Source organism: Bufo bufo, chromosome 4 (assembly GCF_905171765.1).
Source record: "Bufo bufo chromosome 4, aBufBuf1.1, whole genome shotgun sequence".
NCBI classification, from domain to species: Eukaryota; Metazoa; Chordata; class Amphibia; order Anura; family Bufonidae; genus Bufo; species Bufo bufo.
The window spans coordinates 598,297,263-598,441,441 of record NC_053392.1 but is presented as its reverse complement, the minus strand read 5'-3'; the positions used below and the strand labels follow the sequence as shown (position 1 = coordinate 598,441,441).

The 144,179-nt window shown below is 44.2% G+C and overlaps 2 protein-coding genes and 1 pseudogene across 6 annotated transcripts; all 3 read left to right on the top strand.

The window, feature by feature from the left end:
• Positions 1–14,073: 14,073 nt before the first annotated feature.
• LOC120999329 lies at positions 14,074–15,862 on the top strand (annotated as a pseudogene).
• Positions 15,863–27,973: 12,111 nt separating this feature from the next.
• On the top strand, positions 27,974–135,579 carry LOC120999547 (gastrula zinc finger protein XlCGF66.1-like). Of its 5 annotated transcripts, none has more exons than XR_005778544.1 (6): positions 28,753–28,869; positions 43,910–44,059; positions 44,189–44,368; positions 44,451–44,810; positions 112,294–112,396; positions 135,337–135,579. XR_005778544.1 is itself a non-coding variant. In XM_040430519.1 (5 exons), the coding sequence occupies exons 3-5, from the start codon at positions 43,982–43,984 to the stop codon at positions 44,580–44,582; spliced, it is 390 nt and encodes a 129-aa protein (XP_040286453.1). In that variant the 5' UTR covers positions 27,974–28,003; positions 28,698–28,869; positions 43,910–43,981; the 3' UTR covers positions 44,583–45,089. The 5 variants fall into 5 exon arrangements, 1 of the variants encoding a protein (XP_040286453.1); XR_005778545.1 differs by having other exon boundaries at positions 135,325–135,579; XM_040430519.1 differs by lacking the exons at positions 112,294–112,396; positions 135,337–135,579 and adding an exon at positions 27,974–28,003 and having other exon boundaries at positions 28,698–28,869; positions 44,451–45,089.
• Positions 135,580–136,589, top strand: LOC120999328 (oocyte zinc finger protein XlCOF22-like). The gene is made up of 2 exons (XM_040430196.1): positions 135,580–135,600; positions 135,642–136,589. The coding sequence occupies exons 1-2, from the start codon at positions 135,580–135,582 to the stop codon at positions 136,419–136,421; spliced, it is 801 nt and encodes a 266-aa protein (XP_040286130.1). The 3' UTR covers positions 136,422–136,589.
• Positions 136,590–144,179: the final 7,590 nt, after the last annotated feature.

The following is a 144,179-nucleotide window of genomic DNA, read 5'->3' as shown; positions in this document are numbered from 1 at the left end:
TACGGAACTCTGTAACACTATTCAACAAACTGGTATATTAAACCAGCACCTAAGACTTGGGGATTATACAAGAGACTGCAATAGGTGATCCTACCTTTTATCTATATTGGAGTCACTACCAGCATACAGCTGTGCAATAGATCGGTGATTGGAGATCTCCTGGCTAGGAGAATTTTAGATACTGCATTTAATAAGTGGACTTCCTTATGATACTTACAGGCATATGATCTTCTGGTCCAACAACAGCATTTGGACCTTAGTACAGTGAGCATACCATCCCATTTATCTGCGGTATTCCAAGTGTATTATCCCAAGTACACAAGTTTTATTCTATTTTATTTTATTATATTTTATTATTGTATGACTTGATTTTATATATATACACGTGTCAATTTATTGGATTTAATTAAATATTTTATGTACTCTATGATCCAAATGTAGTGTGCTCGCCCATTATTCTAGTTTTATGTTTTACTTTTGTCCCAAGAATGCTTTTCCTTTCAGCAGTCCATCTAAAGGGTAAGGAAACTTGATAGCAGACTTTCGTACATCCATCAAGCAGGGGGAATGTTGTCTGAACAAGGACGTCTTTTTGGAAATATTCCAAAAATATTGTCTTCCCACAGTAGATCTGTTTGCTTCCAGAGCAGTGATGGCCAGTTCGCAGTGTTCGCCAGCAAACACATGCGGGCTGCCATCTTAACTCACCCGTCCGGCGATGCACAGGTAAGCCCTTACCTGTGCCTGTGCCGCGAGCCGGTCTGAAACAAATGCGGTCACCGGGAGCAGGCAGTTCCGAAAACAGCCCGATGAAGGCCCCCGGCGGCTGTTTTCGGAACTGCCTGCTCCCGGTGACCGCATTTGTTTCAGACCGCCGGACTTGTGAGTTAAGATGGCAGCCCGCATTTGTTCGCTGGCCATCACTGTTCCAGAGCCAACAGACAGGTGGAAAGGTTCTTCTCCCTCAATCCTTTGGACAGTCCTCTTGCAATAGATGGGTTAGCGCAAGACTGGAGTCAGGAGCTGGGCTATGCCTTCCCCCTTTTTTGCTTTATTCCCCAAGTATTGAGGAAAATAAAGGAAGAGGGAGCCTCAGTAATCTTCGTAGCTCCGAAGTGGCCAAAGATATCCTGGTATGCAAACCTTCAGAGGTTAGCAGTAGAGCCTACTTGGACCTTACCAGTGAGGAGAGATCTACTTTACTAGGGGCCTCTATTGCATCCCAATCCACAGATACTTCATCTCTCAGTATGGAAATGGAAATTGAAAGGGAAATCTGGTCTAGTAGAGGTTTATCAGACATTTAGTTTCTACGATGTTAGGCCTCATGCACACGACCGTATTTTTTTGCGGTCCGCAAAACGGGGTTCCGTTTTTTCCGTGATCCGTGACCGTTTTTTCGTCCGTGGGTCTTCCTTGATTTTTGGAGGATCCACGGACATGAAAAAAAAGTCGTTTTGGTGTCCGCCTGGCCATGCGGAGCCAAACGGATCCGTCCTGAATTACAATGCAAGTCAATGGGGACGGATCCGTTTGACGTTGACACAATATGGTGCAATTTCAAACGGATCCGTCCCCCATTGACTTTCAATGTAAAGTCAGGAGTTAATATACCATAGGATCGGAGTTTTCTCCAATCCGATGGTATATTTTAACTTGAAGCGTTCCCATCACCATGGGAACGCCTCTATGTTAGAATATACAGTCGGATTTGAGTTACATCGTGAAACTCAAATCCGACAGTATATTCTAACACAGAGGCGTTCCCAGGTTAGAATATACTAAAAGAACTGTGTACATGACTGCCCCTGCTGCCTGGAAGGTGCTGCCAGGCAGCAGGGGGCAGCCCCCCCCCCTTGTAGTTAACACATTGGTGGCCAGTGCGGCCGCCCCCCCCCCCCCCCCCCTCCCCTGTAGTTAACTCATTGGTGGCCAGTGGGCCCCCCTCCCTCCCCTGTAGTTAACTCGTTGGTGGCCAGTGGCCCCCCCCCCTCCCTCCCCTGTAGTTAACTCGTTGGTGGCCAGTGGGCCCCCCTCCCTCCCCTGTAGTTAACTCGTTGGTGGCCAGTGGCCCCCCCCTCCCTCCCCTGTAGTTAACTCGTTGGTGGCCAGTGGGCTCCCTCCCCTGTAGTTAACTCGTTGGTGGCCAGTGGACCCTCTCCCCTCCCTCCCCCTCCTAATTAAAATCTCCCCCCCTATCATCGGTGGCAGCGGAGAGTACCGATCGGAGTCCCAGTTTAATCGCTGGGGCTCCGATCGGTAACCATGGCAACCAGGACGCTACTGCAGTCCCGGTTGCCATGGTTACTTAGCAATTTGTAGAACCATTATACTTACCCGCGAGCTGCGATGTCTGCATCCGGCCGGGAGCTCCTCCTACTGGTAAGTGACAGGTCATTAAGCAATGCGCCGCACAGACCTGTCACTTACCAGTAGGAGGAGCTCCCGGCCAGACGCAGACATCGCAGCTCGCAGGTAAGTATAATGGCACTGGCCACCAATGAGTTAACTACAGGGGAGGGGGGGGGGGGCGGCCGCACTGGCCACCAATGAGTTAACTACAGGGGAGGGAGGTGGGGGGGCCGGCCACACTGGCCACCAATGTGTTAACTACAGGGAGGGGGGCTGCCCCCTGCTGCCTGGCAGCACCTGCCAGGAAGCAGGGGGCAGTCATGTACACAGTTCTTTTAGTATATTCTAACCTGAAGCGTCCCGATCACCATGGGAACGCCTCTGTGTTAGAATATACTGTCGGTTCTGAGTTTTCACAAAGTGAAAACTCAGCTCTGAAAAAGCTTTTATGCAGACGGATCTTTGATCCGTCTGTATAAAAGTAACCTACGGCCACGGATCACGGACACGGATGCCAATCTTGTGTGCATCCGTGTTCTTTCACGGACCCATTGACTTGAATAGGTCCGTGAACCGTTGTCCGTCAAAAAAATAGGACAGGTCATATTTTTTTGACGGACAGGATACACGGATCACGGTCTCGGCTGCAAAACGGTGCATTTTCCGATTTTTCCACGGACCCATTGAAAGTCAATGGGTCCGCGAAAAAAAACGGAAAACGGCACAACGGAGATGTTTCAACCGGTTAATAATATCTCCATTAATCCTTTCAGCGCAAATCGGCCATTTGGACGCTTTTTTCCATTTAGGTGTTTGCCGTATAGGGTGTATATTTTTATATTTTCATACCATGGGTGTTTTCACACATCGCGACACCCATGATGTGTATTTTTTTTCAGTTCTTATATATTTATTTTGGGAAAAGGGGGAGTGATTCGAATTTATTTTTATTTTTTTAAGTTCCCATAGGGAAAGCTATAGCATGCAATCATTACATTGCTGTTCTATAGACCCCAATGCACTAGCATTGGAGTCTATGAGAAAATTGGCGTACTACTTTCCTATGGAGCCCTAGGGCTGTATAGGAAATACCATGCAGCAGCTTCTGGTCATTTACAAAGACAGGGGTTGCTGCACACATACTCCGTCTCCTCCGATCCCCACATTGAGCAGCCAGAGCATCACTGGAAGCACGCGCTTCCGGTGTTTCACGCACTCAGATGCCGTGGTCAGGATTGAGGGGTTAAATGTCCGCGATTGGCATTACTGCCGGTTGCGGACATGAACCGCGGGTGTCTGCTATGGTGCCATCTTTAAATACCCGACCCGATGACGTACATGTAGGGCGTGAAGGTTAGAGGAAAAATTCCACTGTCTGGATGTCAGAAGATATTTGTTATGTTACTTAGATTCCACAGCATCCTGGAGAATAGATGAGAATCTAATAATACAATTCTAAGGTAGATTCAAGGGTCACAAGGCTTCTACTAGTGCCATTGCTAGATGGGTCAAAAATGCCATTTCCCTTGCCTATTCTTCTTTGAACTTGTCTCCCCTAACTGGGTTTGGGGCACATTTAATAAGAAACAGCGGACGCTTCACTGGCCCGAATCTGCCGAGCAGCCACTTGGAGTTCTCCTAATACCTTTTTTAGACACTATAGGATGCATCTAAATTCAGATTTAGCCTTCGGGGGAATAGTACTACAGGCTGTAGTCCCCCCCCCCCTAAAAGTTTAACTTATAGTTTATTCTTGTATGGGTGCTGTCATGGGTGAGGGGAAAACAAAAATGACTCTTACCAGTAATTGTTTTTCTTGAAGCCCATGACAGCACCAGCTCCCTGAAATTTCCCACCCTTAACTTAATCTTGAAGAAAAATAAAATGGGAAAAATTTGCCAATTGGGCAGATAGATGCACAATATTGAATAGAGATATAATCTACGGAACTGGTTCCCTTATTTTGTATTGTCTCTTTTCTTATTTCAAGCCTATTCTTTGGTGGTTGGCACGCCTCCGGAGGTTTGGTTATTATAATCACTGAGGTGTAGTGGAGGTGTGAACCATTTTATCTCTTCAGGTTTGCTGTCCTGGAGGACATAGTCGCATGGGTGCTGTCATGGGTTTGAAGAAAAACAAGTCATTTTTGTTTTCCACCTACACAAGGTGGAAATGTCTGGGAACCCTGGGTTCCTCCCCCTTGCTGGAGTATTCAGTAATTTGGCGATTATCATGGCCACCATTAAGTAACATTATGTCCTTTGCTTATATGTTTGAGCGCTTACTGAAGCTATGCGCAGGCGCTCTGATGAAGTTTACTTGGTTGCCTAAGAGCTTCAGCTCCATGTTTCTTATGAAAGAAGCGCAGGCGCAAACTGTAATGGCAATTCACATGCGCAGTAACTATTAGAATGCAGACGGCCATCTTTCATGTTATTCTCTATCTGTATATGCAGCTCACACTGTGATGTGTATATATCGTGGTGGGGCATGCGCAGTGAAAATACAGGGACGGCAGCAGCATGATAGAGCCACATGGAGTCCGGGGCAGGGGGAGCCATGTACATGATTTGTTTTTAATAATCCGCACAGATGCACTTTATCAGCGGCGTAGCTATGGGCTCATGGGCCCTGGTGCTAGAGTTCAGCTTGGGCCCCCCTTCCCTCAGTGCTTTGTGACCAGGGGCAGGGAAGGACATAGCCTCCGTGCTGCCTGAGGCAAAAACCTCACCCCCGCCATGCCAAATTCTTGGCCTAACCCCTTCCCTCCAGCCAGAGGGGTAACTTGACCAGCATGCACTTTCTATAATGCCAGTGTCTTTTTATGTGGCACAAGTGTCTTTGGGCCCCTTCAGGCTCCTGGGCCCGGTAGCGACTGCTACCTCTGCACCCCCTATAGCTACGCCCCTGCGCTTTATGTATTACCACTAATCATGTAATTTACCCATATACTGAGATGACAGGATCAAGATATGAATTTCACGGAATTATGGACAATGATATATGTCTGTATAGTTTGTACACTGATTGAATCATGATGACGTTTGTTACTGTACTATTCTTACCACACTTTATTAACCCCTTAAAGACCGGCCCTACTTTTATTTTAGAATTTTGAATTTTTCCTCCCCACGTTCCAATAGCCATAACTTTTTTTTATTTTTCCGTTCACATAGCCTATTTTTTGCCGGACAAGATGCATTTTTTTAATGCCACCTATGTGTTGTATTGGCCAACGGGATAAAAATTCTTTGTGCTGTGAAATTGAAAAGAAAAACAACAGAATTCCACCAAGCTTTTTGGGGTTTTGACATCACGGCGTTCCCTGTGCACTAAAAATGACCTGACGTCCTTATTCTGCGGCTCAATATGATTGCGGCAATACCAAACTTGTATAGTTTTTATTTTAATTACTTTAAAAAAAAAACAGAAACCTTTGAAAAAAAATTACATTTTCTTTGCATCGCCATATTCTGCCAGCTATAACTATTTTATATTTCTGTCTACAGAGCAGTATGAAGGCTTGTAGTTTTTATTGGTACCATTTTTGCGCTATTGAGAAAAGTCCAGCTTTTTTGCAGTATGTACAACTTTTTGTGGGGGGGGGGCAAGATGACAAAAAAATAGTGAATCACGTGATTTTCATTTTTTTTCCGTTATAATGTTCAGCCCACAAGCAATTTTTTTCATATTTTAATAGTTCAGACATTTTCGAATGCGGCAAAACCTAATGTTGTATTTTTTTATTCTTTCTATATTTTTATACGTAAAATCAGGAAAGGGGAGTGATTTAAACTTAAAAAAAATTGGTGTTTTTTTTTTTTTTTACTTTTTTTTGGGAAAAAAAATTTTCCCGCCCCCCCCCCCCCCCCCTTAGGGGGCTAGAACGTGGTATCTTTTGATCCCTTCTCCTATTCATTCTAATAGAGCTCTATTAGGCTAAGTTCACACGGGCGAGTATTCCGCGCGGATGCGTTGCGCGAGTTGAACACATTGCACCCGCACTGAATACCGACCCATTCATTTCTATGGGGCTGTTCACATGAGCGGTGATTTTCACGCATCACTTGTGCGTTGCGTGAAAATCGCAGCATGCTCTATATTCTGCGTTTTTCACGCAACACAGGCCCCATAGAAGTGAATGGGGATTTTCCCGCACGGTTGCTAGGAGACGATCAGGATGGAGACCCGATCATTATTATTTTCCCTCATAACATGGTTATAAGGCAAAATAATAGCATTCTGAATACAGAATGCATAGTAAAATAGCGCTGGAGGGGTTAAAAAAATAAATAAAATAATTTAACTCACTTTAGTCCACTTGATCGCGCAGACCGGCATCTCCTTCTGTCTCCTTTGCTGAACAGGACCTGTGGTGAGCATTCATTACATGAACAGGACCTGTGGTGACGTCACTCCGGTCATCACATGATCCATCACATGATCTTTTATCATGGTGATGAATCATGTGATGACCGGAGTGACGTCACCACAGGTCCTGTTCAGCAAAGGAGACGGAAGGAGATGCCGGTCTGCGCGATCAAGTGGACTAAGGTGAGTTAAATTTTTATTTTTATTTTTTTAACCCCTCCAGCGCTATTTTACTATGCATTCTGTATTCAGAATGCTATTATTTTCCCTTATAATCATGTTATAAGGGAAAATAATACAATCTACAGAACACCAATCCCAAGCGATTTTTCTCATGCGAGTGCAAAACGCATTACAATGATTTGCACTTGCGTGGAAAAAATCGCGGGTGTTCCCGAAACGCACCCGCACATTTTCCCGCAACGCCCGTGTGAACCCAGCCTTAGGGTGAATAGGATTTTTACACTGTCCATTCTCAGCTATGCCTCGAGCATAGCTCAGCACGGAGATTACCATGGCAGGCCTGGAAAACTTGAGAAGCGTCCAGGCTGCCATGGCAACCAATCGGAGCCCCATGATTTCACTGCGGGGGCTCCGATCAGAAGGCAGAGGGAACCACATTTTTTCTGCCTTAACTCACAGGTGCCGCAATTAGTGTTGATCACGGCACATGAAGGGTTTATTGACGGATGCGACCGCTGCTCCCTGTCATTGCAGCCAGGTGCCGGCTGTATGATACAGCCGGCATTCTCCGCGTATGGAGCGGGGTCACTGCAGAGCGTTAAGGGATTAATTGATTATACACTTTATGGGATAATTACCACGTGTGTGTTTGTATGTATGTGTGTATGTATATATTGTAGGAAGGCTCAAGGGTCCGTCATTGACGGAAGGTATGTATCACTGAGGTTCCTGGCCTCGATGGAGTAAGAGCCAGTTTTCATGTGTCAGCAGCAGTTGCTGTTTGACACCTAGCTATTTAGTATAGCTGATCCGGGACGGCTCTTACTGGGTGTAGTCAAAGTGCTGGGTGGGTGACTACTCCCCATGTTCCAGGCCGGGTCTTGACTGGCCTATAAAAAACCAAGCCGGCAGTGTCAGCTGGGTGTGATTGCCAGAGCTCCTCTGTCAGAGAGAGAGAGGTAATCGCTGGATGAGCCGTGTGCTAGGCAATGAGCCGTGTGCTAGGCTGGAAGCCTGAGTTTGGGATCTCTGCTCTGTCCTGAGCAATGCCGATCCGGTGTGAACTAACACCCAGGATAAAATGTGACTGTTGCTGTATGAACTGTCTAGGTGTGAACGAACACCTAAACTGCAAATGGACTGTCGTACTGTTTTGTTGCCATAAGTGTGAATAAAACACTGAAGTTTTTTTTTGTTACAAACTGGTCTTTGCCTTTATACTGCCTCCGCTTGTTCTGTCTACCAGAGCGAATTCCCACTATATATATATATATATATATATATATATATATATAAAACACAAAGAAATAGCAGCAGCACTACTTGCAGATGAAGCCGGGTGCAAAAATCCTCTGACCTTAGGCTGTTGGGTCAAATAGTTGTAGGAATTTCAAAGAAGAGGCAGCACTCCAGGATACGGTGAAAAAACGACCCTCTTTATTTCCCCTGAATAAAGAGGGTCGTTTTTTCACCGTATCCTGGAGTGCTGCCTCTAATTTGAAATTCCTATATATATATATATATATATATATATATATATACAGTACAGACCAAAAGTTTGACACACCTTCTCATTCGAAGAGTTTTCTTTATTTTCATGACTATGAAAATTGTAGATTCACACTGAAGGCATCAAAACTATGAATTAACACATGTGGAATTATATACATAACAAACAAGTGTGAAACAACTGAAAATATGTCATATTCTAGGTTCTTCAAAGTAGCCACCTTTTGCTTTGATTACTGCTTTGCACACTCTTGGCATTCTCTTGATGAGCTTCAAGAGGTAGTCCCCTGAAATGGTTTTCACTTCACAGGTGTGCCCTGTCAGGTTTAATAAGTGGGATTTCTTGCCTTATAAATGGGGTTGGGACCATCAGTTGCGTTGAGGAGAAGTCAGGTGGATACACAGCTGATAGTCCTACTGAATAGACTGTTAGGATTTGTATTATGGCAAGAAAAACGAGTGGCCATCATTACTTTAAGAAATGAAGGTCAGTCAGTCAGCCGAAAAATTGGGAAAACTTTGAAAGTAAGGGCTATTTGACCATGAAGGAGAGTGATGGGGTGCTGCGCTAGATGACCTGGCCTCCACAGTCACCGGACCTGAACCCAATCGAGATAGTTTGGGGTGAGCTGGACCGCAGAGTGAAGGCAAAAGGGCCAACAAGTGCTAAGCATCTCTGGGAACTCCTTTAAGACTGTTGGAAGACCATTTCAGGGGACTACCTCTTGAAGCTCATCAAGAGAATGCCAAGAGTGTGCAAAGCAGTAATCAAAGCAAAAGGTGGCTACTTTGAAGAACCTAGAATATTACATATTTTCCGTTGTATCACACTTGTTTGTTATGTATATAATTCCACATGTGTTAATTCATAGTTTTGATGCCTTCATAGTCATGAAAATAAAGAACACTCTTTGAATGAGAAGGTGTGTCCAAACTTTTGGTCTGTACAGTATGTGTATATATATATATATATATATATATAGTGAGGCAGTGACAGGCCTCATAGCTAGAAAGAAGGGGCGCAATGATCGGTTCCGTCCAAAGTGAAGTGATGCGATTTAAGGCAAAGCTGGAGGCTATAAAGGCGCAAAGGCAGTTGGCCTTGAGAAGAGAGCATTCAATGTTGTGCGGACACTTTGTAAAAGTCTAACGGGTCAAAGATGGATCTGGAGATCTCGAAGAGAGTGAAAAGGGGATGTGTGTCGTTGCTAAGGGCAACCGATGGGAAGAGTGAGATGGAAGAGCGGTGCGGCTCTCAAGAGTTTACAGCCAGTGTGTACAAAGTCCTAGAGATGTGCGGAGCACCCGTGATGACAATGGGTAGGAGCGTTCCAGTTGTTATTTGTGTTGCAGAGAAAGTGATAATGAGCAAGGCTCTGTAGGTTGGGCAGGTGGCTGACCAACGCCCTAAAACCTCAGAAGCGCCAAATTGTGGTGTGAGCCAGCAGCAGTTGTTATCTGCTGAGCCGGTAGGTGTTAAGACACCAGGACTAGAGACTGCTACAGAAATGTACGATATGATGGTGAATGTCAGTCCAGTCCGAGCGGTATGGGATGTAGAAATGATGTTAAACGTTGAGAGTACACAACTGTGGGAGACTACTGTGTTAAAGGTACAGGAAAGTGTGGCAGTGTTAGAGGATGTACCACACGTACCAGGTGCGGATAAGCAGGTTCCACAGTGTTATATGGGGGATGAGCTCATTGGCAGTGCTGATGAAAGAGAACCTGGGTGGGTTCATGACGTGAACTGGATTGAGTACAGGAAGGATCGGGAGTCATTGGTGGCTGCATGTAGCGAGTTTTGAGAATGTGTCGCAACCAATTCCTGTTGGGAAAGTGATTGTGGAGGCAAACCAGGCTCTGCTGGCCTGGATATGGCAGAACAAAGGGAAAGCGGTGGAAGAGAGGTGTTGCAAGGTCAGAGACAGGAGGACTGCTGGACCCAAGCCCCCTAAGGTATTTCACTGCTTCCACCACGAGGACTGGTGGTTTGCATTGGTTGACATCAGGAAGGCTGTCGGACCTAAGTGAATACCGTAAAATGTGAATTGCATCTTAGAGGTGAGATAGGGAAACCTCTGTTTAGTGAGTGCCTAGCCGGGCGAGTGTTTATTGTGTTGTGTTGATGTTAGGGGTGCACCGAAATTTCGGCAGCCGAAAATATCGGCTGAAAATGCACCTAATCCACTTCGGCCGATATTGTTACATATCGGCCGAAAATATGGGGTGTGGGATTTGTCACCCACCATCTGCGGGCGGGCGCCGGGCGGGCGGTTTACTTTGTCACTGCATCTTTATTTTACCTTACAATCGTGAGGCTCCAGTAACTAACAACTCTGCAGGCAGAGCGGAGGCCGGCGTAACGTCACTTACTCACGTGACGCGCCTGCTCCGCCTCCTTCATTCATAAAGTGGGCGGAGCAGGTGCGTCACGTGAGTAAGTGACGTTATGCCGCCCTCCGCTCTGCCTGCAGAGTTGTTAGTTACTGGAGCCTCACGATTGTAAGGTAAAATAAAGATGCAGTGAGTGATGCTGTGAGCAGCAGGGTCGGGGCTGTTATGGGTAGGGGGATCGGTCTATGGCACTGCTATGGGGAGGGGGGATCTGTGCACTGCTATGGGGAGGGGGGATCTGTGCACTGCTATGGGGAGGGGGGATCTGTGCACTGTTATGGGGAAAGGGATCTGTGCACTGTTATGGGGAAAGGGATCTGTGCACTGTTATGCCCATAACAGTGCACAGATCCCCCTCTCCATAACAGCGCCACCCACAGATCCCCCTCTCCATAACAGCGCCACCCACAGATCCCCCTCTCCATAACAGCGCCACCCACAGATTACCCTCTCCATAACAGCGCCACCCACAGATCCCCCTCTCCATAACAGCGCCACCCACAGATCCCCCTCTCCATAACAGCGCCACCCACAGATCCCCCTCTCCATAACAGCGCCACCCACAGATCCCCCTCTCCATAACAGCGCCACCCACAGATCCCCCTCTCCATAACAGCGCCACCCACAGATCCCCCTCTCCATAACAGCGCCACCCACAGATCCCCCTCTCCATAACAGCGCCACCCACAGATCCCCCTCTCCATAACAGCGCCACCCACAGATCCCCCTCTCCATAACAGCGCCACCCACAGATCCCCCTCTCCATAACAGCGCCACCCACAGATCCCCCTCTCCATAACAGCGCCACCCACAGATCCCCCTCTCCATAACAGCGCCACCCACAGATCCCCCTCTCCATAACAGAGCCACCCACAGATCCCCCTCTCCATAACAGCGCCACCCACAGATCCCCCTCTCCATAACAGCGCCACCCACAGATCCCCCTCTCCATAACAGCGCCACCCACAGATCCCCCTCTCCATAACAGCGCCACCCACAGATCCCCCTCTCCATAACAGCGCCACCCACAGATCCCCCTCTCCATAGCGCCACCCACAGATCCCCCTCTCCATAACAGCGCCACCCACAGATCCCCCTCTCCATAACAGCGCCACCCACAGATCCCCCTCTCCATAACAGCGCCACCCACAGATCCCCCTCTCCATAACAGCGCCACCCACAGATGAATTTCATTCATGAAAAAGAATTATTAATAAAATCATTAAAAAAAAAGTATTTTAAAAGTATTTGGGCAAAAAGGCAGTTTCGGTTTCGGTTTCGGTTTTCGGTCAAGGGCATCCTGAATTTTCGGTTTCGGTTTCGGACCAGAATTTTCATTTCGGTGCACCCCTAGTTGATGTAACACAGTGGTCAGTTGAAGCTGCGACTTCGAAGTGCCGAGTGATGTCAAAACTCGGATATATGATGTAAAGAGTGCCAAATAAAAGCAACGGGGGTCGCAACCACATACTTCTTCATGGACACCAGTATTAAGGTCCAAAATTGTGGTTTATTGTGGCACGTTTAGCATAAACAAACAATACAAATAAATACCTGTCTGTCTAGGCTCTAGTTAATACAATAAACGGTATAGAAACCTAGAATGTGTCGGCAGATAAGAACCATTTGGCCCATCTAGTCTGCCCAATATGCTAAATACTATGACTAGCCCTTGGCCCTATCTTATATGAAGGATGGCCTTATGCCTATCCCATGCACGCTTAAACTCCTTCACTGTATTTGCAGCTACCACTTCTGCAGGAAGGCTATTCCATGCATCCACTACTCTCTCAGTAAAGTAATACTTCCTGATATTACTTTTAAACCTTTGTCTCTGACTCACCTACAGAACACAGTTCACATATGACATCAGGCCCGGGTTTCTCAGCCAAACAGTCCAGTAGCCTCCCGGCTGTGACCACGCGATTAACAGGTTAACAGGCCCTCCTAGCTGAGACCACACAGAGCCTCTGTTCCAGGATCACACTCTTCCCAGACTGACACACCAAGGGTTGGTTTTATGCCTCCCTGAATACAGCAGGCCTCACCTGCAATCACCTCAGGAGGAAGGGAATACCCGTGCTATAAGGGTGTGGACTGGCAGCTTCCACTACCAAGCCTAACCGCCAGTCCAAATAAAATCCAGCCCAGAACACAAAGTAAACAACACTGTCTCAGCAAACTATCCTTTGCTGAGACCACTGCATACTTCTGGTTTTTAATTATCTCACCTAGCTGAGGTACCTTTGTGAGATCTACACAACCTCCTGCACTGTACACCTTACCACAATATATACATATACACACTGTATAAGCATGTAATGTGTATGAGTAATGCTCAACATGTGTACAGTATATTCATGTAATTTGTGTATGTGTCTATGTAGTATGTACTTACATGTGTGTAATTTAATGATGGACCTTAATGTGTGTGAATGAATCTATCTTATTATATAGGCTGGGATCATATCATGATTGCGATATATGTTTAGTTTGTACATTTGGAAAACTGCCAACATAAAAGCTAAATGTGTCCAGAGGCTTTTGGTCTCCATCTGGCTTCTATGCATCAGTTTTCCATACAACTATATCCCGTAAAAAAAAAAGTTCAGTGTCACTGTATGGTATCTGTCATACACATCAATTCAATGTATACATCCTGGGTGTATATGTTAAAGGCCATAAATGTGATATGAACAGAGCATTATATGTACAGTACATGCCGGTATTATTTATATGTATGTAGTATATGAGCAATAATATATTTACTACATCTGTGAGATAGATAGATGGTGGGCTTTTAGCTTCAATTTCTGGTGTGTTTTGTGCTTAAGTGCAGTTAGCGGTCAGTGTGTGAGACGGACACCAGCTTATAGCACTGACTGACAGATCCCTTGTGAACCTATGAAGATGCTGGCTTCAGCACAAGAGTGGAAAATTCTAGTGACCAGCCTGGTGACCTAACATCATCATCTACTGATCTACTGTCAGATTGTTATCTGTTTTCCCATAGTTAGTTGATATTTGGTTTTTTTTTTTTTATATAGAACGGTTATAAAATCTATAATTTTAAGGTTCTATTTAAAAATGATAAAACTCAGATTTATTCTTGGCAGATGACTGTACCAGGAGCTCAAAGAAACATGTGATGTTGTCAGATTTTAGAACAGATGATTGTGGTGTCACAGCAGATACACATGAAGAGCTTGCCATTATCTCAGATGTATCCTCAGCCGCTCACAGCAAAGATCTATCACCTGATCCTTTGGATGGATTCAATCTTCTGATTTATCACAGACTGTTAAGCAAAATAAAAGCCACAGAAGAAGTGTTCATCATCAAATAAGTCATACAGGGGAGAATACTCTTTCATGCTCAGAATGTGGGAAATGTTGTAAATCTAAATCAGATCTTATTAGACATAAGAGAACTCACACAGGGGAGAAGTCATTTTCATGTTCAGAATGTGGGAAATGTTTTCAGCAGAAATCACATCTTCTTAGCCATCAGAGAATTCACACAGGGGCGAAGCCATTTGCTTGTTTACAATGTGGGAAATCTTACACACAGAAATCATGTCTTGTTATACATGAAAGAAATCACACCGGGGAGAAGCCATTTTCTTGTTTAGAATGTGGGAAATGTTTCACTGATGAATCAAGTTTTGTTAAACATCAGAGAGGTCACACAGGGGAGAAGCCATTTTCTTGTTTAGAATGTGGGAAATATTTCATATATAAATCAAATCTAGTTGTACATCAGAGATTTCACACAGGGGAGAAGCCATTTTCATGTTCAGAATGTGAAAAACATTTTAACCGTAAATCACATCTTGTTAGACATCATAGAATTCACACAGGGGCGAAGCCATTTTCTTGTTTAGAATGTGGGAAATGTTTTACTAATAAATCAACTCTTGTTAATCATCAAAGAAGTCACACAGGGGCGAAGCCATTTTCTTGTTTAGAATGTGGGAAATGTTTTACTAATAAATCAACTCTTGTTAATCATCAAAGAAGTCACACAGGGGAGAAGCCATTCTCATGCTCAGAATGTGGGAAATGCTTTACTTATAAAACAACTCTTGGTATACATGAGAGAAGTCACACAGGGGAGAAACCCTTTTCTTGTTTAGAATGTGGGAAATGTTTTACTTATAAATCAAGTTTTGTTAAACATCTGAGAATTCACACAGGGGAGAAGCCATTTTCTTGTTTAGAATGTGGGAAATGTTTTATAGATAAATCAACTCTTGTTAAACATCAGAGAATTCACACAGGGGAGAAGCCATTTTCTTGTTTAGAATGTGGGAAATCATACACACAGAAATCAAGTCTTGTTATACATGAGAGAATTCACACAGGGGAGAAGCCATTTTCTTGTTTAGAATGTGGGAAATCATACACACAGAAATCAAGTCTTGTTATACATGAGAGAATTCACACAGGGGAGAAGCCATTTTCTTGTTTACAATGTGGGAAATCATACACACAGAAATCATGTCTTGTTTTACATGAGAGAACTCACACAGGGGAGAAGCCATTTTCTTGTTTACAATGTGGGAAATCTTATACAAAGAAATCATGTCTTGTTAAACATCAGAGAATTCACACTGGAAAGAAGCTATTTTAATGTTCAGAATGTGATAACTGGAGATGAGCGAACTTTTGAAAAATTCTATTCTGCAGCTTGGTCAAAGTTCAACAAGAAATTTGATTTGTCCTGAATTAATTTGTCACGAATCACTATGCTAAAACCTCATTTGGCCTACCAATCAATGAGACCATTTTTAACGGCCCCTTAGACCGAAGTACACCCGTCTAATAGCCATTAAAAACAGTAATACGCTCATATGCACATATGGCCTTTAAAGTTAAAAGAAAATCACTCCCCTCATCTATTTGCTCGCACAGGGGCTGTCTGCTTTTCTCTTGATTGAAAAAGACCTGCAGAAGTACCTGCGCTTAGTGTGATGACTTTACCATGTGATCATGCTGGGAGAGCACGGTGACATCATCACACTGAGTGCAGGTCCTTCCACAGGTCTTTTTTAGTTAAGACAACTCCAGCCACAATTTTAGCAAAAAATGATTCGTTATCGTGAAGCCCAAGGAAATTTGGCTTCATTTAAAATAGATTTTATATTTTTTTTTTCCCTAAAATTCAGACTGTATTCCACTTCAGATGGTTTACTTCGCTGAACACTAGTGATAACCATAAAGCAGATTTTGTTAGACATCGGAGAATCCACACGGGGAGAAATTATTTTCATGTTCTGAATGTGGAAAATGAAATAGAATGCAGTCAAGTCTTATCACATATCAGTGAATTCACACAGGGCCAAAGCCACTGTCATGTTCAGGATGTCATCTGTAATTGCACAGCAAAGAGCTTACAGAGGAAAAATGTTTTTCTACCAAGGGATTTTTATTTTATTTTAATTTGTCAACTTCCAAGAGCTATAACTTTGATTTAATTTTATGTAGCAGTATGAGTTTTTTTTTTTTGCATTACAAGTTGTATTTTTATGGTGCCATTTTGGGGTACACATAACGGGTTTCGCTTGACGCTTCGTCAGGTTCACTCCTGACGAAGCGTCAAGCGAAACCCGGGTCGGGCAAGAACAAGAGGGCATGTATCTTTTATGAGATGTTTTACATTTATTCAGTGAGTATAATAAACCTTTTTATAATTGTCCCTGGCTGACGGTGCTTCACCATTTGTGCGACTCCTCTGCTAATTCACAGAGTTGCACAAGGATAAAGAGAGCGTCTTATGTGGATACCGATGTGTCCCTATGTCTGAAGTGCATATGGCTCCAAACTAAGGAGAGGAACACCTCTGGTGGATTCTGAGCAGCGCGGTCTGATACCTATAAAGACTGCCGAAGGATGTGCCTAATTTATCACAAAACATACACTTCATCATAACTTAGGTGTATACTCTGCCAGTGTGCGTCTGAAGTGAAATTCTACTCCACTCCCTGAGTGGAGTAAATTTTAGAAAACTTTTACACCTGAAATTGGTTTGTGAATGTGCCAGGGCTAATTTGCCATCCAGGCCATTTCCTAGTGGCGAGGAGAGTGAAAAAGTATTGTCACACAGGCTTGGCCCTTGTGAATTTCTTTACTCCAAAATATGGCATAGTGCTGAAAGTAAATGACCTCATTTCTGTATTTGAAAATGATCCTATAATGTTAACAATATTACACCACCGAGCCAAGCGAGGGAGTCTCCTTCCATCCATCTCATCGCTATATTTTGCTTTGCTAAGAAAAATGTTTTACAATTCACAGTTTGATTCCCATGCACCACTCCAAATGCTCCGTGTTTGACTTGGGAAGGGCTTCAACCAAAGCGTGCAATACTCACAAGAGGAATCAGTGCAAGGCAGCGGAGAATATCATTAGAACTTCCCAGGCAGATCTGCATAGGGAAACGTACCTGCGCACCAGCTGCCTTGCTCGGGTCCCCGCTGACAATATCCACTTTGACCCCCCTGCTGGCCACAGTGGTGACCTGCTGCCCTTGCATCATGGCAATTGGGCACATGATGCAATATGAGCAGAGCAACACTGTGGCTAGCAATTTGCTGCAAAGCGGCTATTGGTAGCGGGGGACTGAGCAAGGCAGCTAAGGCCAGAGAGTAAAAGAGTCGGGACCCAGTACCGAGTAAGTGTGCTCCCCTTTTCAGGTCTGCTTAGAAGAGGGGGCTGAAAAAAACTAAAAAAAATGCCAACCTTTTTAAAACCATCAACATTTTAGCCAGGAAAGCAACTTAAATACCAGTTTTGCCAAAAATGTATTTTTTTTACTTAATACGTTAAGGAACCAGGACGAGAATGCTTGTCCTAAAGGGCCGGTACTTAGTGCCCAGGACGAGCATTCTCGTCCTGCGGTCCTTCCTCCCCCCCCCCCTTCCCGCGTGCGGTGCCGCGATCAGCGGCAGATATCCGGCTGTTACTGACAGCCGGATCCCTGCTGCATCCGCCAGCATCGGCGATAACGCTGATGCCGGTTGATTAACCCCTCATATGCCGCGGTCAGCGCTGACCACGGCATATTGGAGGTTTGTGCTCCCTCACCTCATCCATCTGGTCCCCACGCTGCTGTGACGGGGACTTGATAGTTGCCATGGCAGCCCTAAGGCTTTGGGCCCGACATGTACGGAGGCCTAAGACACTATGCTATACATAAAGTATATGAGGTAATAATGCAATGACAATGCTATCAAATGCAACAAACATATAATAGACTGCAGTATATTGACACATAGATTGTGCCCTTACCGACTATGCTTGAAACAGGCTGTATAACAGATCATGAGCAGAAAAATAAGTGATAGTGTTGTCGGGTATATAAAGCAAGTGCCTTATACCCCAAAAAAACGAATGGATCAAAATAAAAATTATGCTAATTATATTGATCCGTGAAATGGACATATAAACATTTCAAAAAGAGTTCGATCGAGAACCTAATTATTTTGTGCAATCAGTAAAAATACGGTACCAGTGTCTACGCAAAAATATAAATGATTTATTATACAGTAATTTATATACAATAAATATACTACTAATAATAATGCAGACAATACAAGGAAATGTAGTACCTAAAATACGCCACTAGATGGTGCTCACACCACAAATTTACCAACGTTCTCTAATAAGCCAATGAGCAATGTGCCAATTCTGATTAAATATGAAAGTTTATATCATCGACTGATTATATACAGAAATTCAATAAAGAAAATGACGGATTCTGCCAAAACTATGAACAAATCTCGGGTGTTTAGTAGTATTGTAATAAAACTTATAAATTATCGGCTTGATATCAGACTAGGGAATATAAAGGTTCCCAACAGAGAGTTTTCTCTGAAAATCAATATGAACTTTTATTCAGCAATATGCATTGATGCTGAATAGTGATAATATTGATGCAGCAACTAATCTTATCCATCCGCAATAAGCGGGGATTGGCTAAGAATCAAACCAACTAATTTACTGTATATGAAAAGTACATATAACAAAAACATACATTACCCAGAGGCAAATATTTTGCAGAGTCTTAAGGGAAGTCAACGCTCCAGAATTTTCTGATAATCAGGATTTTTCTCAGGGCCCTCTTTCTTTGTTTCTTTATCTTATTTTCTTTGGTGGTGGTTCCTTGGTTTCTTGGTTCCCCTTTACCACTTGCGTGTGGGTAATTATCCACAACCTTATCGGACGAACACGCCTTCCTAGATTAGAGTTTTCCAATCATGTTGGATGGGCGTGAATCTATGATAATTCTCATGATGTCACTTCATTACCCAGAATACATTTCTGTTACTGGTGTAATGATACCTACTTACAGCTAGGTGGCACTGTTGTATAAGCCATTAGCATCATACTTGAAATGGTTAACTTATACATGCTTGACATCATCCTGCACTCTATACGTTTGACCTCTGTACATTAAATCAGCTTTAAGGGATTTGGTTCGACACCTGTAGCAATTATAATCCATACTTGGAGGAATCAGCAAGAGTTTCCCAACCTATAAATTCATCGTTATAGATAAGAAATACAATTGAGGCCTATACTAACATAAGCGTTGTGTACCTTCTAGCTGTCTAACAGTGATTAAGCGCTAGTTAGAATAACACAGCTTCTTCTGAACGAATCCTCATTAACGCGGTTTTAAAAAGGAATATTCTTCTCCACATATTTCATAAGTGAATATTCTCATACAACATACCAGATGCATCAAGGTCCTTCAGAATATATAACAATATAAGATAAAGAAATATATATATATATGCCCTGCTGATTGTCTTATGCTAAGGACTAACTAAGGCTTTTAAATGAATACCTAAATTTAATATTTTTGCTTCATTAATATGCATAATTTAAAATGGATATATATGGATGTGTCCAGAAACTCATCTTAGACATAAACATGAAATTAGATAAGAAAACACTCCCTTCCAGATTGGCATACATCTGCAAGGAAGAACCTTTATACTCAGTAACCTTCCTTTTGAACTCACTTCGGCCTACATAAAGACACAAAATCCATATAGAATAGTGAACCTGGTTCACCATGGCTTCTCATAGGCCATGAATACCCATTATAAATACAGGGTGGGCCATTTATATGGATACACCTTAATAAAATGGGAATGGTTGGTGATATTAACTTCCTGTTTGTGGCACATTAGTATATGTGAGGGGGGAAACTTTTCAAGATGGGTGGTGACCATGGCGGCCATATTGAAGTCGGCCATTTTGAATCCAACTTTTGTTTTTTCAATAGGAAGAGGGTCATGTGACACAACAATGGGGTGCTTGGTTTTAACGTCGGCCTATACAAAAAGGTAGGGCCCGTAAACCAATTTGTGTCTTTGAGACGGTTAGCAGCAACGGTCTGCAGGGTTGAGACGCGTAGGTACATATTTCCATTGTTCAGGAGAGGTAGATCTTCTGATCCTTAGCACTCTGTTGTTGACGTAGACATAGAAGCATCTAGCTTCATTACAGATATATCCTAGTACTATCTTGCTATCAGTATAGAACTCGGAGTCTTTTAATCTCCAGGTCCATTTCTGTAGCGATGAGTTCGGCTAACCACCGCTAACACCGCAGCACATAGTTCCAGACGTGGTATTGTGTGTTCATGGAAGGGCGTTAGTTTCGCTCTGCTCATAACGAACCCTACATTGCATTGTCTATTGATATCTAACGTCTTTAAGTAAGATACAGCCGCAATTGCTTTGACTGAAGCATCGCAGAAAATGCAAGGTCTTTGTGTCTCAACCTTGGTAGTTGGTACAGAAACATATGGGCGAGCTATGTGAAGATCAGATAAGGCTGTAAGGGAATTTTCCAGGCCATCCACGTGGCGCTTTCCTCATGGGAAGGGGAGTGTCCCAGTTCGACGCTTCTCTGGTGAAGTCTCTTAACATAGCTTTCCCTTCGATTATTATATGAGCTGAAAATCCCAGTGGGTCATATAAACTGCTTATGGCCGACAGTACTCCTCTGCGAGTAAAGGGTTTCTCTTCTCTGCTAACCTGGAAGGTAAAGGTATCAGCTTTTATGTCCCAGAGTAGGCCAAGGCTACGTTGCATTGGAAGTGAGTCAAAGCCTAGATCTAAATCCTTTAAGTCATCTGAATGGTCTTGAGAAGGAAAGGCTTTCATCAATTTCTGGCTGTTAGAAGCGATCTTGTGTAGCCTCAGGTTAGATAGAGAGAGCATCTCCTGGGTTCTTTTAAGAAGACTGATTGCAGTCTCATCTGAGGGCATTGATTTTAGACAGTCCTTCTCTACAAAGAGTCTGACATCCGCTCCGTACTTCTCTTCTACTTTCTGAGCCGCACGTCTAAATCCATAGAGGGCAACTCTAGGAGAAGGACTATTACCGAAGATGTGAACTTTCATATGATACTCTGTAACATCTTTAGAGGGATCATTGTCCTTGTACCATAGGAATCTCAAGAAATTTCTATGTTCCTTTTTAACTAGGAAGCAATGGAACAACGGAGTCTCTGCGAAAACAAAGAAGCACTCCTATGAGCTTGTTGTTTAGATCCGGGCCTGATAGCAAAACGTTGTTTAATGATATGCCTTCATACTTGGCACTTGAGTCAAACACTACCCTGATCTGACCTGGCTTCTTCGGGTGATACACCCCAAACATGGGCAGGTACCAGCGCTCTTCCGAGTCTCGAAGTATGGGTGCTAGCACTGCATGACCGTTCTGGAATATCTTTTCCATGAAGGTAAAGAAGTGGTCTCTCATCTCAGGTTTACATCGTAGGCTGTGCCTGAGAGAGACAAATTAATTGAAAAATTGTTCTCTATTGTTGGGTAAGCGTTGTCTTTGAGGCTTAAAGGGTAAAGGTGTAACCCAGCTCTTCGTTTCGTCCTGCACCATTCCCTGCTTCATTATATCTAGGAACAGTCTATCTTCGAATGACATCGCCATACGAATGTCCTCTTTAGTCTTGAAGAAGACTGTGGATCCCAGGTGGTCTTGATTGTTATCCCAGATGAAGTCATCGTAGGCAGGACCTGCAAGGGTACCTGGTGATGAAGTGCTTTGAGGCAGTTCCTTAATGAAGAAGTGATCTTTGCATGGTTGGAGAAGAGATGGGCGTCCATTCTCAAGTGTACTGGTAAGCATGCTGTTGACAGTTGTCGGTTTATGTACACCTCCCAAACAGACCTCTCCTACAATGACCCATCCTAGGTCAAGTCTCTGGGCGTATGGTGCGTTGTGAGGTCCATTGATCTGCTGTCCTTGTGGACCTGTAGGATATCCCTCCCGAGGAGTAAGACTATCTGAGCTTCAGGGTCAAGGTTCGGGATCAGATGTCTTATATGCTTCAGGTGAGGCTGGTGCGCTGCTACTTCTGGTGTGGGTATCTCAGACCTGTTGTCAGGAATCTGGTTACATTCCAGTATAGTTGATAAAAACAGACGCACTTGACCATCGCTGGACTCAACTATGTAGCCGCTTGCCCTCCTTCCGGCTGTCTCCACAGTACCAGCACAAGTTTTTAGATAGTAGGGGGCACCGGGTCCTCTGATGTCGAAGCTATCAAAGTAGGCAGACTTCGCTAATGACTTGTTACTTCGATCGTCTAGAATTGCATATACTTTGATGGCTTTGCCTCGGTCGTCTGCTGGGTAAACTCTCACTAGAGAGATTTTTTTCAGCTCCCCGCTATGCTCTTGGGTTTTGGGCGAAGCCCACGATGGTGGCCCAGGTTGTAGAGCTGTGTTATGATCTGTGCTTTCACATTCGGCACACTTCGTAGTAACCTCACAGTCCCTGGCGAAGTGCGAAGTTGAAGAGCAGCATTTAAAACAGATGTTGTTCTACTTGAGGAAAGTCTTGCGGTTTTCCAATGACTTTTCCCTGAAGATTCTGCACTTAAGTAGGGAATGTGGCTTCCTGTCTGCTCAGGTCCTTGGGTTTGTCTGCTCCTTGATAGGAGCTGAACTCTTTATGGACTGAATCTGTGGAAGAAACGTTAATTTTGTGGACCTCCACCGTTGCCCTACAAGGTTTACTGACTGAGGTGGTGGCACATGACATCATGAAATCACAGCTAGGATCATTTCTGATTTTTGCTTGTTCAGAGACAAAACCTACAAACACATTAAATGGAGGAAATTATACATTGTAAGTCTCTTTATACCAAGAAACATACATAACCCACTTTTCTTGCAGGTTGTATGGGAGTTTCTGAACTATGGGATTTACACTTCTCGCAGTGTCAAGGCATGTCCATCCCACCAGATCACTTCTGCCTTTGCTACACTCAGCTCCTTTAATAAGTCACTTAACTCTCTAAGCCTTGAATAGCCTTTTTTTGCTATTTTAGGAAATTCCTTCATTCTCTTGAATAAGGCACTTTCTATGACCTCTATGAGCCATAAACCTCATCAAGTCTATGCCAGACCTTTTTTAGACCAACGTCTGGATAATTTACATTGATGTTTCTGATTCTTTTAGCGTGTTTGGCGGACTCACTTTACAGCCATTTTACCAGGAGATCCAATTCCTCACAACATGACAGACCTATGTATCTGGTGGCATTTTGGAAGGAAGCCAAGCTCTATAGTTCTCAGCAGGATCGCTGAACTTTACAAGTCCCTTGGTGACCAGCTCACGTCAAACAAGGAACCTGGCAAAGTCCATTGTGGCTTGATTGGTGCTGGAACCGGCTGGTGTTGTGTTGTCAGAGTAAATGTGTGGTGCACGGCCATACCTGTTGGAAGTCTCTGGTTTAATCCGGTCTAATACCGTTCTAAAACGAAGGGCATCTCTTTAAGCAGGCGCGGATTTCTGATTCTCTGTTCTGAAGAGAAGTTGTTATAGCCGGTTTCAATCTGATGTTTATTCTCTAGTTTGCTGCAAGGAGACTGATAGTCGACTTTCTGATGATCCGAATAAGCATGTATTAACCGCTTTGTATTAAGCTGTGGATCTGGGTCGTCGTTTGACTTGGAATGTTGATAGACGTATTGTAAGGTACGCTGTTCTGGATCTTGATATTCAAGTTCTGTCTGGACAATGCTCCGATGACTCTTGGTTTCTAGAAGTTCTGTGGCGTCTAGAAATTCTGCTTCTGCTATGGCCACTGCTGTCTCTTTCTCAGCTTTCTCCAGCTTTATCTGTATTTCTTGTTCTGTGAAGCTGGATTTTGCCTTCGCAGCTTCTGCTTTTGCGTGGGCAATGGCTGCAGCTTCTCTGATCAATGTCCTGTTAGAGCCACTTATCAGAAACCTTGTCTTGACTGAAGATGCTCGACTATTAGACATGGTCTGTGTTCTATAGAGTAGTGTTGATCACGAATATTCGAATTTTAATCGCGAATATAGATACTTCGAAAATTTGCGAATATTTTGAATATAGTGATATACACTCACCTAAAGAATTATTAGGAACACCATACTAATACGGTGTTGGACCCCCTTTTGCCTTCAGAACTGCCTTAATTCTACGTGACATTGATTCAACAAGGTGCTGATAGCATTCTTTAGAAATGTTGGCCCATATTGATAGGATAGCATCTTGCAGTTGATGGAGATTTGAGGGATGCACATCCAGGGCACGAAGCTCCCGTTCCACCACATCCAAAAGATGCTCTATTGGGTTGAGATCTGGTGACTGTGGGGGCCATTTTAGTACAGTGAACTCATTGTCATGTTCAAGAAACCAATTTGAAATGATTCGAGCTTTGTGACATGGTGCATTATCCTGCTGGAAGTAGCCATCAGAGGATGGATACATGTTCTCATTCTGTTTACGCCAAATTCGTACTCTACCATTTGAATGTCTCAACAGAAATCGAGACTCATCAGACCAGGCATCATTTTTCCAGTCTTCAACAGTCCAATTTTGGTGAGCTCGTGCAAATTGTAGCCTCTTTTTCCTATTTGTAGTGGAGATGAGTGGTACCCGGTGGGGTCTTCTGCTGTTGTAGCCCATCCGCCTCAAGGTTGTGCGTGTTGTGGCTTCACAAATGCTTTGCTGCATACCTCGGTTGTAACGAGTGGTTATTTCAGTCAACGTTGCTCTTCTATCAGCCTGAATCAGTCGGCCCATTCTCCTCTGACCTCTAGCATCCACAAGGCATTTTCGCCCACAGGACTGCCGCATACTGGATGTTTTTCCCTTTTCACACCATTCTTTGTAAACCCTAGAAATGGTTGTGCGTGAAAATCCCAGTAACTGAGCAGATTGTGTAATACTAAGAGCGGCCCGTCTGGCACCAACAACCATGCCACGCTCAAAATTGCTTAAATCACCTTTCTTTCCCATTCTGACATTCAGTTTGGAGTTCAGAAGATTGTCTTGACCAGGAGCACCCCCCTAAATGCATTGAAGCAACTGCTATGTGATTGGTTGACTAGATAATTGCATTAATGAGAAATAGAACAGGCGTTCCTAATAATTCTTTAGGTGAGTGTATATTCATAATTTCGAATATTCGATTTTTTTTTTTTATCAGTACACATGATCCCTCCCTGCTTCTAGCTTGTGGGCCAATGAGAAGGCTGCAGTATATTTGACTTTAGGAGTAGTGTTGTTTGCAAATTTTTGTAATGTGAATTTTTGTAATGCGAACTTTTATTGCGAATTTTTCAACTTACAACTATTAGACAAAGAAGATTATAGCACTATATTAGCTAAATTGCTCTATATTCGTTTTTTTTTAATATTCGCTATATATTCTTGTTTTAGAAGTTATAGCAATACAACGAATATTCGAAAAAAACAAATATAGAGCAATTTAGCTAATATAGTGCTATAATCATCTTTGTCTAATAGTTGTAAGTTGAAAAATTTGCAATAAAAGTTCGCATTACAAAAATTTGCATAACGAAAATTCGCATATTACACGATCATTACCTTGCCGATTTTTCGAGTAAAAAAATCGTAGAATATAACGAATTTTCGAATTTGAGAATATTCGACGAATATTCTACAAAATATTCGCGATAAATATGACCCCTGCCGCTCATCACTAGTGACCACCGAGTTATCATAGTGGAGTTTCTTTATTTTAGCCTCTGCTGCTCTATGTCTTAGGGTTCATTTACACGTCCACAAGTGTTTTGCGGTCTGCAAAGCGCGGACTCCAGCCATGTGCGTTCCGCATTTTTGTGGACCGCACATGGTCGGCACTATAATAGAAATGCCTTTTCTTGTCCGCAATTAGCGAACCCAATGTCCGACCTGACTACCTTGTGTATAAAATCTCTCGAGACAAGAAAGTAGTCAATGCGGGATTGTGATGAATGGGCTGATGAAATATAAGTAAAGTCACGTTCACAGGCTTGTTGGTATCGCCAAATGTCGTGAAATGGTGTATCTTTAAGAGTATTTTGTAGATCCGCGCGGTGTGTGCCTGATACAGTGTGACAGTCTGCATTCACCGGGATGTTAAAGTCACCACGTATGACCACTTTTGCCACCTTCTGAATCTTCCTGAAGAGTCTGTTAAAGAAGGCTATCTGACATTGGGCGGGTATACAGACACAATAGTATGTTGGACTCCCTCCAATGGACATAGTAAAATAACATAATGCCCCGCAGAGTCTGTAATACATTGTTGTGAGGCGAATGCCACAGAAGATCTGATGCAGATAAAGGTCCCTGCTTTCCGCTTCTTGACAGCTGGTGAATGAAAGATATGTGGAAAGCGGCGGTGCGCACACCTAGGTAGGTCTGATTCCAATAAATGAGATTCCTGAATCAGGACAACATCGCATTTGGACTTAAGAATATCAGACCAAAGCTGAGAGCGCCTGAACGGTGAATTCAGGCCTCTCACATTATTAGAGTGGACTTTTAACCCCATAATAGGAGAGTAAGTAAGATGTTATACACATGCACCTGTGAGCATACATGACATATCGACATACAGGTATATACATGCTCAGGGTAAATTGCTCGGCCCTGAGCCTCAAAGAAAAGAAAAAAAAGGGCCCAAAACTAACAAGAAACAAAAAAACGTCTCGTTAGGTAAATCTAGTGCGGCTAGAAGCCAACATAGAGACAACAGGTAGTAAAAGTTGCTGTCCATTCCAAGGGGTCTGCTCAGAGGAAAGAACATCTCCTCATCAGCACATCGCCGGGACTATAATAGACAATGCCTTTTCTTGTCTGCAATTGCAGACAAGAATAGGACATGTTCTATTTTTTTCGGGGCCGGAAGTGCGGATCTGGAAATGCGGATGCGGACAGCACATAGTGTGCTGTCCGCATCCGTTCCGGCCCCATTGAAAATGAATGGGTCCGCACCTGTTCCGCAAAGTTGCAGACCCATCATACGGACGTGTGAATGGACCCTTACTTTCCTAAACAATTTTCTGAGATGAGAACACAAGATGTCTGCCTAATACAACATGGCCGACCATCAGATCTAATCTTGGTTCTCCAAGTGAAAGGGACAGTGCAGGGGCAGTAATCTGAAGCTGCAGGGCACAGAGCAGTCTAACTGAACGCTGTCCACATTGATTAATAGATAAGCAATTCTCTTAGGGCCTCAATCACAAATTGTCTCACATTCTGTATGTCTTCTCAGTCCATTCTGAAATGTTCTTCATTGTTACCATTGGAACCATTTTCGTGGAACGTACAACATTTTGATCGCTGTTATTCAATGTTTTTTGGGAAAAAGTAAGAAACAATAGACGTTTTTTATTTTTTTCCTGTGATGGCGATATATATATTTTTAAAGCTCATACATTTTCTGACGTTGCGATACATAATGTTTTTTAATGAAAATTATTATATTTTAATTTTTATGTAAAATTGGAAGGGTGAGATTAGAACTTTTAATATTTTTTTATTCTCTTTCAGTGACAACTTCTAACCCCTTAGGGGGCTAGAACCTGAGATCTTTGGATCCCATGTCCTATTCACCCTAATGGAGATCCATCAGGATGAATGGCATTATACTGCGCTCCCTGCTGAGCTGTGCCTCGTGCACAGACTTTAGGGTGGCCACTGGCTTCACCCTAGAAAGCCGGCCCGGCCCGGCCCAAACCACACCCACAACGCCCCCAAACCACTCCCACATTGACCCAAACCACGCCTCCAAACCACAAAGCCACGCCCCATGTCAGTGAAGCCACGCCCCGCCATCGGCTGGAAAAACACGGGGGAGGAGAGGGAAGAACTCATGGAAGGTGAGCGGGGGCAGCCGGGGCGCTTCTCTCCCCCTCAGTCATCCACAGGGAGCCATATCTGCGGCTCTAGTGACTGACTGGGGGTGAGAGAAGCCTCGGTCAGTTGCTGCAGCTTACGCTCAGACAGCACAATGCTGCTGTCTGAGACGTGAGCCACTGAAAGGGTGGACATCCCTGTGTCCGTCCAGGCACTGCGCCGGACAGAGGACAGGGAGCCTGAAAACCGGACGTCTGGCCACCCTATGCACAGTGTACCATGGAGCTTACAGTGACAGGCCTGGAAAACTTCAGAAACATCCAGGCTGCCATAGTAACCGATTGGAGCCCCGCGATTTTACTGCGATCGGCATTGATTGCGGCATCTGAGGAGTTCAATGATGGGGGCGGCGTGATCGTCATTCACCATCATTTCAGCCAGCACATGCCGTGTATGGAGTGGGGTCACTGCAGCAGCGCACTCCATACTATGAATAGTATTTCTAGACAAGTTAATTCTATGTGTCTGAATCTAATTTTGAAAAACTTCGGTCATCTCTAATAATCACACATCGTAGAGCCTGACTCCTCCCACATAGGATCACATGGTCATGACATCATCACAGGTCCTTTTCCTCTAGTATCAGTCTGAAACATGACTCCTCCCACACAAGATCACATGATCATGACTTCATCACAGGTCCTTTGCCTCCTCTAGGAGCACAGTCTGAAACATAGGTCCTCCCACACAGGATCACATGGTCATGACATCATCGCAGGTCCTTAACCTCTTCCAGCAATACAGCCTGGAGCCTGACTCCTCCCACACAGGATCACCTTGGTGACGTAATGTGACTCTGAGGTATGTGGTGGTGATAAGTGAGGTTCAGGTAAGTGTCCTGTGTGTTGGGCTGCGGGGCGTCCTCTCCGTGTTCTGTGCGGTCTCCTGTGCGGGTCAGGATTAGGGACAGGTTTACAGTCAGGGAGGTTTTTAGAACAACTTGGGGGCGGGGCTCCATCCTCTCAGAAGCCCATACATTCTAGGTGGGTACATGTTGTGTCCAGCAGGGCAGGTAGGTGTGTAGTCACCGCCAGTGTCTGTCAGGATTACTGGGGCAGGGGGGGGCATTAACCCCTTCACCGCCAGCTCTCTCGGCCAGGCACAGTCAGCCTCCGCCAGCACTCAGCCCACTAGGCACTAGGCTAGCCCAGGGACTGACTAAGGGGCAGGAGCAGCACCTGGGTCTATCTGAGTGTCATCTATATGTACAGGTGTATACATAGTCATCCTCCTGTGTATTATAGTATATACTGTGCTGGTATAACCTGGGTCTATCTGAGTGTAATCTATATGTACAGGTGTATACATAGTCATCCTCCTGTGTATTATAGTATATACTATGCTGGTATAACCTGGGTCTATCTGAGTGTAATCTATATGTACAGGTGTATACATAGTCATCCTCCTGTGTATTATAGTATATACTATGCTGGTATAACCTGGGTATATCTGAGTGTAATCTATATGTACAGGTATATACATAGTCATCTTCCTGTGTATTATAGTATATACTATGCTGGTATAACCTGGGTATATCTGAGTGTAACCTATATGTACAGGTATATACATAGTCATCCTCCTGTGTATTATAGTGTATACTATGCTGGTATAACCTGGGTCTATCTGAGTGTAATCTATATGTACAGGTATATACATAGTCATCCTCCTGTGTATTATAGTATAGACTGTGCTGGTATAACCTGGGTCTATCTGAGTGTAATCTATATGTACAGGTATATACATAGTCATCCTCCTGTGTATTATAGTATATACTATGCTGGTATAACCTGGGTATATCTGAGTATAATCTATATGTACAGGTATATACATAGTCATCCTCCTGTGTATTATAGTATATACTATGCTGGTATAACCTGGGTCTAGGTGTAATCTATATGTACAGGTATATACATAGTCATCCTCCTGTGTATTATAGTATATACTATGCTGGTATAACCTGGGTATATCTGAGTGTAATCTATATGTACAGGTATATACATAGTCATCCTCCTGTGTATTATAGTATATACTATGCTGGTATAACCTGGGTATATCTGAGTGTAATCTATATGTACAGGTATATACATAGTCATCCTCCTGTGTATTATAGTATATACTATGCTGGTATAACCTGGGTCTATCTGAGTGTAATCTATATGTACAGGTGTATACATAGTCATCCTCCTGTGTATTATAGTATATACTATGCTGGTATAACCTGGGTCTATCTGAGTGTAATCTATATGTACAGGTATATACATAGTCATCCTCCTGTGTATTATAGTATATACTATGCTGGTATAACCTGGGTATATCTGAGTGTAATCTATATGTACAGGTATATACATAGTCATGCTCCTGTGTATTATAGTATATACTATGCTGGTATAACCTGGGTCTATCTGAGTGTAATCTATATGTACAGGTATATACATAGTCATCCTCCTGTGTATTATAGTATATACTATGCTGGTATAACCTGGGTATATCTGAGTGTAATCTATATGTACAGGTATATACATAGTCATCCTCCTGTGTATTATAGTATATACTATGCTGGTATAACCTGGGTCTATCTGAGTGTAATCTATATGTACAGGTGTATACATAGTCATCCTCCTGTGTATTATAGTATAGACTATGCTGGTATAACCTGGGTCTATCTGAGTGTAATCTATATGTACAGGTGTATACATAGTCATCCTCCTGTGTATTATAGTATATACTATGCTGGTATAACCTGGGTCTATCTGAGTGTAATCTATATGTACAGGTATATACATAGTCATCCTCCTGTGTATTATAGTATATACTATGCTGGTATAACCTGGGTATATCTGAGTGTAATCTATATGTACAGGTATATACATAGTCATCTTCCTGTGTATTATAGTATATACTATGCTGGTATAACCTGGGTCTATCTGAGTGTCATCTATATGTACAGGTATATACATAGTCATCTTCCTGTGTATTATAGTATATACTATGCTGGTATAACCTGGGTCTATCTGAGTGTAATCTATATGTACAGGTGTATACATAGTCATCCTCCTGTGTATTATAGTATATACTATGCTGGTATAACCTGGGTCTATCTGAGTGTAATCTATATGTACAGGTGTATACATAGTCATCCTCCTGTGTATTATAGTATATACTATGCTGGTATAACCTGGGTCTATCGGAGTGTAATCTATATGTACAGGTATATACATAGTCATCCTCCTGTGTATTATAGTATATACTGTGCTGGTATAACCTGGGTCTATCTGAGTGTAATCTATATGTACAGGTGTATACATAGTCATCCTCCTGTGTATTATAGTATATACTGTGCTGGTATAACCTGGGTCTATCTGAGTGTCATCTATATGTACAGGTGTATACATAGTCATCCTCCTGTGTATTATAGTATATACTGTGCTGGTATAACCTGGGTCTATCTGAGTGTCATCTATATGTACAGGTGTATACATAGTCATCCTCCTGTGTATTATAGTATAGACTATGCTGGTATAACCTGGGTCTATCTGAGTGTAATCTATATGTACAGGTGTATACATAGTCATCCTCCTGTGTATTATAGTATAGACTATGCTGGTATAACCTGGGTCTATCTGAGTGTAATCTATATGTACAGGTGTATACATAGTCATCCTCCTGTGTATTATAGTATAGACTATGCTGGTATAACCTGGGTCTATCTGAGTATAATCTATATGTACAGGTATATACATAGTCATCCTCCTGTGTATTATAGTATATACTATGCTGGTATAACCTGGGTATATCTGAGTATAATCTATATGTACAGGTATATACATAGTCATCCTCCTGTGTATTATAGTATATACTATGCTGGTATAACCTGGGTCTATCTGAGTATAATCTATATGTACAGGTATATACATAGTCATCCTCCTGTGTATTATAGTATATACTATGCTGGTATAACCTGGGTCTATCTGAGTGTAATCTATATGTACAGGTATATACATAGTCATCCTCCTGTGTATTATGGTATATACTATGCTGGTATAACCTGGGTATATCTGAGTGTAATCTATATGTACAGGTATATACATAGTCATCTTCCTGTGTATTATAGTATATACTATGCTGGTATAACCTGGGTCTATCTGAGTGTCATCTATATGTACAGGTATATACATAGTCATCTTCCTGTGTATTATAGTATATACTATGCTGGTATAACCTGGGTCTATCTGAGTGTAATCTATATGTACAGGTGTATACATAGTCATCCTCCTGTGTATTATAGTATATACTATGCTGGTATAACCTGGGTCTATCTGAGTGTAATCTATATGTACAGGTGTATACATAGTCATCCTCCTGTGTATTATAGTATATACTATGCTGGTATAACCTGGGTCTATCTGAGTGTAATCTATATGTACAGGTATATACATAGTCATCTTTCTGTGTATTATAGTATATACTATGCTGGTATAACCTGGGTCTATCTGAGTGTCATCTATATGTACAGGTATATACATAGTCATCCTCCTGTGTATTATAGTATAGACTATGCTGGTATAACCTGGGTCTATCTGAGTGTAATCTATATGTACAGGTGTATACATAGTCATCTTCCTGTGTATTATAGTATAGACTATGCTGGTATAACCTGGGTCTATCTGAGTGTAATCTATATGTACAGGTGTATACATAGTCATCCTCCTGTGTATTATAGTATAGACTATGCTGGTATAACCTGGGTCTATCTGAGTGTAATCTATATGTACAGGTGTATACATAGTCATCCTCCTGTGTATTATAGTATAGACTATGCTGGTATAACCTGGGTCTATCTGAGTGTAATCTATATGTACAGGTATATACATAGTCATCTTCCTGTGTATTATAGTATATACTATGCTGGTATAACCTGGGTCTATCTGAGTGTAATCTATATGTACAGGTATATACATAGTCATCCTCCTGTGTATTATAGTATAGACTATGCTGGTATAACCTGGGTCTATCTGAGTGTAATCTATATGTACAGGTGTATACATAGTCATCCTCCTGTGTATTATAGTATATACTATGCTGGTATAACCTGGGTCTATCTGAGTGTAATCTATATGTACAGGTGTATACATAGTCATCCTCCTGTGTATTATAGTATATACTATGCTGGTATAACCTGGGTCTATCTGAGTGTAATCTATATGTACAGATGTATACATAGTCATCCTCCTGTGTATTATAGTATATACTATGCTGGTATAACCTGGGTCTATCTGAGTGTAATCTATATGTACAGGTATATACATAGTCATCTTCCTGTGTATTATAGTATAGACTATGCTGGTATAACCTGGGTATATCTGAGTGTAATCTATATGTACAGGTATATACATAGTCATCTTCCTGTGTATTATAGTATATACTATGCTGGTATAACCTGGGTGTATCTGAGTGTCATCTATATGTACAGGTATATACAGTCATGTGAAAAAATTAGGACACCCTTTGAAAGCATGTGGTTTTTTGTAACATTTTTAATAAATGGTTATTTCATCTCCGTTTCAACAATACAGAGAGATTAAAGTAATCCAACTAAACAAAGAAAACTGAAGAAAAGTCTTTTAAAGATCTTCTGTAAATGTCATTCTACAAAAATGCCTATTCTAACTGAGGAAAAAGATAGGACACCCTCACATGTATTCCCTCTTAAATTGGCTCAGAGCTCACACAGGTATATCACACCAGGTGCACATAATTAGTAGATCGTTACTCTGCATGTTGAATGAGGCTTGCCCTATTTAAACCTCAGACATTTAGTTTGGTGTGCTCCTGACTGTTGAAGTGAGAGTGAGCACCATGGTGAGAGCAAAAGAGCTGTCAGAGGACTTCAGAAAAAAGATTGTAGCAGCCTATGAGTCTGGGAAGGGATTTAAAAAGATCTCAAAAGATTTTGAAATCAGCCATTCCACTGTCCGGAAGATAGTCTACAAGTGGAGGGCTTTCAAAACAACTGCCAACATGCCCAGGACTGGTCGCCCCAGCAAGTTCACCCCAAGAGCAGACCGCAAGATGCTAAAAGAGGTATCCAAAAACCCTAAAGTGTCATCTCGAGAACTACAGCAGGCTCTGGCTACTGTTGATGTAGAAGTACATGCCTCTACAATCAGAAAGAGACTGTACAAGTTTAACTTGCATGGGAGGTGTGCAAGGAGGAAACCTTTGCTTTCCAAGAGAAACATCGAGGCCAGACTGACATTTGCCAGCGATAAAGTTGACAAAGACCAGGACTTCTGGAATAATGTTCTTTGGACAGATGAGTCCAAAATTGAATTATTTGGACACAACAGCAGAGGACATGTTTGGCGTAAACCAAACACAGCATTCCAAGAAAAGAACCTCATACCAACTGTGAAGCATGGAGGTGGAAGTGTCATGGTTTGGGGCTGCTTTGCTGCAGCAGGACCTGGTCAGCTCACCATCATAGAATCCACGATGAATTCTACTGTGTATCAGAAGGTGCTTGAAGAACATGTGAGACCATCAGTTAGAAATTTAAAGCTGAAGCGGAACTGGACCATGCAACATGACAATGACCCAAAACATACTAGTAAATCAACCAAAGATTGGCTGAAAAAGAAGAAATGGAGAGTCCTGGAATGGCCAAGTCAAAGTCCAGATTTGAATCCCATTGAGATGCTGTGGGGTGACTTGAAAAGGGCTGTACGTGCAAGAAACCCCTCAAACATCTCACAGCTGAAAAAGTTCTGCATTGAGGAGTGGGGTAAAATTTCCTCAGACCGATGTCGAAGACTGGTAGATGGCTACAAGAACCGTCTCACTGCAGTTATTTCAGCCAAAGGAGGTAACACTCGCTATTAGGGGCAAGGGTGTCCTATCTTTTTCCTCAGTTAGAATAGGCATTTTTGTAGAATGACATTTACAGAAGATCTTGAAAAGACTTTTCTTCAGTTTTCTTTGTTTAGTCGGATTACTTTAATCTCTCTGTATTGTTGAAACGGAGATGAAATAACCATTTATTAAAAATGTTACAAAAAACCACATGCTTTCAAAGGGTGTCCTAATTTTTTCACAAGACTGTACATAGTCATCTTCCTGTGTATTATAGTATATACTATGCTGGGATAACCTGGGTCTATCTGAGTGTCATCTATATGTACAGGTATATACATAGTCATCCTCCTGTGTATTATAGTATATACTATGCTGGTATAACCTGGGTCTATCTGAGTGTAATCTATATGTACAGGTATATACATAGTCATCCTCCTGTGTATTATAGTATATACTATCCTGGTATAACCTGGGTCTATCTGAGTGTAATCTATATGTACAGGTATATACATAGTCATCCTCCTGTGTATTATAGTATATACTATGCTGGTATAACCTGGGTCTATCTGAGTGTAATCTATATGTACAGGTGTATACATAGTCATCCTCCTGTGTATTATAGTATATACTGTGCTGGTATAACCTGGGTCTATCTGAGTGTCATCTATATGTACAGGTATATACATAGTCATCCTCTTGTGTATTATAGTATATACTGTGCTGGTATAACCTGGGTCTATCTGAGTGTAATCTATATGTACAGGTGTATACATAGTCATCCTCCTGTGTATTATAGTATAGACTATGCTGGTATAACCTGGGTCTATCTGAGTGTAATCTATATGTACAGGTGTATACATAGTCATCCTCCTGTGTATTATAGTATATACTATGCTGGTATAACCTGGGTCTATCTGAGTGTAATCTGTATGTACAGGTATATACAGGGAGTGCAGAATTATTAGGCAAGTTGTATTTTTGAGGATTAATTTTATTATTGAACAACAACCATGTTCTCAATGAACCCAAAAAACTCATTAATATCAAAGCTGAATATTTTTGGAAGTAGTTTTTAGTTTGTTTTTAGTTTTAGCTATTTTAGGGGGATATCTGTGTGTGCAGGTGACTATTACTGTGCATAATTATTAGGCAACTTAACAAAAAACAAATATATACCCATTTCAATTATTTATTTTTACCAGTGAAACCAATATAACATCTCAACATTCACAAATATACATTTCTGACATTCAAAAACAAAACAAAAGCAAATCAGTGACCAATATAGCCACCTTTCTTTGCAAGGACACTCAAAAGCCTGCCATCCATGGATTCTGTCAGTGTTTTGATCTGTTCACCATCAACATTGCGTGCAGCAGCAACCACAGCCTCCCAGACACTGTTCAGAGAGGTGTACTGTTTTCCCTCCTTGTAAGTCTCACATTTGATGATGGACCAAAGGTTCTCAATGAGGTTCAGATCAGGTAAACAAGGAGGCCATGTCATTAGATTTTCTTCTTTTATACCCTTTCTTGCCAGCCACGCTGTGGAGTACTTGGACACGTGTGATGGAGCATTGTCCTGCATGAAAATCATGTTTTTCTTGAAGGATGCAGACTTCTTCCTGTACCACTGCTTGAAGAAGGTGTCTTCCAGAAACTGGCAGTAGGACTGGGAGTTGAGCTTGACTCCATCCTCAACCCGAAAAGGCCCCACAAGCTCTTCTTTGATGATACAAGCCCAAACCAGTACTCCACCTCCACCTTGCTGGCGTCTGAGTCGGACTGGAGCTCTCTGCCCTTTACCAATCCAGCCACGGGCCCATCCATCTGGCCCATCAAGACTCACTCTCATTTCATCAGTCCATAAAACCTTAGAAAAATCAGTCTTGAGATATTTCTTGGCCCAGTCTTGACGTTTCAGCTTGTGTGTCTTGTTCAGTGGTGGTCGTCTTTCAGCCTTTCTTACCGTGGCCATGTCTCTGAGTATTGCACACCTTGTGCTTTTGGGCACTCCAGTGATGTTGCAGCTCTGAAATATGGCCAAACTGGTGGCAAGTGGCATCTTGGCAGCTGCACGCTTGACTTTTCTCAGTTCATGGGCAGTTATTTTGCGCCTTGGTTTTTCCACACGCTTCTTGCGACCCTGTTGACTATTTTGAATGAAACGCTTGATTGTTCGATGATCACGCTTCAGAAGCTTTGCAATTTTAAGAGTGCTGCATCCCTCTGCAAGATATCTCACTATTTTTGACTTTTCTGAGCCTGTCAAGTCCTTCTTTTGACCCATTTTGCCAAAGGAAAGGAAGTTGCCTAATAATTATGCACACCTGATATGGGGTGTTGATGTCATTAGACCACACCCCTTCTCATTACAGAGATGCACATCACCTAATATGCTTAATTGGTAGTAGGCTTTCGAGCCTATACAGCTTGGAGTAAGACAACATGCATAAAGAGGATGATGTGGTCAAAATACTAATTTGCCTAATAATTCTGCACGCAGTGTACATAGTCATCCTCCTGTGTATTATAGTATATACTGTGCTGGTATAACCTGGGTATATCTGAGTGTAATCTATATGTACAGGTATATACATAGTCATCCTCCTGTGTATTATAGTATATACTATGCTGGTATAACCTGGGTCTATCTGAGTGTAGTCTATATGTACAGGTATATACATAGTCATCCTCCTGTGTATTATAGTATATACTATGCTGGTATAACCTGGGTCTATCTGAGTGTAATCTATATGTACAGGTATATACATAGTCATCCTCCTGTGTATTATAGTATATACTATGCTGGTATAACCTGGGTGTATCTGAGTGTAATCTATATGTACAGGTGTATACATAGTCATCCTCCTGTGTATTATAGTATATACTATGCTGGTATAACCTGGGTCTATCTGAGTGTAATCTATATGTACAGGTATATACATAGTCATCCTCCTGTGTATTATAGTGTATACTATGCTGGTATAACCTGGGTATATCTGAGTGTAATCTATATGTACAGGTATATACATAGTCATCTTCCTGTGTATTATAGTATATACTATGCTGGTATAACCTGGGTCTATCTGAGTGTAATCTATATGTACAGGTATATACATAGTCATCCTCCTGTGTATTATAGTATATACTATGCTGGTATAACCTGGGTATATCTGAGTGTAATCTATATGTACAGGTATATACATAGTCATCCTCCTGTGTATTATAGTATAGACTATGCTGGTATAACCTGGGTCTATCTGAGTGTAATCTATATGTACAGGTATATACATAGTCATCCTCCTGTGTATTATAGTATATACTATGCTGGTATAACCTGGGTCTATCTGAGTGTAATCTATATGTACAGGTATATACATAGTCATCCTCCTGTGTATTATAGTATATACTATGCTGGTATAACCTGGGTATATCGGAGTGTAATCTACAGTTGCAAGAAAAAGTATGTGAACCCTTTGGAATGATATGGATTTCTGCACAAATTGGTCATAAAATGTTATCTGATCTTCATCTAAGTCACAACAATAGACAATCACAGTCTGCTTAAACTAATAACACACAAAGAATTAAATGTTACCATGTTTGTATTGAACACACCATGTAAACATTCACAGTGCAGGTGGAAAAAGTATGTGAACCCTTGGATTTAATAACTGGTTGAACCTCCTTTGGCAGCAATAACTTCAACCAAACGTTTCCTGTAGTTGCAGATCAGACGTGCACAACGGTCAGGAGTAATTCTTGACCATTCCTCTTTACAGAACAGTTTCAGTTCAGCGATATTCTTGGGGTGTCTGGTGTGAATTGCTTTCTTGAGGTCATGCCACAGCATCTCAATCGGGTTGAGGTCAGAACTCTGACTGGGCCACTCCAGAAGGCGTATTTTCTTCTGTTTAAGCCATTCTGTTGTTGATTTACTTCTATGCTTTGGGTCGTTGTCCTGTTGCAACACCCATCTTCTGTTGAGCTTCAGCTGGTGGACAGATGGCCTTAAGTTCTCCAGTAAAATGTCTTGATAAACTTGGGAATTCATTTTTCCTTCGATGATAGCAATCTGTCCAGGCCCTGACGCAGCAAAGCAGCCCCAAACCATGATGCCCCCACCACCATACTTCACAGTTGGGATGAGGTTTTGATGTTGGTGTGCTGTGCCTCTTTTTCTCCACACATAGTGTTGTGTGTTTCTTCCAAACAACTCAACTTTGGTTTCATCTGTCCACAGAATATTTTGCCAGTACTGCTGTGGAACATCCAGATGCTCACAGCAAACTGTAAACATGCAGCAATGTTTTTTTTTGGACAGCAGTGGCTTCCTCTGTGGTATCCTCCTATGAAATCCATTCTTGTTTAGTGTTTTACGTATCGTAGATTCGCTAACAGGGATGTTAGCATATGCCAGAGACTTTTGTAAGTCTTTAGCTGACACTCTAGGATTCTTCTTCACCTCATTAAGCAGTCTGCGCTGTGCTCTTGCTGTCATCTTTACAGGACGGCCACTCCTAGGGAGAGTAGCAGCAGTGCTGAACCTTCTCCATTTATAGACAATTTGTCTTACCGTGGACTGATGAACAGCAAGGCTTTTGGAGATACTTTTATAACCCTTTCCAGCTTTATGCAAGTCAACAATTCTTAATCGTATGTCTTCTGAGAGCTCTTTTGTGCGAGGCATCATTCACATCAGGCAATGCTTCTTGTGAAAAGCAAACCCAGAACTGGTGTGTGTTTTTTTTATAGGGCAGGGCAGCTGTAACCAACACCCCCAATCTCATCTTATTGATTGGACTCCAGTTGGCTGACACCTCACTCCAATTAGCTCTTGGAGATGTTATTAGTCTAGGGGTTCACATACTTTTTCCACCTGCACTGTGAATGTTTGCATGGTGTGTTCAATACAAACATGGTAACATTTAATTATTTGTGTGTTATTAGTTTAAGCAGACTGTGATTGTCTATTGTTATGACTTAGATGAAGATCAGATCACATTTTATGACCAATTTGTGCAGAAATCCATATCATTCTAAAGGGTTCACATACTTTTTCTTGCAACTGTATATGTACAGGTATATACATAGTCATCTTCCTGTGTATTATAGTATAGACTATGCTGGTATAACCTGGGTCTATCTGAGTGTAATCTATATGTACAGGTATATACATAGTCATCCTCCTGTGTATTATAGTATATACTATGCTGGTATAGCCTGGGTATATCTGAGTGTAATCTGTATGTACAGGTATATACATAGTCATCCTCCTGTGTATTATAGTATAGACTATGCTGGTATAACCTGGGTCTATCTGAGTGTAATCTATATGTACAGGTATATACATAGTCATCCTCCTGTGTATTATAGTATATACTATGCTGGTATAGCCTGGGTATATCTGAGTGTAATCTGTATGTACAGGTATATACATAGTCATCCTCCTGTGTATTATAGTATAGACTATGCTGGTATAACCTGGGTCTATCTGAGTGTAATCTATATGTACAGGTATATACATAGTCATCCTCCTGTGTATTATAGTATATACTGTGCTGGTATAACCTGGGTCTATCTGAGTGTAATCTATATGTACAGGTATCTACATAGTCATCCTCCTGTGTATTATAGTATATACTATGCTGGTATAACCTGGGTCTATCTGAGTGTAATCTATATGTACAGGTATATACATAGTCATCCTCCTGTGTATTATAGTATAGACTATGCTGGTATAACCTGGGTCTATCTGAGTGTAATCTATATGTACAGGTGTATACATAGTCATCCTCCTGTGTATTATAGTATATACTATGCTGGTATAACCTGGGTCTATCTGAGTGTAATCTATATGTACAGGTATATACATAGTCATCCTCCTGTGTATTATAGTATATACTATGCTGGTATAACCTGGGTCTATCTGAGTGTAATCTATATGTACAGGTATATACATAGTCATCCTCCTGTGTATTATAGTATAGACTATGCTGGTATAACCTGGGTCTATCTGAGTGTAATCTATATGTACAGGTGTATACATAGTCATCCTCCTGTGTATTATAGTATATACTATGCTGGTATAACCTGGGTCTATCTGAGTGTAATCTATATGTACAGGTGTATACATAGTCATCCTCCTGTGTATTATAGTATATACTATGCTGGTATAACCTGGGTCTATCTGAGTGTAATCTATATGTACAGGTATATACATAGTCATCCTCCTGTGTATTATAGTATAGACTATGCTGGTATAACCTGGGTCTATCTGAGTGTAATCTATATGTACAGGTATATACATAGTCATCCTCCTGTGTATTATAGTATAGACTATGCTGGTATAGCCTGGGTATATCTGAGTGTAATCTGTATGTACAGGTATATACATAGTCATCCTCCTGTGTATTATAGTATAGACTATGCTGGTATAACCTGGGTCTATCTGAGTGTAATCTATATGTACAGGTATATACATAGTCATCCTCCTGTGTATTATAGTATATACTGTGCTGGTATAACCTGGGTCTATCTGAGTGTAATCTATATGTACAGGTATCTACATAGTCATCCTCCTGTGTATTATAGTATATACTATGCTGGTATAACCTGGGTCTATCTGAGTGTAATCTATATGTACAGGTATATACATAGTCATCCTCCTGTGTATTATAGTATAGACTATGCTGGTATAACCTGGGTCTATCTGAGTGTAATCTATATGTACAGGTATATACATAGTCATCCTCCTGTGTATTATAGTATAGACTATGCTGGTATAACCTGGGTCTATCTGAGTGTAATCTATATGTACAGGTATATACATAGTCATCCTCCTGTGTATTATAGTATATACTATGCTGGTATAACCTGGGTCTATCTGAGTGTAATCTATATGTACAGGTGTATACATAGTCATCCTCCTGTGTATTATAGTATATACTATGCTGGTATAACCTGGGTCTATCTGAGTGTAATCTATATGTACAGGTATATACATAGTCATCCTCCTGTGTATTATAGTATAGACTATGCTGGTATAACCTGGGTATCCCTGGTATATAATTATATATGTACAGCTGGTTGTACATCTTCTGTATATACATGGAGGACATAATCAAAGCTTTTGTGGAAACCCAAACTGTCCTGTATTTCGCTCGTGCTCCGGTTTTCCGTGTGTAATCCACAGCTGATTCCATACGGTTTTCCATGTGGAGAAGCCCAGCCTGAGTGTAATCCAGAACCAGCAGTGGATGAGATTAGACCGATCTCCTCTATTTTGGGCTCTTTTCTCTATGTGGATATTGACCGGCCGTGCAGATTTATAAACTCTTAGCTTGTTAGGTTTTGGTGGGGTTTTTCCGTTCCCCAGAGGCAGTTATAGGTGTTGTCGGCCGTTTATATTGATAAGCGGTTGTCAGGATCGGTCATCAGTATCTGATCGGCGGGATCTGATACCCGGCAGCCCCGACTATCAGCGGTTGGAAGAGGAGATGATGCTCCAGTGTGAGCGCCGCTTCCTCGTCAGTACACCGCACGTGGTCTCCTGTGGAGCGGTGGCATAGTGTAATTACTGCTACAAGTATGTATTGTAGTATCGGGCATGCTGTAGTATTGAAGTATTATGTGCCACTGTCCCTGGTACAATGTCCTCCTTTATGGGGTTGTGGAAGTGACCGCCCGACGTGTGACTGAGAATTACTAAAAGCTCATTCCCTTTGCTGGTTCTGTACAACGCTGCAGATTTACCGCACAGAAATCCGCAAAGTAAATCTGCAGCTGACCAGTCAGGTGTGAACCCCGCCTTATACTGCACTGCAGCCGTTCTCTATGTGCTATATGGCGGAATTATTTCTGTACTGTGCGATGGACGCGGCTGAAGGTTTCTTATCCATTAGTTTCTTATTATCATAATTAGTATTTTTCGTGTTTTGTTAATGAATAAAATAATTTGCACTGAGCGGTCCTGAGGGGAAATCAGCTGAACGCGGTATGACCACAGAAATGACTGGCACACGGCATCAAAGTGAGCATGAGTGTGATTTAAAGGGTTAAATAACTTTGGGGCCCTGACCAGCATAAATGTTCGTATATGGCTGCCTTGCTGAGAAAATTTTTATTTTAACCCCTTCTCGCCCAGCGGCGTACATGTACGGCGCAGTATGACGTAACGTGCCATACAGCTACGTTCCGGTGATCGGACAGGCGAACTGCGATAGAGGGGAGGAGGCTTCGCCGAGTAACGCTGGGGGGGGGGGGGGGCTTGCAAACCCCATTTCCATATGGTGTAAACTTCATTTTTGGAACATTGCAGCTACAGAAGGGGCAGAAAAAGGTCCCGTGTGTTATCTGTGTGTGACCTACAAGGCGGTATAACAGCGAGACAGGACTGAGGCTGGTGAGTTTTTTTTTAATTATTTTTAACCCCTCAATAGCTATTTTATTTAACATTCTGTCTTAAGAATGCTACTATTTTCCGTTATAACCATGTTATAATGAAAAATTATAAAATCTCCCGAACATCGAACCCGAACTTTAGTGAAAAAGTCTGGGTTCAGATCCGGGTACCCAAACTCGCGAAGTTCGGTACGAACCCAAACTATGCAGTTCGGGTTCGCTCAACCCTATTCATGACGGATCCGCCCCCCATTGACTTTCAATAGTGTTCATGACGGATCCGTCATGGCTATAGAAGACATAATACAACCGGATCCGCTCATGACGGATGCATGCAGTTGTATTATTGTAACTGAAGCGTTTTTGCAGATCCATGACGGATTCGCAATAAACTCTAGTGTGAAAGTAGCCTTATACTGGTATTACCGCTGTGACCTGTAACTGACTATAGTGGTAATATGAAGGTGTGACAGGCTTTTGACCTGAAACATGGAGGATCTGCCTTGATGCACGTTATTATCTCCTCCGGTGTTTCCTCTTCTTATCTCCAGTAATTGTATTTTACATGGGATTTTCTATGATTTTACATCGGTTCATCTTCTTTTCATTCAGGTTCCTACAATATAGGATCCGCTCAGCGTATATCTCCTATATAAGATCATTCTCCTGATTGACCCATCAAGGATGGATAAGGATGGGTACAAGATGGCAGAGAGTATAATAAATCTCACCCTAGAGATCCTCCTCCGGCTTACTGGAGAGGTGAGAGATTCTGATGATGTCACATTACATCATCTTCTCTATGTTACTAACAGATGGACATGACTGGAGAAGTGAGGGACTCTGGAGATGTATGGAGTGATATTTATTACTGCGTGTCTCCATAACCAGGAATACACAGTAGTGAAGAAGACCTCTAGTGAGCATTGTCAGGCCTCGGTATCTGAAGGACGGGGAGGAATCCTGAGCCCAATATCCAGGCCGACACCTTACATCCCGATACATGAGAAAGTCAACAGAGAGAAGATCCTAGAGCTCACCAACAAGATCCTTGAGCTGCTGACTGGAGAGGTGACATCGCTGGGAATGTCGGGACATTATACAGTAACACTATGAAGGGATCTGGGTGATGACTGTATCATTGTGTTGTCAGGTTCCTATAAGGTGTCAGGATGTCGCCGTCTATTTCTCCATGGAGGAGTCTGAGTATTTAGAAGGACACAAAGATCTGTACAAGAACGTCATGATGGAGGATCACCAGCCACCAAGTAAAAGACATGACTAAATACACACATCCTCTCACTAGTTATATGTAAGAAATTAATTGTCACCGTCTGTTTTTCCTACAGTTAAAGAAGAGAGAACAACTCCCAGTCCTCTGCTTCTACAGGATGAGAGATATCCCAGTTCTCTTCTTCTACAGGATGAGAGATGTCCCAGTCCTCTTCTTCTACAGGATGGTTCAGAAGAACATCAAAGCATTCCATATGATGATCAGATAGATGGAAATAAGGTCTCATGAAAGGTTCCCTATGATCTGTAGAAGTGCTGTGAAGATCTTGTGTTCAGTCTTGTTTTATAAACCAGTATTATATGTTTTATCCTTGTATAATGAGAAAGGTAGAGATGGCAGGATTACAGCTAACTATAGACCTTGCATGTCGTCTGGATCTTCTCACAGTTTTCTGGTCGGTAGAGACTGCTGGTTGGAATAAGGAACCAACTAGATGCATATATACAGGAGACCTGCAGATATTTTTGGGTCAGACAATGAAACATGGCACATGTAGATTCACTGTGTCTTATGAACAGATTTGACATGGTTCTGCTCCAAAGTGTGTTATCTAAGTGATCCCCTTCCCTCCACTTTATTCCCTGTACAGGGATCTGGACTTTGTTGCAGGGGAACCACTAGGCTGCTGCACTTAAAGTAGTTTCTGTGCAAGTGACTGGTGACCCACGGGGTCAGGAAAGGAAGAATACATGCAGTCCGATAAATGGTCTGTTGTCAGGAGAAGCAGCTCAGGATCAGAACGGAGATCAGGCAAGGGTCGGGTCAGGCAGCAAAGGGTCCAATCTAGAAGTCAGGCAGAAGTCTGTACACAGAACAGGCAAGCAAGCTTTGCATGAAACTAGCATACTAGAACCTACTGATCAGGCTCCTTTCCATGGCTTGTAGAGATCAGAGTGCGTGCATGCCGGCCCTATAAGAGCCAGAGATCGTGTGTGCACACATGACCTATGGGCAGAGAAGGTCATTATCGGCAGGAAGCAGGCCTCAGCTTGTGTGGGAGGACAGCGTTATTCCAGCAGCCGGGACCACTGGGAAGGGAGAGAGGGATGTCTGTGGGACTGGACCACCGGAGCCCTAAAGCTATGGAGCAGGTAAACCAGGCAGCAGGCGTGCCCCCCAGCAGGAAGGAGAGGAGCTATAGGCATGGACCGCTGCCATAGCAGATAACTCTGCTGTCATTTCATCACTTATTGTCATTGTAATTAATGATCTTTTCTGGTCACATCAAACCTTCCACACGACTTCTCCATCAGTCTGCTGACTTTTATCATTTCTGTTTCACAGGTTATAAATCTGGGTAAAGATCTGAACAATATTAAGGCTGAAGATACATCTGTGAGGGGTGATGAGCAGATCATAGAGGACATTCCCACCGATAACCACCCAGGTGAGTAGTAACCACTACATAAAGCAGAGAAGACTCACAGATTCAGCATTAGCATTAGCATTAGCACACAATGGTTACCGATACCAGGTGTCCCACAGTATTGATCAGAAGGTTGGGGTTATCACCCATTCTTCTACCTTCTATGAACCCTCTTTCCGTAGTACTTAGAGGCTTTACTGACACTTCTGAATTTTTGGAAATAGGAAAAGCCTTATGGTAGAGCCGAAATAAAAAGAGCTGAAATAAAAACAGCCACCAATGAAGGTTCCTCTCAGTAAGTCTTTTGGAGTGTGTTATTGACCTATTTACATGTCCCCACTGTACAAGCTGCCAGCTTTCAGAAATCGGTTTTGTTAAATTTGACAATCAGGTTGTTTGTAGGAAAAACTCTCTTTTAAAATGTACCTGATGTAATCAAACATAGCTCAGGTAGTCACTGGGGCGTACCGCTGGATGAGGCGAGACACAGCGTCATCTCTATCCTGCCCAACTTACTCTCACAGAGCTCTGCTGGCTTCTGGATGTCAGCTCCTGGCAATGGGAAATCTCTCACAGCAGAAGACATTGGCAGGGATCTTGACATCTGCTGACTGTGGTCCCAGCATCTCCTAGGCAAACACAGTGATTGCTTGAAGTCGGGGTGTATACATATCTACACGCTTCACATGTCAGGATCCCGGTGCCGGAACAAGGTCTTCTGTGTCTGCGTGAGATTTCTCACTGCCAGGAGCTGACATCAGGAAGCCAGCGGAGGTCTACAAGAGCAAACTGGGCAGGATAGAGGAGAGGACTCTGTTACTCGCCTCATCCAGCGGTACGCCCCAGTGACTCCTGTTTGATGACATCAGGTACATTTTAAAAGTGGGTTTTTCCTACAAACAACCTGATTGTCAAATTCAACAAAACCAGTTTCTGAAAGTTGGCAGCATGTACAGTGGGGACATGTAAAGAGCTCCATAGGCCACTTCTGGTGACAAGTTCCCTTTAATGGATTTTTTAATAACGGCCGCTCTGTATTTGTATAGAAACAGTTATAAACCATTTTCACTGGAATAATAAAAGTTAATTTTTCATGCAAACCAACATTCAGAGAAGAATTACTACTGGATGCAGTCTATAGGTAGCTGCAATATTCATTACACAATTTCCCCTCTCTGATTGGGTGTGAAACCCAGGACACCACCGGTGTAGGATTTATATCTAGAACCCCGATAACACACGGTGTAAGGAAGAATGTGAATTATACAAATTACTTGAATGTGGACATGACAGCTTCATCAATCTCTGGTCTCCAGGATTATGCAATTTTGTTATTTTTGTTCATATTTTGGCCCCTTATTTGAGTTTTATTTTTCTTTGTTTAGTGGAGGACATTATCAGGGGACTGCATCTGGTATTCTTGGTTGATAATATGATGGTGATAGCGGAGGTGGACATCGTGCTTGCTCCTCCCTCTGTCCTCTCTTTTCATGGGCATGGTGAGGGAGTGATCATCTGTGTGTGTGTGTGTGTGTGGGGGGGGAATTTTCCCCTCACCCATGACAGCACCCATGCGACTAGGTCCTCCCATCCAGGACATTGAACCCCGACCACACCTCAGTTCAGGTTTCCTGTCCTCCAGATAGGATGTACCTAGGGAGTTCTTGCTCCCAGCTTGGGTTCACACCCTGGGGCTGGGGAAGGGCTGAAGGGGCCTACCCCATGCGGCGTTAGTCTCCTCAGGGAGCAGTTCTCCAAGTCTTCCTTCCTCCTGCCTCCTCTCAGCATCTAGGGGAGCCGCTGTGGCCGTGTTCAGGCGGCTTCCTATTCAGTCTGGCGGGGTGTATGGCATCCCTTCGCAAAGATATCAGCTGGTAGCCAATGCGCGTTCTGAGCATGCAATTAGGGATGGGCGGCGGTAAGTTTCCGGCATCATGACGTCACTTCCTGTGATGCGACGCCAGAGGAGGAGGCACCTTTTGCTGACTGATTAGGCATTTGGGCCTAGTGTTAAAAGGAGGCCAAGGCGCGTTATAAATGGCAGCAGGAGAAGGCAGACAGCTCTATCTTTGCGCACACAGTTCTGTGCTGGATTCAGTATCTGGATACAATGTCGGAGCCGGATGATTCACGAGGCGCCGACCCCTAGGAACCCTCGAGGCCCACAAGCCCGGTATTGGACCTGAGGAGTGGGGAAGTTACCTCTACATATGGTGAGAGATATCCTCTCCTAATATTTGTAGGTTATTGTTTGCTTTTGCTGTTATAGGTAGCAAAAACACCTAAGAAGTCATTTGAGCATAAAGAATGTAGTGGATGTAGAGTAGCTTTACCAGCATCTTATAATAGACCACGATGTCAGGGATGTGTGGATAAATTGGTTCTGGAAGAGTCACAATCTTTATCTAAAAGTATTAAGGCTTTGGTGAGATCACAAGTTAAATCATCTCTTAAGAAACTAAATCGTCCACGGTCACCAGAAAGAGCCGGTTACAGTAGAAAGACTGATTCTGAAAACTCTGGAGAGGAGGATGATTTAAATTCCAGCCACAATATCTCAGATGATTGTTAGTCTTCGGAGGGCCCTGTTTCCGGCTGAAGATACTGAACTTTTATTAAAGCCTGTTTAAAGCTACCATGCAGTTAGAGGACGTAAAACAGCCTAAATACAAACCGGATTCCAAAAAAGTTGGGACACTAAACAAATTGTGAATAAAAACTGAATGCAATGATGTGGAGATGGCAAATGTCAATATTTTATTTGTAATAGAACGTAGATGACAGCTCAAACGTTTAATCCGAGTAAATGTATCATTTTAAAGGAAAAATACGTTGATTTCAAAATTTCACGGTGTCAACAAATCCCAAAAAAGTTGGGACAAGTAGCAATAAGAGGCTGGAAAAAGTAAATTTGAGCATAACGAAGAGCTGGAAGACCAATTAACACTAATTAGGTCAATTGGCAACATGATTGGGTATAAAAAGAGCTTCTCAGAGTGGCAGTGTCTCTCAGAAGCCAAGATGGGTAGAGGATCACCAATTCCCACAATGTTGCGCAGAAAGATAGTGGAGCAATATCAGAAAGGTGTTACCCAGCGAAAATTTGCAAAGACTTTGCATCTATCATCATCAACTGTGCATAACATCATCCGAAGATTCAGAGAATCTGGAACAATCTCTGTGCGTAAGGGTCAAGGCCGTAAAACCATACTGGATGCCCGTGATCTCCGGGCCCTTAAACGACACTGCACCACAAACAGGAATGCTACTGTAAAGGAAATCACAGAATGGGCTCAGGAATACTTCCAGAAACCACTGTCAGTGAACAAATAGTAGTAAGGCAGCTCTCACCTGCGGTAGTTGAATCACCTGTTGTGCACGGATGCCGCACCTGGATGCGGTAAAGTCCAGAAAATAGTGAAGAAAAATCCGGCTCAATTCAGGTGAAGTATATAACTTTATTCCAGCGTAATAAAATCAGTGTACAAATGCAAATCAACGCGTTTCAGACCTCTTGGATATGTGGGTCCTTCCTCATGACAAACATGCATATGAAATGGGAGCACCTCCAGATATATCCCAAACTAATAATGTAGAGAAGCTGCACCAGCAACCTACTAGAGCCCAGTCTTTCAGTTACCAACTGAAAACTAAGTAAATTCGTGAAAAATAGTCAGACTGGCTCACAGTATTTTTGCATTTATTAAAATTTATTTATTTACCCAATACAATGTTACACATATCCTAGTTGCATGTCAACATATCAGCGTATATACATAGGTACTTGAAATGCGGAGCTCTCGCATATACCTAAATGACAGGAGTACTCCAAATATGACCTCTTACTTTACTATATGGTGTCCGTCTGCTACGTATTGTTCAGATAGTTATCTGTTAGTTTGCCGATGATCTGAACATAAATTGTTCAGCAGCTGTTCGATTTGCGGTCGCTGGTAAGTGGTCTCAGCAACCAAATATTGCTTAATATTGCGGTTAGACCCCCTTTCAACTGGTGTTGGTTTCCTACCTCCTGCCACGAGGTAGTCACTCAGCTTGTTCTTCGCGGCGTCTCACGTGATCCGACCAGAGAATGGTTTGCTGGTCAATGATGTCGCCCACCTGCGCCGATCGAAGTAGCGGAAATTGATGTAACAAAGCAGCGCCAGTGTATTCACCAGAAGCGTCAATAATAACGCACCAATAGGTCAGTCCACTGTGATGGTATTAGACCGCTGCCACCGCTTGGGGCTAAGGCTGATATCGTGCTCACCCTTTTGGGCTGGTTCCAGATGGGATGGTGAAGGAAAAGTCTTTTAAAGAAAACGAAAGCAGAAGCAGAAATAACGCACCACTAGCTGGGTCAAATTCACACTGGTTCGCACTAGACGCGTTTCGGAACCGTAGTTGCTTCCTCAGTAGGCAAATGTGCAATACTGAATGGAGACAAGCTGGACACGTCTTTATATCCCCTTATTGGGTCAGTTAAAATATCTGGTCTGGATTCCGGATTTTGCAACTGCAATATATAATATATATATATATATACCGTATTTATCGGCGTATAACACGCACTGGCGTATAACACGCACCCTTCATTTTAAGGGAAATTTCAGGAAAAAAAATTAAATTTCAAATTGTACTGCTATGGGGTGGGGGGATCTGTGGATGGAACTGTTATGGGGGGGATCTGTGGATGACACTGCTATATGTCATCCACAGATCCCCCTCATAACAGTGTCCCCCAATACACCGGGCCTCTGCTCACCGAAGTATTTATAAACGTGAATCCTTATCCTGTTATTAAGCTGCCCTCTCCCATTTTCCCATGTTCCCCTGTATCCCCACAGCACTTACGATTCACACGCTTCCATAGCAGGCAGGGCGGACGGCAGCAGTAACGTCACTCACTGACGTCGCGCGTCTGCTCCGCCTGCTTCATTCATAAAGGGGGCGGAGCAGGCGCTCAACGTCAGTGAGTGACGTTACTGCTGCCGTCCGCTCTGCCTGCTATTGAAGCTTAAGTAAGTGCTGTGGGGATACAGGGGAACATGGGAGAGGGCAGCTTAATAACAGGATAAGGATTCACGTTTATAAATACTTTGGTGAGCGGCGGGGCCCGGTGTAAGAGTACAGTGACTGCACCGGGCCCCGCCCCTAGTTACGGACTCCAGCCCCTCCTCTCTCCCGGCTCATACAGCGCAATGAATATCGGCGTATAACACGCATACATGATTTGCCCCCTATTTTCAGGGGGAAAAAGTGCGTGTTATACGCCGATAAATACGGTATATATATATATATATATATATATATATATATATATATATTAGTGAGGCAGTGACAGGCCTCATAGCTGGAAAAAAGGGGCGCAATGATCGGTTCCGTCCAAAGTGAAGTGATGCGATTTAAGGCAAAGCTGGAGGCTATAAAGGTGCAAAGGCAGTTGGCCTTGAGAAGAGAGCATTCAATGTTGTGCGGACACTTTGTAAAAGTCCAACGGGTCAAAGATGGATCTGGAGATCTCGAAGAGAGTGAAAAGGGGATGTGTGTCGTTGCTAAGGGCAACCGATGGGAAGAGTGAGATGGAAGAGCGGTGCGGCTCTCAAGAGTTTACAGCCAGTGTGTACAAAGTCCTAGAGATGTGCGGAGCACCCGTGATGACAATGGGTAAGAACATTCCAGTTGTTATTTGTGTTGCAGAGAAAGTGATAATGAGCAAGGCTCTGTAGGTTGGGCAGGTGGCTGACCAACGCCCTAAAACCTCAGAAGCGCCAAATTGTGGTGTGAGCCGGCAGCTCCGGGGGGGCACCAGTGTTATGCTTTGACTGCTGTATCCACCTGAATTTTTTTTGGTGCTAATAAAGACCGGGATTTTTTTACTTCATTCATCGTGGTGCTGGAGCATTTCTTCTATTTTCTTCATTTGCAACCGGGACTGGCTTGAGTCCGCTCCGTGCACCGCCGTGCAGGACGCTGAGGTGAGCTGGCTGTAACCCTTCTTATGGTGAGCCGGCAGCAGTTGTTATCTGCTGAGCCGGTAGGTGTTAAGACACCAGGACTAGAGACTGCTACAGAAATGTACGATTTGATGGTGAATGTCAGTCCAGTCCGAGCGGTATGGGATGTAGAAATGATGTTAAACGTTGAGAGTACACAACTGTGGGAGACTACTGTGTTAAAGGTACAGGAAAGTGTGGCAGTGTTAGAGGATGTACCACACGTACCAGGTGCGGATAAGCAGGTTCCACAGTGTTATATGGGGGATGAGCTCATTGGCAGTGCAGAGGAAAGAGAACCTGGGTGGGTTCATGACGTGAACTGGATTGAGTACAGGAAGGATCGGGAGTCATTGGTGGCTGCATGTAGTGAGTTTTGAGAATGTGTCGCAACCAATTCCTGTTGGTAAAGTGATTGTGGAGGCAAACCAGGCTCTGCTGGCCTGGATATGGCAGAACAAAGGGAAAGCGGTGGAAGAGAGGTGTTGCAAGGTCAGAGACAGGAGGACTGCTGGACCCAAGCCCCCTAAGGTATTTCACTGCTTCCACCACGAGGACTGGTGGTTTGCATTGGTTGACATCAGGAAGGCTGTCGGACCTAAGTGAATACTGTAAAATGTGAATTGCATCTTAGAGGTGAGATAGGGAAACCTCTGTTTAGTGAGTGCCTAGCCGGGCGAGTGTTTATTGTGTTGTGTTGATGTAACACAGTGGTCAGTTGAAGCTGCGACTTCAAAGTGCCGAGTGATGTCAAAACTCGGATATATGATGTAAAGAGTGCCAAATAAAAGCAACGTTTGGACATGGAATCCGTTGTCTGAGAGGAAATTTGTGATGACAACCCCCTGAGAGAGAGCCATCCCTTACAATATATACTGTTTGACACATGACACATTGCTTGACAAAGGCTCCATTGAGTCTTTATACTATATATATATATATATATATATATATATATATATATATATATATGTGTGTGTGTATGTATGTACCGTATGTGTATAAAATATATATATATAAAATCGCTTTTCTTTCAGGGGGTCGCAACCACATACTTCTTCATGGACACCAGTATTAAGGTCCAAAATTGTGGTTTATTGTGGCACGTTTAGCATAAACAAACAATACAAATAAATACCTGTCTGTCTAGGCTCTAGTTAATACAATAAACGGTATAGAAACCTAGAATGTGTCGGCAGATAAGAACCATTTGGCCCATCTAGTCTGCCCAATATACTAAATACTATGGATAGCCCCTGGCCCTATCTTATATGAAGGATGGCCTTATGCCTATCCCATGCACGCTTAAACTCCTTCACTGTATTTGCAGCTACCACTTCTGCAGGAAGGCTATTCCATGCATCCACTACTCTCTCAGTAAAGTAATACTTCCTGATATTACTTTTAAACCTTTGTCTCTGACTCACCTACAGAACACAGTTCACATATGACATCAGGCCCGGGTTTCTCAGCCAAACAGTCCAGTAGCCTCCCGGCTGTGACCACGCGATTAACAGGTTAACAGGCCCTCCTAGCTGAGACCACACAGAGCCTCTGTTCCAGGATCACACTCTTCCCAGACTGACACACCAAGGGTTGGTTTTATGCCTCCCTGAATACAGCAGGCCTCACCTGCAATCACCTCAGGAGGAAGGGAATACCCGTGCTATAAGGGTGTGGACTGGCAGCTTCCACTACCAAGCCTAACCGCCAGTCCAAATAAAATCCAGCCCAGAACACAAAGTAAACAACACTGTCTCAGCAAACTATCCTTTGCTGAGACCACTGCATACTTCTGGTTTTTAATTATCTCACCTAGCTGAGGTACCTTTTGTGAGATCTACACAACCTCCTGCACTGTACACCTTACCACAATATATACATATACACACTGTATAAGCATGTAATGTGTATGAGTAGTGCTCAACATGTGTACAGTATATTCATGTAATTTGTGTATGTGTCTATGTAGTATGTACTTACATGTGTGTAATTTAATGATGGACCTTAATGTGTGTGAATGAATCTATCTTATTATATAGGCTGGGATCGTATCATGATTGCGATATATGTTTAGTTTGTACATTTGGAAAACTGCCAACATAAAAGGTAAATGTGTCCAGAGGCTTTTGGTCTCCATCTGGCTTCTATACATCAGTTTTCCATACAACTATATCCAGTAAAAAAAAAGTTCAGTGTCACTGTATGGTATCTGTCATACACATCAATTCAATGTATACATCCTGGGTGTATATGTTAAAGCCCATAAATGTGATATGAACAGAGCATTATATGTACAGTACATGGCGGTATTATTTATATGTATGTAGTATATGAGCAATAATATATTTACTACATCTGTGAGATAGATAGAAGGTGGGCTTTCAGCTTCAATTTCTGGTGTGTTTTGTGCTTAAGTGCAGTTAGCGGTCAGTGTGTGAGACGGACACCAGCTTATAGCACTGATTCACAGATCCCTTGTGAACCTCTGAAGATGCTGGCTTCAGCACAAGAGTGGAAAATACTGGTGACCAGCCTGGTGACCTAACATCATCATCTACTGATCTACTGTCAGATTGTTATCTGTTTTCCCATAGTCAGTTGATATTTGGATTCTCTTTTATATAGAACGGTTATAAAATCTATAATTTTAAGGTTCTATTTAAAAATGATAAAACTCAGATTTATTCTTGGCAGATGACTGTACCAGGAGCTCAAAGAAACATGTGATGTCAGATTTTACAACAGATGATTTTGGTGTCACAGAAGAGACACATGAAGAGCATGCCATTATCTCAGATGTATCCTCAGCCGCTCACAGCAAAGATTTATCATCTGATCCTTTGGATGGATTTCAATCTTCTGATTTATCACAGACTGTTAAGCAAAATAAAAGCCACAGAAGAAGTGTTCATCATCAAATAAGTCATACAGGGGAGAATACTCTTTCATGCTCAGAATGTAGGAAATTTTGTAAATCTAAATCAGATCTTATTAGACATAAGAGAACTCACACAGGGGAGAAGCCATTTTCATGTTCAGAATGTGGGAAATGTTTTCAGCAGAAATCACATCTTCTTAACCATCAGAGAATTCACACAGGGGCGAAGCCATTTGCTTGTTTACAATGTGGGAAATCTTACACACAGAAATCATGTCTTGTTATCCATGAGAGAAGTCACACAGGGGAGAAGCCATTTTCTTGTTTAGAATGTGGGAAATGTTTCACTGATAAATCAAGTTTTGTTAAACATCAGAGAGGTCACACAGGGGAGAAGCCATTTTCTTGTTTAGAATGTGGGAAATATTTCATATATAAATCAAATCTAGTTGTACATCAGAGAATTCACACAGGGGAGAAGCCATTTTCATGTTCAGAATGTGAAAAACATTTTAACCGTAAATCACATCTTGTTAGACATCATAGAATTCACACAGGGGCGAAGCCATTTTCTTGTTTAGAATGTGGGAAATGTTTTACTAATAAATCAACTCTTGTTAATCATCAAAGAAGTCACACAGGGGAGAAGCCATTCTCATGCTCAGAATGTGGGAAATGCTTTACTTATAAAACAACTCTTGGTATACATGAGAGAAGTCACACAGGGGAGAAACCCTTTTCTTGTTTAGAATGTGGGAAATGTTTTACTTATAAATCAACTCTTGTTAAACATCGGAGAATTCACACAGGGGATAAGCCATTTTCTTGTTTAGAATGTGGCAAATGTTTTATAGATAAATCAACTCTTGTTAAACATCAGAGAATTCACACAGGAGAGAAGCCATTTTCTTGTTTAGAATGTGGGAAATCTTACAGACAGAAATCATGTCTTGTTATACATGAGAGAATTCACACAGGTGAGAAGCCATTTTCTTGTTTGCAATGTGGGAAATCTTTTATAAAGAAATCATGTCTTGTTAAACATCAGAGAATTCACACTGGTAAGAAACGATTTTAATGTTCAGAATGTGGTAACTAGAGATGAGCGATCTTTTGAAAAATTAAATTCTGCAGCTTGGTCAAAGTTCAACAAGAAATTTGATTTGTTCCCAATGAATTTGTCACGAATATGTTAAAACTTTATTCAGCCTAGCAATCAATGAGACCATTTTTTAACAGCCCCTTAGCCCGAAGCACACCCGTCTAACAGCCATTAAAAATGGTAATACGCTTATATGCACATATGGCCTTTTGGGTTAAAAAATAAATCTGTCCTCTCATCCATTTGTTCGCACAGGGGCTGTCTGCTTTTCTCTTGATTGAAAAAGACCTGCAGAAGTACCAGCGCTTAGCATGATGACTTCACCATGTAATCATGCTAGGATAGCACAGTGACATCATCACATTGAGCACAGGTCCTTTGACGAGCTCTTTTTTAGTCAAGAGAGGAGCGCAAGCAAGTGGATGAGGTGAGTAAAAAAGTTTTTCCCCTCCCCATGACGGCACCCATGCGAGGAGGACCTCCCATCTGGGACAGGAAACCTGAGGATATAAAAATGTTCACACCCCCACCACACCTCAGTTCAGGTTTCCTGTCCTCCGGATGGGAGATCCTGAGGAGTCTTGCCAAATTACATCTCAGGGGCTGGGGAGATCCAGGTCTGTGCACCGCAATGGACGCATCCCGGGCAGTCTAAGTCTCCTGAGGGAGCAACTGCCAAAGACTGCTCCCCTCCTGCACCCTCCTGGCCTCTGGAGGGACCGCTGTGGCCGTGTTCAGGCAGTCCCTGGTCCTGGCGGGTGTCCAGTGTGCGGCGTTTGTAGAGAGGCAGCACGGCCCTACTCCAAGGTGGCGGGCCCGTGCAGACTGCGCAAATTCCAGTACGTCACTTCCGGTGACGTCACAAACCCGGAATTACGGGGATTAGGCACGGATTTTGAAAAAATCCGACAGGAGGAGGCCGAGGCGCGTTATAAATGCGGCAGCAGGAGAGGACAGCCAGCCTACAAGCAAGGAATCCAGACGGAAGATGTCAGAACCTGCGTATTCAGGTCACGCCGACCCCAGTGAACCCTTGAGGCCTTCTAGTCCGGTACTGGTCCTAAGGATTGGGGGACAACCGCTGGAGGGTAAGATCCATCCGTATTTCCCCTAATTTATCTGCGGTTTTGTGTTATTGTTTACTGCAGATTCCCAAGGTTCCTAAAAAGGCGTCAGGGAAGTCCAAGCACAAGGAGTGTGGGGAATGCAGGGTCCTGTTACCTTCCTCCTATTGTCACCGTTAGTTCTGTGAGAAGGTCTGGCAGACGTCCTTCTCTACCTCTTGCATGATGTTCTTTGTTTTCGTTTCACTTTGTCATCTCCTTTCCTTCTCCCAGGTGTCACCTGTTTAGACTAATCATCTCCCTTTATATTCCTTCCCATACTGCCTCACTTTGCGGTTTATACTACTTCCTGGATGAAGTGTTCACTGCAGGAGGCTGCTGCTGCTGTTTACTCAGACAAGTCTTTTCATGTATTGTGTTTCCTTGCTGGCTTGATTCTAGGTGACCCTGACTCCGTCCGTGTTAAGTGCAGGGAGCCGGTGGTCGTGTCCCCTCACTATTATAGGGTTTTTAGGTGTCGCACAGTCTTGGGTACTCACCCAATTGTTACCGGACAGAAATAATCTCGAAAAAAACCGACCCACAAGGAGCCACAAATGTCGCCAAAAAAATGGACCATGACCTTCACAAATATGAAAATCACAAAGCTTTATTAATGATATACAATAAATACATGCATGATAATAAAAGGCAGCACAAAGGTAAAACACACAGATGAGGAACAGGACCCAAGAAGGGGCCGAGAGGTCAGCACACCAGGGAACAGGGAAAGAATGTAAAAAGTAAAACACCAAGACTCCTCAAGACAATGAGCCTCAAACAAACTGCAATGGAGGCAAATGTGAGGACAATGAGACTTGGTGAATAAACAGAATGAGCATACCCTGAATGGTGTGTCGATCTCTCAGCCGCCTCCTGACCCAATGCCGTTTCGCCAGTAACCTGGCTTCTTCCGGGCATATCCCTTTGTCATTTATTTGGCAAAAGATTCAGGGTAATCTGAAGAGGATGAGTGAGAGATATAAGCGTGTGGTGGATAAGAGACGTGTGCCTGGTCCGGACCTGAATGTGGGTGATCTGGTGTGGTTGTCTACAAAGAATATCAAACTGAAGGTTCCCTCCTGGAAGTTGGGTCCTAAGTTTATTGGGCCTTACAAGATCTTTTCCGTCATCAATCCCGTTGCCTTCCGTCTTGATCTTCATCAGACTTGGAAGATCCATAACGTTTTTCACAGGTCCCTATTAAAACCTTATGTCCAACTCACTGTACCCTCCTCTTTGCCTCCTCCGATTGTTGTTGATGGTAATCTTGAATTTCAGGTCTCTAGGATTGTGGATTCTCGCATTATCCGCAGTTCTCTCCAGTACCTCGTTCATTGGGAGGGTTATGGTCCTGAGGAGAGGATGTGGGTCCCAGTGGCGGACATTAAGGCCACTCGTCTCATCAGGGCTTTCCATACATCTCATCCTGAGAAGGTGGGCTCTAAGTGTCCGGAGTGTCACCGCCAGTTCTGTGAGAAGGTCTGGCAGACGTCCTTCTCTACCTCTTGCATGATGTTCTTTGTTTTCGTTTCACTTTGTCATCTCCTTTCCTTCTCCCAGGTGTCACCTATTTAGACTAATCGTCTTCCTTTATATTCCCTCCCATACTGCCTCACTTTGCTTGTTTATACTACTTCCTGGATGAAGTGTTCACTGCTGGAGGCTGCTGCTGTTTATTCAGATAAGTCTTTTCATGTATTGTGTTTCCTTGCTGGCTTGATTCTAGGTGACCCAGATTCCGTTCATATTAAGTGCAGGGAGCCGGTGGTCGTGTCCCCTCACTATTATAGGGTTTTCAGGTGTTGCACAGTCTTAGGTACGTGGGCATGCAATCCTCTACCATTGAGACCCTTGCATGGGCATAGCAGTCAGGGAGAGCTCTTAGGATTTTATAGGGCTCACCTATATGCTCCTTAGTTTGTGATCAAGCTAGTCGGACGTTTATTCATAAGTTCCAGCTATCTGCAACATCATCCGTGACACCTATGCTAAACCTCTTTGCCAGACATGCATTGGGAAATTAGTAATGGAAGAATCGCAGAGCATGTCCAAATCTATTAAGACTTTGGTCAAATCTGAGGTCAGATCTTCGTTAAACAATCCGCAGCCTGGGAATCTGACTCTGATCTGGGGAGCTCTCCTCTGACTTTTCTTCCTTTGGAAGACGTGGAACCCCTGTTGAAGGCCGTTAAGTCCACGATGCAGCTAGAGGACTTAAAAGAACCCAAACCCATGGCTGATCAAGCGTTTGAAGGTTTAGGACCCAAGCATTCCCCGTTCACAAAAATATCGAGGCTTTGATCAAAAAAGAATGGAAGAACCCCGATAGGAAATTTTACATTCCCAATTCGGTTAAACGTAAATATCCCTTTGAAGATTCAATTACCAGCATCTGGGATAAAGCCCCTTTAGTAGATGTTCCTGTAGCTAAAATAGCAAAAAGAGCGGATCTCCCCTTTGAAGATCTGGGAGGTCTGAATGACTCGCTAGACAAAAAAGCGGACGTGTACCTCAGAAGATCTTGGGAAAGTGCGTCCACCAGCCTCAGACCCGCTATTGCAGCCTCGTGGGTTTCTAGATCCCTAAAGCTCTGGTTGGGCCAATTGGAATCCCATATTAGGGATAAGACCCCTAGGGAGGATTTCCATAAAGCAGCGGGTTTTCTGGCGGACGCCTCCGCAGATGTTATATTTTCAAGGTAGCGGAAGACAGAAGCCTCTTTCTTTCAGCTGTCCACCTGAAAGGGAAGGACAATTCCATAGCAGACTTCCTGAGCCGGGTAGACTTAAGACAGGGAGAGTGGTGTCTGAACCACGAGTCCTTTTCTCGGATAGTCCAGGTATTTGGGGTCCTCTCGATAGACCTCTTCGCGTCCCGTTCCAACAGGAAAACAGATAATTTTTTTCTCTCAACCATCTAGACTACCCGACAGCAGTGGATGCTCTGGCTCAGGATTGGAGCCAGGAGGATGGCTATGCCTTCCCTCCCTTTTGTCTCATCCCGCAGGTGTTAAACAAAGTAGCTCGGGAAGGAGCATCCATAATCCTAGTAGCTCCATATTGGCCCAAGAGGGCCTGGTTTTTAGCTCTACAGAGGCTAGCCTCCCTCCCCTCTACCACCAAGGGAGGATCTTCTCTTTCAGGGTCCCCTATTCCATTCCGACCCGGATACTCTAAAGTTGACGGCATGGAAGTTGACAGGAACATCTGGCTAGATAGGGGCCTGTCGGGCAAAGTGGTGTCCACCCTACTTAGGAGCAGGAAAGAATCCACGGCCAATAAATATCTGAAAGTCTGGGGGGTTTTCTCCACCTTTCTGGGTTTTTCTCCTGACCTCCTTAAAGAGGACCTTTCACCTGTATAAACTATGTGAACTGAGTATGCTGCCATATAGAGCGGCGCCCGGGGATCTCACTGCATTTACTATTATCCCCGGGCGCCGCTCTGTTCTCCCGTTATAGGCTCCGGTACCTTGGCTTTTTAAGTTATAGTAGGTGGGTCTTCCCTTGTCCTGTGGGCGTCTCCTTCTCCTAGGCTGCAGCGCTGGCCAATCGCAGCGCACAGCTCACAGCCTGGGAGGTTTTTTTCTCCCAGGCTGTGAGCTGTGCGCTGCGATTGGCCAGCACTGCAGCCTAGGAAAAGGAGACGCCCACAGGACAAGGGAAGACCCGCCTACTATAACTTAAAAAACAAAGGTACCGGAGGGCATAGCAGGAGAACGGAGCGGCGACCAGGGATAATAGTAAATGCAGTGAGATCCCCGGGCGCCGCTCTATATGGCAGCATACTCAGTTCACATAGTTTATACAGGTGAAAGGTCCTCTTTAAGGCTGCGTTCACACGGGCGAGATTTCCGCGCGGGTGCAATGCGGTAGGTGAACGCATTGCACCCGCACTGAATCCGGACCCATTCATTTCAATGGGGCTGTTCAGATGAGCGATGATTTTCACGCATTACTTGTGCGTTGCGTGAAAACCACAGCATGCTCTATATTCTGCGTTTTTCACGCAACGCAGGCCCCATAGAAGTGAATGGGGTTGCGTGAAAATCGCAAGCAAGTGCGGATGCGGTGCGATTTTCACACATGGTTGCTAGGTGACAGTCTATTCACTGTATTATTTTCCCTTATAACATGGTTATAAGGGAAAATAATAGCATTCTGAATACAGAATGCTTAGTAAAATAGCGCTGGAGGGGTTAAAAAAAAATAAACAAATTAACTCACCTTCTCCTCTTGATCGCGTAGTTCCCGGTCTCCTCTGATGAGCTGTCGGCTAAAGGACCTTTGGTGACGTCAGATCACATGCTCCAATCACATGGTCCATCACCGTGGTGATGTACCATGTGATTGGAGCATGTGATCTGACGTCACCAAAGGTCCTTTAGCCGACAACTCATCATTAAAGAAGTTAAGAAGAGACCGGGAACTACGCGGAGGAGGTGAGTTAATTTTTAATTTTTTTTTAACCCTTAATTGATCACCTACTAAGCATTCTGTATTCAGAATGCTATTATTTTCCCTTATAACCATGTTATAAGGGAAAATAATACAATCTACAGAACACCGATCCCAAACCTGAACTTCTGTGAAGAAGTCCTAGTTCGGGTCTGGATACCACAGTCGGTTTTTTATCACGCGCGTGGAAAAAACATTGCACCCGCGCGATAAAAGCTGAACATCGGAGCGCAATCGCAGTCAAAATTGACTGCAATTGCATTCCTACTCGCGCGGGTTTGCCGCAACACACCGGGACGCATCCGGACCTAATCCGGACACGCTCGTGTGAACCCAGCCTTAGGATCCTGAAATTCCTAGGATTATAGACTTTCTACAAGCGGACTTAGAAAAAAAGCTTAAGGCTTCCACCTTGAAGGTTCAGGTGGCAGCACTAAGTTATTTATTTGACTATAGGCTAGCCAATCACCCCTGGGTGAAGAGATTTTTGAATGCTGCCTCCAGAATTCATCTCTCATTGCTGCCCCTTACTCCTCTGTGGGACCTTAATGCAGTCCTTTCGGCCCTCTCCCAGCATCCCTTTTGAACCACTACAGGATTTATCCTTGGAGACCCTTTCCTATAAACTGGCCTTTCTAATAGCCATCACCTCGGCAAGAAGGGTCTCAGAGATACAGGCTTTTTCTGCCTTCCAGCCCTACACTTCCATACTGGACGATAAAGTGATTATTAGACTCATTCCCTCCTTCTGTCCTAAAGTTGTTTCCAATTTTCATATGAATCAGGACATAATCCTTCCCTCCTTCTGTCCAAATCCAGCCAACCAGTTGGAAAGTAAATTCCACTGTCTAGACGTCAGGAGGTGTTTAATCTTCTACCTGGAATCTACCGCTCCCTGGAGAGTGGATGAAAATCTTTTCATTCAATATCAGGGTAAACTGAAAGGCTGTAGGTTTTCCCGGGGAATCTTAGCTAAATGGGTTAAAAAAGGCATCCTTTTGTCGTATGCTTCTCTTGGGCTCCCTCCTCCGGAGGGATTCGGGGCTCATTCCACCAGGTCAGTGGCCACATCCTGGGCAGAGAGGGCTAACGCCTCCCTTAGTCAGATTTGTAGGGCTGCAACATGGAGCACCCCTCATACCTTTTTCAAGCATTATAGGCTTAACCTCAATGACGAAGCGGCCTTCGGGAGGAAGGTTCTTCAGGCTGTTGTCCCTCCCTAAATTTAGATTTATTCTCGCATGGGGGAGGGGAAAACAATAATTGCTTACTGGTAATTGTTTTTCTCGATACCCATGACGGCACCCCCAAAATTCCCTCCCCTCAAAAAAAAAAAAAGGCGATGCACAGGCGTTGTAGGGAGGTCATACAGGCACGTGGAGGCCACACACACTACTGAGCCTCATTTTGACTTGTTTTAAGGACATTACATCAAAGTTGGATCAGCCTGTAGTGTGTTTTTCCACTTTAATTTTGAGTGTGACTCCAAATCCAGACCTCCATGGGTTAAAAAATTTGATTTCCATTTTTTAATTTTTGTGTGATTTTCTTGTCAGCACATTCAACTATGTAAAGAACAAAGTATTTCAGAAGAATATTTAATGAATTCAGATCTAGGATGTGTTATTTTTGTGTTCCCTTTATTTTTTTTGAGCAATATATATATATATATATATATATATATATATATATATATATATATAAGGACGTATATATATATGTGTGTGTGTATGTATGTTCCGCGATCACTCAAAAACACAACCATAAATTTCAATGAAACTTGGTATACACATCCCTTGCTACCTGGAAAGAAATCTTGTGGGGGTCATACACCCCTACACAGCGGCTGCATGGAGTTTGTATACTCCAACTGTTTTTGCTACACACATATTGCTCTGTAACTCAATTTCTACTAAACTTGGTACACATATCACTTACTATCTGGGAAAGAATACTGTGGAGGTAACATGCCAGAAAACAGCATCTGCGTGGAGTTTGTATGTTCCACCTGTTTTTTGCTCCACACAACTAAACTTGCTATACATATCACTAACTATCTCAGAAATAATACTGTTGATGCTGCTTACTACACCCCTGTGCCCTTCTACTTACGATGCTGCGTCTTCCCAGATATTGCTGCTCATTGCTTGTAGGATCACACAGGTCATGGCAGAGATTTCACACAAATATTTACTGCTGTAGTTCAGCTTTAAATGGGCAGGGTGCTGTGGAGGTCACAGTTAAGGGGCAGGTAGGGTGGCCATTCAGTCCACTCTCAAAAGACGGACTTAAAACCCCACCCTGAAACGGTTAGGCCACGGCCCTTCCCACTCCGCAGCCGACGGGGATTGAGAAAATGAAGGTAAAAATCAACTAAGTCTACACACCCCTGTTAAAATGTCAGGTTTCTGTGATGTAAAAAAACTAGACAAAGATAAATAATTTCAGAACTTTTTCCACCTTTTAATGTGATCTATAAACTGTACCACTCAATTGAAAAACAAACTGAAATCTTTTAGGTAGAGGGATATAAAAAAAATATAAAAATTAAATAATATGGTTTCATAAGTGTGCACACCCTTAAACTAATACTTTATTGAAGCACCTTTTGATTTTATTACAGCACTCAGTCTTTTTGGGTATGAGTCTATCAGCATGGCACATTTTGACTTGGCAATATTGGAAATATTCAAAATTCTTTGCAAAAACACTCCAAATTGCGAGGGTATCTCCTGTACACAGCCCTCTTCAGATCACCCCACAGATTTTCAATCGGATTCAGGTCTGGGCTCTGGCTGGGCCATTCCAAAACGTTAATCTTTTTCTGGTTAAGCCATTCCTTTGTTGATTCTGATGTATGCTTTTGGTCGTTGTCATGCTGAAAGATGAAGTTCCTTTTCATGTTCAGCTTTCTAGCAGAAGCCTGAAGGTTTTGTGCCAATATTGACTGGTATTTGGAACTGTTCATAATTCCCTCTAGCTTATCTACGGCCCCAGTTCCAGCTGAAGAAAAACAGCCCCTTGGCATGATGCTGCCACCACCATGCTTCACTGTGGGTATGGTGTTCTTTTGGTGATGTGCAGTGTTGTTTTTGCGCCAAACATATCTTTTGGAATTATGGCCAAAAAGTTCAACCTTGGTTTCGTCAGACCATAACACCTTTTCCGACATGCTTTTGGGAGACTTCAGATGTGTTTTTGCAAAATGTAGCCTGGCTTGGATGTTTTTCTTCGTAAGAAAAGGCTTTCGTCTTGCCACTCTACCCCATAGCCCAGACATGAAGAATACGGGAGATTGTTGTCACATGTACCACACAGCCAGTACTTGCCAGATATTCCTGCAGCTCCTTTAACCCCTTAAGGACACAGCCCTATTTCACCTTAAGGACCAGGCCATTTTTTGCAAATCTGACCGTTGTCACTTTAACTGCTGATAACTTTAAAACGCTTTGACTTACCCAGGCCGTTCTGAGAATGTTTTTTCGTCACATATTGTACTTCATGACACTGCTAAAATTGGGTCAAAAAAGTTAATTTTTTTGCTTAAAAAAAAATACCAAATCTTCCAAAAATGTGGAAAAATTAGCAAATTTCTAAGTTTCAGTTTCTCTACTTCTGTAATACATAGTAATACCCCCAAAAATTGTGATGACATTCCCCATATGTCTACTTCATGTTTGTATCATTTTGGGAATGATATTTTATTTTTTGGGGATGTTACATAGCTTAGAAGTTTAGAAGCAAATTTAGAAATTTTTCAGAAATTTTCCAAATCACACTTTTTATGGACCAGTTCAGGTCTGAAGTAACTTTGTGAGGCTTACGTAATATAAACCATCCAAAAATGACCCCATTTTAGAAACCCCTCAAAGTATACAAAACTGATCTTACAAACTTTGTTAACCCTTTAGGTCTTCCACAAGACTTCATGGCAAATGGACATAAAATGTAAGAATTTAGATTTTTTTGGAAAATTTTCTAATATAATCAATTTTTTCCAGGAAGAAAGCAAGGGTTAACTGCCAAACAAAACTCAATATGGGTTGCCCTGATTCTGTAGTTTGCAGAAACACCCCATATGTGGTCGTAAACTACTGTTTGGCCAAACGGGAGGACATAGAAGGAGGGGAACGCGCCATATGGGTTTTGGAAGGCAGATTTTGCAGGACTTGTTTTGTTTATACCATGTCCCATTTCAAGCCCCCCGTTGCACCCCTAGAATAGAAATTCCAAAAAAGTGACTCCATCTAAGAAAGTACACCCCTCAAGGTATTCAAAACTGGGTTTACAAACTTTGTTAACCCTTTAGGTGTTCCACAAGAGTTAATGGCAGATGGAGAAACAATTTTGGAATTTCTATTTTTTGGAAAATGTTCCATTTTAACCCTTACTTTATTACTGGAAAAAATGGGTTAACAGCCAAACAAAACTCAATATGGGTTGCCCTGATTCTGTAGTTTGCAGAAACTATTTGGCTAAACAGCAGGACATAGAAGAAGGGGAACGCCATATGGTTTTTGGAAGGCAGATTTTGCTGGACTGGTTTATTTACCCTTTCAAGCCCCCTGATGCACTCCTAGAGTAGAAACTCCATAAAAGTGACCCCCATCTAGGAAACTACGGGATAAGGTGGTTGTTGTTTTGGGGCTATTTTAGGGTAAATATGATTTTTGGTTGCTCTATATTACACTTTTTTGAGGCAAGGTAACAAAAAATTTTAATTCTAAAATTGTTTCTACATTCGCTATTTAGTTTTGTGGAACACCTAAAGGGTTAACAAAGTTTGTAAAGTAACCTTTGAATACCTTGAGGGGTGTAGTTTCTTCGATGGGGGTCACTTTTTTGGAGTTTCTAGTCTAGGCTACATCAGGGGGGGCTTCAAATGGGACATGGTGTCAAAAAAAACAGTCCATCAAAATCTGCCTTCCAGAAAACTATATTGCGCTCCCTTCGTTCTATGCCCTGCCGTGTGGCTATATAGCCATTTACGACCACATATGGGGTGTTTCTGCAAACTACAGAATCAGGGCAATAAATATTTAGTTTTGTTTGGCTGTTAACCCTTGCTTTATTACCGGAAAAAAAGGATTCAAATGGAAATTTTGCCCAAAAATTAGTGTTTTGGCACCGTTTTTATTTTATATTTTTAATGCTGTTCATCCGAGGGGTTTGGTCAAATGTTATTTTTATAGGGCAGATTCTTACGGACGCGGTGATACCTAATATGTCTACATTTTAAAATTTATTTTGATTTTACACTATATTATCATTTTAGGAACCCCAAAAAATTATTTTAGTATCTCCATTTTTTTAGTAGCTACAGTTTTTTTTTTTTTTTGTTGGGCGACTATCTAATGTAGGGGCTCATTTTTTGCGGGATGAGATGGCGGTTTTATTGGCACTAATTGGGGGTGCATATGACATTTTGATCGTTCGCTATTACACTTTTTGTGATGTTAGGTGACAAAAAATTGCTTTTTTTTACACTTTTTTTTTTTTTTTAACGCTGTTCATCCAGGGGGGTTGGGTTAAATGTTATTTTTATAGAGAAGATTTTTACGGACGCGGCGATGCCCAATATGTATGGCTCTCAGACTTTGGAGACACTAAGCAGGCAAACCCCAGGCATCTTTAAACTGCGGCCATCCAGATGTAAAACTACAATTCCCACCATGCCCTGCTGATGGCTGTAGGTTGTCTGGGCATGCTGGGAGTTATAGTTTTACAACATCTGGAGGGCCTCAGTTTGAGGATTCCTGCACTAAAACTAATATTTTTGAGGGAAAAAAAATTGTTTCCGTGTCTCCAAAGTCTGAGAGCCAGAGTTGAATATGGGAATCTCGCCCCTCGTACACACAAAATTTGGTGGTGGGGGGGGGGGGGGGGGGGTCTATGGTCTCAAAGCTAAAAAACAATAAGTTTAGATTTAAAAAAAAAATTGTTGTTTTTTCCTAACTAACTTTTCCCTTCTATCCCTGCCTAACGGTGCCTCTCCCTCACTGACCCTAACCTACCTGGAGGGTGATGGGTGCCGATGGGGGGGATCGCAGGAGCCTCTCTCCCTGCACCAATCAGCACCCTGGACAGCGGCATTCAGCACCACGGCCAGCACCGCCTCTCCCAAATGTTCGTACTGTGATTGGTGGTGTGTAATCACACCACCGATCACAGTCTTTTTCCTGTTCATCGGGTCACTGGAGACCCGAATGGACTAGAAATGCAGCAAACCACAGGTCTGAATTGACCTGCGGTTTTCTGCGATCGCCGATACGGGGGGGGGGGGTCACATGACACCCCGCTCCCCCCGGCGTTGTGACAGGATGCCCGCTGAATGATTTCAGCGGGCATCCTGTTCAGATTAACCCCCGCCGCGCCGCCATCGCGTTTTAAAGTCATGTGTCCTTAAGGACTCGGGAAACATGCCGTACCGGTACATCATGTGTCCGTAAGGGGTTGATGTTGCTCTAGGCCTCTTGGTCGCCTCACAGACCAGTTTTCTTCTCGTCTTTCCATCAATTTTGGAGGGAGGTCCAGTTCTTGGTAATGTCACTGTTGTGACATATTTTCTCCACTTGATGATGACTGTCTTCACTGTGTTCCATGGTATATCTAATGCCTTGGAAATTCTTTTGTACCCTTCTCCTGACTGATTCCTTTTAACAATGAGATCCCTCTGATGCTTTGGAAGATCTCTGTGGACCATGGCTTTTGCTGTGGGATGCGACCAAGAAAATTTCAGGAAAGACTAACAAGAGCAGCTGAACTTTTTATTTGGGGTTAATCAGAGGCACTTTAAATGATGGCAGGTGTGTGCTGACTCCTATTTAACTGGATTTTGAATGTGATTGTTTAATTCTGAACACAGCTACATCCCCAGTTATAAGAGGGTGTGCACACTTATGCAACCACATTATTTAAGTTTTTTTTGTTTTCTTCCCTCCACCTAAAAGATTTCAGCTTGTTTTTCGATTGAGTGGTACAGTTTATAGGTCACATTAAAGGTGGAAAAAGTTCTGAAATGATTTATCTTTGTCTCATTTTTTTTTACCTCACAGAAACCTGACATTTTAACAGGGGTGTGTAGACTTTGTATATCCACTGTGTGTGTGTGTGTGTGTGTGTATGTATGTATGTATGTATGTATGTGTATGTATATATGTGTGTGTGTGTGTGTGTGTGTGTGTATATATATATATATATATATATATAAATATAGATCAGTAAATATATATATCTATCTACATATATTGATGTGACAGGAAGATCTGCCTGTGTGAGCTAGGAGATGATCATGTGACTGTTTTTTATTCAAAGTGCAGAGCAGGGTGAGCTGGGAGGTCAGATTATTCACACCCACAAATATCCATCAGGGAGAGCTCAGTCATTGTCGTTACACGCCCGCACAGCTTTGCTGCAGCATGTAAACAAAGCAAGAATAACAGAACCATGTAAAGGTGTAAGTATGGTTTTCTCTTAAGAAATCAAGCTTAACTAATGTATACAGTCATGTGAAAAAATTAGGACACCCTTTGAAAGCATGTGGTTTTTTGTAACATTTTTAATAAATGGTTATTTCATCTCCGTTTCAACAATACAGAGAGATTAAAGTAATCCGACTAAACAAAGAAAACTGAAGAAAAGTCTTTTCAAGATCTTCTGTAAATGTCATTCTACAAAAATGCCTATTCTAACTGAGGAAAAAGATAGGACACCCTTGCCCCTAATAGCGAGTGTTACCTCCTTTGGCTGAAATAACTGCAGTGAGACGGTTCTTGTAGCCATCTACCAGTCTTCGACATCGGTCTGAGGAAATTTTACCCCACTCCTCAATGCAGAACTTTTTCAGCTGTGAGATGTTTGAGGGGTTTCTTGCACGTACAGCCCTTTTCAAGTCACCCCACAGCATCTCAATGGGATTCAAATCTGGACTTTGACTTGGCCATTCCAGGACTCTCCATTTCTTCTTTTTCAGCCAATCTTTGGTTGATTTACTAGTATGTTTTGGGTCATTGTCATGTTGCATGGTCCAGTTCCGCTTCAGCTTTAATTTTCTAACTGATGGTCTCACATGTTCTTCAAGCACCTTCTGATACACAGTAGAATTCATCGTGGATTCTATGATGGTGAGCTGACCAGGTCCTGCTGCAGCAAAGCAGCCCCAAACCATGACACTTCCACCTCCATGCTTCACAGTTGGTATGAGGTTCTTTTCTTGGAATGCTGTGTTTGGTTTACGCCAAACATGTCCTCTGCTGTTGTGTCCAAATAATTCAATTTTGGACTCATCTGTCCAAAGAACATTATTCCAGAAGTCCTGGTCTTTGTCAACTTTATCGCTGGCAAATGTCAGTCTGGCCTCGATGTTTCTCTTGGAAAGCAAAGGTTTCCTCCTTGCACACCTCCCATGCAAGTTAAACTTGTACAGTCTCTTTCTGATTGTAGAGGCATGTACTTCTACATCAACAGTAGCCAGAGCCTGCTGTAGTTCTCGAGATGACACTTTAGGGTTTTTGGATACCTCTTTTAGCATCTTGCGGTCTGCTCTTGGGGTGAACTTGCTGGGGCGACCAGTCCTGGGCATGTTGGCAGTTGTTTTGAAAGCCCTCCACTTGTAGACTATCTTCCGGACAGTGGAATGGCTGATTTCAAAATCTTTTGAGATCTTTTTAAATCCCTTCCCAGACTCATAGGCTGCTACAATCTTTTTTCTGAAGTCCTCTGACAGCTCTTTTGCTCTCACCATGGTGCTCACTCTCACTTCAACAGTCAGGAGCACACCAAACTAAATGTCTGAGGTTTAAATAGGGCAAGCCTCATTCAACATGCAGAGTAACGATCTACTAATTATGTGCACCTGGTGTGATATACCTGTGTGAGATCTGAGCCAATTTAAGAGGGAATACATGTGAGGGTGTCCTATCTTTTTCCTCAGTTAGAATAGGCATTTTTGTAGACTGACATTTACAGAAGATCTTGAAAAGACTTTTCTTCAGTTTTCTTTGTTTAGTTGGATTACTTTAATCTCTCTGTATTGTTGAAACGGAGATGAAATAACCATTTATTAAAAATGTTACAAAAAACCACATGCTTTCAAAGGGTGTCCTAATTTTTTCACATGACTGTATGTATGTCCTGATGAGTTTTATAAGGTTTTCTTTTTTTCCCCCCATAACTCTGATAACCCCTTTAAGGGGATGGTCCGCTATGGAGGTCACTGTTAAGGGGCAGATTTCTGTAGAGGCCACTGTTAAGGGGACAGGTTGTTGTGAAAATCACTGTTAAGGAGATGGGGTACTGTGGAGGTCACTAATAAAGGGGAGAGCTGCTGTGGAGGTCACTGTTAAGGGGGGCAGGATGCTGTAGTGGTCACTGTTTAAGGGCCGGGCACTGTGGAGGTCTTTTTTAAGGGGGCAGGGAATGGTGGAAGTCACAGTTAAGGGGACGGTCTGCTATAGGTCAGTGTTAAGGGGCGGGGTGCTGTAGAGGCCACTGTTGTGGAAATCACTGTTAACGAGACTGGGTACTGTTGAGTACTAAAGAAAGACCGGCACTCACTGAACTTGAAAAGAAGAAATCTTTATTGTCACATATAATCCGTGACGCGTTTCGACTCACATCTGGAGCCTTTCTCAAACGTATAGGATATGGTACAAACAAAAATGAATACACGGCATTTAAATAGTCCGCCCAGGTGAAAGTGACATCACATTACCATAGTGATAGAATCAACAAAACAATTAAAGTCTAAAGCAAGTGAAGAAAAGATCCCAGCTGCAATCAATTATCAATTCAAATGCTGAATATTTCTTGGTGACAGTAATAGAGTTAAATAAAGTTGCACAATACTAATGCCGTTGGGATGTCTTCAGGTTTTCTAAAAGTAAAAAAGAAGAAACAATTTTTCTTATATATTAATTTGCAAATATACAAAAGGAAGAATGAAAGAAACAAGTTTATAAATGATAGCAACTATCTAGAGATCTGAAGATTCACAAGAAGCTGTGGAGGTCGTACTCCCGGTTCAAGCCTTTGGGCTCCAATGTTTGCAAAGTGTGAATCCAGTAAGATTCACGCTTCTTCAACATCTTAACCCTGTCACCACCTCTACGGGGTTGTGATACATGTTCTATAATCTGAAACCGCAGTTGCGAAATATTATGATTGCAATGTTAAAAGTGGTGCGGTATAGGTAGAAGCAGGTTCTTTTTACGTATGGTCGATTTATGTTTGGAAAAACGATCCTTCATACGCATCGAAGTCTCGCCTATATATAATAAGCCACACGGACACTTAATAGATAAACAATAAAGTTACTATTGCAAGTATAGAAACCCTTAATAGGAAATTGTTTCCCTGTATGTGGATGTGAGAAATACTCACCTTTGATCACACTAGAACAGTGTATGCAGCCTAGACAGGGAAAGTGCCCTTTTTTGGTGTAGATAGAGTAGTTTGTCGTTGTGTCATGTGAACACTGCCTATATCAGCCCGCACCACCATATCACGTATATTTTTGTTACGTTTATAACAAATCAGCGGACGATTCAGGAATTCCCCTACGGAGGGATAAGCCCTGGATAGGATATTCCAATGGTGGTTAATGATTAATCTGCATTTATGAATCCAAGGATGGAATTTTGAAACAAAAGGGATACGTGATTTTTTAGTGTTTTGTCAAGTGGAAGAATGGCCTTATTCCTCTCTTGATTAAGTAAAGAAGTGGGGTAACCGCGATGTCGAAACCTATCACTCATCTCACTGAGGCGAGTTTCCTTGATATCAGTTTCAGAGACGATTCTACGAATCCTCTGAAACTGGGAGTGAGGTAAAGCTTTTTTAAGAGTAGGGGGATGATTGCTGGAATAATGTAAGAGAGAATTTCTATCTGTACTTTTGATATGTAAATCAGTTACTAACAATCCATCTTGCCCTTTAATAACAACGGTGTCAAGGAAACTAATCCTCTTGTCATCATGGTGTAAAGTAAACTGCAGTTCACTCCACACTGAATTTAAGTACTCAGCAAACTCAAGAAGGGTTCCAATGCCGCCCCGCCACACACAAAACACATCGTCAACAAATCTTCGCCAAAAGATACAATGGAATTTAAATAAGTCATTAGAGTAAATATATTTATTTATCTTCGAACCATGACATATATGTGTTTGCGTACGGCGGTGCGGCATTCGAAACCCATCGCGGTCCCACAACACTGTTTGTAAAATGTGTCTTGAAAAAGAAAATAATTCTCATACAAAATAATTTCCAATAAACCCCAAAAAAAGGTTTTTTCGCGTGTAGTATAGGTAGAGAGGGATAATAGCCAATCAACCGCACGTATACCTTCGGAATGAATAATAGAAGTATATAGCGAACATACGTCGAAGGTTACCAGCAAATCATCATCCTGTAATGCCAATGTCCTGATTTGATTAAGAAATTGATGAGTGTCAAGGAGAAAAGAAGGCATGGTTTTGGTCAAGGGTGTCAAAACCTTATCGAGTAGAATAGCTGGGGGGGACAAAATGGAATCCGTCAAAGCAACAATTGATCGGCCAGGGGGCTGATTAAGGGACTTATGAATCTTAGGAAGTGTATAAAACACTGGTGTGACAGGATGATGATTGATCAAGAATTGGCCCAATTTTGGGTCTATGGTTTTATCCTGTAAATATATGTCCACTATAGTACACAGCTTATTTTTAATAGTAAATACAGGATCCCCTGGTAACGGTTGATAAACCTCAGTATTAGCCAATTGCCCCAAAATTTCAGAGGTGTAGTACTCTTTGTCCATGAGGACAAGAGCACCTCCTTTATCTGCAGGTTTAAGGATCAAAGTGTTGTCCTGCATAAGGTCATCAATAGCTCTTTTCTCAACCTGTGAGAGGTTGTGGGTTAAATGACACCCAGTTTGTTTTAAATCCTGCAAAGCTTGTAAAATATCACGTTGGACAAGGGCAACAAATGTCTTAACAGGATGGTAGGATTTTGGCGGTTGAAAAGTACTTTTCAGCCTTAAACCAAAGTCCGGCAGATTGAGTGAAAATTCATTAGCATTGACATTCGCATTAACAATCTTGTCAGGAGTAGAAAAATGTGCCTTGAGCCTAATATTACGAAAAAAACGCTGACAGTCCATATCTAATTCGAAACTATCTAGTGCAGCCGTTGGACAGAAGGACAGGCCCTTTTCAAGTACACTAAGTTGCACTAGAAGAGATATAAAAAAATAGAGTTTGATGTGAGTCTGTACCTGAGAGCGCGTTGTCCTGGGGGCATCGAGACCGCCGATAATGACGTCCTGCTCTTCTTGTATTCTTCTTGATGGGGGTCTTTGTCGGCGTCTTCCTAAAAAAGTAGACCGTTGGGTTCCGGTGGTGTAATCGCTGCCAGACCCAGAAGACATGGAACCTGTGCGGCGTTGTGGACGAGTGAATAAAGGGGTTGCGGTGCCTGACAAGTCCTGCCATTTATAGATGCGTTTATTCTGATAATCCTCGGAGTCTCTGATAAACTTCTGACGTTTAGTTGCTTCGATATCCTTCCTTAGATCAGCGCAGATTTTTTCAACCTTTAATTTGTGAGTGCCGGTCTTTCTTTACTATATTTATGAGATCGTGATCTCGGACGCGAGCACCACCCCATTCGTTACAGAGTGCCGGCTGATCATCATTTTCTTGGGTACTGTTGAGGTCACTAATAAAGGGGCGGCCGCTGTGGAGGTCACTGTTAAAGGGGAGGGCGCTGTGGATGTTACTGCTAAGGGGGCAGGATGCTGTGGAGGTCATTGTTAAAGGGGCGGGATACTGTAGATGTCACTTTTATAGTGGATACTGTCGATATCTTTTAATGACACACACAAACATTAAAGGGGTTCTGCACTTTCATTTAACTGATGATCTATCCTCTGGATAGATCATCAGCTTCTGATCGGCGGGGGTCCGACACCTGGGACCCCCGCCGATCAGCTGTTTGAGAAGGCAGCGGCGCTCCAGCAGAGCCGCAGCCTTCTCACTGTTTACCGCCAGCCCACTGACGTCACGACTAGTATCAACTAGCGTGAGCACGGCTAAGCTCTGTTCACTTGAATGGAGCTTAGCCGCGCCCACGCTAGTTTATACTAGTCGGGACGTCAGTGGGCCGGCGGCCCGGCGGTAAACAGTGAGAAGGCTGCGGCGCTGCTGGAGCGCCGCTGCCTTCTCAAACAGCTGATCGGCGGGGGTCCCGGGTGTCGGACCCCGCCAATCAGAAGCTGATGATCTATCCAGAGGATAGATCATCAGTTAAATGAAAGTGCAGAACCCCTTTAAATGAAATATACTCGTGCAAAGCCGGGTTCTTCTGCTAGTATTGAATAAAAGGCCAGACATTTTAGTTTTTATAATTTTTTATATGATAAATGAAAAGTAACAAACAATATTGGCTTATCATTCCGCCACTACCTTGAAAATGCTTTCGGGAACCATATTCATGCTCCTGGGAGAATAGGGGCTGTAAATATGAGCGGGGCCTAGCATGCTGTGACAACATGCTGGGCCCAGGTTGTGGTTCTGTGTAATAATAAAGCCCGCTGCTTCATGTTATTCACAGTCCGCACCAGCTCCATAGGATCCATTGGAGAATCCATAATGGTGGCAACGGAAGCCATAATAGATACATATATGCGTTTTTGTCACAGAAGGTGTACAGGAAACAAGACAATGCAAAATAATCTATGACTCACTGAATCCACAACTAAGGAACAAAAGGGAGACCCCTGCATGAGACCTGGCACACTCTCCCTGACTGCTCAGCCTATGCGAACACCCCAAAGGTGGATGGTCGCATATCCACATACCTCGACTATCTAACACCTGAAGACCCTACAATAGTGAGGGGGCACGATCACCGGCTCCCTACACTAGACACGGAGGGAGTCAGGGTCACCTGGATCCAGCAAACAGAAAATCACAAATAAATGAACAGCACTTATCTTGTAGAAGACTGGGAAATAGGAACAGCATGCACACACACACCAGGAAGTTGTATAAGCCGCACACTAAGGCATTCTGGGGAGGAATTTAAAGGGATGCAATCAGTCCAACAGCATGACAGCTGAGAGAGGCTAACGAGATGAGGAACTGAAAACCAAAACAAAGAAAACTCAAGGAGGAGGTTCTGAAAGGCTTCTGTCAGAGCTTCTCAGCTGTCTGGTTGTGACAGTACCCCTCCCTCTACGAGTGGACTCCGGACACTCAGAGCCCACCTTCTCAGGATGGGACCTATGGAAAGCCCTGATGAGACGAGTGGCCTTAAAGGGTTTCTATCACTTCGTTTCACCTATTTAGCTTTCAGACACTAGCGATCCGCTAGTGTCTGCTTTATCTAACCATCCTAATATAAGAGCTTATTGTCCTGCCGTTTAGCTAAAAAAAATAACTTATATAGATATGCAAATGAGCCTCTAGGTGCTATGGGGGCGTGATTAGCACCTAGAGGCTCCGTCTACCTTAACAAACTGCCGCCGCCCAGCGCGTCCCTCCAGCCCGCCCATCTCCTCCGGAATGCGATGCTCCTCGTATTCGGCGCATGCGCAGTGAATGTCTGATCGCTTCCCTGCTCAGACATCTCCACTGCGCCGATGACGTCATAGTGCTCCGAGGAACAGGCGCAGTGGAGATGTCTGAGCAGGGAAGCATCAGACATTCACTGCGCATGCGCAGAACAGAGACGCGCACGGAGAGGATCGCTTCAGCTGGAGATGGGCGGGCTGGAGGGACGCGCTGGGCGGCGGCAGTTTGTTAAGGTAGACGGAGCCTCTAGGTGCTAATCACGCCCCCATAGCACCTAGAGGCTCATTTGCATATCTATATAAGTTATTTTTTTAGCTAAACGGCAGGACAATAAGCTCTTATATTAGGATGGTTAGATAAAGCAGACACTAGCGGATCGCTAGTGTCTGAAAGCTAAATAGGTGAAACAAAGTGATAGAAACCCTTTAATGTCCGTCACTGGGACCCACATCCTCTCCTCAGGACCATAACCCTCCCAATGAACGAGGTACTGGAGAGAACCGCGGACAAGACGAGAATCCACAATCCTAGAGACCCGAAATTCAAGATTCCCATCAACCATAATCGGAGGAGGAGGCAAAGGCAAGGGTACAATGGGTTGAACATAAGGTTTCAATAATGACTTATGAAAAACATTATGGATCTTCCAAGTCTGAGGAAGATCAAGACGGTAGACAACAGGATTGATGACAGACAGGATCTTGTAAGGCCCAATAAACCTAGCACCCAACTTCCAGGAGGGAACCTTCAATTTGATATTCTTGGTAGACAACCACACCAGATCACCAACATTCAGGTCCGGACCAGGCACACGTCTCTTATCTGCCACACGCTTATATCTCTCACTCATGCTCTTTAGATTATCCTGAATCTTTTGCCAAATAGATGACAAAGACGAGGAGAATCTGTCCTCATCAGGTAAACCAGAAGACCCCTCTCCCGAGAAAGTCCCAAACTGCGGATGAAACCCATATGCACCAAAAAATGGTGACTTATCAGAGGACTCCTGACGACGGTTATTTAAAGCAAACTCAGCAAGGGACAAAAAAGAACACCAATCCTCCTGATTCTCCGCCACAAAACAGCGCAGATATGTCTCCAGATTCTGATTGACGCGCTCTGTCTGGCCATTCGACTGCGGGTGGAAAGCAGAAGAGAATGACAACCGAACCCCCAAGCGAGAACAGAAAGCCTTCCAGAATCTGGAAACAAACTGCGTGCCCCTATCAGAGACTATGTCTGAAGGAATACCATGCAATTTGACAATGTGGTCAATAAATGCCTGCGCCAGCGTCTTAGCATTGGGCAAACCAGGAAAAGGGATGAAATGCACCATTTTGCTAAAACGGTCCACCACCACCAGAATCACAGTCTTCCCCGAGGAACGAGGCAGGTCCGTTATGAAGTCCATGGACAGATGTGTCCAAGGACGGGAAGGAATGGGTAAGGGAAGGAGAGGACCTGATGGCCGTGAATGAGGGACTTTGGCACGAGCGCAAGTCTCGCAGGCTGCCACAAAACCCTCAACCGACTTACGAAGCGCAGGCCACCAGAATCTCCGAGCGATGAGATCCAGTGTGGCTCTTGCCCCCGGGTGCCCAGCAAGGACCGTATCGTGGTGTTCCTTAAAAATCTTGTGTCTCAAAGCGAGAGGCACAAACAACCTCCCAGGAGGACAAAGATCAGGAGCCTCTGACTGGGCTGCCTGCACCTCTGCCTCCAATTCAGGAAAAAGAGCAGAGACCACCACACCTTCAGCCAAAATGGGACCCGAGTCTTCAAAATTCCCACCTCCCGGAAAACAACGTGACAGGGCATCTGCCTTCACATTCTTAACCCCAGGGCGGAACGTGACAACAAAATTAAACCTTGAAAAGAACAAAGACCCTCTGGCCTGTCTCGGGTTCAGACGCTTGGCTGACTCCAAGTAGGCCAGATTTTTATGGTCAGTAAACACGGTAATAAGGTGTCTGGCTCCCTCTAGCCAATGGCGCCATTCCTCAAAAGCCAACTTGATGGCCAACAATTCCCTATCTCCCACATCGTAATTTCTCTCTGCGGAGGAGAGTTTCTTCGAGAAAAAGGCACACGGTCGCCATTTGGCAGGAGAGGAACCCTGAGACAAGACCGCACCCACACCTACCTCAGAAGCATCAACCTCAACTATGAAGGGTAAAGAAATATCAGGTTGTACCAGGATGGGAGCGGAAGCAAAACTCTCCTTGATATTAGAAAAGGCCTTACGCGCCTCTACCGACAAGGAAGAAAAATCTACCCCCTTTCTGGTCATATCAGTGAGTAATTTAACAACAGAGGAATAATTCAAAATAAACTTCCTGTAATAATTGGCAAAGCCCAAAAAACGCATCAGCGCCTTCTGATTCTCATGAAGCTCCCACTCAAGCACAGCGCGGACCTTCTCGGGGTCCATGCGAAAACCAGAAGCGGAGAGAAGAAACCCCAGAAATTGAATTTCTGGAACCGCAAACACACATTTTTCCAGTTTCGCGTATAATTTATTCTCCCGCAGGATGAGCAAGACCTGACGTAAGTGTTCCTTATGAGTTTTGAAATCAGGAGAAAAAATCTAAATGTCATCCAAATACACTAATACAAATTTTCCCATTAAATGATAAAAAAATGCTGTTCACGAAATGCTGAAAAACGGCTGGGGCATTCATCAAACCAAAAGGCATAACCAAATACTCAAAATGGCCCTCAGGGGTATTGAAGGCCGTCTTTCATTCGTCTCCTTCTCTGACCCTGACCAGGTTGTATGCCCCTCTTAGGTCTAATTTGGAAAAGACTTTAGCCCCAACAACCTGGTTAAACAGGTCCGGGATCAGAGGAAGCGGATAAGGGTCACGAATAGTGATACTGTTCAGCTCCCTGAAATCCAGACAAGGTCTTAAAGAACCATCTTTTTTCTTAACAAAGAAAAAACCAGCGGCAACAGGTGACTTCGAGGGTCGTATGTGTCCTTTTCTCAGACTCTCAGAGATATAAGCACGCATAGCGACCCTCTCAGGTTGGGAAAGATTGTATAAACGAGATTTAGGCAGCTTAGCGCCTGGGATGAGATTAATAGGGCAATCGTACTCCCTCTGCGGGGGCAAATCCTGAACTCCACTCTCAGAGAAGACATCCGAAAATTCAGAGAGGAAAGGTGGTACAGTCTTAGTAGAAACCTCAGAAACAGATGTCGTGAGGCAATTCTCTCTGCAAAAGTCACTCCAACCATTTATTTGCCTCGCTTGCCAATCAATGGTGGGGTTATGTTTAGTGAGCCAGGGTAGCCCCAACACTAGAGGAGTAGGCAAACCGCTAAGGACGAAACATGACACATTCTCAACATGAGCATCACTCACAATTAAACGGATATTGTGAACTATGCCCTTTAATGATTTCTGAGAAAGTGGAGCGGAATCAATAGCAAAAACAGGAATATCCTTTCCCAAAGTGCATACCTGGAAACCATGAGTTATTGCAAATTGATTATCAATGAGATTGACAGCTGCTCCACTATCCACAAAAATCTCACAAAAAATGCTCTTGCTCTCTAGCGCCACCCTAGCAGGCAGGACAAAACGGGAACTACAAGCAAACGGAAAACCTTCAATTTCCGCCTCAATCCTGCCAATAGTAACAGACGGAACATTTTTAAAAGATTTTTTCCTTTTTGTTTCTTTATTACTCCCAGAAAACTGCCTGAATCTCCTAGAGGGACAAACATTTGCCAAATGATTTATACCTCCACAACAAAAACAAACCCTCCCATGCGAGGTAAATCTTCTATTGTCAGAGGCAATCAACCCCAGCTGCATGGGCTCCTGCTCAGAAGGGGCTGACAGCGACTGAGACCCCTGCGCACAGAATGAGACCGCTGCACTGTCCCGGGACTGAGTATGACAGGAAGGAGAGATCTCTCCTCTCTCTAAGACGCCTGTCAATACGAACGGCCTGGGACATAGCAGAGTCCAAGGAGATAGGCCTCTCATGAAAGGCAAATGCATCTTTCAATCCCTCTGAAAGACCATGGCAAAATTGACTTCGGAGTGCAGCATCATTCCAACCAGTATCAGCTGCCCATCTCCGAAATTCTGAGCAGTATATCTCTGCGGATTGTTTACCCTGGCATAACAGACGTAGTCTAGACTCAGCCAGGGTAATACGATCCGGATCATCATATATCTGACCCAGGGCTAAAAAGAATTCATCCACTGAACGGAGGGGCCGTGCCCCCTCCGGCAGCGGAAAGGCCCAGGACTGAGCGTTACCCCTGAGCAGCGATATAATGATCCCCACCCTCCGTTCCTCATCACTAGAGGAATGGGGAAGAAGGCGAAAATGGAGTTTGCAAGCCTCTCTAAAACGCACAAAATTCTCACTACCCCCGGAGAACGTATCCAGGAGCGAGATCTTAGGCTCCGAACAAACTCCATGAACGCAAGCTGAACCGGTCACTTGAAACTGAGAAAAAGTCTTACGAAGATCAGCTACCTCCAATGAAAGACCCTGGAAGCGTTCAGCCAAAAGTGAAACCGGATCCATGCTTGAGACGGTTATGGCGGCTTATAATGTCACGGAAGGTGTACAGGAAACAAGACAATGCAAAATAATCTATGACTCACTGAATCCACAACTAAGGAACAAAAGGGAGACCCCTGCATGTGACCTGGCACACTCTCCCTGACTGCTCAGCCTATGCGAACACCCCAAAGGTGGATGGTCGCATATCCACGTACCTCGACTATCTAACACCTGAAGACCCTACAATAGTGAGGGGGCACGACCACCGGCTCCCTACACTAGACACGGAGGGAGTCAGGGTCACCTGGATCCAGCAAACAGAAAATCACAAATAAATGAACAGCACTTATCTTGTAGAAGACTGGGAAATAGGAACAGCATGCACACACACTCCAGGAAGTTGTATAAGCCGCACACTAAGGCATTCTGGGGAGGAATTTAAAGGGATGCAATCAGTCCAACAGCATGACAGCTGAGAGAGGCTAACGAGATGAGGAACTGAAAACCAAAACAAAGAAGAGGTTCTGAAAGGCTTCTGTCAGAGCTTCTCAGCTGTCTGGTTGTGACAGTTTTTTTTCTATTGAAAATGTTTCAATAAGGTGAGTTAGCCCACTTAGCATCCTCTCATCCTTCCCTACATTCCATCTCTAGCTCAAATACTTCGAGCACCTGAGTATCAATCAGAGCCCGAGTATTTGAGGCAGAAACCGGAATGTCTCGAACCCCCCGTCTCCTGGGTCATTCTGGGCTAGATGGAAGAGCAGCAGCTCCCTCCAAAGCCGAAGACTCCTCCTGTCTCTCAGGACCAACCAGCTGCTCAACACCTTCGGCCTCTTCAACCACAGGAGGAGGGGATTACCCCCTTACTATTCCGGCCTAGTGCCTGCAGCCAATCAGAGGCCGGCGCAGGCGGCGCAGGCGGCGCAATGACGTCGTCGCGCCGCCTGAGCCGTACAGCGCGGGACACAGGCCGGAAGAGGCCTGCATCGCATCGCTGACATGGAGGTAAGTATAAGTGTTTATTTTTATTTTTATATGTACAATAGTTTTAATGGCACATTAGGGGGGCCTCTTGTTACTGGCACATTGGGGGGGGGGGGGGCTCTTGTTACTGGAACATTATGGGGGGCCTTTTTGTTACTGGCACATTAGGGGGAGCCTCTTGTTACTGGCACATTAGGGGGAGCCTCTTGTTACTGGCACATTAGGGGGGCCTCTTGTTACTGGCACATTAGGGGGGCCTCTTGTTACTGGCACATTAGGGGGGGCCTCTTGTTACTGGCACATTAGAGGGGGCCTCTTGTTACTGGCACATTAGGGGGGGGCCTCTTGTTACTGGCACATTAGGGGGGGCCTCTTGTTACTGGCACATTAGGGGGGCCTCTTGTTACTGGCACATTAGGGGGGGGGGGCTCTTGTTACTGGCACATTAGGGGGGGCCTCTTGTTACTGGCACATTAGGCGGGGGCTCTTGTTACTGGCACATTGGGGGGGGGCTCTTGTTACTGGCACATTAGGGGGGGCCTCTTGTTACTGGCACATTAGAAGGGGCCTCTTGTTACTGGCACATTAGGGGGGTGGGCCTCTTGTTACTGGCACATTAGAGGGGGCCTCTTGTTACTGGCACATTATTGGGGGGCATCTATGGGGGCACATTTTACTGGCACATGATTGAGGGCACATTTTACTGGCACATGATTGAGGGCACTTCTTACTGGCACATTATTGGTGGGCACTATAGGGCCATCTACTCAGGCCACAAAGAAGGGGTATTTTATATGGGGGGCTCTGTACAGTAGCATTTTATACTGGGACACATGGTGGGTACTATGGGGAAGGGGGGAGAGAAGTACTATGGGGTCATCTACGGGGGACACTAAGAAGAGGTATTTTATACTTGCAAATTATGAGGGACACTGAGGGCATCTACTGGGGCACTATATACAGGGCTCCAGATGGCGACCAAAATGGTCGCCAATGCAACTTAGAATTTACAAATGGCGACAAGACTTTTTAGTCTTGTCGCCATTTGCGACTAGACCCGCCACCGCAGCTCTGAATACAGCGGCGGGGCACAGGAGCACTGAATATAGCACTGTATATATGGGGCATTTTATACTGGTACATTATGGGGGGCACTAGGAGGAAGGGGGGGAGCACTATGGGGGCACTATATAGGGGTATTTTATACTGGCACATTATGGGGGCACTATGGAGACATTAGCTTAACTGGGCGCATTACAAGGGGGTATTTTTTGCACTGTCTATAATGAGAATTATTTCTACTGGGGGGGCATTATGGTGGGCTTTATCACTCCCCCATGGTATGACCCCCTAGTAGCAGCACCATCCTCTCCTTGTTCTGCTATCCCTCTGCCTCTTCTCCAACTCCTTATTATGAAATATTCTCATTAGGATAAAACACAACATCAGCTCCGCCGAGCCCCCGGCCAAAGTGTTGAACTGGTGTCCGAGATCCCTAAGGGCCAAGCCAAGTAATTGTAAGTTTTGATGTGGAATATGTTTTTTATACACATATAGCATACACTGTGCCACACAATATACAGTATACCGCTACACTGTGCCCCACAATATACCTCTACACTGTGCCACACAATGTACAGTATACCTCTACACTGTGTAGTCTTGTGGCAGCATACGCAGAGGTTTGGCAGCACTACTGAGCCCAAAAAAATAGGGAAAGCCATAAAAAATACCTTAAAGGTGATGGTGGTGCAAGCAGATGAGGATCTTGGCTAATGGTCTAAACGTCAAATAAATGAAAAAAATCTGCAGCACTCGCCAATGTAGAAAATCCAATGGTAGTTTTATTCAAAAAACAGCAAGGTGATGCAACGTTTCGACCTTCCTCAGTCTTTTTCAAGCAATACAATGAATTAACAAACATGTGCCTGATATAGTGCCCAGTGGGTGGGATTAACCCTCCCCAGGTGAGGTGATACATCCTTATTCATATATATTCATACGTCATCGTATACATTCATAGATATGGATCACTTCCGATCCGACTCAATATATTACAAAAACTTCCAGTGAATTGTACAATCGTATGAGTTAATATTACCTCTTATGTTGGGATGGCGTCCCCGGGGTATTATACCATGTCCGCATAGTTTCTAAAGTGCGCCGAACTCGGCGTCCCGGAAGCTGCAGAGCGCATGCGCCCTCATCCGTCATCAGCCAATGGGGAAAATTCCCCAAGTGACGTCAGCTGTTGCCGATGCCATGGAAGCAGATTATGCTCCACGGCACTGCAGCACACCGAACATGTCGCTTATCGATGACGCTAGGGTTGCCATGAAGACGCGGCCGTCTACAAAACAAAGTCATGGATCGTCCGCGTCGCACAGGGCTCCTCACTTCATCAACACTATAGTGGCTCCAGGATAGGTCCTAGTGGGCGGAGGTCCAATCAACTAAGTCATCACACCTCCGATATTTTGAATGGGGCAGTTTTCAGTACCCTCTCATAGGTCACGGGTTCAAATCCCCATGTGCCCTAGACATTGTATATGGTTCATCCTGGGCGATCACTGATTTCCTTCAGCCATACACCCCTATAAGGATACCACATACCCAAGCATGCTACCCCTTCAAATGGTGGCCCTGTCCCCTCTGTGCCATCAGAGGGGACAAATATCCTAAATTGGGGTTCACGGTCGTTAAGGGTGTCACACGGACCGATCATTAAATAATGACTGCAGCCCCTGTGACACACCACGTCCGTCCATTCACACACTAATATTTCTGTTAGAGGTAAAGGACCAGAGAATAGGACTCACCCCCCACTAGCCATACCTGGACACCACGGATACTAGACGCTAGGCTATATGACCATGGAGGCATCAGAGAAGAGGTTGCGGATCATGTAGGGCCCCGGCGAAGTCATCCCTACAAAGAGACAATTCAATATAATAAAAATGAGTGTTTGGTGAACACCCATGAACTTAAAATCATCACAACAATAGCTTTGTTGGGCACAATACTTAGTTACAAAAAACAATAAATAACTTGTCTATATTGAAGAGGGAGAGACACTATTTGGACCCCTTATAGAAAGACCCCCAGATTGAAGTCCCTATTGAGTGCCCTAGGTTCACGTGTATCAAGCCTATATATCCACTTTAACTCTAGTTGTTTAAGGAGAGTTTCTCGATCTCCCCCCCCCCCCCCCCCCCTCCGTAGAGGTGGTACCCCATCTATAATCTGAAACCGTAGTTGAGACAAATTATGTCCCAATTTATGGAAATGATCTGGTACTGGGAGATCTAGGGCTTTTTTCCGAATCTTGGACTTATGCTGTGTGATCCTCTTTTTTATCTCTTGTGTGGTTTCCCCCACATAGAGGAGCCCACACAGGCACTGGAGGATATAAATAACATAAGATGAATTGCAAGTGTAGAACTGCCTAATTTCATACCTTTTTACTGTATGGGGGTGTGCAAAGGTTTTACCTTTCACCATGTTATTGCAATGGCAACACCTCTTATGTTGGGATGGCGTCTCCGGGGTATTATACCATGTCCGCATAGTTTCTAAAGTGCGCCGAACTCGGCGTCCCGGAGGCTTCAGTGCGCATGCGCCCTCATCTGTCATCAGCCAATGGGGAAAATTCCCCAAGTGACGTCAGCTGTTGCCGATGCCATGGAAGCAGGATATGCTCCACTGCAGCACACCGAACATGTCTGTAACGGTCGCGTACACACACACACAGGGGGGAGGGAAGTGACCACTGCGCTCCACCCTTGCCCCTGCCTACTTGCCTCGCGAGTCCTAATGACAGGGGACAACTGGACGGCAATCCCTAGCTTGGACTAAGTGCAGGGATGACAGACAGACAAACAACAGAACGTGAACGGACCGAGTCAATACCAGGAAAGCTACAAAGTACAAATGGAGCAAGCAGAGAATTGTCAGGAGAAGCCGGGGTCATAAATACCAGGAGAGTGGTGTAGTACCAAAGGAGTCAGCAGAGGATCGTCAGGAGGAGGCCGGGGTCAGAATACCAGGAGAGCAGCAAAGTACACAAGGAGCAGGCAGAGGATCGTCAGGAATTCAGCAGGAGGTAAGTACGCCAGGAAAGACAAAACCACAGGTGGAACCTAAATTAACAGGCAACCTGTGGCCAGCAGGCTGCCTGTATTTATAGTGAGGAGTGAGGGTCATGTGACGTGGCCAGCGTCACATGATCGACAGACCAACCAGTCGAGCACCGAGTGATCAGCTCGGCGCTCAAGGCAGACTTAGGAGCAGGGAGCCACCCAGCTAGTAAAGCCGCCCTGGGAACGAGGTCAAACACAGATCCTCGCTCCCGAAGCTAAGCAGCAGGTCTGCGGCTAATGGGGGACCGAGTGCACCTTCGGAACCCCGTTACAGTACCCCCCCTTTTACGAGGGGCCACCGGACCCAAGACTTTAAGCGATGGCCTTTCAGGGTGTTCTAAATGAAATTTTCCAACAAGTCTAGGAGCATGAACCTCCCTGGCAGGTACCCAAGATCTCTCTTCAGGTCCATACCCCTTCCAGTGAATCAGGTACTGCAAGGAATTACGCACATTCCTGACATCCACTATTTTAGACACCACATACTCAACAGCATCATTAACAAGAACCGGCGGAGGCGAGGCTTTCGATGGTACTACCGGTTCAAAAATATTTTTTAAGTAGAGATTTATGGAACACATTATGAATGTGGAATGACTCGGGCAGCTCCAACCTAAATGATACCGGGTTAATCACCTCCGTGATCTTATATGGTCCAATAAAACTTTTTAGAATCTACCTTAAGAGAGAGATTCTTGGAGGACAACCATACCTTATCCCCAACCTGAAAATTCACCCCCCTTGAACGTCTCCTATCGGCCTTGAGTTTCTGAGAACTTTGAGCCTTTTCTAAGTTCGATTGAACCCGGGCCCAAACTGTACACAGTTCAGAGGAGAGCCTATCCGCCTCAGGGTTAGAGGAGGAGACGGATAACCCAGAATGAAAACGGGGATGGAAACCATGGTTACAAAAGAAAGGTGAAACCCCAGCAGAAGAATTTATACGGTTATTCAAAGCAAATTCAGCCAATGGAAGAAATTTCACCCATAATTGCTGGTCATCAGCAACATACAACCTCAAGAATTGTTCCACAGACTGATTAAGGCGTTCAGTCTGCCCATTACTCTCAGGGTGGTAGGCAGAGGAAAAAGCCAATGAAATTTTACATTTTTGACAGAAGGCCCTCCAGAATTTGGACACAAACTGCACACCCCTGTCAGAAACAATATTTTCCGGGATACCATGCAATCGAACAATTTCTTTCACAAAAATAGACGCCAGAGTTTTGGCATTCAGGAGTTTAGACAGGGGAATGAAATGGACCATCTTGCTAAACCTATCGACCACTACCAAGACTACAGTCTTACCATCTGCCGGCGGTAGGTCAGTTATAAAGTCCATCGAGATATGGGACCAGGGTCTACTGGGAATGGGTAGGGTTCATAGGTTACCAGCAGGGCGGGTCCTAGGTATCTTGGACCTGGCACAAACCTCACAGGCTGACACGTAGGACTTGACATCCCTAGTTAGAGTGGGCCACCAACAAGATCTAGAAACCAGATCCTTAGTGCCCTCAACACCCAGATGTCCACAAAAGGCTGAATCGTGACACTCACCCAACAGCTGGAGACGAAATTGTACGGGAACAAACAACTTATCTGTTGGGGTGGATACTGGTGCCAGATGTTGTTCAGACCTAATGCGAGCCGAGATATCCTGGGTAAGAGCTGCTATGAAGATTTTTGCTGGTAGAATGGATTCAGGTGGTACCTCAGTAGGTTGAAAAGCATGGAAGCTCCGAGATAATGCGTCCGCCTTCACATTTTTACTTCCCAGCCTGAACGTAATGGAAAAATCAAAACGAGTAAAAAACAGAGCCCATCTGGCTTGACGGGGATTCAACCTCTTGGCAGACTCGAGAAACATAAGGTTTTTATGGTCAGTGACAACAGTTACACAATGCCTTGCCCCCTCCAGAAAATGCCTCCACTCCTCAAATGCCCATTTAATGGCCAGCAGCTCCCTATTCCCTATGTCGTAGTTTCTCTCCGTGGGAGAGAATTTCCTGGAGAAGAAGGCACATGGTCTCAGGTTAGTGAGGGTAGCAGGACCTTGTGAAAGGACTGCTCCTGCGCCGTCCTTGGACGCATCCACCTCCACAATAAAAGGTTTCTCCTGATCAGGCTGGATCAGAATGGGAGCGCTACTGAATGCCTTTTTTAATTTTTCATATGAAGAAATGGCCTCAGTAGACCAATTCTCCAAATCCGCCCCTTTCTTAGTAAGGTCGGTCAACGGTTTAGCAATTACGGAAAAATTCATAATAAATTTACGATAGTAATTGGCGAAACCTAGGAACCGTTGTAAGGCCTTTAAGGATGAAGGTCTTACCCATTCCTTAATTGCTAGTACCTTACCAAGATCCATCTTGAATGCGTGAGGAGTCAGAACATGCCCTAGAAACAGAATCTCCTGTACACCAAAGACACATTTCTCTTGCTTAGCGGATAGCTGATTCTCCCTCAACACCTCTAATACTTGTTTAACATGAGACACATGGGATTCGAAGTCAGGAGAGAATATCAAAATGTCGTTAAGATAGACAATAACAAATTTACCTAAGAACTCTCTAAGAATGTCATTCATAAAGTTTTGGAACACAGCTGGAGCATTGCTGAGTCCAAAAGGCATCACCTGATATTCGAAGTGTCCTACCGGAGTATTAAACGCCGTCTTCCATTCGTCTACCTCCTTGATTCGGATTAGATTGTATGCCCCTTTCAGGTCAATTTTGGAAAACCAGGTTGCCCCCAGAACCTGGTTAAATAAATCCGGAATCAATGGGAGGGAGTATCTATTCTGGACAGTGATTTTATTTAATCTCCAGTAATCAATACATGGCCTAAGACCACCATCTTTTTTCTTAACGAAGAAAAACCCCGCCCCCATAGGAGAGACAGAAGGTCTAATATGCCCTTTACCATGGCTCTCCTTAATATAATCTTCCATGGCCTTGCGTTCGGGCTTAGAAAAATTATAAATTCGCCCCTTAGAAAACTTGGCCCCCTCTACTAGCTCTATGGTACAATCATAAGGTCTATGGGGGGGGGGGGGGTAGAACCTGTGGGGTTGGTGATGAGAATACATCAGAGTATTCCCTAACATCAGTGGGTAAGGTATCAGACTTTACTGAGACCCCAGCCTGTACCACGGACAAGCACGAGTCACACTTAGGCCCCCATCTCACCAACTCCCCACTGGACCAATCTATAGTGGGGTTATGTAGTCGGAGCCAAGGCAACCCTAGTACAACCTCGGCCGGTAGGTTCTCCAGGACTAAAAGGGAACATCTCTCTGAGTGGCACACACCCACGGTTAGAGAAATCTCCGAGGTACATAAGCTCACCGTACCACCAATAAGAGGAGTAGCATCAATAGCCATGACATGGATTGGAGTTCGTAAGGCAAACATAGGAATACCCAATCTTACAGCATACTCAGAGTCAATAAAGCTAGCCGCTGAGCCAGAATCAATAAAGGCCTTACCCGGCCATTTATCTACTCCCAGAGAAATCTTAATGGGTACCAAAAGCTTACATTTAGAAAATTCAGGGTGTACCTGGTCTTTAGGTTGCCTTGCCTTAACCACCTCCGGACCGCCTAACGCAGATTCGCGTTCCGGAGGTGGCAGCCCTGCGCTCAGTGACGCATATACGCGTCATCTCGCGTGAGCCGAGATTTCCTGTGAACGCGCGCACACAGGCGCGCTCGCTCACAGGAACGGAAGGTAAGAGAGTGGATCTCCAGCCTGCCAGCGGCGATCATTCGCTGGCAGGCTGGAGATGTGATTTTTTTAACCCCTAACAGGTATATTAGACGCTGTTTTGATAACCGCGTCTAATATACCTGCTACCTGGTCCTCTGGTGGTCCCCTTTGCTTGGATCGACCACCAGAGGACACAGATAGCTCAGCAATATGTTGCATCAAGCACCACTACACTACACCCCCCCTGTCACTTATTAACCCCTTATTCACCCTTGATCACCCCTGATCACCCCATATAGACTCCCTGATCACCCCCCTGTCATTGATTACCCCCCTGTCATTGATCACCCCCCTGTAAAGCTCCATTCAGATGTCCGCATGATTTTTACGGATCCACTGATAGATGGATCGGATCCGCAAAACGCATACGGACGTCTGAATGGAGCCTTACAGGGGCATGATCAATGACTGTGGTGATCACCCCATATAGACTCCCTGATCACCCCCCTGTCATTGATTACCCCCCTGTCATTGATCACCCCCCTGTAAAGCTTCATTCAGATGTCCGCATGATTTTTACGGATCCACTGATAGATGGATCGGATCCGCAAAACGCATACGGACGTCTGAATGGAGCCTTACAGGGGCGTGATCAATGACTGTGGTGATCACCCCATATAGACTCCCTGATCACCCCCCTGTCATTGATTACCCCCCTGTCATTGATCACCCCCCTGTAAAGCTCCATTCAGATGTTCGCATGATTTTTACGGATCCACTGATAGATGGATCGGATCCGCAAAACGCATACGGACGTCTGAATGGAGCCTTACAGGGGCGTGATCAATGACTGTGGTGATCACCCCATATAGACTCCCTGATCACCCCCCTGTCATTGATTACCCCCGTCATTGATCACCCCCCTGTAAAGCTTCATTCAGATGTCTGCATGATTTTTACGGATCCACTGATAGATGGATCGGATCCGCAAAACGCATACGGACGTCTGAATGGAGCCTTACAGGGGCGTGATCAATGACTGTGGTGATCACCCCATATAGACTCCATGATCACCCCCCTGTCATTGATTACCCCCCTGTCATTGATCACCCCCCTGTAAAGCTCCATTCAGACGTCCGCATGATTTTTACGGATCCACTGATAGATGGATCGGATCCGCAAAACGCATACGGACGTCTGAATGGAGCCTTACAGGGGCGTGATCAATGACTGTGGTGATCACCCCATATAGACTCCCTGATCACCCCCCTGTCATTGATTACCCCCCTGTCATTGATCACCCCCCTGTAAAGCTCCATTCAGATGTCCGCATGATTTTTACGGATCCACTGATAGATGGATCGGATCCGCAAAACGCATACGGACGTCTGAATGGAGCCTTACAGGGGCGTGATCAATGACTGTGGTGATCACCCCATATAGACTCCCTGATCACCCCCCTGTCATTGATTACCCCCCCCTGTCAGGCTGCATTCAGATGTCCGCATGATTTTTACAGGCGTCTCCCTGGAGCCTTCCATGGGGGGTAATCACCCCATATAGACTCCCTGATCACCCCCCTGTCATTGATCACCCCCCCTGTCATTGATCACCCCCCCTGTCAGGCTGCATTCAGATGTCCGTATGATTTTTACGGATCCACGGATACATGGATCGGATCCGCAAAACACATACGGACATCTGAATGGAGCCTTATAGGGGGGTGATCAATGACAGGGGGGTGATCACCCCATATAGACTCCCTGATCACCCCCCTGTCATTGATCACCCCCCTGTCATTGATCACCCCTCTGTAATGCTCCATTCAGACATTTTTTTGGCCCAAGTTAGCGGAAATTATTATTTTTTTCTTACAAAGTCTCATATTCCACTAACTTGTGTCAAAAAATTAAATCTCACATGAACTCACCATACCCCTCACGGAATTCAAATGCGTAAAATTTTTTAGACATTTATATTCCAGACTTCTTCTCACGCTTTAGGGCCCCTAGAATGCCAGGGCAGTATAAATACCCCACATGTGACCCCATTTCGGAAAGAAGACACCCCCAGGTATTCCGTGAGGGGCATATTGAGTCCATGAAAGAATGAAATTTTTGTCCCAAGTTAGCGGAAAGGGAGACTTTGTGAGAAAAAAATAAATAAAATCAATTTCCGCTAACTTGTGCCAAAAAAAAAAAAATTCTATGAACTCGCCATGCCCCTCATTGAATACCTTGGGGTGTCTTCTTTCCAAAATGGGGTCACATGTGGGGTATTTATACTGCCCTGGCATTTTAGGGGCCCTAAAGCGTGAGAAGAAGTCTGGGATCCAAATGTCTAAAAATGCCCTCATAAAAGGAATGTGGGCCCCTTTGCGCATCTAGGCTGCAAAAAAATGTCACACATCTGGTATCGCCGCACTCAGGAGAAGTTGGGCAATGTGTTTTGGGGTGTCATTTTACATATACCCATGCTGGGTGAGATAAATATCTTGGTCAAATGCCAACTTTGTATAAAAAAAATGGGAAAAGTTGTCTTTTGCCGAGATATTTCTCTCACCCAGCATGAGTATATGTAAAAAGACACCCCAAAACACATTGCCCAACTTCTCCTGAATACGGCGATACCACATGTGTGACACTTTTTTGCAGCCTAGGTGGGCAAAGGGGCCCACATTCCAAAGAGCACCTTTAGGATTTCACAGGTCATTTACCCACTTACCACACATTAGGGCCCCTGGAAAATGCCAGGGCAGTATAACTACCCCACAAGTGACCCCATTTTGGAAAGAAGACACCCCAAGGTATTCCGTGAGGGGCATGGCAAGTTCCCAGAATCTTTTATTTTTTGTCACAAGTTAGTGAAAAATTATTATTATTTTTTTTTTTTTTTTTTCCTTACAAAGTCTCATATTCCACTAACTTGTGACAAAAAATAAAAACTTCCATGAACTCACTATGCCCATCAGCGAATACCTTGGGGTGTCTTCTTTCCCAAATGGGGTCACTTGTGGGGTAGTTATACTGCCCTGGCATTCTAGGGGCCCAAATGTGTGGTAAGGAGTTTGAAATCAAATTCTGTAAAAAATGGCCAGTGAAATCCGAAAGGTGCTCTTTGGAATGTGGGTGTCATTTTACATATACCCATGCTGGGTGAGAGAAATATCTTGGCAAAAGACAACTTTTCCCATTTTTTTATGCAAAGTTGGCATTTGACCAAGATATTTCTCTCACCCAGCAGGGGTATATGTAAAATGACACCCCAAAACACATTCCCCAACTTCTCCCGAGTACGGAGATACCACATGTGTGACACTTTTTTGCAGCCTAGGTGGGCAAAGGGGCCCACATTCCAAAGAGCACCTTTCGGATTTCACAGGCCATTTTTTACAGAATTTGATTTCAAACTCCTTACCACACATTTGGGCCCCTAGAATGCCAGGGCAGTATAACTACCCCACAAGTGACCCCATTTTGGAAAGAAGACACCCCAAGGTATTTCGTGATGGGCATAGTGAGTTCATGGAAGTTTTTATTTTTTGTCACAAGTTAGTGGAATATGAGACTTTGTAAGAAAAAAAAATAAAAAATCATAATTTTCCACTAACTTGTGACAAAAAATAAAAAATTCTAGGAACTCGCCATGCCCCTCACGGAATACCTTGGGGTGCCTTCTTTCCAAAATGGGGTCACTTGTGGGGTAGTTATACTGCCCTGGCATTCTAGGGGCCCAAATGTGTGGTAAGGAGTTTGAAATCAAATTCTGTAAAAAATGGCCTGTGAAATCCGAAAAGTGCTCTTTGGAATGTGGGCCCCTTTGCCCACCTAGGCTGCAAAAAAGTGTCACACATGTGGTATCTCCGTATTCAGGAGAAGTTGGGGAATGTGTTTTGGGGTGTCATTTTACATATACCCATGCTGGGTGAGATAAATATCTTGGTCAAATGCCAACTTTGCATAAAAAAATGGGAAAAGTTGTCTTTTGCCAAGATATTTCTCTCACCCAGCATGGGTATATGTAAAATGACACCCCAAAACACATTGCCCAACTTCTCCTGAGTACGGAGATACCACATGTGTGACACTTTTTTCCAGCCTAGGTGGGCAAAGGGGCCCACATTCCAAAGAGCACCTTTCGGATTTCACTGGCCATTTTTTACAGAATTTGATTTCAAACTCCTTACCACACATTTGGGCCCCTAGAATGCCAGGGCAGTATAACTACCCTACAAGTGACCCCATTTTGGAAAGAGGACACCCCAAGGTATTCACTGATGGGCATAGTGAGTTCATAGAACTTTTTATTTTTTGTCACAAGTTAGTGGAATATGAGACTTTGTAAGAAAAAAAAAAATCATAATTTTCCGCTAACTTGTGACAAAAAATAAAAAGTTCTATGAACTCACTATGCCCATCAGCGAATACCTTAGGGTGTCTACTTTCCGAAATGGGGTCATTTGTGGGGTGTTTCCACTGTCTGGGCATTGTAGAACCTCAGGAAACATGACAGGTGCTCAGAAAGTCAGAGCTGCTTCAAAAAGCGGAAATTCACATTTTTGTACCATAGTTTGTAAACGCTATAACTTTTACCCAAACCATTTTTTTTTTATCAAAGACATGTATAACAATAAATTTAGAGCAAAATTTATATATGGATGTCGTTTTTTTTTGCAAAATTTTACAACTGAAAGAGAAAAATGTCATTTTTTTGCAAAAAAATCGTTAAATTTCGATTAATAACAAAAAAAGTAAAAATATCAGCAGCAATGAAATACCACCAAATGAAAGCTCTATTAGTGAGAAGAAAAGGAGGTAAAATTCATTTGGGTGGTAAGTTGCATGACCGATCAATAAACGGTGAAAGTAGTGTAGGTCAGAAGTGTAAAAAGTGGCCTGGTCTTTCAGGGTGTTTAAGCCATAGGGGCTGAGGTGGTTAAAGGGCTTCTGTCACCCCACTAAAGTGATTTTTTTTTTTTTGTGCTAGTTAAATTTGTTATATTGCGATATATGAAAATATAATTGTGTTACTTACTTTGATCCAGCAGTTTCTGCAAAAAACGAAGTTTTATAATATGTAAATTCGGTCTCTACCAGCAAGTAGGACGGCTACTTGCTGGTAGCTGCTGCAGAAATCCGCCCCCTCGTCGTGTTGATTGACAGGGCAACCCGGGATCTCCTCCTCCGGCCAGCCCTGTCGGCATTTCAAAAATCGCGCGCCTGTGTTGATTCGGCGCAGGCGCTCTGAGATGAGGAGGCTCGTCTCCTCAGCACTCCCTCAGTGCGCCTGCGCCGATGACGTCTTCTATTTCGGTGATGTCATCGGCGCAGACGCACTGAGGGAGTTCTAAGGAGACGAGCCTCCTCATCTCAGAGCGCCTGCGCCGAATCAACACAGGCGCGCGATTTTTGAAATGCCGACAGGGCTGGCCGGAGGAGGAGATCCCGGCTGGCCCTGTCAATCAACACGACGAGGGGGCGGATTTCTGCAGTAGCTACCAGCAAGTAGCCGCCCTACTTGCTGGTAGAGACCGAATTTACATATTATAAAACTTCGTTTTTTGCAGAAACTGCTGGATCAAAGTAAGTAACACAATTATATTTTCATATATCGCAATATAACTAATTTAACTAGCCCAAAAAAAAAAAATCACTTTAGTGGGGTGACAGAAGCCCTTTAAGAGCCTTGACAGAGAGGACCTTCTTAGGACACTGGTTGATCCAATGGTCAGGATCTCCACAGTAAAAGCATTCTCCACGTCTGCGGCGAAGATTCCCTCGGGTCATGCCAACCTGCATGGGTTCCTCGGTGGAGACCTCAGCATTGTCTCTGGGATAGGCCTCTGGCTGGACCACCATCTGGGAAGAGAACTGTTGTTCCTGTCGTCCCGTCGGTCAAGTCGGACAACAAGGGTCATTATCTCCTATAAGGTTTCTGGAAGTTGATAACTGACCAGAAGATCCTATAAATTATCAGACAGACCTGACCTAAACTGACTCTTCAGGGCTGGTTCGTTCCATCCTGAGGGGACACACCACCTTCTGAATTGGGTGCAATAATCCTCCGCAGGTAGATTGCCCTGAACCAGTGCCTTTAGAGCCGTCTCGGCTACTAGAGCCCTGTCTGGTTCATCATAGAGGGTACCTAGGGCCTGAAAGAACCCCTCCACAGAAGATAAACAACTGGCGCCAGCAGGTAAAGAGAACGCCCAGTCCTGGGGATCACCCTGTAGTCGGGAAATGATAATGCCCACACGTTGACTCTCGGGGCCAGAGGACACGGGGCGCAAACGGAAGTAAAGTTTGCAATTCTCTTTAAAAGAGAGAAACCTCTTTGGGTCTCCAGAAAGGGTTCTGTGAGCTTAATCTGGGGCTCAAAATGCGGACTGGAGACCTGAGGAGTGAAAGAACCTTGCCCTAACTCAAAAGAACTGAGTTTTTCCCCTAACTCCTGCACCATCTGCGTCAGATTAGAGACATGGTCAGTCAGGGTCACCAGAGGATTCATTATACATTGGTTATTGGACCTGTTAATCTGTAACGGTCGCGTACAAACACACACAGGGGGGAGGGAAGTGACCACTGCGCTCCACCCTTGCCCCTGGCCCTGCCTAATTCCCTCGCGAGTCCTAATGACAGGGGACAACTGGACGGCAATCCCTAGCTTGGAATAAGTGCAGGGATGACAGACAGACAAACAACAGAACGTGAATGAGTCAATACCAGAAAAGCTACAAAGTACAAATGGAGCAAGCAGAGAATTGTCAGGAGAAGCCGGGGTCATAAATACCAGGAGAGTGGTGTAGTACCAAAGGAGTCAGCAGAGGATCGTCAGGAGGAGGCCGGGGTCAGAATACCAGGAGAGCAGCAAAGTACACAAGGAGCAGGCAGAGGATCGTCAGGAATTCAGCAGGAGGTAAGTACGCCAGGAAAGACAAAACCACAGGTGGAACCTAAATTAACAGGCAACCTGTAGCCAGCAGGCTGCCTGTATTTATAGTGGGGAGTGAGGGTCATGTGACGTGGCCAGCGTCACATGACCGACAGACCAACCAGTCGAGCACCGAGTGATCAGCTCGGCGCTCAAGGCAGACTTAGGAGCAGGGAGCCACCCAGCTAGTAAAGCCGTCCTGGGAACGAGGTCAAACACAGATCCTCGCTCCCGAAGCTAAGCAGCAGGTCTGCGGCTAATGGGGGACCGAGTGCACCTTCGGAACCCCGTTACAATGTCGCTTATCGATGACGCAAGGGTTGCCATGGAGACGCGGCCGTCTACAAAACAAAGTCATGGATCGTCCGCGTCGCACAGGGCTCCTCACTTCATCAACACTATAGTGGCTCCAGGATAGGTCCTAGTGGGCGGAGGTCCAATCAACTAAGTCATCACACCTCCGATATTTTGAATGTTTTCAGTACCCTCTCATAGGTCACGGGTTCAAATCCCCATGTCCACTTTAACTCTAGTTGTTTAAGGAGAGTTTCTCGATCTCCCCCCCTCCGTAGAGATGGTACCCCATCTATAATCTGAAACCGTAGTTGAGACAAATGATGTCCCAATTTATGGAAATGATCTGGTACTGGGAGATCTAGGGCTTTTTTCAGAATCTTGGACTTATGCTGTGTGATCCTCTTTTTTTATCTCTTGTGTGGTTTCCCCCACATAGAGGAGCCCACACGGGCACTGGAGGATATAAATAACATAAGATGAATTGCAAGTGTAGAACTGCCTAATTTCATACCTTTTTCCTGTATGGGGGTGTGCAAAGGTTTTACCTTTCACCATGTTATTGCAATGGCAACACCCTAGGCAGGGATAACATCCTGTTTGTTTATGTTGTTGTGTATTTGGAGGTTTGTCGGCATGTACCAGCCTGTCTCTAACATTAGGACCTCTTCTATAAGAGAACGGGAGGGTTTTTTAATTCTGGGGTACCCGGAAATGCCTGTGTAAGAAGTGTCCAGTTCTTTCTAATTACCGTGGCCACCTGTCTACTCAGCATTGTGTATCTGGAAACAAAGAGAATTCTATTTTGTGTATTTGACTTATTTGTATTCTTCTCAAGTAGTGTGTCCCTTTCTATCCTACGAGCCCTATCTTGATGTTTATTAGTCAGTTGTGGGGGATAGCCCCTATTGACAAACTTTTTGTTCATTTACTGCAGTCTAGTCTCCACCTTCTCTTCATCACTCACAATTCTACGTACCCGTAAGAATTGACTGTAGGGGAGTGATTTTATCATACCTCGTGGGTGTGAGCTATCATACTGTAGAATGTTATTTTTATCAGTGTTCTTCACATGAATATCTGTACCCAATATTTCGCCCTGTACACACACTAGTGTATCTAGGAACTGTAATTGGGTCATAGAACTGACTCTAGTGAATTTTAGGGCTGGATGGATATTATTCAGATTCTCATTAAATGCCTGTAGTTCAGGTTCCGGACCTGTCCATATAAAAAAGATATCATCTATGTATCTCATCCAGCCCCTCACGTTATTAAAGAAGCTGGATGAATACACAAATAGACTCTCTATATAGGACATGTAGATATTAGCATAAACCGGTGCGGCATTAGACCCCATTGCGGTCCCCCTGGTTTGCAAAAAAAGATTATCCTTGAACTTCAAATAATTGCAGGTCAGTATGATCTCTAATAACGCCAGAATAAAATTCACCGTTATTAGAGATCATACTGACCTGCAATTATTTTAAGTTCAAGGATCAATTTTTTTTGCAAACCAGGGGGACCGCAAAGGGGTCTAATGCCGCACCGGTTTATGCTCGTAGGATAGAAAGGGACAAACTACTTGAGAAGAATACAAATAAGTCAAATGCACAAAATAGAATTCTCTTTGCTTCCAGATACACAATGCTGAGTAGACAGGTGGCCACGGTAATTAGAAAGAACTGGACACTTCTTACACAGGCATTTCGGGATACCCCAGAATTCAAAAACCCTCCCCTGTTTTCTTATAGAAGAGGTCCTAATGTTAGAGACAGGCTGGTACATGCCGACAAACCTCCAAATACACAACAACATAAACAAACAGGATGTTATCCCTGCCTAGGGTGTTGCCATTGCAATGACATGGTAAAAGGTAAAACCTTTGCACACCCCCATACAGGAAAAAGGTATGAAATTAGGCAGTTCTACACTTGCAATTCATCTTATGTTATTTATATCCTCCAGTGCCCGTGTGGGCTCCTCTATGTGGGGGAAACCACACAAGAGATAAAAAAGAGGATCACACAGCATAAGTCCAAGATTCGGAAAAAAGCCCTAGATCTCCCAGTACCAGATCATTTCCATAAATTGGGACATAATTTGTCTCAACTACGGTTTTAGATTATAGATGGGGTACCACCTCTACGGAGGGGGGGGGGGAGATCGAGAAACTCTCCTTAAACAACTAGAGTTAAAGTGGATATATAGGCTTGATACACGTGAACCTAGGGAACTCAATAGGGACTTCAATCTGGGGGTCTTTCTATAAGGGGTCCAAATAGTGTCTCTCCCTCTTCAGTATAGACGAGTTATTTATTGTTTTGTGTAACTAAGTATTGTGCCCAACAAAGCTATTGTTGTGATGATTTTAAGTTCATGGGTGTTCACCAAACACTAATTTTTATTATATTGAATTGTCTCTTTGTAGGGATGACATCGCCGGGGCCCTCCATGATCCGCAACCAACTTCTCTGATGCCTCCATGGTCATATAGCCTAGCGTCTAGTATCCGTGGTGTCCAGGTATGGCTAGTGGGGGGTGAGTCCTATTCTCTGGTCCTTTACCTCTAACAGAAATATTAGTGTGTGAATGGACGGACGTGGTGTGTCACAGGGGCTGCTGTCATTATTTAATGATTGGTCCGTGTGACACCCTTAACGACCGTAAACCCCAATTTAGGATATCTGTCCTATCTGATGGCACAGAGGGGACAGGGCCACCATTTGAAGGGGTAGAATGCTTGGGTATGTAGTATCCTCATAGGGGTGTATGGCTGAAGGAAATCAGTGATCGCCCTGGAGGAACCATATACAATGTCTAGGGCACATGGGGATTTGAACCCGTGACCTATGAGAGGGTACTGAAAACTGCCCCATTCAAAATATCGGAGGTGTGATGACTTAGTTGATTGGACCTCCGCCCACTAGGACCTATCCTGGAGCCACTATAGTGTTGATGAAGTGAGGAGCCCTGTGCGACGCGGACGATCCATGACTTTGTTTTGTAGACGGCCGCGTCATCGATAAGCGACATGTTCGGTGTGCTGCAGTGCCGTGGAGCATAATCTGCTTCCATGGCATCGGCAACAGCTGACGTCACTTGGGGAATTTTCCCCATTGGCTGATGACGGATGAGGGCGCATGCGCTCTGCAGCTTCCGGGACGCCGAGTTCGGCGCACTTTAGAAACTATGCGGACATGGTATAATACCCCGGGGACGCCATCCCAACATAAGAGGTAATATTAACTCATACGATTGTACAATTCACTGGAAGTTTTTGTAATATATTGAGTCGGATCGGAAGTGATCCATATCTATGAATGTATACGATGACGTATGAATATATATGAATAAGGATGTATCACCTCACCTGGGGAGGGTTAATCCCACCCACTGGGCACTATATCAGGCACATGTTTGTTAATTCATTGTATTGCTTGAAAAAGACTGAGGAAGGTCGAAACGTTGCATCACCTTGCTGTTTTTTTTTAATAAAACCACCATTAGATTTTCTACATTGGCGAGTGCTGCAGATTTTTTGCATTTATTTGTCTTGTGGCGGCAGACAGAAAATAATCTGGAAGTGCCCCTCCCGAGACCAGGCTCTGGATCCGCCACTGCCATGAGGATCCATGCGCTCCCTGCTGAGCTGTGCCTCGTGCACAGTGTACCATGGAGCTTACAGTGACAGACCTGGAAAACTTCAGAAACATCCAGGCTGCCATAGTAACCGATTGGAGCCCCGCGATTTCACTGCGATCGGATTTGCTTGCTGCATCTGAGGCGTTAAATGATGGGGGCGGCGTGATTGTTGTTCACCATCATTTCAGCCGGCACATGCCGCGTATGGAGTGGGGTCACTGCAGCAGCGCGCTCCATACTATGAACAGCATTTCTTGACAAGTTAATTCTATGTGTCTGAATCTAATTTTTTAAACCTTCAGTCATCTCTAATAATCACACATCGTAGAGCCTGACTCCTCCCACATAGGATCACATGGTCATGACATCATCACAGGTCCTTTACCTCCTTTAGGAGAACAGTCTAAAATATGACTCCTCCCACACAAGATCACATGGTCATGACATCATCACAGGTCTTTTACCTCTTCCAGCAGTGGAGCCTGACTCCGCCCACACAGGATCACCTTGGTGACGGAATGTGACTGTGAGATCGGTGATGGTGAGAAGTAAGTGTCCTGTGTGCTGGGATTGCGGGGCGTCCTCTCCATGTTCTGTGCGGTCTCCTGTGCGGGTCAGGATTAGGGACAGGTTTACAGTCAGGGAGGTTTTTAGAACAACTTGGGGGCGGGGCTCCATCCTCTCAGAAGCCCATACATTCTAGGTGGGTACATGTTGTGTCCAGCAGGGCAGGTAGGTGTGTAGTCACCGCCAGTGTCTGTCAGGATTACTGGGGCAGAGGGGGCATTAACCCCTTCACCGCCAGCTCTCTCGGCCAGGCACAGTCAGCCTCCGCCAGCACTCAGCCCACTAGGCACTAGGCTAGCCCAGGGACTGACTAAGGGGCAGGAGCAGCACCTGGGTCTATCTGAGTGTAATCTGTATGTACAGGTGTATACATAGTCATCCTCCTGTGTATTATAGTATAGACTATGCTGGTATAACCTGGGTATATCTGAGTGTCATCTATATGTACAGGTATATACATAGTCATCCTCCTGTGTATTATAGTATATACTATGCTGGTATAACCTGGGTCTATCTGAGTGTAATCTATATGTACAGGTGTATACATAGTCATCCTCCTGTGTATTATAGTATATACTGTGCTGGTATAACCTGGGTCTATCTGAGTGTAATCTGTATGTACAGGTGTATACATAGTCATCCTCCTGTGTATTATAGTATATACTATGCTGGTATAACCTGGGTCTATCTGAGTGTAATCTATATGTACAGGTATATACATAGTCATCCTCCTGTGTATTATAGTATAGACTATGCTGGTATAACCTGGGTATATCTGAGTGTCATCTGTATATACAGGTATATACATAGTCATCCTCCTGTGTATTATAGTATATACTGTGCTGGTATAACCTGGGTATATCTGAGTGTAATCTATATGTACAGGTATATACATAGTCATCCTCCTGTGTATTATAGTATAGACTATGCTGGTATAACCTGGGTATATCTGAGTGTCATCTATATGTACAGGTATATACATAGTCATCCTCCTGTGTATTATAGTATATACTATGCTGGTATAACCTGGGTCTATCTGAGTGTAATCTATATGTACAGGTGTATACATAGTCATCCTCCTGTGTATTATAGTATATACTGTGCTGGTATAACCTGGGTCTATCTGAGTGTAATCTGTATGTACAGGTGTATACATAGTCATCCTCCTGTGTATTATAGTATATACTATGCTGGTATAACCTGGGTCTATCTGAGTGTAATCTATATGTACAGGTATATACATAGTCATCCTCCTGTGTATTATAGTATAGACTATGCTGGTATAACCTGGGTATATCTGAGTGTCATCTGTATATACAGGTATATACATAGTCATCCTCCTGTGTATTATAGTATATACTGTGCTGGTATAACCTGGGTATATCTGAGTGTAATCTATATGTACAGGTATATACATAGTCATCCTCCTGTGTATTATAGTATATACTGTGCTGGTATAACCTGGGTATATCTGAGTGTAATCTGTATGTACAGGTGTATACATAGTCATCCTCCTGTGTATTATAGTATAGACTATGCTGGTATAACCTGGGTATATCTGAGTGTAATCTATATGTACAGGTATATACATAGTCATCTCCTGTGTATTATAGTATATACTATGCTGGTATAACCTGGGTCTATCTGAGTGTAATCTATATGTACAGGTGTATACATAGTCATCCTCCTGTGTATTATAGTATATACTATGCTGGTATAACCTGGGTCTATCTGAGTGTAATCTATATGTACAGGTATATACATAGTCATCCTCCTGTGTATTATAGTATATACTATGCTGGTATAACCTGGGTCTATCTGAGTGTAATCTATATGTACAGGTATATACATAGTCATCCTCCTGTGTATTATAGTATATACTATGCTGGTATAACCTGGGTCTATCTGAGTGTAATCTATATGTACAGGTATATACATAGTCATCCTCCTGTGTATTATAGTATATACTATGCTGGTATAACCTGGGTCTATCTGAGTGTAATCTATATGTACAGGTGTATACATAGTCATCCTCCTGTGTATTATAGTATATACTATGCTGGTATAACCTGGCTCTATCTGAGTGTAATCTATATGTACAGGTGTATACATAGTCATCTTCCTGTGTATTATAGTATATACTATGCTGGTATAACCTGGGTATATCTGAGTGTAATCTATATGTACAGGTGTATACATAGTCATCCTCCTGTGTATTATAGTATAGACTATGCTGGTATAACCTGGGTCTATCTGAGTGTAATCTATATGTACAGGTATATACATAGTCATCCTCCTGTGTATTATAGTATAGACTATGCTGGTATAACCTGGGTCTATCTGAGTGTAATCTATATGTACAGGTGTATACATAGTCATCCTCCTGTGTATTATATTATATACTGTGCTGGTATAACCTGGGTCTATCTGAGTGTAATCTATATGTACAGGTATATACATAGTCATCCTCCTGTGTATTATATTATATACTATGCTGGTATAACCTGGGTCTATCTGAGTGTAATCTATATGTACAGGTGTATACATAGTCATCCTCCTGTGTATTATAGTATATACTATGCCGGTATAACCTGGGTCTATCTGAGTGTAATCTATATGTACAGGTGTATACATAGTCATCCTCCTGTGTATTATAGTATATACTATGCTGGTATAACCTGGGTCTATCTGAGTGTAATCTATATGTACAGGTGTATACATAGTCATCCTCCTGTGTATTATAGTATAGACTGTGCTGGTATAACCTGGGTCTATCTGAGTGTAATCTATATGTACAGGTATATACATAGTCATCCTCCTGTGTATTATAGTATATACTATGCTGGTATAACCTGGGTCTATCTGAGTGTAATCTATATGTACAGGTGTATACATAGTCATCCTCCTGTGTATTATAGTATATACTATGCTGGTATAACCTGGGTCTATCTGAGTGTAATCTATATGTACAGGTGTATACATAGTCATCCTCCTGTGTATTATAGTATAGACTGTGCTGGTATAACCTGGGTCTATCTGAGTGTAATCTATATGTACAGGTATATACATAGTCATCCTCCTGTGTATTATAGTATATACTGTGCTGGTATAACCTGGGTATATCTGAGTGTAATCTATATGTACAGGTATATACATAGTCATCTTCCTGTGTATTATAGTATATACTATGCTGGTATAACCTGGGTCTATCTGAGTGTAATCTATATGTACAGGTATATACATAGTCATCCTCCTGTGTATTATAGTATAGACTATGCTGGTATAACCTGGGTCTATCTGAGTGTAATCTATATGTACAGGTGTATACATAGTCATCCTCCTGTGTATTATAGTATATACTATGCTGGTATAACCTGGGTATATCTGAGTGTCATCTATATGTACAGGTATATACATAGTCATCCTCCTGTGTATTATGGTATATACTATGCTGGTATAACCTGGGTATCTTCTGTATATACATGGAGGACATAATCAAAGCTTTTGTGGAAACCCAAACTGTCCTGTATTTCGCTCGCGCTCCGGTTTTCCGTGTGTAATCCACAGCTGATTCCATACGGTTTTCCATGTAGAGAAGCCCAGCCTGAGTGTAATCCAGAACCAGCAGTGGATGAGATTAGACCGATCTCCTCTATATTGGGCTCTTTTCTCTATGTGGATATTGACCGGCCGTGCAGATTTATAAATTCTTACCATGTCAGTTTTTGGTGGTTTTTTTCCGTTCCCCAGAGGCAGTTATAGGTGTTGTCGGCCGTTTATATTGATAAGCGGTTGTCAGGATCGGTCATCAGTATCTGATCGGCGGGAACTGATACCTGGCAGCCCCGACTATCAGCGGTTGGAAGAGGAGACGATGCTCCAGTGTGAGCGCCGCTTCCTCGTCAGTACACCGCACGTTGTCTCCTGTGGAGCGGTGGCATAGTGTAATTACTGCTACAAGTATGTATTGTAGTATCGGGCATGCTGTAGTATTGAAGTATTATGTGCCACTGTCCCTGGTACAACGTCCTCCTTTATGGGGTTGTGGAAGTGACCGCCCGACGCGTGACTGAGAATTACTAAAAGCTCATTCCCTTTGCTGGTTCTGTACAACGCTGCAGATTTACCGCACAGAAATCCGCAAAGTAAATCTGCAGCTGACCAGTCACGTGTGAACCCCGCCTTATACTGCACTGCAGCCGTTCTCTATGTGCTATATGGCGGAATTATTTCTATACTGTGCGATGGACGCAGCTGAAGGTTTCTTATTCATTAGTTTCTTATTATCATAATTTGTTTTGTTAATGAATTATGAGAACTTTTCCCAGTAATAAAATAAATTGCACTGAGCGGAAATCGGCTGAACGCGGTATGACCACAGAAATGACTGGCACATGGCATCAAAGTGGGTAGGAGTGTGATTTAAAGGGTTAAATGACTTTGTGCCCCTGACCAGCATACATGTTTGTATAATATGGCTGCATTCCTAAGGAAAATTATATTTTAACCCCTTCTCGCCCAGTGGCGTACATGTAGGGCGCAGCATGACGTAACGTGCCATACAGCTACGTTCCGGTGATCGGGCAGGTGAACTGCGATAGAGGGGAGGAGGCTTCGCTGAGTAACGCTGGGGGGGGGGGGGGGGGGGGTCACTTTGAGCAGCAAACACCACCCCTGACACATTGCAAACCCTGTTTCCATATGGTGTAAACTTCATTTTTGGAACATTGCAGCTACAGAAGGGGCAGAAAAAGGTCCCGTGTGTTATCTGTGTGTGACCTACAAGGCGGTATAACAGCGAGACAGGACTGAGGCTGGTGACAGACGGCCTGTAAGAGTTAGGAAACCGTCACCAGTCTACTCTAGAATTGGTATTTATTCTATACATAAATAGCAAATCTACACAATTTAAAATTTCTAACGTTTATGCAATTTAATAACGCATGTTTTCTGTCATATTTAAAATATAACTCGGCCAAAATGGCGCATTATCAGCGCTCTGCATCTCCAGTATTACATTGGCCGATCAGCACCACGATTATCAGCACAATGTTCTGCTGATGGATCCAGGGCCCACATAGGAGATAACAGAGCAGGAATATCTGCTGGGATAGTGCTGAGGGGGCAAACAATCCAGGATACACAGAGCCCTGATAAACGTGATATAGACTGATATGAAGCAAATACACTGACTCCCTGATCACTGCACCAGCAGGCTCTGGCTGAGCACCAAACACAGGGAGAACACAGGAGAGTTTGGCCTCGTACGTCATCATACCTCTCGGAGTCCTGACACCGGATTGTGACCTCTTGTCCGGCAGTCACCTCCTCACCTCTCATGTCGGCAGCCGGTTCCGCAGTCAGAAGAATGCCGCCACGCTGCACTGTAAGTGATCCCATTAGCCCGGTGCAGGGATCAGAGCTCTGCTGTCCGTCCGCCGCTCCTTATCAGCTTGTCCCCGGACATCAGTGCCTCCTCACCGGCTGCTCTCCCGTCTCCATGGATCTTTCCTCGGCCAGACACTACTCAGCCTACACAGTCAGGGATCTGGAGCGGCATGGAGAAGCAGCGCGCCGAAATTGGCCAATGAGCAGCCTCCCTCCCTAATAAAAAGCTCCTTCCTCGCGGCCTACCCTACACCTGCCAGTAAGGAGCTTTGCTATTGGACGCTTTGGGTAACAGCAGTATTAATGTGCTGCCCATGGGATTCACAGGGTGCAATGCGCTGGTTAACTACATGAAAAGCCTTAATGTATATTCATACGCAACAGCCTTTTTTCAAAGCTTAAAATGTCCTAATCCGGCGTCTATGCCGCTTGTACAGACGTTATTGCGACCTCTGATCAGAACCATCTCCCTGTGACCTTCCGGTATGGAGCTATGAGCCATAATGGGTTTTGTGGATCTTTGGCTACTAGGACCAGGGAGGGGGATGGGGATCCTCCCGGGGAGTGATGGGCGCGACCCACTAAGGATTACACTGCCTGTGCAGGGCAGCGGCCATGGACTTTCTCTAAAGGGGGTTACATCGTGTAATGTGTTTGGAGGGACCGTGGACAACCTGCTGATGTCACTGCTCCCGTGTGGCTATAGCATTCATCATCATAAGGCCTCATGCACACGACTGTATGTATTTTGCAGTCTGCAAACCACGGATCCGCAAAAAACGGAAGCCGTGTGCCTTCCGCAATTAACGGAACGGGCGGCCCATTGTAGAAATGCCTATTCTTGTCTGCAAAACGCACAAGAATAGGACATGTTCTATTTTTTTTGCGGGGCCACGGAACGGAGCAATGGATGCGGTCAGCACACGGAGTGCTGTCCGCATCTTTTGCAGCCCCATTAAAGTGAATGGGTCCGCATCCGAGACGCAAAAACGGCGGCTTGGATGCGGACCCGAAAAACGGTTGTGTGCCTGAGGCCTTACACAAAGGATTACTCATCTACCCGGTAACTGACTTTTCATCTGTTTAACTCTGTTTGTACCATATCATCTGTATTTGCACATCTGACCATTGTATATATCTGTGTGTATATAGTGTTGTGTCTAGTGCGCCCTTAAGGCAGGTAAATATATAAATTAATCTTGCGCTGTTCTGTATCTCGATCACGAATCCCCATGTCCGTGTTTCAGCATAACGCTATAAGCTACCTGGGGTTGGTTCCGACCCGATCTAATCCCGTTAAGGGACCGGGCTTATATCTAACAAGGAACTGGGGGCAGTCTACCGGGCTGGCCGAGCTCTGCTTCATTGGGGCAGTGAAAAGGCTCTCTCAGCTTGTCAGGGTTGTGAGCGAGTGTTGTGTCACACCGAAGGTTGCTTGGACCACCCTCTCTCACTCCCCGTGCCTCCCTGCACCCGTGCGGACAGGAGGTATCTGTGTAAACTGTGCCAAGCTGACCTTATTTTGGTCAGTGACAAAACCGTACCACGTCATTCCGATGTATGGTGTTGGTGGGCGGGGCTTCGAGGTGCGGTATCGTCAAATATTGGTGTCACTTTTTGTTTTTACTGTAGGGGGTGCATCAGGGGGACTTGAAATGTTACATGGCAACTTAAAATTGTCCCTTTGAAACCTGCCTTTCAAAATTTTTATGTTGCTCCTTCCCCTTTGTGCCCTGCCGGGTGCCCGTACAGCAGTTTATGACCACATAAAAAATGTTGAGGTTTATTTTGCTGGTAACACTTGCTGTATTGCAGGAAAAATGGATTAATATAAAAAATCTTCAAAAAATAATGAAATTTTGAAATTACCTTCATTTTCTTTTAAACAGTTGTGGAACACCTCAAGGGTTAGCAAAGTTTGTAACATCAGTTTTGAATAATTTGAGGGGTTTAGTTTCTAAAATGGGGTCATTTATGGGTGGTTTCTACTATGTAAGCCCCTCAAAATCACTTTATAACTGAATTGGTGCTTTAAAAAAGCTATTTTGGAAATTTTATTTGGAAACCTTCTTCTAACGTTCTAAAAAAATAAAATGACATTTACAAAATGATGCCAAAATAAAGTAGACATATGGAGAATGTTGACTGATAACTATTTTACAAGTTTTTCTTTTTATTAAGTAGAGAATTTCAAATTTAGAAAATTTTGAATTTTTTAAAATTTTCTGCAAAAAATATTGACCCAATTTTGCCGCAAACATGAAGTACAATGTTTCAGCAGAAAACAATCTCAGAATCAGTTAGATATGTAAAACTATTCCAAAGTTATTACCACCACGTGATTTGCAAAAATAGGCCTGGGCAGGAAGATGGAATCTGGCCTGGTGCAGGAAGGGTTAATATAGCCAAATAAGCCTCTGGGAGCAACGGGGGTGTTGCCCTTACACCTAGAGGCTCCTCCTTTCTGCACCCGCCACGCCCTTTTCACTTTCATTGACAGGTCAGGTGTGATTACGTCTTCACTGCCTGGTCCTGTCAATCAAAGTGAAAAGGGCGTGGCAGGTGCAGAAAGGAGGAGCCTCTAGGTAAAAAGGCAACACCCCCGTTACTCCTGGAGGTTCATTTGCATATAATATAAACCTAATTATCTCAGCAGTGCGGGCACATATCAACATGGGACCAACACAGATGCCTTCAGCTGCCAAGCGCACATGTACCAGGTCAGCCGGTGTCACAGGTACCAATCTGCTGACAGATGCCCTTTATTCTTGTGATTCCAACTGATAGGACGAGGGCAGTCTGAGCTCTAGATCTATGAAGTGATCCACCAGATTACAGCTTTAGGCTACTTTCATACCAGCGTTTTCAGTTCCGCTATTGAGATCCGTCATAGGATGAAAACGCTTCAGTTTTGTCTCCATTCACTGCAAGCAGCGTTATTCTGTCCACAATGTGGTTGCGGAGCAAGACGGATCCGTCCTGACACACATTGTAAATCAATGGGGACGGATCCATCCTGACACAATAGAACACTGATCCGCCCCCCATTGACTTTCAATAGTGTTCATGATGGATCCGCCTTGGGTATAGAAGACATAATACAACCGGATTCGCTCATGACGGATTCATGCAGTTGTATTATTGTAACGGAAGCGTTTTTGCAGATCCATGACGGATCCGCAAAAAACGCTGGTGTGAAAGTAGCCTTATACTGGTATTACCGCTGTGACCTGTAACTGACTATAGTGGTGATATGAAGGTGTGACAGGCTTTGACCTGAAACATGGAGGAACTGCCTTGATACACTTTATTATCTCCTCCAGTGTTTCCTCTTCTTATCTCCAGTAATTGTATTTTACATGGGATTTTCTATGATTTTACATCGGTTCATCTTCTTTCCATTCAGGTTCCTACAATATAGGATCCGCTCAGCGTATATCTCCTATATAAGATCATTCTCCTGATTGACCCTTCAAGGATGGATAGGGATGGGGACAAGATGGCAGAGAGTATAATAAATCTCACCCTAGAGATCCTCCTCCGGCTTACTAGAGAGGTGAGAGATTCTGATGATGTCACATTACATCATCTTCTCTATGTTACTAACAGATGGACATGACTGGAGAGGTGAGGGACTCTGGAGATGTATGGAGGGATATTTATTACTGCGTCTCTCTATAATCAGGAATACACAGTAGTGAAGAAGACCTCTAGTGAGCATTGTCAGGCCCCGGTATCTGAAGAACGGGGAGGAATCCTGAGCCCAATATCCAGGCCGAGACCTCACATCCCCATACATGAGAAAGTCAACAGAGAGAAGATCCTAGAGCTCACCAACAAGATCATTGAGCTGCTGACTGGAGAGGTGACATCGCTGGGAATGTCGGGACATTATACAGTAACACTATGAAGGGATCTGGGTGATGACTGTATCATTGTGTTGTCAGGTTCCTATAAGGTGTCAGGATGTCGCCGTCTATTTCTCCATGGAGGAGTCTGAGTATTTAGAAGGACACAAAGATCTGTACAAGAACGTCACAATGGAGGATCACCAGCCACCAAGTAAAAGACATGACTAAATACACACATCCTCTCACTAGTTATATGTAAGAAATTAATTGTCACCGTATGTTTTTCCTACAGTTAAAGAAGAGAGAACAACTCCCAGTCCTCTTCTTCTACAGGATGAGAGATGTCCTAGTTTTCTTCTACAGGATGGTTCAGAAGAACATCAAAGCATTTCATATGATGATCAGGTAGATGAAGATAAGGTCTAATGAAAGGTTCCCTATGATCTGTAGAAGTGCTGTGAAGATCTTGTGTTCAGTCTTGTTTTATAAACCAGTATTATATGTTTTATCCTTGTATAATGAGAAAGGTAGAGATGGCAGGATTACAGCTAACTATAGACCTTGCATGTCGTCTGGATCTTCTCACAGTTTTCTGGTCGGTAGAGACTGCTGGTTGGAATAAGGAACCAACTAGATGCATGGCACATGTAGATCCACTGTGTCTCTTGAACAGATTTGACATGGTTCTGCTCCAAAGTGTGTTATATAAGTGACCCCCTTCCCTCCACTTTATCCCCTGTACAGGGATGTGGACTTTGTTGCAGGGGAACCACTAGGCTGCTGCACTTGAAGTAGTTTCTGTACAAGTGACTGGTGACCCACGGGGTCAGGAAAGGCAGAACACATGCAGTCTGATAAATGGTCCGTTGTCAGGGCGAGCAGCTCAGGATCAGAACGGAGATCAGGCAAGGGTCAGGTCAGACAGCAAAGGGTCTAATCTAGAAGTCAGGCAGAAGTCTGTACACAGAACAGGCAAACAAGCTTTGCATGAGACTAGCATACTAGAACCTACTGATCAGGCTCCTTTCCATGGCTTGTAGAGATCAGAGTGCGTGCATGCCGGCCCTATAAGAGCCAGAGATAGTGTGTGCACACATGACCTATGGGCAGAGAAGGTCATTATCGGCAGGAAGCAGGCCTCAGCTTGTGTGGGAGGACAGCGTTATTCCAGCAGCCGGGACCACTGGGAAGGGAGAGAGGGATGTCTGTGGGACTGGACCACCGGAGCCCTAAAGCTATGGAGCAGGTAAACCAGGCAGCAGACGTGCCCACCAGCAGGAAGGAGAGGAGCTATAGGCATGGACCGCTGCCATAGCAGATAACTCTGCTGTCAGTTCATCACTTATTGTCATTGTAATTACCGTGTTTCCCCGAAAATAAGACATCCCCCGAAAATAAGACCTACCTCTAGTTTTGCCTATCGCTGTAATATAAGGCATCCCCCGAAAATAAGGCCTCCCCGATTATAAAGCAAGCAACCCCAGAATGTAAGGAGCTCACTGATTGGCCGCAGCCGCCGCCAGGACAAGCTGCCGCCTTCTTCCGCCCGCTGCTCGCTCTGCCCTGATGGAGTCTCTCAACTTGGCTGGCACGGACACACAGGGGACGGGGTGACAGGTGGTGGGGGGGGGATATCTAATGGAAGGTGGGGGATGTCTGGTGAAGATGGGGGGGGAGACTAAAAACGGTAATTAAAATGACACAGGGTGATCAGAGGGGGGAATCAAAATGACTCTGGGTGATCAGGGTGGGGAGGGGGATCATTTAAAATGACACAGGGGGATTAGAGAAGGGAAGCAAAATGACACAGGAGGATCAGAAGGGGGTACTAAAATGCTATAGTAATCCCCCCCTCTGATTCTCCTGTACCATTTTGATTCCCCCTTCTGATCCCCCTCCCCACCCTGATACCCCTGTGTCATTTTGCTTCCCTTCTCTGATCCCCCTGTGCCATTTTAAGTGATCCCCCTCCCCACCCTGATTTCCTTTTTTTTTTGTTCAACAATAAATGTGTACCGTATTTTTCTTCATGGAAAAATAAGACATCCCCTGAAAATAAGACCTAGCGCATCTTTGGGAGCAAAAATTAATATAAGACACTGTCTTATTTTCGGGGAAACAGGGTAATTATCTTTTCTGGTCTCTTTAAACCTTCCACACGACTTCTCCATCAGTCTGCTGACTTTTACCATTTCTGTTTCACAGCTTTTAAATCCGGGTAAAGATCTGAACAATATTAAGGCTGAAGATACATATGTGAGGAGTGATGAGCAGATCATAGAGGACATTCCCACCGATAACCACCCAGGTGAGTAGTAACCACTACATAAAGCAGAGAAGACTCACAGATTCTGCTCCTTCACTGGCTACTGATGACTCCTTGTATAGTCAGGTAGTGGTGGCAGTTTGGGGGTCACATATTGTACTTTCTGACAGGTTTTCCTTTATTAGCACACAATTGTTACCGATACCAGGTGTCCCACAGTATTGATCAGAAGGTTGGGGTTATCGCCCATTCTTCTACCTTCTATGAACCCTCTTTCCGTAGTACTTAGAGGCTTTACTGACACCAGAATTTTTGGAAATAGGAAAAGCCTTATGGTAGAGCCGAAATAAAAAGAGCCACCAATGAACAGTAGCAGCTGCCTGTCTGACCATAAAGATCTCACAATGTTCTGCCCTAAAGAAGTAATCAGAGGAGGACAAGTCCCCAGTGGTCAGTGACAGCTTGCCGGCCATTCTGCTCACCCCTTCCTGCTGAAGACTTCAATGCTATACCCCACTCTCCCCAGGGGCTCTGACCAATCCCAATATATGGGGCCCCAAAATATCTCATGGCAGCTGTTAAATGGTCCCTTGTTGACACCTCAGAGAACACAGTCGCAGTCCTGGTCTGACAACATATAGGATTATTGTATGTGCAGAGAGGTTTTATAGGGGAGCAGTTCTCTATTTGCCTTACACCGTGTGTTATCGGGTTCTAGACATAAATTGTAAACCCAGTGGTGTCCTAGTATCACACCCAAACAGGGAGGGGGGGAATTGTGTAATCAGTATTGGAGCCACCTATAGACTGTATCTAGTAGTTCAAAAAGTAATAAATTCTTCTCTGAATGTTGGTTTGCAGGAAAACTTCATTTTCACTGGAATAATACAAGTTTTTTTTATAACTGTTTCGATGCAAATACAGAGCGGCCATTATTAAAAATCCATTAAAGGGAACCTGTCATCAGAAGTGGCCTATTTATTGTATTCATGTTATGCATTTATATAGCGCTACTATATTCAGCAGGGCTATACAGACATTAGGATCACATTGTCCCCAATGGGGCTCGCAGTCTAAGTTCCCTATCAGTAAGTCTTTTGGAGAGTGTTATTGACCTATTTACATGTCCCCACTGTACAAGCTGCCAGCTTTCAGAAACAGGTTTTGTTCAATTTGACAATCAGGTTGTTTGTAGGAAAAATCCACTTTTAAAATGTACCTGATGTCATCGAACATAGCTCCGGTAGTCACTGGGGCGTACCGCTGGATGAGGTGAGACACAGCGTCATCTCCTCTATCCTCCCCAACTTACTCTCACAGAGCTCTTCTTCTTGATGTCGGCTCCTGGCAATGGGAAATCTCGCACAGCAGAAGACATTGGCAGGGATCTTGACATCTGCTGACTGTGGTCCCAGCATCTCCTGGGCAAACACAGTGGCCAGCTTTGTGGTGGCCCCAACGCTACGCTGGGACCCCTGGACATTGTCAAGGTGTCACCACATGTTGCTGCTCTCCGGAAGGTATGGTAAGGCGTGGTGCACCCCAATGGGACATAAATCCAGAGAGTCAGGGTCTGCAGTAAACCAGGGTGCTTCTTTTAAGTATAAGGACACTGGGTTTTATAGATGCTCACCCGTCTATTGTCATGTAAGGTGCCTTAAGTCTGACGGACAACTTTGCATAGGGAATATAGACAAAAGTCCAAATGTCAAAAGTACTCCCTGCTCTAGGGGACTACACAAACACAGTGAGTGCTTGAAGTCGGTGTGTATACATATCTGCGCACTTCACATGTCAGGATCCTGGTGCCGGAACGAGGTCTTCTGTGTCTGCGTGAGATTTCTCACTGCCAGGAGCTGACATCAGGAAGCCAGCGGAGGTCTGCAAGAGCAAACTGAGCAGGATAGAGGAGATGACTCCGTTACTCGCCTCATCCAGCGGTACGCCCCAGTGACTCCTGTTTGATGACAAAAGGTACTTTTTAGCAGTGGGTTTTTCCTACAAACAACCTGATTTTCAAATTCAACAAAACCAGTTTCTGAAAGTTGGCAGCTTGTACAGTGGGGACATGTAAAGAGCTCCATAGGCCACTTCTGGTGACAGGTTCTCTTTAATGGATTTTTAATAATGGCCGCCCCTTTATTTGCATAGAAAACGTTTTATAAACCATTTTCACTAGAATAATAAAAGTTATGTTTTCGTGCAAACCAACATTCAGAGAAGAATTACTACTGGATGCAGTCTATAGGTGGCTGCAATATTCATTACAAAATTTCCCCCTCCCTGATTGGGTGTGAAACCCAGGACACCACCGGTGTAGGATTTATGTCTAGAACCCCGATAACACACGGTGTAAGGAAGAATGTGAATTATACTAATTACTTGAATGTGGACATGACGGCTTCATCAATCTCTGGACTCCTGGATTATGCAATTTTGTAATTTTTGTTCATTTTTTGTCCCCCTGTTTGAGTTTTATTTTTCTTTGTTTAGTAGAGGACCTCATCAGAGGACTGCAACTGGTATTCTAAGTTGATAATATGATGGTGATAGCAGAGGTGGACATCGTGCTTGTTCCTTCCTCTGCCCTTCCTTTTCATGGGCATGGTGGGGGAGTGATCATCTGTCTTTTCTCTGCTGTCCCCTTTACCCTATTGGGGTCACCTTTTTATGTTGATAACAGTGGACTGATGAATTCCCAAGATTTGGGGTGAGGATCCATGACACGCGATCTGTGCGCTGGATTCCTCTTCCCCTCACTGGGAAAGAGGGTCCCTCTGACTCATCTGGGGGGGACCTCCTCTCCCAGGGGATATTCATCTGCCTTTATATCCCTTTAGATCATCATGGTTAGCGGCTCTTGTACCTTTGCTCTTTCTTTTGTGTGTGTGTGTGTGTGTGTGTGTGTGTGGAGGAAGAGGGATTGTGACACTTGATGGTGCCCCGAGTACTTTTTCCCCTAACCGATGACAGCACCCATGCGACTAGGTCCTCCCATCCAGGACAGGGAAGAGAGAAACTGGTTCACACCCCCACCACACCTCAGTTCAGGTTTCCTGTCCTCCAGATAGGCTGTACCTAGGGAGCTCTTGCTTCTACCTTCTCAAAGATATCGGCTGGGAGCCAAAGCGAATTCTGAGCATGCGCTTGGGGACGGGCGGCGGAAAGCTTCCGGCGTCATGACGTCACTTCATGTGATGCAACGTCAGAGGTGGAGGCTCTTTTTGCCGGCTGGATTAGGCATTTGGACCTACTGTTAAAAGGAGGCCAAGGTGCATTATAAATGGCAGCAGGAGAAGACAGCCAGCTCTTTCTTTGCGCACACAGTGCTGTGCTGGATTCGTTGTCTGGATACAGTGTCGGACCCGGATGATTCACGACACGCCGACCCCTTGGAACCCTCGAGGCCCACAAACCCGGTACTGGACCTGATACTGGAGTGGGGAAGTTACCTCTACATATGGTGAGAGATATCCTCTTCTAATATTTATAAATGCTCTTACTGTTATAGGTATCAGAAACATCTAAGAAGTCATCTAAGCATAAAGAATGCAGTGGATGTAGAGTAGCTTTACCAGCATCTTATGTTAGACCACTATGTCAGGATGTGTGGATAAACTGGTTCTGGAAGAGTCATAATCTTTATCTAAAAGTATTAAGGCTTTGGTGAGATCACAAGTTAAATCATCTCTTGTCCCTGAAACGAAATCGGCCACGGTCACCAGAAAGGGTCGGTTACAGTAGAAAGACTGATTCTGAAAACTCTGGGGAGGATGATGTTTTAAATTCCAGCCACAATATCTCAGCTGTTTTCTGCAGAAACTGAACTTTTATTAAAGCCTGTTTAAAGCTACCATGCAGTTAGAGGACGTAAAACAGCCTAAAAACAATAGCTGACCAAGTTTTTGAGGGACTGGGTCCTAAACATCCTAGAGTATTTTCACTGCATAAAAATATGGAAGCTCTTATTATAAGAGAGTGGAAAAATCCTGATAGGAAATTTTTTAGACCAACTACAGTTAAGAGAAAGTATCCCTTTGAAGAATCTGTATCTGAGGTATGGGATAAGGCTCCCACAGTGCATGCACCAGTTGCTAAGATAGCCCAAAAATCTGCACTTCCATTCGAAGACCTGGGATGCCTTGGATAAAAAAGCTGACCTTTTTCTTAAAAGAACATGGGAATCAGCATCCACTAGTCTTAGGCCTGCTATTGCCGCCTCCTGGGCCTCTAGGTCTTTAAGGTTATGGTTAGATCAGCTTGAGTCTCATATTAAGGACAAGAATCCTAGAGAAGAATTACTTTCTTCTCTTCCTACCTTCCTTAAAGCAGCTGATTTCCTAGCAGATGCATCCACTGATGCAGTGCGTTTTTCTGCTAGAGCGGCGGCCATGTCGAATGCTGCCAGACGCGCTATCTGGTTAAAGTCGTGGAAAGGAGACCAGGGCTTTAAGGCTAGACTTTGTGTAGTCCCCTGTGTAGGTTCTAGGCTTTTTGGCCCTTGGTTAGATGATATTCTGGAAAGAGCTTCTGATAAAAATAAGGGGTTCCCAGTTCCCTAGAAGCCTACCTTTTTTTTAAACCCCAGTCCAATTTTAGAAAATAAAGGGAAAGGCAGGGTGATAAAAGAGAGAGATTTCCTAAAATATCTAGCTCTTTATTGTTCAAGCCCCAAGAAAGTAGATCTAAGGACAAACAGCAATGACGCCAGGAGTCAGGTGGGAGGAAGGTTGTCACAGTTTTTTCCTGACTGGGGGTCCATTTTCCACAACAGATGGATTCTAGAGGTTATAAAACATGAGTATCGGATAGAATTCCTTTGTCGTCCACGCAACTTTTTTGTTCAAACAATATGCTTCACCGATCTCCAAAAAAGAGATACTTTAGAATTGGAAGTTATGGCTCCATTAAGAAAAGGGGTGGTTTGCCCGATTCCCAAAAGAGAAGTAGGGAGGGTTTCTATTCCCCTCTTTTCTTAGTAAGAAAGCCAAATGGATCGTTCAGAGTAATACTAAAATCTGAAGAGATTAAACAGATCCCTAACTTACAAGAAATTCCGTATGAAAACAATAAAGTCAACGACAAATTTAGTCTTCCATAATTGTTGGATGGCGAGCTTGGATCTGGAAGACGCTTACTATCACATTCTGATTCATGCCTCGTACCAGAAATTCTTGAGAACAGCAGTTTGGCATATCTCGGGCTTCAAGACTTTTTACAAAGGTGGTAGCAGAGATAGCGGCCTTTGTAAGAGTAAGAGGTGTACCTTTAGTACCTTATCTAGACGATTTTGTTGATTTCCCATTCAAAGGAAGAGTTGGAGAGAGATTAAGATCTTCTATGTTCCACGTTAGGAGATTTTCGTTGGAAAATAAATTGGGAAAAATCAAACCTTGTTCCCTCTCAGATTTTGTGTGTTTTTAGGAATCCAGTTGGACTCCTGCCAACAAAAGAGTTTCCTTCCCCTCATAAAGAGGGAATCAATCAGCGACCAGATTTTGTAAATTTTTCACTCCTACCTGTGTACTATTAGAGAAGCAATGGCTGTGTTGGGTCATTGTCACGAGTTAGAGGTCCCAGGAGAGACCACCGCATCGTCAAGCAATAAACAAACGGAAATCAGGTACAGACACATAAGAGTTTATTGCACAGACAAAACATGAGCTCTATGTACCGTCAGCACAGTGGGAGAAAACCCCCACTGCGCCACTGTCTAGTAATACTCCAGAGGGGTGTGACTAAGCAACTCCTGGTATTCACTAGGGCCCCAGAAGGTAGGGTTAGACTTTGCCGCAGGAAGTTGCCAGGGTCCACTCTGGAGCGTGAACTAGACAGTGACAGCAGGAGCGAATGGACAACAGGTACCAGAAGGTACAGACGGCACATAGGCATACATAACAGACAGGTAAATACAAAACAGGGCAACTAATAACACAAGCAGAAGTTCACGCAAGGGAGCAGGAGTGGCAATGAGCAGAGAAGGACTTGCTCCACCAGTAGTAAACTGCATGGCCTTGTCATGCCACTCTGCTGCAAAGGCTTGCTGAACACAGACATATGAATAAACACAAAGTAACTAAAACATAACTGGCAGAACAGAAAACAGAAAGACAGGAAAGAGGACGGGAAAAGAGGACATAAATTAACAAGTAGGGAAACCCACAGAGCACAGACAGACAGACACGGATCCCATGGGTCAGCAGCATGGGAGAGAGAGAACAAACCAGGAGCAGGACAGGACAACACACACCAGGAGAGCTGACACAGAACTGAGGAAACCTCAGCTTTAAATACAGGTTCCATGGGTGCAGCAGAGAGGCCACACCCATGGAGCAGACAGAGGATTAACTCCTAATAGGAACACAGGGGAGTTAACCCATACAGAACCACAAATAGCACACAGAAACAAACCCTCAGCGAGAAGCGCCGAACAAGCAAGGACGGAAGGTCACAGCCAGAGATAGTGGCTGTGACAATCATATGACGTCCACTATTCCAGCAGTAACATATGCACAGATTCACTCCAGAGAGCTGCAGACGGATATTCTGAGATCTGGGACGGCTCCCCTTACTCTTTGGACCGTAAATTCCACCTTTCATCAAAGGCCAGGTGTTCCCTGTTATGGTGGACAATACCAAAGAATCTGTCTGCGGGAGACCCATGGTCTTTCATATGGGTAAATTACCACGGACCCTGGGGTTGGGGAGCTCATTCCACAGCATCCTGGAGAATAGATGAAAAGCTAATAATACAATTCTATGGTAGTTTCAAGGGTCACAAGGCTTCTACTAGTGCCATTGCTAGATGGGTCAAAAATGCCATTTCCCTTCCCTATTCTTTTTTTAACTTGTCTCCCCCAACTGGGGTTGGAGCATATTCAATAAGAGCAGCCACTTGGAGTTCTCCTCATACCTTTTTTAGACACTATATGATGCATCTAAATTCAGATTCAGCCTTCGGGAGGAAAGTACTACAGGTTGTATTCCCCCTTCCCTAAAAGATCAACTTATAGTTTATTCTGGCATGGGTGCTGTCATGGGTGAGGGGAAAACAAAAATGACTCTTACCAGTAATTTGTTTTTCTTGAAACCCATGACAGCACCAGCTCCCTGAAAATTTAATCTTTTTTTTAAAAAGGGGGAAATTTGCCAATTGGGCAGATATTGTCTCTTTTCTTATTTCAAGCCTATTCTTTGGTGGTTGGCACGCCTCCGGAGGTTTGGTTATTATAATCACTGAGGTGTGGTGGGGGGTCTGAACCATTTTATCTCTTCAGGTTTCCTTTCCTGGAGGACATAGTCACATGGGTGATCCCATGGTTTTGAAGAAAAACAATTACCGGTACGAGTAATTTTTTTTTCTACCTACACAAGGTCGAAATGGCTGGGAACCCTGGGTTTCTCCCCCTTGGTGGAGTATTCAATAATTTGGTGATTATCATGGCCACCATTAAGTAACATTATGTCCCTTGTTTATATGTTTCAGCGCTTACTGAAGCCATGCGCAGGCGCGCTGATGTAGTTTACTTGGTTGACACCATGTGTAGGGTAGTGGATGTTTAAATAGGGGCGCTCCCACTAACAATTTAGAGAACACTACAGGATATGAGGGAGCTTAAAATCTAACTTTTACTATTAGACCTTTTAAGAAAATAAGCGCCACAAACAGATGATTGAGGTGTGGCTTAAAAAGTATGGAACAGTCTTACCATTCCGACGCACCCTGATAGGGATCAGCCTTGCGTGGTGGAAAAAATACAGCGTCTGGGCCGGTGATTAGATGTGGTCGTAGGTTGTTTGAAGATGTAAACTGGTGCAGGGAACCAATATCCCTAGTAAGCCCTGGATGGGGAGAGGGGCATTGCTGATGTTCACCTGCCTGTCTATACAGAGTTCCTACCCCGCAAGGGGCGGCCCTGTCCGGATACCTTACCCTAACGCTGGGTTCACACATGAGCATACTGCATGGAGCGCTCTGTATGCGTGATTCTACGGGCGTCCCACATATGCGGCTCCTGTGCAAGCGAACGCCCATTGTCGCGCGTTCCCGGAAGTCTATGTACGGGAACGCGCGACACTACATCCCAAAGAAGCTCCTGTACTTCTTGGGGCGTAGGGCGTTTTACAGCGCATTCGTATGCGCTGTAAAACGCTCAGGTGAGAACCATTCCCATAGGGAATCATTGGTTCTTGCCTGCTGAGCGTTTTACAGCGCGTAAGAACGCGCTGTAAAACGCTCAGGTGTGAACCCAGCGTAAGATAGGGAGGTATCCCTATGTATGCCCTATAGCAGTGTTTCCCAACCAGTGTGCCTCCAGCTGTTGCAAAACTACAACTCCCAGCATGCCCGGACAGCCTTTGGCTGTGCGGGAATGCTGGGAGTTGTAGTTTTGCAACAGCTGGAGGCACACTGGTTGGGAAACACTGCCCTATAGGATGGTTCCCAGAAGTGAGAGCGCTGTACAGCCGAGTCCCGCCCGAGACCCAATGGTATATTCTAACCCCCAGGCGTTCCCATGGTGACAAGGACGCTTGCCTGGGGGTTAGAATATACCATCGGATTTGAGTTTCCACGATCTGTTAGATCGTGAAAACTAAAATCCGATGGTATATTCTAAACCCGAGGTGTTCCCATGGTGACGGCGACGCACCTCTGACAGGGCGCTTCCAATGTTTACATTGGTGGGCAGTGCGCCCCCCCCCCCCCCCCCAGTATTAAAATTATTGGTGGGCAGTTCACCCCCCCCCTCCTCCCCAGTAATAACCCCTTAAGGACGCAGGGCGTACCAGTACGCCCTATTTCCCGAATCCTTAAGGACTCAGGGCGTACCGGTACGTCCTAACTTTAAATCGAGATTGCGGAGCTGTGGGGGTTAATCCGGACAGGATGCCGGCATCCTGTCACAACGCCGGGGAGGGGGTCATATGACCCCCCCGTATTGGCGATCGCAGCAAACCGCAGGTCAATTCAGACTTGCGGTTTGCTGCGCTTTTTGCTGATTCTGATCGCGGGGATCAAACTTCAAAATGCCCCATATACATTTTTTTCCACCCCCCCCTGCACCCCTGAATGGTTTTATGGCGGTGGGTGGTGCAGGGGGGGTGTTGCGGGCGGTGCGGCAGGCGGGATCGCGATCCCCCGCCCGCCTCCCCTTGAATAATTGTTGGTGTACAGTGGTATACCAGAGTGTCAGCTCATTGCTGACACTCTGGTATAAACGGCAGCCGTTTAACCCTTTCCATACAGCGGTCCGTACGGACCGCTGTATTGAAAGAGTTAACAGTAAGATGCGGCTTCCTCCCTCTCCCAATCGGGGGGCTGCTGTGCCTTTGCAGCCCCCTGACAGGATGGGGTCACAGAGGGAGGGAGCCTCCGTCCTTACCCTTGTGGCCACAACTGAGCAGACAGGGAAGGTTCCCATGGCAACAGGACGCCTTCTCAGGCATCCTGCTGTCCATGGTGCTGAACAGATCTGTGCTAAAGGCATAGATCTGTTCAGACAAAGTGTAACTAAAATACAGTAAAGTACAATATATATTGTACTGTATTATACAGACATCAGACCCACTGGATCTTCAAGAACCAAGTGGGTCTGGGTCAAACAAAAAGTTAAAAAAAGTAAAAATCAAAAAGCACATTTATCACTGATTAAAAATGAAAAAAATAAAATTCCCTACACATGTTTGGTATCGCCGCGTCCGTAACGACCTGATCTATAAAACGGTCATGTTACTTTACCTGAACGGTGAATGCCATAAAAATAAAAAATAAAAAACTATGATGAAATTGAAATTTTGCCCACCTTACTTCCCAAAAAAGGTAATAAAAGTGATCAAAAAAGTCGCATGTACGCCAAAATTGTAACAATCAAACCGTCATCTTATCCCGCAAAAATCATACCCTACTCAAGATAATCGCCCAAAAACTGAAAAAACTATGGCTCTTAGACTATGGAAATACTAAAACATGATTTTTTTTTGTTTCAAAAATGAAATCATTGTGTAAAACTTACATAAATAAAAAAAAAGTATACATATTAGGTATCGGCTCTATAAAAATATCACATGAGCTAACCCCTCAGGTGACCACCGTAAAAAATAAAAATAAAAACGGTGTAAAAAAAGCAATTTTTTGTCATCTTACGTCACAAAAAGTGTAATAGCAAGCGATCAAAAAGTTATATGCACCCCAAAATAGTGCCTATCAAACCGTCATCTCATCCCGCAAAAAATGAGACCCTACTTAAGATAATCGCCCAAAAACTGAAAAAACTATGGCTCTTAGGCTATGGAGACACTAAAACTTTTTTTTGTTTTAAAAATGAAATCCTTGTGTAAAACTTACATAAATAAATAAAATTGTATACATATTGGGTATCGCCGCGTCCGTGACAACCTGCTCTATAAAATTACCACATGATCTAACCTTTCAGATGAATGTTGTAAATAACAAAAAAAAAAAACGGTTACCTTGCCGCACAAAAAGTGTAATATAGAGCAACCAAAAATCATACGTACCAACAAAACTGCCACCCTATCCCGTAGTTTCTAAAATGGGGTCACTTTTTTGGAGTTTCTACTCTAGGGGTGCATCAGGGGGGCTTCAAATGGTACATGGTGTCAAAAAAAACAGTCCAGCAAAATCTGCCTTCCAAAAACCGTATGGCATTCCATTCCTTCTGCGCCCTGCCGTGTGCCCGTACAGCAGTTTACGACCACATATGGGGTGTTTCTGTAAACTACAGAATCAGGGCCATAAATAATGAGTTTTGTTTGACTGTTAACCCTTGCTTTGTAACTGGAAAAAAAATATTAAAATGGAAAATCTGCCAAAAAAGTGAAATTTTGAAATTGTATCTCTATTTTTTAAAATGGAAAATTAGGCAAAAAAATGAAATTCAAATCACAGTAATGTTGGAACGGAAATTTTACGTCTAACTAATATATAAAATTATCTGCCTGAAGAGACGTATGAGGGAAAAATAATAAATAGTTTATTAAATATTAAACGGGAAACTGAATATCACGTCTGTGACTGTCAGGCTTCCAGACTTGAATACAGTGATGTAGGAGAGAGATTAGATCCTAACCACTGTAAGAGAGTCCGGACTAAAATCCCATCCAGCTAGCACATCGGTGCTAATATAAGCTGGCAGGGGATCAAAACACGGCTCAAGGGGTTGAACCAGGTTCAGGTGTGTTTGTTGTGAATCTACTTGGCTAGGTGATATGAGATAGCTGGCGAGTGACTAAAACCCCTACAGGGTAAAACACCCACCTTCCTCTTCGACCAACGTATCTACCACCAGCTCAGGGGGGTGGCGATGGGTAGTCCTTGTGCCCCTACCTTCGCAAACCTTTTCCTGGGCTGGTGGGAGAAGGAGGTTGTGTTTGGGGATGATATCTGGATGATTCGATATCTGGATGATATTTTGATTTTGTGGAATGGTACCAGAGAGAGTTTTCTTGAATTTGTGGAGCACCTAAACACTAACGTCATTGGCCTCTTTTTTACATCGGAGATACAGGAGTCCCAGATTACCTTTCTGGACCTCAGTATCTCAATAGGCGCTGATAGACGCATCACCACGAAGTTGTTTAGGAAACAAACCGCGACCAACAGTCTCCTACATTGGGAGAGCGGACATCCCCTGGCCCTGAGAAGAGGTATCCCTAAGGGACAGTACCTCAGGCTAGGAGAAATTGTTCGGAGCTTGGTGAGTTCAAGGCTGCAGCATTGGACCTGAAATACAGGTTTACCAACAGGGGATACCCAGAATATACCCTGAAAAAGGCGTACCATCATGCCATGAGCACCAATCGTAGCCAGTTATTGACCCCTAGAAATAGGGAGAATGTGGATATGACACCACGTATCCTGGCTAATTTCGATAAGGCCCACTGCCAAGTTCAGGAAATACTCCAGAACCACTGGTCCATTCTACAATCGGATCCGGACATTGGATCGTCACTATCTGATCGCCCATTGGTCACGTACAGACGTGGCTCCAATTTACGTGACCGATTGGTTCATAGCCTCTATACTCGGCCCACGACTGAAACTTGGCTCAAAAGTTCGGCCAAAGGCAATTTCCCTTGTGGTTCATGCATTATATGCAAATTTATCACTAAGGGAGACTCGTTCACCAGTACCACTAGTGGAATAAGATATGAGATTCGGTCTTTTATTAGATGTACCTCGGTGGGTCTAATATATCTTATTACCTGCAATTGTGGCCTTCAGTATGTGGGAAAGACAAAGCGTGAACTGAGGCGGAGGATAGGAGAACATCTATCAGACATCCGGAACTCGAGAGACACTACGGTGCCTCGCCATGTACGGGATGTACATGCTGGGAATCCGGATGTGCTGAGGGTCCAGGGCATTGTGATGCCCAAAAAATAACCTTGACCATATTCTATGGACTTTCTGTCCATTTCTCTAACCTTATTGCCCCCTGTGCCTTCATGATGCTCTCCACATGTATATACTGGATTTATGGAGGCGGGGCCTGCTTCTTGATTCATGTCACTATGTCTGCTATTTTTCTTCTATTGATGCCTGCTGGATACGGTTCTTTCTCGCTTTTTTGTACATGCACATATACTTACCGTGATGTCACCAACTTGCGGTCTCTCGATTTAGTCGACATTGGTGCCAGGCATGTAGGTGACATATTCCCAGCCGCGACTTTCGATTTCCCTTATTTACATGGGCATTTGTTATGCTAGTATGGAGGTGTGTGATGTGATGCGGGCGCTGGGCGGATCGGGGGTGCACGTCAGATGACGCGCATTTCTTTGATTTGACCGAGCGCTTACACACGCCCCCTTTGTAGGCGGGGTTTACTCGATATCTTTTCGGCGTTCAAATGGCCGCGTACGGCCACCATAGCGCCGAATACCTGTACACACAACAGTGTGAGGTGATTCTGCCGCACAGGCATACTTTATTATAACAGAGATTCTCACTTCGCTCCTGATGAAATGTGGCTCATATGGCCATAGCGAAACGCGTTGAGCCGGTGATCCTCTGGTTTTCTTACACGGCTCTCCAGGCAGGGTGTTACTCTGATTGAGCAGCGCTACTGCTGACTCGAGTATTTAGGGTCTGTGATCTATATTATACCTCAGGCTTATTAGGTTGACTGAGATAGCTGAGTGAGCATCCACATACATCCTGGTGGGTGTTTTACCCTGTAGGGGTTTTAGTCACTCGCCAGCTATCTCATATCACCTAGCCAAGTAGATTCACAACAAACACACCTGAACCTGGTTCAACCCCTTGAGCCGTGTTTTGATTCCCTGCCAGCTTATATTAGCACCGATGTGCTAGCTGGATGGGATTTTAGTCCGGACTCTCTTACAGTGGTTAGGATCTAATCTCTCTCCTACATCACTGTATTCAAGTCTGGAAGCCTGACAGTCACAGACGTGATATTCAGTTTCCCGTTTAATATTTAATAAACTATTTATTATAGGGTTGTTGCGGGTATCGAAATTTCGATACCCAATCGATACTTTTGTCCCGGTATCGATACGATACCGGGATTTCCGTTTTTTCGATACTGGGCTGCGCTCTTGCGCAGTCTAGTATCTCTGAACATGAGCTCGCTGCTGTCAGCGCGCTCATGTTCCCTCAGTAGCACGGGGAGAAGGAAGCTGTCCTCCCTCCCCCTGTGCTGCTGCCGCTGCCACCAATGAGAAGAGAGGGGCGGAGGAGGGGCGGCAATGAGAAGAGAGGGGCGGAGGAGGGGCGGCAATGAGAAGAGAGGGGGTGGAGGAGGGGCGGCAATGAGAAGAGAGGGGCGGAGGTAGGGTTGAGCGATATACCGGTATCACGATATACCGCGGTATTAAAAAAACGGCGATATGGCGATATCGCCGTTTTGTAAATACCGCGGTATTTCGTGACGTCATAGGAGCGGTCATGTACGCTGACCGCTTCTAAATCTGCGGCCGCCCGCCCCAGCATGAACCGATACGGGACATTTGCAGAGTACTTCTACTCGTGCAAATGTCCCCGATACCTGCTGGCCGCTTGCGGCGGCGCTCTTAGCAGTTCGGCCGGCGTGGGGGAGGGAAGGAATTCTGTCACTCGCATTTCCTGCACCCGACCTCTGAGAGGACGCTGTGATCCGCGCAATTAACCCCTCAGGTGATCACAGCGTCCTCTCAGAGGTCGGGTGCCGGGAATGTGGGCAGTGCCCCCCTCCTCCCTCCCTCCCCAGTATTAATCATTGAGGCCACAGGGTCGTCCCCCCATCATTGGTGGCAGTGGGCCCCCCCTCCTCTCTCCCTCCCCAGTATTAATCATTGGAGGCCACAGGGTCGTCGTCCTCCTCCTCCCCCCATCATTGGTGGCAGTTTGCAGTTCCGATCGGAGTCCCAGCAGTGTAATGCTGGGGCTCCGATCGGTTACCATGGTAGCCAGGACGCTACTGAAGCCCTGGCTGCCATGGTATGTTAGTGAGCAGCATTATACTCACGTGCGTCGTGGCCGCCGGTCGCTCCTTCTTCTGTCTGTGCGGCGCATTGCTAAGGCTTATAGCATTAGCAATGCGCCGCACAGACCTATGAGAAGAAGGAGCGCCCGGCGGCCACGACGCACGTGAGTATAATGCTGCTCACTAACATACCATGGCAGCCAGGGCTTCAGTAGCGTCCTGGCTACCATGGTAACCGATCGGAGCCCCAGCATTACACTGCTGGGACTCCGATCGGAACTGCAAACTGCCACCAATGATGGGGGGAGGAGGAGGACGACGACCCTGTGGCCTCCAATGATAAATACTGGGGAGGGAGAGAGGAGGGGGGGCCCACTGCCACCAATGATGGGGGGACGACCCTGTGGCCTCAATGATTAATACTGGGGAGGGAGGAGGGGGGCACTGCCCACATCCACCAATGATGGGGGGACGACCCTGTGGCCTCCAATGATTAATTCTGGGGAGGGAGGAGGGGGGGCCGACTGCCACCGATGATCGGGGGGAAGACCCTGTGGCCTCCAATGATTAATACTGGGGAGGGGGGGGGGCCCACTGCCACCAATGATGGGAGGGGCACCCTGTGGCCACTGCCACCAATGATTAATACTGGGGGGGGGGGGGGGGGCCCTGCCCACTGCCACCAATGATGGGGAGGGGGACCCTGTGGCCACTGCCACCAATGATTAATACTAGGGGGGGGGGGTTACCAGAGGGGGCTGATAAGAGGGAGAGGCTGGGGGGGCTGATCAGAGGCTGGGGAACTGCCCGTCTGCCCCCATACAGTATAACGTCTCCTTGTGGCTGCCCCCCATACAGTATAACGTCTCCTTGTGGCTGCCCCCCATACAGTATAACGTCTCCTTGTAGCTGCCCCCATACAGTGTAACGTCTCCTTGTGGCTGCCCCCCATACAGTATAACGTCTCCTTGTGGCTGCCCCATACAGTGTAACGTCTTCTTGTTGCCCCCCATACAGTGTAACGTCTCCTTGTGGCTACCCCATACAGTATAACGTCTCCTTGTGGCTGCCCCCATACAGTATAACGTCTCCTTGTGGCCCCAAGTGTTTTTTTCTTCTAAATGGGCATTTATCGCGATATATATCGTTATCGCGATAAATTTCTTAATATCGTTATTGTGGGAATATTTTTGATATCGTCCAACCCTAGGCGGAGGAGGGGCGGGCGCACTGCGCCACCAATGATAGGATTACTATCGGAGCGATGGGAGGAGACATCAGCTTCACTAGTGGGCGTTCCTTTTCCCTGCGCTGCGATTGGACAGCGCTACAGCCAGGGAGAAGGAACGCCCACTAGTGAAGCTGATGTCTCCTCCCATCGCTCCGATAGTAATCAGCAGCATGTGGAGCAGGAGAGGAGACAGTAATGGGGCACTGCGGGCGAACGGAGCGGCGCCCAGGACTAAATGGTGAGTGCTGAGACATCGCTGGGCGCCGCTCTGTGTGGCCTAATAGTGAAAGTCTGGACTCATATACAGTAGTCAGTCTTTAACACATACAGGAGGCGGGTGCCGGCAGCAGAATCGCATTGCCGGCACCCTGCCCCTGACAGGGAGCTGCGATCAGCGGCAGTTAACTGCCGCTGATCTGCTAGTACCCGCCTCCTGTATAAAGGGGTAAAATCATTGGTGGTGCCGTGGGCCCCCCCCCCCCCCCCCTCAATCCCCCCATCCCATTAAAATCATTGGTGGCACAGTGCGCCGGCCCCTCTCAACCCTCCAGTATTAAAATCATTGGTGGCAGTGGCCACAGGGACCTCTCCACTCCCCCTCATTGGTGGTGCAGTGGCAGCTTCTGATCGGAGCCCCAGCTGTGTAAGCCTGGGGCTCCGATCGGTTACCATGGCAGCCAGGACGCTACAGAAGCCCTGGTTGCCATGGTAACATCCCTGATGCTGTGTGCACAAAGCACAGAGCAGCAGGGACAGTGTGGAGTCCTATTCACCCTGATAGAGATCTATCAGGGTGAATAGGAAAAGGGATGAAAGATCCCAGGTTCTAGCCCCTAAGGGGGGAAATAGTTATTAAATAAAAAGTGAAAAAAAAAAAAAACACTAAAATATGAAGTATAAATCACCCCCCTTTTCCCAATTTCACATATAAAATATATAAATAAACATATTACATCGCCACGTCAGAAAAGTCCAAACTATTAAAATATAAAAAAAAAATCTAGGTGGTGAATGCCGGAACAGAAAAAATAAAATAAAAACTGCGCGATTCGCCATTTTTAAAAATGAGGAATGCACGTGGCTTTTTTTGTTTATTTTTTTCGCGTGGTATCGAATGGTATCGAGTATCGCAATACTTTTTCATGGTATCGAAACCGAATCAAAAATTTGGTATCGCAACAACTCTAATTTATTATTTTTCCCTCATACGTCTCTTCAGGCAGATAATTTAAAAAAAATGAAATTCTCAAATTTCATCCCCATTTGCCAATAACTCTTGTGCAACACCTAAAGGGTTAACGAAGTTTGTAAAATCAGTTTTGAATACCTTGAGGGGTGTAGTTTATAGAATTGGGTGGTTTCTATTATATAAGCCTCGCAAAGTGACTTCAGAGCTGTAGTGGTCCCTAAAAATTGGGTATTTGTAAATTTCTGAAAAATTTTAAGATTTACTTCTAAGCCTTGTAACATCCCCAAAAAATAAAATATCATTCCCAAAATAATTCAAACATGAAGTAGACATATGGGGAATGTAAAGTCATCACAATTTTTGGGGGTATTACTATGTATTACAGAAGTAGAGAAACTGAAACTTTGAAATTTGCTAATTTTTCCAAATTTTGGGTAAATTGGGTATTTTTTTATGGGAAAAAATAATATATTTTTTTACTTCATTTTACCAGTGTCATGAAGTACAATATGTGACGAAAAAACTATCTCAGAATGGCCTGGATAAGTCAAAGCGTTTTAAAGTTATCACCACTTAAAGTGACACTGGTCAGATTTGCAAAAATGGCCAAGTCTTTAAGGTGAAATAGGGCTGAGTCCTTAAGGGGTTAAAGGGACACTGACAGGCCGTTGGAGCATATAAAGGGACATATATTCTTCTATTGGTCTTAATATGCTTAATTAAACTATACCATTATCACCCCTCGCTGCCTTTCCTTTACTTATAAAAAGTGTTTTTATCAATATGCAAATTACCTTACTTTGTGCCCAAGACGCCGTCTCCTAGTGCCGCCCACCTCATTAGTATTCACTGCACTGGGCGGCTTTTTTTTCTCCCGACGCAGTGAAATCCCGCGCATGCCCTGTACTATCTTCTACTGGAGCTGGAGGGTGCCGGGGACCTTATCCGGCGCAGGCGCGGAGTGACAAGATGAGGCTGATGCCAGGAACATAGTACTGGGCATGCGCGGGATTTCACCGCGTCGGGAGAAAAAAAAAGCCGCCCAGTGCAGTGAATACTAATGAGGTGGGCGGCACTAGGAGACGGCGTCATGGGCACAAAGTAAGGTAATTTGCATATTGATAAAAACACTTTTTATAAGTAAAGGAAAGGCAGCGAGGGGTGATAATGGCATAGTTTAATTAAGCATATTAAGACCAATAGAAGAATATATGTCCCTTTATATGCTCCAACGGCCTGTCAGTGTCCCTTTAATTCTGAGAGGAGGGGGGGCGCACTGCCCACCAATGATTTTAATAATGGGGGGGGGGGCACACTGCCCACCAATGTAAACATTGTAGAAGGAACCCGACCTCTGGAGCTGCAGTTGCGCAATTAACCCCTCGGGTGCCGCGGATGGCAGCGCCCTGTCAGAGGTGCGTCCCCATCACTATGGGAACGCCTCCGGGTTAGAATATAACCTCAGATCGGAGTGTATGTGATGGAAGGAGGAGGGGGGCGTGTTTAAGTGGGGAGGGCTCCGATTGGTTGAGGTGCAAAAGCTCGTTCATGAGAGGAGCTGAATGCATTGTGGGTAGTGAGGGCAGGCTGGCTTAGTCTCAGGGTGAGGGCAGTGGCGGCCATCTTAACAAGAGAGTGAGATTGTAGTTTTGTGCAGACTGGTTGCTAAGGGCTGAATCTTATTAAATATGGGGTAAGTCAGTCTAATGGTTATTGATTCGGGAATATCCTGTTATTAGTAACTACATATCTGAAAATTTTAATTTTGGTCTAAATGTGACAGTTATCCTTTAAGCTCCATGTTTCTTATGAAAGAAGCGCAGGCGCAAACTGTAATGGCAATTCACATGTGCAGTAACTATTAGAATGCAGGCGGCCATCTTTCATGTTATTCTCTATCTGTATATGCAGCTCACGCTGTGATGTGTATATATCGTGGTGGGTCATGAGCAGTGAAAATACAGGGACGGCAGCAGCGTGATAGATCCACATGGTGTCCGGGGCAGGGGGAGCCATGTACATGATTGTGTTTATTCATCAGCACAGATGCACTTTATGAATTACCACTAATCATGCAATTTACCCGTATATTGAGATGACAGGATCAAGATATGAATTTCACTGAATTATGGACAATGATCTATGTCTGTATAGTTTGTACATTGATTGAATCATGATGACTTTTGTTACTGTACTATTCTCACCACACTTTATTAACCCTTTAAAGACCGGCCCTATTTTTATTTTTGCATTTTGAATTTTTTTCTCCCTATGTTCCAATAGCCATAACTTTTTTATTTTTCCATTCACATAGCCTATTTTTTGCGGGACAAGATACATTTCTTTTTTTTAATGCCACCTATGTGTTGTATTGGCAGATGGGAAAAAAATTCTTTTGTGGGGTGAAATTGAAAAGAAAAACAGAATTCCTCCAAGGTTTTGGGGGTTTTGACATCACAGCGTTCCCTGTGCACTAAAAATGACCTGACGTCCTTATTCTGCGGCTCAATATGATTGTGGCAATACCAAACTTGTACAGTTTTTATTTGAATTTCTTTAAAAAAAAATAAAAACTTTTTTTTTTTATTAAATTTTCTTTGCATCGCCATATTCTGACAGCTTTAACTTTTGTTATATTTTGGTCTACAGAGCTGTATGAGGGCCTGTAGTTTTTATTGGTACCATTTTTGTGGTATGTACGACTTTTTGATCATTGTTATTCAAGCAATTTTTTTTAATAGTTCAGACATTTTCGGATGCGGCGATACCTAATGTTTATTTTTTTTTTTCTTTGTATATTTTTATATGTAAAATTGGGAAAGGGGAGTGATTTAAACCTTTAACATTTTGGTGTATATTTTTTTTTTTCACATTTTTTTTCTCACTTTTTTAATAAGAAAAAACAACAACTATTATTTCCCCCCCTTCCCCTTAGGGGACTAGAATGTGGTATCTTGTGATCCCTTCTACTATTCACCCTAATAGAGCTCTATTAGGGTGAATAGGATTTTTACACTGTCCATTTCTGTCCATTCTGAGCTGTGCCTCGTGCATAGCTCAGCACGGAGATTGCCATGGGCAGGTGCACAGTGTGTGTGTGTGTGTGTGTGTGTGTGTGTGTGTGTATATATATATATATATATATATATATATATATATATATTACACACACACACACAGTGGAAGCATGTAATGTGTATGAGTAATGCTCAACATGTGTACAGTATATTCATGTAATTTGTGTATGTGTCTATGTAATATGTACTTACATGTGTGTAATTTAAAGGATAACTGTCACACTTAGACCCTAATTTCAATTTTTATATATGTAGTTGCTAATAACATGATATTCCAGAATCAGTTACTATTAGACTGACTTACCCCATATTTAATAAGATTCAGCCCTTACCAACCAGTCTGCATAAAACTGCAATTTCACTATTCAGTTAAGATGGCCGCCACTGCCCTCACCCTGAGGCTAATCCCGCCTGCCCTCACTAGCCAATAACAATAGCCCCCCAAAAGTGTCAGTAACCAGAGCCCTCCCCCCTAAAGGGTTAATCTCCTGCAGCACAAAGGGGTCCTCTTACCACATGTTGCTTTCATTTATACACTGAGCAGACGGCAGATCTCCCTTCCCTGCTCTGCGCTGCTTCAACTCTACTGAGTGAGGGAGCGTCTGCCAAGCGCAGGGACAGGGAGAAGTGCGCACAGCCCAGGCATTGTTATCAGCTGCTGGGGAGGACCTGGCTTTAGTCATTTACCTACAGTCCCTGGCTGTCAGTAATGTGACCCTGCACGCTGCGTGCTCAGTCTATGATAGACGGACCATGCCTAGCAACCCTATTTTAAGCACAGGTACAAGTAGGCAGTACAGGGAACAAAAATGTGGAATTAAGGGGTAATTGAATACACAGTGAAAAGTTGAAATAGGGCCACCAAGGAGATATTAATCACCACAATCCAATACTCCAACAACAAAAAATATATGACAGTTATACTTTAATGATGGACCTTTATGTGTGAGTGAATCCATCTTATTATATAGGCTGGGATCACATCATGGTTGCAATATATGTTTAGTTTGTACGTTGGGAAAACTGCCAACATAAAAGGTAAATGTGTCCAGAGGCTTTTGGTCTCCATCTGGCTTATATACATCAGTTTTCCATACAACTATATCCTGTAAAAAAAAAAAGTTAAATGTCACTGTATTGTATCTGTCATACACATCAATTCAATGTTTACATCCTGGGTGTATATGTTAGAGCCCATAAATGTGATATGAACAGAGCATTATATGTACAGTACATGGCGGTATTATTTATATGTATGTGGTATATGAGCAATAATATATTTACTACATCTGTGAGATAGATAGAAGGTGGGCTTTCAGCTTCAATTTCTGGTGTGTTTTGTGCTTAAGTGCAGTTAGCGGTCAGTGTGTGAGACGGACACCAGCTTATAGCACTGATTCACAGATCCCTTGTGAACCTATGAAGATGCTGGCTTCAGCACAAGAGTGGAAAATACAAGTGACCAGCCTGGTGACCTAACATCATCATCTATTGGTCCAGGCTACTTATCTACTGTCAGATTGGTATCCGTTTTTTCATATGTGAGGAATATGGATTAATATTTGTCAGCCATGTCCTCACACCCCCATTTGCTGACAGATAGCAGAGGTAGTGAACTCCACAGGAGGGCCCTGCTTCAAAGCCCCAGCCCTGATTGTCATTTGATTCACCTTTTGGCATGTTCATCAGTGTACATGCAAAATAAGTTCCCACCCCCCAGCCATCTGATTGTCAGCTGGCAAGGAAGAAAGCCCCAGGGGTCCAGGCTTCAAGGAGGCCCCAGGTGGAGAAGGTCACACCTCAATCAACCAGTTTGGAGGCAAGCTAAATTCTGCAGGAAAACCCCCCAGCAGGAGGTATCAGGCCTTGTCAGGATCAAGGATACCTTCCAGACATGTTGGCACCTACATTTCATAAGGAATTATGAATCGCCCGGCCATTGCAGGAGCAAACATACATATTTGTGTCCCGGTGGCCACGAAGTACGTGCCCATGGGCTTTGTTGGATGGGGGCATGCCAGGGAAAGGAGATATCCATATCTCCCAACAGAAACCAAATACCGGTACCATGTTTGGACTCTAGTTGTAGCCAGAGCCTAGACGGATCAATTGGGCCCGGAACCATCTTCCTGCGACATTCTGGTCTGGGGCTATGAGCCCTATTGGTCATTTGCTCCTAGCACCAGAGAAGGAGGGGTGGACCCTAACCATAGGCGGGGAGGGGAGCGGCTGGCTACAGGTCATAAGCCCATGCAAGCCAGAGGGCGGTCTCTTTTCTGAAGGGGGTCACATCGTGCCAATGTTTTTGGAGAGACCAGGAACCAGTTGACCTCACTGCCCCCACGTGACTGCAGCCAAGGTCTATTCCACCCTTATGACCCAAAGGAACTTTCATCTACCCGGTAACTGACTTTTACTTTGCTTAACCCTGTTGTACCCATATAACCTGTATCTGTAACCTCAGACCACTGTATATATTACCTGTGTATATTTTATTTCTAGTGTGCCCTTACGGTGATTAAATATATAATTTAATCTTGTGCTGTCTTGTATCTCGATCGCGAATCCCCACGTCCGTGTTTTGGCCTAGTTATAAGCTACTGCTGGTTGGTTTCTCACCCTGTATAATTCCGTTAGCGGACCGGGCTTATATCAAACGAGAGCTGGTGGCAGATACCTGGGCGGAGACAGCGCTGTTTTCATTGCAGCAGTGAAAAGGCTCTCTCAGCTTGTTGCCTCTCTGTGCCCGCATGGACAGGAGGTGTATGTGTAAACTGTACAACGCTGACCTTACCTGCTCCTCTGGAGGGCGCAACGTCACGTTTTTGGTAACTCGTGACCATACCGCTTCTCGTGAGCTCGACGTAGGCAACGTTAAGCGGGCACGATGTATGGTATTCGTCACACCATAGTTGATATTTGAATTTTGCTCCATGACTTGTAATTTGTATGGATTTTCTTTATATAGAACTGTTGTAAATATATATAGTTTTAAGGTTCTATTATTTAAAAATTCTAAAAGTCAGATTTATTGGCAGATGACTGTACCAGGAGCTCAGAAAAACACGTGATATCAGATTTTAGAACAGATGATTGTCGTGTCACAGCAGATACACATGAAGAGCATGCTGTTATCTCAGATGTACCCTCAGCCGTTCACAGCAAAGGTCTATTATCTGATCCTTTGGATGGATTTCAATCTTCTGATTCATCACAGACTGTTAAGCAAAATAAAAGCCACAGAAGAAGTGTTCATCATCAAAGAAGTCACACAAGGGAAAATGTTCTTTCACGTTCAGAATGTGGGAAATGTTTTCAGCAGAAATCAGATCTTAACCATCAGAGAATTCACACAGGGGAGAAGCCATTTTCTTGTTTAGAATGTGGGAAATCTTTCTCACGCAAATCATATCTTACTGTACATCAGAGATATCACACAGGGGAGAAGCTATTTTCTTGTTTAGAATGTGGGAAATCTTTCTCACAGAAATCATATCTTACTATACATCAGAGAATTCACACAGGGGAGAAGCTATTTTCTTGTTTAGAATGTGGGAAATCTTTCTCACATAAATCAAATCTTACTGTACATCAGAGATATCACACAGGGGAGAAGCTATTTTCTTGTTTAGAATGTGGGAAATGTTTTACTGATAAATCAACTCTTGTTAGACATCAGAGAATTCACACAGGGGAGAAGCCATTTTCTTGTTTAGAATGTGGGAAATCTTTCATAAATAAATCAAATCTAGTTGCACATCAGAGAATTCACACAGGGGAGAAGCCATTTTCTTGTTTAGAATGTGGGAAATCTTTTATAAATAAATCACATCTAGTTGCACATCAGAGAATTCACACAGGGGAGAAGCTATTTTCTTGTTTAGAATGTGGGAAATGTTTTACTAATAAATCAAGTCTTGTTAGACATCAGAGAATTCATACAGGGGAGAAGCCATTTTCTTGTTTAGAATGTGGGAAATCTTTCCCACGGAAATCATATCTTACTGTACATCAGAGATATCACACAGGGGAGAAGCCAATTTCTTGTTTAGAATGTGGGAAATCTTTCAAACATAAAGCAAATCTTGTTAAACATCAGAGAATTCACACTGGAAAGAAGTGATTTTATTGTTCAGAATGTGATAACTAGAGATGAGCAAACTTTTGAAAAATTAATTCTGCAGCTTGGTCAAAGTTCAACAAGAAATTTGATTTGTTCCGAATTAATTTGTCACGGATCAATAGGTTAAAACCCCATTTAGCCTATCAATCAATGAGACCATTTTTAACTGCCTTTTGACTGAAGTGCACCCGTCTAACAGCCATTAAACATGGTAATACACTCATATGCACATATGGCCTTTTGGATAAAAATAAATAAATATCTCACCTTATCTGTAATGACCCGGAGTGCCATTACCACTCCTTGGCACCTCACTACCATTTCCTATAGGCTAACATAAATGTCATCTAATGCAGTAGTGTACTTATCTTCACCATGTGCATATGTATTTCCTGTAGCTGTTAAATATTCATGTAATTACCTGGTCTGCCAGCAGGTGGAAGCAAACACTTGGCAGTGCTAGTTGCAGGGAATGGACTGGATTGTCCATTCTCTCCCTCCCTCTAGAGCAGTGGTTCTCAACCTTTCTAAAGCCGTGACCCCTTAATACAGTTCCTCATGTTGTGGTGACCCCCAACCATTACATTTTTTTCCTTGCTACATCATAACTAATTTTGCTACTGTTATGAATTGTAATGTAAATATCTGATATGCAGGATGTATTTTTATTGCTACAAATTGAACATAATTAAAGCAGAGTAATTAATCACAGACATCCACAGATCCCCCCCTAAACAGTGCCATCCACAGATCCCCCTCCCCTAAACAGTGCCATCCACAGATCCCCCTCCCCTAAACAGTGCCATCCACAGATCCCCCTCCCCTAAACAGTGCCATCCACAGATCTCCCCCCTAAACAGTGCCATCCACAGATCCCCCCTAAACAGTGCCATCCACAGATCCCCCCCCCCTAAACAGTGCCATCCACAGATCCCCCCCTAAACAGTGCCATCCACAGATCCCCCCCCCTAAACAGTGCCATCCACAGATCCCCCCCCTAAACAGTGCCATCCACAGATCCCCCCCTCCCCTAAACAGTGCCATCCACAGATCTCCCTCCCCGACGCTCACAGCAGTATATTTAGAAACTAATCAGTAACTACTTTAACTTTAATCATTGCTCATTGCTGAGCTCTTTACTTGGATTATAATTTATTTGGATATGGGATATCTTACTTTGTCTTAGCTCCGGTAATAGCAGGCAGTGCGGGGGGCGGCGCTCACTCACTGACGTCACGCGCCTGCGCCGCCTAGTGGGAGGAGCAGGCGCGTGACGTCAGTGAGTGAGCGCCACCCCCCGCACTGCCTGCTATTACCGGAGCTAAGACAAAGTAAGATATCCAAATAAATTATAATCCAAGTAAAGAGCTCAGCAATGAGCAATGATTAAAGTTAAAGTAGTTACTGATTAGTTTATAAATATACTGCTGTGAGCGGCGTGGCCCTGTATATTCTAACCCCCAGGCAAGCGTCCCTGTCACCATGGGAACGCCTGGGGGTTAGAATATACCATCGGATTTGAGTTTTTATGATCTCACTGAGCTCGTAAAACTCAGATCCGATGGTATATTCTAACCCCCAGGCAAGCGTCCCCGTCACCATGGGAACGCCAGGGGGTTAGAATATACCATCGTATCTTCTGAGTTACTCAGCCGCAAAACAAGCACCGGCGACCCCCCGGAAAGGCCGATCGACCCCTAGGTTGAGAACCGCTGCTCTAGAGGGAGAAGGAGAGGAGGAGTTTAGCTAGTTAGCAGGCAGTCTAGCTTTTCCCCTCCTGAGGAGAGGTTGTGTGAGGACCCTGAGAAACCCCCTCCTAGGGGAAGGCAGCAGACATAGTCCTGTCTGGACAGTTCTGTTTGTCCTAGCCAACCTTATCACTGGAGGTTGTGCATATTGGTTGCATGTCCCCTCCCGGGCTTGTATTGCCAAAAACCAAGCTAGAGCTTGAGGTACTGACAGCCAGGACAGAGTTTCCTAGGATTATCTATAGTAAGAAACTCGCATAGCTGAGTTAAGAGAGCTACAAAGAGGATACAGCAGAGAGGAGTTTGTTGCAGAGAAAGTATTTGCCTGCCATTCGCCTGCTGAAACCTATTGGAAACCAAGATAAGTTTGGAAACTGTTTGGATTACCGTTTATTAGATGTAAACCAACTGTTTAACGTTTGACCAAGTCTGGACTCCATTTATTCTTCTTATTTATCATCCACGTTACCAACCCCTTTAGCACTTGCTTCGTACCACCACGTCTGAGATTCCAACCATAGCCAAAGGTAGGAGCACCGTGACACATGCTACACAACATGTTCAGGGATATAGTGGCCTATTTAACACCACTCTGGCCTTCCTACATTTGGGTACATTCCATCATCTAAATGGAGCCCTGTGCTACCGCAGCTGGCGTCACGATTCATTGCTCTATAAGAGGGACATATTTCGTAGAAACCTCCTAAGGGGCAAGGGATACCCCAGACGTTGCCAGTGGGCCACTGCACATCCATTTGCTCGCACAAAGGCAGTCTGCTCCTCTCTCGATTGAAAAAGACCTGCTTAAGTACCTGCGCTTAGCGTGATGACTTTACCATGTGATCATGCTGAGAGAGCACGATGACCTCATCACACTGAGCGCAGGTCCCTCTACGGGTCTTTTTTTAGTCAAGAGCGGACTGCCTCTGTGCGAGCAAGTGTATGAGGTGAGTAAAAAAAAAAATCCCGTTTTTTCTAAGACAACTCCAGCCGCCATTTTAGGAAAAATGATTCGTTATCATGAAGCCCGAGGAAATTTAGCTTAATTTAAAATCGATTATTTTTATGCTTTTTCCTGAAATTTAGACTGAATTCCACTTCAGATGGTTTACTTCGCTGAACACTAGTGCTAACCATATTGTTAGACATCAGAGAATCCACACAGGGAAAAATTATTTTCATGTTCTGAATGTGGAAAATGAAATAGAATGCAATCTTATCACACATCAGTGAATTCACACATGGCTGAAGCCACTGTCATGTTCAGGATGTCATCTGTAATTGCACAGCAGAGAGCCTACAGAGGAAAAATGTTTTTCTACCATGGAATTTTTTTAAATTTTCAATTGTCAACTTCAATCCAAGTTATAGTTTTTATGGTGCCATTTTGGGGTACACATGACTTCCTGATTAACTTTTATTAACTCTTTCTGGGAGAAAGATAGGGAAAAACATCAGTACTGTTTTTACGCTATAAAATTTGTGGCGTTTATTTTTGGCACAAATGACATTATATCTGGCATCTCTAGTGACAATGGAGTGGGAGCTGGAGCAGGATTACCAATACCTTCTCAGCTCAATTCAGCCCCAATATACACTGCAGGAGAGCTGGGTGGCAGTCCCAGACCTACAACCCTACAGCTGGGAAGACCCGACTGAGGCATCCCCTGCTTCACTACCAGCTGCGGAGGTAGGGGACCTCATAGACTGGTCCTGGGAGGACCCCCAGTTGGCAGGTGGAGATGGGACCGAGGTCTCTCCACCGGTCTTTCAGGGATGCTGGGCAGCCGGCCCAGATCCCCAGCTACAGCCAGAGTTCCCGAGAGTAGGGACAGTCGGTCCTACTCCCCAGCGGCCAAGTATATTCTTGGGAGAGCAGAAAACCGGTCTCTCTTCCCAGCAGCAGTCTGCGTTACAGTGAGAGGAGATTGGAGGTCCCTCGCCCCTATAGCAAGAATCCTCACTGAGAGTGGAGACGGTCGGTACCACTACCCAGCACCAGGCAACATTACCGGGAGTCGGGACGAGTCAGCTTACCCTACAGTGAGAGGAGACAACTGGTCTCTCCCCCCAGCGGCAGCCTGAAATATCGGAAGAGGAGACAGCTGGTCCCTTTTCTCAATTACAGAGGGACCTCATAGACTGGTCCTGGGGAGAACCCCAACTGGCAGGTGGAGATGGGACTGAGGACCAACTGCAGCTGGAAGTATCAGGAGGGAGGACAGGCGGTCCTACTCCTCAGCAGCAGCTGCCCGACCGGGTCCTGGGGGTAGTGGAGGAGACTGCACTACCCAATGACCCCATTCCAGGGGAAAAGCTGACATCTGGGCAGAGAGCAGTTGGCCTCTGCCCTCCAAGTAGCCACATCTCCAAGCTTGAGAAAAACAATGCAGCAAGGAGTAGCAGACGCCCACTTAACAGCTTGGGACATACAGAACTGAGCTGGGCCCTAGAGTTCAACAGGACCAGTGTTTGTTTATGGGTGGGCTACTCAACTAACTCAGGCACCGACCGACAGGAGGTCAGGTACCTGGTTAGTCTACTGTTGGGAGGGGAGAAATGTGATGAACTGAACCATCACTGGGGCTGCTGGAGAAGTTCGAGGGCTAGCCTCCTTCTTACGGACTATGGACCCAGAACTATGGAGACCCCCTCTGACCTTTTGGGGTTACAAGGAACTATGAACTCTGTTTTATGTGTGGAGTTTATATGCCACATCTTTCCTATTGCCCATTAAAGGTGCAGGGTGAGAATCCAGCAACACAAAAAGGGTTAAACTTTGCACTGAGACTCCCAATGACTGTGTTAGTGATGGGATTAAGATAGCTGACTCTAGGAGTAGCCGACTCCGGTGTAGATGAGTAGATCACCCTATGATTCACTCAGCAGATAATCCCATCACATGTGTCTCCTCTCTCCCTATTCATTTATTAAGATATTGGGGAGGGAGGATGACTGCATGCTGTTCATGTTTTAATTGCGTTATGTTAGACTTCTTGAACTGTATATATACTGAGTTGGTCTTCAATAAAGCAGTTCTTGATTTGTTTCACCCACAACATAGAGTCTAATCTCATGTGTGGGGGGAACAGCTATATTTACTCTGGGGATTGCTATCGGTATCATACTCCCCTGGGATTACAACACGGTTCTACCCACTGGAAGCTAGATCCTGGTCTTGGGCATGCTGTGTGACCACTGCATATCCGGTGTGGAAACGGCCATCCTCTCCCATAAACCTGCTTACATCTACAAAATGCTCAAAATCAGGAATAGGCCTGATGCTCACGACCGTTGTGTGCATTCGCGTCCGTTCTGTCATTTTTCACAGTTTAGCAGAGGTCCCATTCATTTCTATGGAGCTGTGAAAAGAAACTGATAGTCCTCCGTTTTTTCTCCGCGTCTGAGATTCCAGTCCGTCAAAAAAATATAACCTGTCCTATTCTTGTCAGTGGAAAACGGAGGACGGACCTATTCAAGTCAATGGGTCTGTCAAAAAAAACGGATGCACAACTGGTATGTCATCCACGTCCGTGTCTGTTTTTTTTTCTACTAGATCTTGGTGCAATAAAATTACACTTTTCATTAACCTTCCTTTTTTTTTCCCCTGTCAGACAAAAAAAAGGAAGACACAAGGAAACATAACTGAAGCAAAATCACTGACAGTGAAAAAACACGTGTGCATGAGGCCTTATCAAGAGGTTTTTTCATGCACATGAGAAAATCCAGAAGTTTCTTCTTGCATCAACTGTATACAATCATGAGGATTATTTTCAGCTAAATCACACAAAAGGCTACCTGTTCTACCCTGAGGATGAGGAGGGCACATTGGAGTCAGGGTTGTCTAGCCATAGAAATATGTTTTGGTTGCACCTGTGTGAGAATGCCCTGTATGTCATGGGGAGTTTGCATAATCACCGGGTAGTCCAACACTACTTCTGAGGCTTTTTCAATCAGTGCCTGCACTGGCGTGACTGCCCTGACGCAGGAGGGGGCGCCTCGAGCAACAGGATCTTATCTACAGCTGTAGTAGAGTTAACACACATGCTTTATGAGACATGTTATTTAAACTAAATGCGTTAAGCAAACATCTTCAATTGCTTTTGTTTCAAGATAACACGATGAGTTAAGAAATTTGAGTTAAGAGTTTGTGTGTTAACCCTGCTACATCTATATCTCACATCCAGAATATAATAATTTCACTCCTTTTTTTTACCGAAAACCAGAGCACCCACCTCTCTGTGTTTTTGTGATGATTCCATAAGTAAAGCTGACAGTAAACTTGGCTGTGTGACCTTCCTCTACTAGTCAGTTTTCTAGTTAGCAACACACACAAGGTCAGATTTCTGGCTCACACAGACATAAGGAAATATTTCCCATACATTAACACACACACAAGTCTTTGAACTTATTAACAAATAACATTTTCTGGAGCTCCATACACTCACACTAGGTACCTCACATACATTGAAAAGGTGGACCTCCTTGCGCTCCTAATGTTTAAGTATGTAAAAATCAGCCAGGACAGGATGATTCCGCGGCTCTATGTCTTAGAAAGGAGCTGTTGTCCTCCTCAAAATAAAATATAATTAACTAGTATATCACTCGTGAGTGATGTAAGACATCAGCGCTGGGGTAACAAACTAAACGGCTACTTCCCTCTAAGTTTTGTTGGATGAATAGGTGGATACCGTAAGAAATGGGAAAAATGCAAAGAGTTGTATAATGTTGCGGTATATGAACCAGCTTTCTTTGTTAAAAGGATATATACACTGCTCAAAAAAATAAAGGGAACACAAAAATAACACATCCTAGATCTGAATTAATTAAATATTCTTCTGAAATACTTTGTTCTTTACATAGTTGAATGTGCTGACAACAAAATCACACAAAAATAAAAAAATGGAAATCAAATTTCTCAACCCATGGAGGTCTGGATTTGGAGTCACACTCAAAATTAAAGTGGAAAAACACACTAAAGGCTGATCCAACTTTGATGTAATGTCCTTAAAACAAGTCAGAATGAGGCTCAGTAGTGTGTGTGGCCTCCACGTGCCTGTATGACCTCCCTACAACGCCTGTGCATGCTCCTGATGAGGTGGCGGACGGTCTCCTGAGGGATCTCCTCCCAGACCTGGACTAAAGCATCTGCCAACTCCTGGACAGTCTGTGGTGCAACGTGACGTTGGTGGATAGAGCGAGACATGATGTCCCAGATGTGCTCAATTGGATTCAGGTCTGGGGAACGGGCGGGCCAGTCCATAGCATCAATGCCTTCGTCTTCCAGGAACTGCTGACACATTCCAGCCACATGAGGTCTAGCATTGTCTTGCATTAGGAGGAACCCAGGGCCAACCGCAGCAGCATATGGTCTCACAAGGGGTCTGAGGATCTCATCTCGGTACCTAATGGCAGTCAGGCTACCTCTGGCGAGCACATGAAGGGCTGTGCGGCCCTCCAAAGAAATGCCACCCCACACCATTACTGACCCAATGCCAAACCGGTCATGCTGGAGGATGTTGCAGGCAGCAGAACGTTCTCCACGGCGTCTCAAGACTCTGTCACGTCTGTCACATGTGCTCAGTCTGAACCTGCTTTCATCTGTGAAGAGCACAGGGCGCCAGTGGCGAATTTGCCAATCTTGGTGTTCTCTGGCAAATGCCAAACGTCCTGCACTGTGTTTTGCTGTAAGCACAACCCCCCACCTGTGGACGTCGGGCCCTCATATCACCCTCATGGAGTCTGTTTCTGACCGTTTGAGCAGACACATGCACATTTGTGGCCTGCTGGAGGTCATTTTGCAGGGCTCTGGCAGTGCTCCTCCTGTTCATCCTTGCACAAAGTCGGAGGTAGCGGTCCTGCTGCTGGGTTGTTGCCCTCCTACGGCCTCCTCCACGTCTGCTGATGTACTGGCCTATCTCCTGGTAGCGCCTCCATGCTCTGGACACTACGCTGACAGACACAGCAAACCTTCTTGCCACAGCTCGCATTGATGTGCCATCCTGGATAA

Coding starts and splice junctions, on each gene's coding strand:
- LOC120999547 (XM_040430519.1), top strand. CDS start 43,982: ATGGATAAGGATGGGTACAAGATGGCAGAGAGTATAATAAATCTCACC. Junction 44,060..44,188: donor TCCTCCGGCTTACTGGAGAG/GTGAGAGATTCT, acceptor CTCCATAACCAG/GAATACACAGTAGTGAAGAA. Junction 44,369..44,450: donor TTGAGCTGCTGACTGGAGAG/GTGACATCGCTG, acceptor TTGTGTTGTCAG/GTTCCTATAAGGTGTCAGGA.
- LOC120999328 (XM_040430196.1), top strand. CDS start 135,580: ATGTTCTTTCACGTTCAGAAT. Junction 135,601..135,641: donor TGTTCTTTCACGTTCAGAAT/GTGGGAAATGTT, acceptor CTTAACCATCAG/AGAATTCACACAGGGGAGAA.